The following is a 144,179-nucleotide window of genomic DNA, read 5'->3' as shown; positions in this document are numbered from 1 at the left end:
GTAAAAAAAAGTGCAGCCCTCACCATTCCAAGTGGGACGATTTTGAGAGTTACCAAGCTCTCATGGCCCAAATATAAAACAAAAACCAAAAAAATCAAATGTCCTCTTGCTTGCCATGGGATAAGATGTTTTAGTGTGCGGGGAGAGCTCAATGACTGTTAGCCCCTTGAGTTCGGGTGAGAGCATAACCAGGCCCATACTGGTTGGTAGTCACCACCCCACTAAGTTCTGTTTTTTCATTTCATGGCATCTAGTAGACTTTCTGCCCCCCGGGGTGTGGATCGGGGTAATTGCCCCTTCTGCCCACTGGTGGGCAGAACAACTTTGGCCCCATTTATTTGGGGTGGGGGTATGGCCATAACCCCACCTTCTCATTTCGAAAACAAAATCTTCCCCGGTCTCTGGTGAGCTTTCTGCCCCCCTTGGGGGCAGATGGGCCTTCCAAAAATACTGGGCCAACATTAATGTGTCCCCATGGGGAGCGACCCTTGCCCAAGGGGCTGCCCCCCCCCCAAACAAAACACACACACACACACACACCAGTCCCTGGTTTCTAGTGGTTTCTGCCCCCATTGGGGGCAGATTGGCCTAACATAAAGAAAAAATTTTTTTTAAAAATCCCCGGTGTCTAGTGGACATTTCAGCCCCCCTGGGGGCAGAAAGGGCCTAAAAATAATATGGCTCCCTAGGGAGCGACCCTTGCCCAAGGGGCCGCTCCCCTCACGTAATTTTTTTTTTTTTAATTCCCTGGTGTCTAGTGGGCATTTCTGATGCCCGATCGCATCGCGATCGGGCAGCAGAAATGCTCAGAATGACATCGGAAGAAAGGAAAAGCCTTTCCTTTCTTCCATTGTCCCTCCCGCCCCCCTCCTCCCGAGCGGAAGAGAAATGCTAGGCAATTCTCTTCTGCATCGCGTGCTGACGTCATCAGACGTCACAGAAGGGGATGGGGGGGGGGTTGGGGTGAAAGGGGAAGCGATTCCCCTTTCATCCCTGACGGGGGGTGTGGGTGTGGGGCCCCCGGGTGCTGGGACGAGACCACCTCGTCCAAGGCACCCTAGGGGTTAAGAGGATGAATGAAAGGCAATATGTAATACTTATGCACTTTACCTATTTATTTTAGGAGGACGATCTTATGATGGCATGCTCTTTTATTCTGTAATCTATTTTAGACTCCTATGTCAATGTGCAATAAGATAGTGCCTGATAGCGTTATGCTACCTCCTTAAATTAGGGAAATGATTTGAAAGACAGCATGTATTACTTAGGCACTTTATTGGCCTATCCCAGGTGGATGATTTGAAAGATGGGAAGTACTGTTTATGCATCTGCACTTTTACTTTTTTTTTAATTTTAGGTTTCAATGACAGTGCTTGACAATGTACTTTGTTTTAACATTTCATGTTGGTGAGATTGTCAAGAGGTTTATATCTTATAGGAGGTATTGGATTTCTAGCATTTTTCTAACCTTGCAGTATGCTCACTCCAGATGGTACCACATTTTTCATCTCTTTCCATCGACTGTTGATAAGTTAGTCACATCAAGATGGGGCATTCTTAACTGCTCGCACATAGGCAAATGGCGATTTATGGTGATTTTATTTGTTCTATCTGTGCAATATAGTGTGTTATACATAGGCAGAAATGAGTTTTGATGCCGGAATGTACTTTTTAATAATGTTTGTCTGTGCAATGATTTTAAGTAATCACGCAATAAACGTACTTAGGTGGACCTAAAGACAGCTATATCATCTAGATAAGCTGCACTGAAGCTTTCTAGGCTTTGGTGATCTTTATTCACCAACCTCTGGAATGTGGCAGATGCATTCTTTATTCCAAAGGACATCACTGTAAAGTGATAGTGCCCACTAGGTGTGGAGGATTCAGTTTTTGGTTTGGCCTCCTCTGACAACTTGATCGGCCAGAAGCCAGCAGTCAGGTCAAAGGTGCTCAGATACTTGGTAGAATCCATTGTATCTATGAGCTCATCTGCCCTAGGAATAGGGTGAGCATCTGTTTTAGTTACTATATTGAGGCCTCTGTAGTCTACACAAAACGTCATCTCTCTTTTACCATTCTGAGAGTGGGGCTTTGGGCTGAGAGTGGGGCAAGGGCTGTCTGAAGGCTAAATGACTCCCAGGTCTAACATCTTTTGCACCTCAGATTTGATGCACTCCCTGGCATGATCAGGCTGCCTGTGAATAATATTTTTAACAGGCAGGCTGCCACCTGTGTCAATGGTGTGTTTACACCATGTAGTTTGACCAGGGGTCAGAGAACAGTCCAGGGAACTGTCCCAGGAGATTTCTGCAGTCATCTTTTTGTGACTCAGAGAGGCCATCTGCAAGCACAACCCCACCTACTGAGCCATCTACTGTATTGAGAATAGGTCATGGAGAGGATCACTCTCCTGTCCCTTATCAATTGTCATGAGTAAGGTCATGTCAGACCTGTCATAGTAGGGTTTCAAGCGGTTCACATGAAGCACCCAGTGGAGGCTTCTAGGAGTGCCTAGTTCCACCAAATAGGGACCTCACCCTTCCCCTCCACAATAGTGTGTTGTCCACTCCATTTGTCTTGGAGTGCCCTGGGAGCCACAGGCTCCAGGACCCACACTTTCTGTCCTGACTGGTAAACAGTCATCACAGCCTTTAGGTCACACCATTGTTTCTGCAACTCTTGGCTGGCCTGAAGGTTTTTGGAAGCCCTCTTCAGGTACTTGGCTGTCCTAGATCTGAGGCCTAGTGCATAGTTTACAATGTCCTGTTTTTGGAGGCTTGAGAGATTGCTCCCAACCTTCTATTACAAGAGCAAGGGGTCCCCTAATAGGGTGTCCAAACAGAAGTTCAAGAGGGCTGTAGCCCACTCCCTTTTAAGGAACCTCCCTATAGGCAAAGAGGAGGTAAGGTACCAGGACATCCCACCTTCTTCTGCGTTTCTCTGAGAGTCCCATTATCATGCCTTTGAGAGGTTTATTAAACTTCTCCACTAGTCCATTTGTTTGTGGATGGTAAGGGGTGGTGAATTTATAAGTGACATCACACTCTTTCCACATGACTTTAAGGTAAGCAGACGTGAGGTTTGTAGCCCTGTCTGATACCAACTCTTTAGGAAAACCCACCCTTGAGAAAATTCCCAGGAGGGCTTTGGCCACTGCAGGAGCTGTAGTGGTCCTAAGAGGGATGGCTTCTGGACAGCTGGATACCTGGTGGCATGGTCCACCACCACCAGTATAAATCTATTGCCAGAGGCTGTTGGAGGGTCCAGGGGGCCAACAATATCCACCCAACCCTCTCAAAAGTCACCCCAACCACTGGTAGTGGAATTAAAGGGGCCTTAGGAGTGCTGCCCTGTCTTGCCACTGGTTTGACAGATGACACACCAGTGAAAGTGAGGGACAAGCCTGTCCTCAGTTTTGCTTAGCCCCCAGTGGTCTGTAAGAGGAATATCATGTGCTAGGGTTAACAGGAACTCCCTAAACATCAGAGAGATAACCAGGTGGCACCAGGTTTAGGGTCCCATACTTCTGGGTGTAGGAGGCTGTTATCCCAGTACACCTTATGGGTGCCACCAATATCCCCTGCCTCTTGTGCTGCAGCTTGCTGCCTTAACCTCTCCAATGTGGGACAGGTTTTCTGTTCCATACTGAGTTCCTCCCTGTAGGGTCCCCCTGCCCCCAAAAGCCCAGCTGTGTCATCTTTGAGCTCCTCTGGTGTAGGTTCCACCCAAGGAGCAGATTCTTCTTCCTCAGGAGTTGAATCCTCACTGGAGGTTGGAGCAGGGGATACCTTTTTGCCCTTTCTGCTCTTTTGTTTAGGTGTCTCCTGGGCTTCCGGCCCAGGGTTCATTGTTCCCTTTGTTTCTTGGCCTGTGCTCTGATGAGGGCAAAGATATGGCATGGGATGTCCAGCATTGCTGCATGGACCTCCAATTCCACTTCAGCCCAAACTGAAGTCTCCAAGTCATTCCCTAGCAGACACTCTACAGGTAGATCAGAGGACACTACAACCTTTTTAGGGCCAGTAACCCCTCTCCCCCAATAACTGCCATGGGGTGGCACAAAGTGTTATTGTCAGCATTGGTCACTTGGTACATGTGACCACGTAGGTGTTGCTGAGGAGACACCAGTTTTCTAGTCACTATAGTGACACTGGCACCTGTGTCCTTGTAGGCCTCAGCACCATTGATTAAGGGATGGTGCCTATACTTACCCACTACGATCCCCAAGGTGAGCCCAGCTACACTTTTGGACTCACTACCGTTATTGTTGCTACTACCATTACTGCTATTGCTAGGGGCACTATGAGTAAAAGTGGTATTAGTAGTGGTGGGGGGGCTTGGTGCCTTTCTTAGGACAGGAGCTGTCCCCTGCCCCATGGCCTTTGTTTTTACATATGTAGCACCAAGGTTTCTTAAAATTTGAGGAAGAGGACTTATTCCCACCCCTAGAGGAGTTTTGTGGGCCTGATGAAGACTCTTTAGTTTTATCTTTGTCCCCACCCTCATCCTGATGCTTACCTGCTTCCTTCTTTTTGTGGTCACTCCCTGTGTGAGGTTTTCTACTCACCCTGCTGCAGACCAACTTGTCTGCCTTCTTTCCCAGTTCTTGGGAAAAGGTCAGATCAGAGTCCACCGGGTTCTGATGCAGCCGATTAGATATAAAAAAAATGTGCTCTCTTAGAATCAATTTGTATAAACCATGGTAGTCACTCATCTTGTTCCCATGCAATCAGCCTTTCAGAGCTTTAACTGAGCAGTGCACAAAATCTACCAAATCTTGGGAGGATTCCTTTTTGGTTTCCCTGAACATGATACGTATACAAAGTAAGAAATAGCATGCACAGAGTCCAAGGGTTCCCCTTAGAGGTAAGATAGTGGCAAAAAGAGATAATTCTAATGCTCTATTTTGTGGTAGTGTGGTCGAGCAGTAGGCTTATCAGAGGGTAGTGTTAAGCATTTGTTGTACACACACAGGCAATAAATGAGGAACACACACTCAAAGACAATTCCAGGCCAATAGGTTTTTATATAGAAAAATATATTTTCCTAGTTTATTTTAAGAACCACAGGTTCAAGATTTACAAACAATACTTTAAATGAAAGGTATTTCACTCAGGTATCTTAGGAACTTTGAATCATCACAATAGCATGTACAGTTTTGGCAAAAATGGCAATAAGCTATTTTAAAATTGGACACTGCAAAATTCAACAGTTCCTGGGGGAGGTAAGTATTTGTAACTTTTTCAGGTAAGTAAAGCACTTACAGGGTTCAAAGTTGGGTCCAAGGTAGCCCACCGTTGGGGGTTCAGGGCAACCCCAAAGTTACCGCACCAGCAGCTCAGGGCCGGTGAGGTGCAGAGGTCAAAGTGGTGCCCAAAACGCATAGGCTTCAAAGGAGAACTGGGGGCCCCGGTTCCAGTCTGCCAGCAAGTAAGTACCCGCGACTTCGGAGGGCAGACCAGGGGGGTTTTGTAGGGCACCGGGGGGCAGACAAGTCAGCACAGAAAGTACACCCTCAGCGGCACGGGGGCGGCCGGGTGCAGTGTGCAAACAGGCGTCCGGTTTGCAATAGTTTCAATGGGAGACCCAGGGGTCTCTTCAGCGATGCAGGCAGGCAAGGGGGGGGCTCCTCGGGGTAGCCACCACCTGGGAAAGGGAGAGGGCCACCTGGGGGTCGCTTCTGCACTGGAGGTCAGATCCTTCAGGTCCTGGGGCTGCGGGTGCAATGTCTTTACCAGGCGTCGGGTTCTTTGGAGCAGGCAGTCGCGGTCAGGGGGAGCCTCTGGACTCCCTCTGCAGGCGTCGCTGGGGGGGTTCAGGGGGGTCAACTCTGGCTACTCACAGGGTCGCAGTCGCAGGGGAGTCCTCCGTGTAGTGTTGGTTCTCCGCAGGTCGAGCCGGGGGCATCGGGTGCAGAGTGGAAATTCTCACGCTTCCGGCGGGAAACGTGTGGTCATTAAAAGTTGCTTCTTTGTTGCAAAGTTGCAGTCTTTGTGGAACAGGGCCGCTGTCCTCAGGAGTTCTTGGTCCTTTTAGATGCAGGGACCCTGGGGGACGCGTCGCTGTTGCAGTTTTTCTTGAAGTGGGGAGACAGGCCAGTAGGGCTGGGGCCAAAGCAGTTGGTGTCTCCGTCTTCTCTGCAGGGCTTTCAGGTCAGCAGTCCTTCTTCGTCTTCAGGTTGCAGGAATCTATCTTGCTTGGTTCTGGGGGCCGCTAAATACTCAATTTTGGGGGTGTTTAGGTCTGGGGGTTAGTAGCCAATGGCTACTATCCCTGAGGGTGGCTACACCCTCTTTGTGCCTCCTCCCTGAGGGGAGGGGGGTACATCCCTAATCCTATTGGGGGAATCCTCCATCTGCGAGATGGAGGATTTCTAAAAGTCAGAGTCACCTCAGCTCAGGGCACCTTAGGGGTTGTCCTGACTGGCCAGTGACTCCTCCTTGTTTTTCTCATTATCTCCTCCGGCCTTGCCGCCAAAAGTGGGGCCGTAGCCGGAGGGGGGTGGGCATCTCCACTAGCTGGGATGCCCTGTGGCGCTGTAACAAAGGGGGTGAGCCTTTGAGGCTCACCGCCAGGTGTTACAGTTCCTGCAGGGGGAGGTGAGAAGCACCTCCACACAGTACAGGCTTAGTTACTAGCCCCAGAGTGACAAAGGCACTCTTCCCCATGTGGCCAGCAACATGTCTGGTGTGTGGCAGGCTGGCAAAACTAGTCAGCCCACACTGGAAGTCGGGTATGTTTTCAGGGGCATCTCTAAGATGCCCTCTGGGTGTATTTCACAATAAAATGTACACTGGCATCAGTGTGCATTTATTGTGCTGAGACGTTTGATACCAAACTTCCCAGTTTTCAGTGTAGCCATTATGGTGCTGTGGAGTTCGTGTAAGACAGACTCCCAGACCATATACTCTTATGGCTACCCTGCACTTACAATGTCTAAGGTTTTGCTTAGACACTGTAGGGGCATAGTGCTCATGCACCTATGCCCTCACCTGTGGTATAGTGCACCCTGCCTTAGGGCTGTAAGGCCTGCTAGAGGGGTGACTTATCTATGCCGTAGGCAGTGTGAGGTTAGCATGGCACCCTGTGGGGAGTGCTATGTTGACTTAGTCATTTTCTCCCCACCAGCACACACAAGCTGGCAAGCAGTGTGTCTGTGCTGAGTGAGGGGTCCCCAGGGTGGCATAAGACATGCTGCAGCCCTTAGAGACCTTCCCTGGCATCAGGGCCCTTGGTACCAGCGGTACCAGTTACAAGGGACTTACCTGGATGCCAGGGTGTGCCAATTGTGGAGACAAAGGTACAGTTTAGGGAAAGAACACTGGTGCTGGGGCCTGGTTAGCAGGCCTCAGCACACTTTCAAATCATAACTTGCCATCAGCAAAGGCAAAAAGTCAGGGGGTAACCATGCCAAGGAAGCATTTCCTTACAAGGAAGAAATGGTGGGGGGCCGGGTGACACAGAGCCTGAAGATCCCTTGGAGGAGGAACAAACAAGCCTTGGTAGCTGCTTCGAGTTGTGGTGCACAGGGGTACTGTCCTGCAAGTAGAGGCAAGGGCTTACTGTCTCCCAAGTTGGACAGCTGGTAGAGAGGACCAAGGGGACCACCCCAGACCACCACCTGTGATGGTAGGAGACCCAGAGGAGAGCTGTTTCACACTGCCGGTCGTCGTTGCAGTTGGTGCCTGCGGATGCAAGGGATTGACTCCTTCACTCCAAGGGAGATTCCTTCTTACTTCTTGTGCAGTATAAAGACTTGTCACCCTCAGAGGATGCACAGCTGGGGAAATGTTGCAGTTGCTGGAAGGAGCCAGAGAAACAATGTTGCAGAGCAGAGTCGTGGCTGTAGTTGCAGATTGTCTGTTCCTGGAGAGTCTAGTGGCAGTCCCAGTGGCCAGAATATGAAGTAAACGATGCAGAGGAGTCCTGCTGGAATCTTGCACATCGAATCTGAGAACCCACCCAAGAGAGAGACCCTAAATAGCCCAGGAAGGGGGATTGGTCACCTAGCAGGGTGATCACCTAGCATGGTGACCACCTATCAGGAGGGGGCTGTGATGTCACCTGCCTGACCTGGCCACTCAGATGCTCCCAGGGGCCTTTGTCCACCCTGGATTCAAGATGGCAAAACCAAGTGGCCACCTGGAGGAGCTCTGGGCACCACCCCTAGGGTGGTGATGGACAGGGGAGTGGTCACTCCCCTTTCCATTGTCCAGGTTCACACCAGAGCAGGGACCGGGGGGTCTGGACTGGTGCAAACTGGTTTATGCAAGGAGGGCACCAAATGTGCCCCTCAAAGCATACTGGTGACATGGAGAGGCTACCCCTCCCAAGCCATGTAACACCTACTTCCAAGGGAAAGGGTGTTACCTCCCTCTCTCACAGGAAATCCTTTGTTCTGCCTTCCTCTACCTGAGCTGGTCGTGCAGCAGGAGAGCAGAAATGTGTCTTAGGGATGGCAGCATGGCAGGCTGCTCAGAAAACCCCAGAAAACTAATAGGAGCAATGCTGGGGGTCCTCTAAGGAGTGCATGGAATCATACAACCAATACTGGCAACAGTATTGGGGTATGATTCCAACATGTTTCATGCCAAACAAGCCCAGGTTCGGAGTTACCTTTGTGTAGCTGGACACGGGTAGTGACCTGAGTCCAGTACACGGGTAAAATGGCTTCCCTGCACTTATGAAGTCCAGTGTAATGGAACTGGAGTTCATAGGGGCACCTCTGCTCATGCAGGGTAGCCCTCACACACAGGTACTTGCACCCTATCCTCTGGCCTAGAAAGGCCAACCGTAGGTGTGATTTACAGTGACCTGTGGTGAAAGGGTGCATGCACCTTTTCACGCAAGCTGCAATGGCAGGCCTGAAGTAATATTTTGCATGGGCTCCCATGGGTAGCACAATACATGCTGCAGCCCATGGGGAACCCCTGGTGCCCCGATGCCCAAGTACCATATACTAGGGACTTATATGGGGGCATCAGTATGCCAATTGTGGGCTGTGCAAAGTCCTAAGCAACCAAATTTAGAGGGGGAGAGCACAGTCACTGGGGTCCTAGTCAGCAGGACCCCAGTGAACACAGTCAAAACACAGACAGCAGGCAAAAAGTAGGGGCTAACCATGCCAAAAAGAGGGTACTGTCCTACAACACCTAAATTTGGAAAAGAATTGTGGCCTTTTGTTCAAACACGTTGATCCCTCTCTCTCTAAATTTATTTTATTCATTTTTCCTCTTGCTTAGCAGGGCTCTACTTTGGGTACTCTTAAAGGATATGTCTCCGCTATCTCTGCTTTCTTGCGGTTGCCTGCTCAGCCGTCCCTCTTCAAGTCCCCTATTGTACATAGGTTTCTGAAAGGTCTTGATCATCTCTTTGCTCCTTCGCTATTTATCATGCCTACGTTGGACCTTAATTTTTAATCATGTGTCAACTTCTGATGTGTGCTCCCTCTGACCTACTCCATAATTGTCAGAACAGCCTCCTTACAATCAAGACAGTGTTCCTTGTGTCGATAACACCTGTTCGAACAGTCTGCGAGCTTAAGGCTCTATCATCCAAAACTCCATACTTCTCCATCCATCCTGACAAACTGGTGCTTCGCACTACAGCCTCCTTTCTCCCGAAAGTAGCCACTCCATTTCATGTGGGCAAATCCATCACCCTGCCTAATATTTACCCTCCTCCACATCCTTGCGAGGAAGAGGAGCGACTCCACCGTCTGGACCCATAAGAGTGTTGTTGTTCACCTTGACCAGCACACAAGAGTTAAGGGTGGCCGACCAACTCTTAATGGGGTATGTCAGAACGAAGAAAGGACGGGCCATGCAGAAAGCAGACCATATCTAGGCGGGGGATAGTCAGCATTCAAATCTGCTAAGCACACTTTCTGCCAGCGGTTTTGTATGGTATTTGGGTTTATATAAGCACAGTCAAAGCAGACCTAGGAGTTGTGACTCTGCCCCCACGCATTACAGACAATGAGGATCTGTCCAACACTTGTTTACAAAAGTCCTTAAAAGGTTTGAACCTTGATGTCTTGGTGTTGGAAAATGGGTTATTGGTACCTACACTTAGCAATAGGCCACTAACCTCGACTTAGGTCCAGTTAGGTCTCAGTAAATTAAACCCAGCTCAACCCTTGGTAGTTTGGCAACGACAAGGCTTAACTTAGGAGACAGAGTGTAAAGCATTCAAATATCACAAAACCGTCATTAAATAAAACACAGGAAACAGTTTAAAAATCCAAAATCATTTTATAATAATAGATTATATTTTTACCTTTAAAATGACACAAAAACAAATAAAATCGGATAAGGGGAACCGGAGATATGAATTTTTAAAGAATTATTGTTTTCTAGCGCCTAGAAACAAAAAGCGCCAATCTGGTCGCACTTCGACCGGGGCAAAGTTAAAGTTTAAAGCCAACCGCAATGGAGCCTGGCTCGGCTACAGCCCGCGGGAGGACTCGGTCAAAAGTTTACCTTCGCACTTAGTCGTTTTTCTGAAGATTTTCTTCAGTGGGACGAACCTGCCAGTCCAATCCGACCTCCTGGAACTCTTCTCCGGATACCTGTCGCGGGAGCCCTCGGTGGAGATTTTTACATTCAGACTTAGTCGTTTTTTCGAGGTGAAAATCCTTCGACTGGGGCAAACCTGGATCTTGATCCGACGTCCTTGAATTCCCGGTCAACTTTCTCTTTTTTGGAGATTTTCTTCACCGGGACGAACCTGCAAGTCAGGCCGGGTCGCGGTTGAGGCAAACCGGCTAGAGTTGCCGCGGCAGGTCAGTCCCTCTATGGAGCTTTTTTTCAAAAGTTCTCCAAACTCATCCAAACTTCTGGATCTTCTCCCAGGTTCCAGAAGCTCTGAGATGATCATTGGGTGTGTGAACTACAGCTCCCAGAATGCACCTGGCGCAAACTCCTTTTTGGCCACTGGACAGTGGTCAGCTGGTTGGTTTCTTCAGGAGTTGTTGCAGGGTACTCTGGTTAGCAATTTTTCACCTGTAGCAAACAGGGAGTCCCTCCTTGAACCAGTTGAAGCCAGACAAAGTCCTTTTTATGGTGAAGCCCAAGTGTGCAGCTGGTGCAGTCCTTCTGAGTGCAGGTTCCAGGTGCAGGCCAGAGGTCCAGCAGGGCAGTCCTTCTTCATCTGTAGTTCTTCCTTGTTGGATGTGGTAGGGAACTGAGGTGTGGGTGCAGGTCTGCCAGTTTTATCCTTGCTCCTGGGTGAAAAACAGGGGGGTCCTGATTCTCCAATCAGGTGCATGGTCCTTCCCCCTGTGATTACCACTTCCTGAGAAGTGTGGCAAAAATCAATCCCAGGAGGCAACATTCTTCAAAAATCCATCATGGCTGTAAATGATTTTTGGAGGTTACATCTGGCTGAGCCCACCCACTGGTGTGGCTAAAAATCATAAACACGACCCTCTTCTGCTCTCTCCTAATCTAATCAAGGGTGCACCTAGTTGTCTGGGGTTGCAGGGTGTGGGGGTGTTGCTGGGTTGCTTCAAATGTCCTTCTCTGCCTTTGAAGACCAGTTTGGCAGCCCTCCCCCTTCCTGCCTCACCATCTGTTGAGGGGAGATCCCCTCCCACAAGCACATCTCTTTGTGTGAAGCCAGGCCACTTCACACCTCATCAAGGCAGCCTGGCCAGGCTGGCAGAGGCTGGCCATTCAGAGCACAGCAGCAAAAACAATGCAGGGCTGAAGTTGGCAACTTTTCAGGTAAAGTTTAAAACTCTTTACCTGAACAGGTTATATTAAATCCAACAACTGGAAGTTGTGGGATTTATTATAACAATTAATTTGACAGCAAACTCTTTGTATCTGTCACTTAAGGAGACTTTAAAAATTAAAATACATTCTCCCCATTCTAGCCTATGAAGGCCATTCACTACAATGAGGGAAAAACGAATTTGGCTGTTTTTACCTCACCAGGGCTTATAAAACTAGTTTTATAAGGTCCCTGCTTATAGTTACATGGCACCCAGCCCTAGGGGCACATAGGGCACACCTTAGGGGTGACATATATGTAAAATAATAAGGTTGTTTAAGACTTTGGAACTACTTTTAATTCCAAAGTCGAATTTGCATATAACTTTAATTTAAAAGCAGCCAACAAGGCAGGCCTGCCTTTAAAATGACACTGGGCACCTCAACAGTGCACCTATGGGTGCACTACCTATGCTGGGGTCCCTAAACCTACATGCCCTACCATATACTAGGGACTTATAGGTAGGTTGACTTAGCCAATTATAATTAGCCTAATTTTCATACTGATTTTACACAGAGAAAAGGCCCTGGGACTGGTTAGCAGTACCCAGGGCACCATCAGTCAGGAAAACACCAGCAAAAAGTGGAAAATGGGGGCAAAAAATTAGGGGGCCTCTGCAATCAGCCCTGTTTTCTCACACATGGGAGGAAACATGTCCCTTTCACACCAAACATTGGGGGCAAACGGATCTCAAAAAGGACAAGATGTCACCCTGTATCCACATCTGGTGGCGTGGAAATAAGGTAATTGACATCAAGGCAACATAGTGGTGCCCTTATTTCCCACGCAAATCATTTCTGGAGCAGACTGATGCCATGCAGAGGTACTGCTCAAGCATTTCCAGATCCAATATGAAGCTTGGGGAGTATTAAAAAGGTGAGGAATCTGCAATTAAAAGTCTATATATGAAATACCTATCACTAGTTTCATTCTCAGTTGGACTCTTGGTAAGGATTTGTATTACTCCAATATTGTTAGATATTTTTTCCCTCAAAATATAATTCTAAGTGCTTTAATATTTTAGTATATAAATTCATTGTATCTCCCCCTTTGTAAGTCAAGAAGAGTTTGATAAATTCGTAACCCTTCCTTGTCCAAAGAGTGTAATAGTGTAGTTTCCCATCATCTGCAAGCCTTTCTGTCCCTGATGCAAGCATATACATTTTGAATGAGTTATTCCATTCTTCACAGAGTTTCAGATTCTTCAGGGAATGAGACAAACTAGGCAAAGAACATGTGTTGATTACATATGATATAAGCTTTAAATACATTTTAAACAATGTTAAAAAATTAAAATGAATATGGTCACCGTTGTCGTGTTTGACAAACTGGGGAATGGAAGTGCAGATATGAACTTCAAGCAGTTATTGAAGTATTTGCCAAAGAAAATAAACTTAAATAATACATTTGGTCACTGTAGTTCTGGATGAATCTTGCAGTTATGGAATGCGTAAAGTCTTCCTTCGATCAATAAAGAACAGGGCGCTTCACTGCACGGAATGGTGTTTTTCGCTGAGTGTTGGAGACTCCACCACTCAGAGTGGTGTTTTGGTTGAGCGGGGGAGCAGACTTCAATCCCCAGGATTACACTTGCCTCTCTATGGCCTCATAAGACGCAGTGTTCTTCCGAGCCGCAGGACGTGTCAACGCATGGAGTGGCGTTTTTGGCTGAGCAGGGGTGCAGACTTTAACCCCCAGGATTCCACCTACCTTTCTACTGCCTTATAAGGTGCAGGGCTCTCCCGCAGCACGGGATGTACCTGGGCCAAGGGTGGACCAGTCCACACCAGTCAGAGGCTGGGCTTGGGCCACTCCTCGTGCCGTCATTAATGTACCATTGGTTGTCTCGTTCTGATCTTCGTCACCCCTGCTTGACTTTAAACTTTAACCTTATTTGTTCATTCTACTTTGGTTGAGTTTTTTTGTTGTTTACCCACCGCTATAATGGGCGGGGTGGGTGGACTGACAACTGGGTGCCAACTCATATCTACCCATCCAGTGAAAAGCACATCAACTGATAGTATGTTGTAAAGGGCAGGGAGGGGGGTCATCAGTACTGAAATACTTACAGACGGGAGGATTCGCCGACTATGGGTACCATATCTTATGCTACCAGCAATGATGCAAAAATGCTCCCAGACCAGGTTTAGGGGACAGACTGCTCAGAAATGTTACTTAGGCAATTTCTGATACTGAAGGCACCCTTACCTCATCCACTTTAACACCCTGTCAAGCTGTTAGATTCCCCTCTTTCAGTTACCAGGAAAACAAAGCGAGGAACCCGCTGCAAACAAAAAGCTACACCTGATACGGTAACCCAGGCAAGCAAAACGTGTATGCGGGGTTAGCTCCCATTGGTAATATGGCTCCTGCATTTCTTCTCCGACTTTGGTAGGGACTTCAGCATTGGACCAACTTGTGTTGATCATTTTATGGAAATCTGCTGTAATAAATATGAGGAACTTCTTTACGCTGAACTTTCCCCTCACAATAAGTGTCTCAAAGCCATTGAACTTAACATTGTGTTAATGTCAGGGCAATGTAGACAAGCAGAGTCTGAATGACAGGGGGCAAAATCCCATAAGCCTGCCACCTTACCTCCACCATGCAAATCTACATTATCGTCCATTTCAAGAGCACCTGAAGGGACCCTTTCCAGTCAGCCTATTTTTATGAGGCCAATCCGCCCCCCAGAGGGACAGAAACCACTAGACACCAGAGAGTTGTTTTTTTTTTTGTTCGTGAATTTCACGTAAGGGGAGTGACCCCTTAGGCAAGGGTCGTTCCCCTGGGGGCAAATTTATTTTAGGCTATTTCTGCCCCCCAGGGGGGCAGATCAGCCTATTTTAATTAGGCCGATCTACCCCCAAGGGAGGCAGAAACCACTAGGCACCGGGGATTTTTGTTGTTGTTTTACAGATGGGGAGCGTCCCCTTAGGCAAGGGTCGCTCCCCTGGAGGGCAAATTGTATTTTAGGTCAATCTGCCCTCAAGGGGGGCAGAAACCACTAGGCACCAGGGAACTTTTTTTTTGCGCCGTCACGCAAGGGGAGCGACCCCGTAGGCAAGGGTCGTTCATCGGGGGGCAAATTTATTTTAGGCCATTTCTGCCCCCCCTGGGGCTGGCTGAGCAAGAGGCCAAAATCCACAGGTAGGCACTTTGCTAAAAACACCTCTGTTTTCTGTGAAAAAATGTGATGTGTCCACGTTGTGTTTTGGGCCATTTCTTTTTGTGGCCGCTAGGCCCGCCCACACAAGTGAGGTACCATTTTTATTGGGAGACTTGGGGGAACGCTGGGTGGAAGGAAATTTGTGGCTCCTCTCAGATTCCAGAACTTTCTGTCACCGAAATGTGAGTAAAATGTGTTTTTTTTAGCCAAATTTTGAGGTTTGCAAAGGATTCTGGGTAACACAAAGGTTTTCTTGATAGCTATTTTTTACTCTTTATATTTCAGCAAATGAATTGCTGTATACCCGGTATAGAATGAAAACCCACTGCAGGGTGCAGGTCATTTATTGGCTCTGGGTACCTAGAGTTCTTGATGAACCTACAAGCCCTATATATCCCCGCAACCAGAAGAGTCCAGCAGACGTAACGGTATATTGCTTTCAAAAATCTGACATTGCAGGAAAAAGTTACAGAGTAAAACGTAGAGAAAAATTGCAGATTTTTTTCACCTCAATTTCAATATTTATTTTTTTCGGTTGTTATTTTCTGTAGGAAACCCTTGTAGGATCTACACAAATTACCCCTTGCTGAATTCAGAATATTGTCTACTTTTCAGAAATGTTTCGGTTTCTGGGATCCAGCATTGGTTTCATCCCCATTTCTGTCACTGACTGGAAGGAGGCTGAAAGCACAAAAAATTGTAAAAATGGGGTATGTCCCAGTAAAATAGCAAAATTGTGTTGAAACATTGGGTTTTCTCATTCAAGTCTGCCTGTTCCTGAAAGCTGGGAAGCGGGTGATTTTAGCACTGCAAACCCTTTGTTGATGCCCATTTCAGGGAAAAAACCACAAGCCTTCTTCTGCAGCCCCTTTTACCCATTTTTTTTTTTAAAAACGAAATTTTCACTGTATTTTGGCTAATTTCTTGGCCTCCTTCTGGGGAACCCACAAAGTCTGGGTACCTCTAGAATCCCTAGGATGTTGAAAAAAAAAGGATGCAAATTTGGCGTGGGTAGCTTATGTGAACAAAAAGTTATGAGGGCCTAAGCGTGAACTGCCCCAAATAGCCAAAAAAAAGGCTCGGCACAGGAGGGGGAAAAGGCCTGGCAGCGAAGGGGTTAAAGGAATGTTTATTTACATATATACAATTTTAATGAAACTTAAACGGCTACAGGCTCCCGGGGAGGTGGGAGGGCGCATGTGAATCTGCAGCTCAACATGCCACGAACAGATGTACACTGAGTAAGTGATATTTTCCGTTCGATGGCATGTGTAGCTGCAGATACACATGCTGTTGCATAGACTACAAAGCAGTAATCCTCCCCAAAGCGGTGGTCAGCCTGTAGGAGTTGAAGTCGTTTGAAATAATGTTCTTAGTACAGCCTGTCCTACTGTGGCTTGTTGTGTTGCTAACACATCTACATAGTAATGTTTGGTAAACGTATGAGGTGTAGACCAAGTGGCTGCCTTACAAATTTCTGTCATTGGTATGTTACCTAGAAAAGCCATTGTTGCTCCTTTCTTTCTAGTGGAGTGAGCCTTTGGTGTAACGGGTAGTTCTCTTTTAGATTTAAGGTAACAGGTCTGTATGCATTTGACTATCCATCTGGCAATGCCCTGTTTGGATATAGGGTTACCAGCATGGGGCTTTTGGAAAGCAACGAACAATTACTTAGTTTTTCGAAATGATTTTGTCCTGTCTATGTAATACATTAGTGCTCTCTTTATGTCTAATGTATGCAGTGCTCTTTCTGCTACTGAGTCTGGCTGTAGAAAGAAGACGGAGTTCTACAGTTTGGTTCAGATGAAACAGTGAAATGACTTTTGGCAGAAATTTCGGATTTGTGCGGAGAACCACTTTATGTTTGTGTACTTGTATAAATGGTTCTTCGATAGTGAACGCCTGTATTTCGCTAACTCTTCGTAGTGAAGTGATGGCTATTAGGAATGCTATTTTCCAAGTCAAGAATTGGATTTGGCAAGAATGCATGGGTTCAAAAGGTGGGCCCATGAGTCATGTAAGTACAATATTAAGATTCCACGAGGGTACTGGTGGGGTTCTTGGAGGTATAATCCTTTTCAGTCCTTCCATAAAGGCTTTAATAACTGGGATTCTAAAAAGTGACTTTGTATGTTCAATCTGCAGGTAAGCAGAGATTGCAGTGAGATGAAATTTGATAGAAGAAAAGGCAAGATTTGCTTTTTGTAGGTGTAGTAAGTAACTCACAATGTTTTGTATGGAAGCATTTAACAGTGTGGTTTGGTTTGCTTGGCAGTAGAAAACAAACCTTTTCCATTTATTAGCATAACAATGCCTTGTTGTCGGTTTTCTTGCTTGTTTAATGACTTCCACACACTCATTTGAAAGGTTTAGGTAGCCAAATTCTAAGACTTCAGGAGCCAGATTGCTAGGTTGAGCGATGCTGGATTGGGGTGTCTGATCTGTTGTTTGTGTTGTGTTAACAGGTCTGGTCTGTTTGGGAGTGTGATGTGAGGTACTACTGAGAAGTCCAACAGTGTGGTGTACCACGGTTGGCGAGCCCACGTTGGTGCTTTGAGTATTAGTTTGAGTTTGTTCTGACTCAGTTTGTTGACTAGGAAAGGAATGAGTGGGAGCGTAAGCAAATATCCCTGACCAATTGATCCATAGAGCATTGCCCTTGGACTGAGGGTGTGGGTACCTGGATGCGAAGTTTTGGCATTTTGCGTTTTGTTGCAAACAGGTCTATGTCTGGTGTCCCTCAGCGGTAGAAGTAATCCTGTAGAATCTGGGGATGTATTTCCCACTCGTGAGTTTGCTGGTGATCTCGACTGAGATTGTTGGCTAATTGATTGTGAATGCCTGGTATATATTGCGCAATCAGGCGAATGTTGTTGTGAATTGCCCAATGCAAAATCTTTTGTGCTAGGAGACATAGTTGTGACGAGTGTGTCCCCCCCCGTTTGTTTAGATAGTACATTGTTGTCATATTGTCTGTTTTGACAAGAATGTGTTTGTGGACTAGAAGGGGTTGAAAAGCTTTTAGTGCTAGGGAGACCGCTAGTAGTTCTAAGTGATTTATGTGTTATATTGTGATTGTTGAGGTGTGCTCCCCACCCAATCATGGAAGCATCTGTTGTGATAATGGTGTGAGGCACCGGGTCTTGAAATGGCCGCCCTTTGTTTAAATTTACAGGGTTCCACAATTGAAGCGAAGAGTGTGTTTGGCGGTCTATCAACACTATATCCTGAAGTTGACCCTGTGCCTGCGTCCATTGTTTTGCTAGGCACTGTTTGAAGCGCCACATGTGTAGCCGTGCGTTTGGGACAATAGCGATGCATGAGGACATCATGCCTAGTAGTTTCATGAGAAATCTGACTGTGTACTGGTGATTTGGTTGCACGTTTCACACCATAGTTTGAAACGATTGAACTCTCTGTGGCCTCGGAGTGGCAATTGCTCTTTGTGTGTTGAGTGTGGCTCCCAAGTATTGTTGCAGTTGGGATGGGTGCAAGTGAGATTTTAGGTAATTTATAGAAAACCCTAGTTTGTGAAGGGTATCTATTACATATTGCGTGTGACTTTGACACCGGTGTTGAGTGTTCGCTTTTATTAGCCAATCGTCAAGATATGGGAATACGTGCATGTGAGGTTTCCTTATGTGAGCTGCTACTACAGTGAGGCATTTTGTAAATACTCTGGGCGCTGTCGTTATCCCGAAGGGCAATACCTTGAATTGGTAATGTTTGCCCTGTATGACATATCTGAGGTATTTCCTGTGGATGGATGGGTATGGAAAATGTCACTTACCCAGTGTACATCTGTTCGTGGCATGACACGCTGCAGATTCACATGCTGTGCATTATCCTGCCATCTAGTGTTGGGCTCTGAGTGTTACAAGTTGTTTTTCTTCGAAGAAGTGTTTTCGAGTCACAGGACCGAGTGACTCCTCCCTTTCGGCATGGGCGTCGACTCCATTTGATAAGAATGCATGGGTTCGAATGGTGGGCCTATGAGTCGTGTTAATACAATATTAAGGTTCCACAAAAGTACTGGTGGTGTCCTTGGGGGTATGATTCTTTTTAGTCCTTCCATAAATGCTTTAATGACTGGGATTCTAAAAAGTGATGTTGTATGTGTAATCTGCAGATAGGCAGATATTGCAGTGAGATGGATCTTAATGGAAGAGAATGCTAGATTAGACTTTTGTAAGTGTAATAAATAGCTTACAATGTCCTTTGTGGAGGCATGTAGTGGTTGAATTTGATTAGTGTGGCAGTAGCAAACGAATCTCTTCCATTTGTTTGAGAAACAATGTCTTGTAGGTTTTCTTGCTTGTTTAATGACCTCCATACACTCTTGTGTAAGATGTAAATGTCCGAATTCTAAGACTTCAGGAGCCAGATTGCTAGATTGAGCGATGCTGGATTCGGGTGTCTGATCTGTTGTTTGTGTTGTGTTAACAGATCTGGTCTGTTTGGTAGTTTGATGTGGGGTACTACTGATAAGTCCAACAGTGTCGTGTACCACGGTTAGCGAGCCCAGGTTGGTGCTATGAGTATTAGTTTGAGTTTGTTTTGACTTAGTTTGTTGACCAGATAAGGAATGAGTGGGAAAGGGGGAAAAGCGTAAGCAAAATATCCCTGACCAGCTGATCCATAGAGCATTGCCCTTGGACTGAGGGTGTGGTTACCTGGACGCGAAGTTTTGGCATTTTGCGTTTTCTTTGTTGCGAATAGGTCTATGTTTGGTGTTCCCTAGCGGTGGAAGTGAGCCTGTAGGATCTGGGGATGTATTTCACATTCATGAGTTTGCTGGTGATCTCGACTGAGATTGTCATCTAACTGATTCTGAATGCCTGGTATGTATTGTGCTATTAGGCAAATGTGGTTGTGAATTGGCCAATGCCAAATCTTTTGTGCTAAGAGACACAGTTGTGACGAGTGTGTCCCCCCTTGTTTGTTGAGATAGTACATTGTTGTCATGTTGTCTGTCTTGACAAGAATGTGTTTGTGGGCTACTAGTGGTTGAAACGCTTTTAATGCTAGAAAAACCGCTAGCAGTTCCAAGTGATTTATGTGAAGTTGTTTTTGGTGATTGTCCCATTGACCCTGTATGCTGTGATTGTTGAGGTGTCCTCCCCACCCAACCATGGACGCATCTGTTGTGCTTAACAGCTTGAGGCACTGGGTATTGGAATGGCCGCCCTTTGTTTAAATTTATAGGGTTCCACCACTGAAGCAAGGAGTGTGTTTGGCGGTCTATCAACACTAGATCTTGGAGTTGACCCTGTGCCTGCGTCCATTGTTTTGCTAGGCACTGTTGTAAGGGCCGCATGTGTAATCTTGCATTTGGGACAATGTCTATGCATGAGGACATCATGCCTAGTAGTTTCATTACAAACCTTACCGTGTAGTGTTGGTTTGGTTGTATGCTTGATCTTACATTTTGGAACGATTGGACTCTCTGTGGACTTGGAGTGGCAATTGCCCTTTGTGTGTTGAGTGTTGCTCCCAAGTATTGTTGTATTTGGGATGGTTGCAGATGTGATTTTTGGTAATTTATAGAGAACCCCAGTTTGTGTAGAGTTTCTATGACGTATTGCGTGTGAAGAAGACAATGTTGTTGAGTGTTGGCTTTTATTAGCCAGTCGTCTAAATATGGGAATACGTGCATGTGCTGTCTCCTTATGTGAGCGGCTAGTACTGCTAGGCATTTTGTGAATACCCTGGGGGCTGTTGTTATTCCAAACTGTAGCACTTTGAATTGATAGTGTATGCCGTGCATTACAAACCTTAAGTATTTTCTGTGAGAAGGATGGATGGGTATGTGGAAATATGCATCCTTGAGATCCAATGTTGGCATGTATTCCTCCTTTTTTAATAAGGGAACTACGTCTTGAAGTGTTACCATGTGGAAGTGGTCTGATTTGATGAAGAGATTCAGTGTTCTGAGATCTAAGATAGGTCTTAACGTTTTGTCCATTTTTGGAATCAGGAAATATAGTGAGTAGACGCCTGTTCCTTTTTGATGATTGGGTACGAGCTCTATTGCTTGTTTTTGTAGTAGTGCTTGGACCTCTATTTGTAATAGAGGTAAGTGTTGTTGGGACAGTCTGTGCATTTTGGGTGGTACATCTGGAGGGAATCTGGTGAATTCTATGCAATAACCATGTTGGATAATTGATAGGACCCATGCGTCTGTGGTAATATGTGTCCAGTTTTGGTAGTATGTGGTTAGCCTCCCCCCCCCCCACCGGTGACAAGTGTTGGGGTGTTGTGACATTGAAGTCACTGCTTGGTCTGGCTTGGTTTGGTTGGAATTTTCCCCTTCCTTTTGGGAATTGTCCTCTATAGCAACCACGAAACCCTCCCCTTTGGTATTGTGATTGATAGGTGGGTCTGGTTTGAGAGGTGGAAGGCTCAGATGTTTGTTGCCGAAACCCTCCTCTGAATTGTGGTTTTCTAAAGGTGCCTCTGACTTGTGGGGAATAGAGCGCGCCCAAGGCTTTGGCCGTGTCTTTTTTCAGTTTTTCAATGGCTGTATCGACTTCCGGCCCAAACAACTGTTGTTGATTAAACGGCATATTTAACACCGCTTGTTGAATCTCTGGCTTGAATCCAGAACTTTGCAGCCATGCATGTCTGCGAATGGTTATAGCCGTGTTGACAGTCTGTGCTGCCGTGTCTGCCGAGTCTAGTGCGGACCTTATCTGGTTGTTAGATATGACCTGTCCTTCCTTCACTACTTGCTGGGCACGTTTTTGATGTTCCTTGGTGTAAAGAAATGGCTCCCTGTTGCAGTTACCCCCCACTTTTTGCCTGATATTGATGCTGACTTGACTGAGAAGTGTGCTGGGACCCTGCTAACCAGGCCCCAGCACCAGTGTTCCTTCACCTAAAATGTACCATTGTATCCACAATTGGCACACCCTGGCATTCAGATAAGTCCCTTGTAACTGTTACTTCTAGTACCAAGGGCCCTGATGCCAAGGAAGGCCTCTAAGGGCTGCAGCATGTCTTATGCCACCCTGGAGACCTCTCACTCAGCACAGACACACTGCTTGCCAGCTTGTGTGTGCTAGTGAGGACAAAACGAGTAAGTCGACATGGCACTCCCCTCAGGGTGCCATGCCAGCCTCTCACTGCCTATGCAGTATAGGTAAGACACCCCTCTAGCAGGCCTTACAGCCCTAAGGCAGGGTGCACTATACCATAGGTGAGGGTACCAGTGCATGAGCATGGTACCCCTACAGTGTCTAAACAAAACCTTAGACATTGTAAGTGCAGGGTAGCCATAAGAGTATATGGTCTGGGAGTCTGTCAAACACGAACTCCACAGCACCATAATGGCTACACTGAAAACTGGGAAGTTTGGTATCAAACTTCTCAGCACAATAAATGCACACTGATGCCAGTGTACATTTTATTATAAAATGCACCCCAGAGGGCACCTTAGAGGTGCCCCCTGAAACTTAACCGACTATCTGTGTAGGCTGACTAGTTTTAGCAGCCTGCCACAAACCGAGACATGTTGCTGGCCCCATGGGGAGAGTGCCTTTGTCACTCTGAGGCCAGTAACAAAGCCTGCACTGGGTGGAGATGCTAACACCTCCCCCAGGCAGGAATTGTCACACCTGGCGGTGAGCCTCAAAGGCTCACCTCCTTTGTGCCAACCCAGCAGGACACTCCAGCTAGTGGAGTTGCCCGCCCCCTCCGGCCAGGCCCCACTTTTGGCGGCAAGGCCGGAGAAAATAATGAGAAAAACAAGGAGGAGTCACTGGCCAGTCCGGACAGCCCCTAAGGTGTCCTGAGCTGAAGTGACTCTAACTTTTAGAAATCCTCCATCTTGCAGATGGAGGATTCCCCCAATAGGGTTAGGATTGTGACCCCCTCCCCTTGGGAGGAGGCACAAAGAGGGTGTACCCACCCTCAGGGCTAGTAGCCATTGGCTACTAACCCCCCAGACCTAAACACGCCCTTAAATTTAGTATTTAAGGGCTACCCTGAACCCTAGAAAATTAGATTCCTGCAACTACAAGAAGAAGGACTGCCCAGCTGAAAACCCCTGCAGCGGAAGACCAGAAGACGACAACTGCCTTGGCTCCAGAAACTCACCGGCCTGTCTCCTGCCTTCCAAAGATCCTGCTCCAGCGACGCCTTCCAAAGGGACCAGCGACCTCGACATCCTCTGAGGACTGCCCCTGCTTCGAAAAGACAAGAAACTCCCGAGGACAGCGGACCTGCTCCAAGAAAGGCTGCAACTTTGTTTCCAGCAGCCTTGAAAGAACCCTGCAAGCTCCCCGCAAGAAGCGTGAGACTTGCAACACTGCACCCGGCGACCCCGACTCGGCTGGTGGAGATCCGACACCTCAGGAGGGACCCCAGGACTACTCTGATACTGTGAGTACCAAAACCTGTCCCCCCTGAGCCCCCACAGCGCCGCCTGCAGAGGGAATCCCGAGGCTTCCCCTGACCGCGACTCTTTGAACCTAAAGTCCCGACGCCTGGGAGAGACCCTGCACCCGCAGCCCCCAGGACCTGAAGGACCGGACTTTCACTGGAGAAGTGACCCCCAGGAGTCCCTCTCCCTTGCCCAAGTGGAGGTTTCCCCGAGGAACCCCCCCCTTGCCTGCCTGCAGCGCTGAAGAGATCCCGAGATCTCTCATAGACTAACATTGCGAACCCGACGCTTGTTTCTACACTGCACCCGGCCGCCCCCGCGCCGCTGAGGGTGAAATTTCTGTGTGGACTTGTGTCCCCCCCGGTGCCCTACAAAACCCCCCTGGTCTGCCCTCCGAAGACGCGGGTACTTACCTGCAAGCAGACCGGAACCGGGGCACCCCCTTCTCTCCATTCTAGCCTATGCGTTTTGGGCACCACTTTGAACTCTGCACCTGACCGGCCCTGAGCTGCTGGTGTGGTGACTTTGGGGTTGCTCTGAACCCCCAACGGTGGGCTACCTTGGACCAAGAACTAAGCCCTGTAAGTGTCTTACTTACCTGGTCAACCTAACAAATACTTACCTCCCCTAGGAACTGGGAAAATTGCACTAAGTGTCCACTTTTAAAACAGCTATTTGTGAATAACTTGAAAAGTATACATGCAATTTTGATGATTTGAAGTTCCTAAAGTACTTACCTGCAATACCTTTCGAATGAGATATTACATGTAGAATTTGAACCTGTGGTTCTTAAAATAAACTAAGAAAAGATATTTTTCTATATAAAAACCTATTGGCTGGATTTGTCTCTGAGTGTGTGTACCTCATTTATTGTCTATGTGTATGTACAACAAATGCTTAACACTACTCCTTGGATAAGCCTACTGCTCGACCACACTACCACAAAATAGAGCATTAGTATTATCTATTTTTACCACTATTTTACCTCTAAGGGGAACCCTTGGACTCTGTGCATGCTATTCCTTACTTTGAAATAGCACATACAGAGCCAACTTCCTACACTTGGGCAATTAGCCATTGATTGGCTGCCTGTGATGCCACTCTCTTGCCTGCAGCGTCAAATTTTCTACTTTTTTTGTCAGGTGGTGGAGCATCTCCTGACGATTGAGAGTTTGCTCTTTTCCTTGCCGCCCCTACAACCACTGAGTCCGGTGTGAGTTGCTGTGTTATGAACACAGGATCTGTTGGGGGAGGTTTGTACTTTTTTTCAACTCTAGGCATGATAGCTCTTCCCTTTACAGGCTCCTGGAAGACCTGTTGCGTGTGCTTGAGCATGCCCGGGAGCATCGGCAGACTCTGATAGGAAGTGTGGGTGAATGCCAGAGTGTTAAAAAAGAAGTCATCCTCCACTGGCTCTGTGTGCATTGCTACGTTGTGGAACATAGCTGCCCTGGATAGTACCTGTGTATATGCAGTACTGTCTTCTAGTGGTGACTGCTTTGTTGGATAACATTCTGGACTGTTATCCGATACTGGTGGATCATATATGTCCCATGCATCAGCGTCATCCTGTGCCATCCCAGTATGTGTGCGTGACTGCATTATAGGTGTTCCCACTGGTGACAATTGTGGTGAGTGCTGTGGGGGCGGTTGTGGCGAGACCATTGGTGGTGGTGATTTGTCTCTAACCACTTTTGCCTTAGGTTGCATTTCTGTCTCCTGAAATGCAAGCTTCCTTTTTGATTTGAGTGGAGGTAAAGTTTGTATCTTGCCAGTCTCCTTTTGAATGTGTAACCTCCGTTGTGTATGGTCAGGTTCTTCCCTACCTAACTCTTGCTCAAATCGATGTCTTTCCTTGAGTTGGCTGGAAAGTCCTTGCTCTTCTGTAAAAGAGCTTCTTTTTGCCTCCGAGGCCGCTTTTTTCGGTACCGAGGTTTCTGTTACTGTCTTTTTCGGTTCCGAGGAGATTTTTCGTGGTTTGGTCGAAATCGTTCGGTGCCGGATTCTCGACCGGAGTTGGAAGTCTTCGACAACTCTTTGGCCTTTTTCAATGCCGATGTTTGGTCACCTTCCTTTCGGTGGATTGAGCCACGGCCTGCTGGCGGTGGCTTCCCCATGGCCTTAAATGTTTTGGTGTGACACCTTCGGATTCATCCGAGTCCGTCTCTTGGATGGAAATGCTTTCCTCCTCTTCGACGTCGAGCTGTTCTTTCGGTTTCAACGCCATTTGCAGTCTTCTTGCATGTCGATCTCTCAAGGTCTTTTTCGATCGAAACGCTCGGCAAGCTTTGCAAGTATCCTATGTGTGGGTGACAAACAGAGATTACAGACCCGGTGCTGGTCTGTATAAGGATACTTGTCGTGACACTTAGGACAGAAACGGAAGGGGGTCCGGTCCATTAGTCTGGGACGACGGGTGTGGTCGGGCGGACCAGGCCTCAGTGAAGAGTGGAAGCCCCGAAGGGCCGCCGAAGCGGTCTTGATGTCAGTGCCGATACACTAACACTAATCCGGTACCGAGTGATAACAATACCGTCGAATTTTCGATACTTTAGCTAACTTTCCCGATTCGAAATACGGAGCAAAGAGGAACACGTCCGAACCCAATGGCGGAAAGAAAACAATCTAAGATGGAGTCGACGCCCATGCGCAATGGAGCTGAAAGGGAGGAGTCACTCAGTCCTGTGACTCGAAAAGACTTCTTAGAAGAAAAACAACTTGTAACACTCCGAGCCCAACACTAGATGGCAGGATAATGCACAGCAGTGTATCTGCAGCTACACATGCCACCGAACATGGAAATACGCATCTTTTAAATCCAGTGTTGCCATGTATTCTCCCTGTTTTAGTAAGGGAACTACATCTTGTAGTGTGACCATGTGGAAATGTTCTGATTTGATGAAGAGGTTTAATGTCCTGAGATCTAAAATTGGTCTTAGTGTTTTATCTTTTTTGGGAAAATGGAAATATAGGGAGTAAACCCCTGTTCCTTTTTGGTGATGAGGTACTAGTTCTATGGCTTGTTTTGTTAATAGTGCTTGTACCTCTATTTGTAGCAGGTCTAGATGCTGTGCTGACAGTCTGTGTGCTCTTGGGGGAACATCTGGAGGGAAATGTGTGAACTCTATGCAGTAACCATGTTGGATAATTGATAGAACCCATGTGTCCGTGGTTATGTCTGACCAATATTTATGGTATTTTGTTAATCTTCCCCCTACCGGTGATGTGTGTTGGGGAAGTGTGACATTAAAGTCACTGTTTGTTACCCGGGGTCTGCTTGGCAGGCTGCAATTTTCCCCTTGCTCTTGGGAATTGTCCCCTGAATGAACCATGAAACCCCCCTCTCTGGTATTGTGACTGGTAGGTGGGTTTTGTTTGAGAGGTGGATGCCTCTGAGGGTTGCTGTCTAAACCCTCCCCTAAATTGTGGCTTTCTAAATGTGCCCCTATATGGGGAAGGGTAGAGCGCGCCCATGGCTTTGGCCGTGTCAGTGTCCTTTTTTATTTTTTCTATAGCGGTGTCCACCCCCGGCCCAAATAGTTGCTGCTGGTAAAACGGCATGTTTTAACACCGCCTGCTGTATTTCAGGTTTGAAACCTGACCTTCGTAGCCAGGCATGCCTCCGGATTGTGACTGCCGTGTTTACAGTTCTTGCTGCGGTATCGGCAGAGTCCAGTGCCGAACGGATCTGGTTGTTGGAGATGGCTTGCCCTTCCTCAACCACCTGTTGAGCCAGTTTGTGATATTCTTTTGGTAGATGCTGAATGATATCATTCATTTCATCCCAGTGGGCTTGGTCGTATTGGGCGAGGAGGCCTGTGAATTTGCGATACGTCATTGGCTGGCAGCTTGCGACGCCACTCTCTTCCCCGCTGTGTCAAATTTGCGTCTTTCTTTATCATGAGGTGGTGCATCCCCTGATGATTGCGAGTTTGCCCTCTTCCTTGCGGCTCCCACTACTACAGAGTTCGGAGGGAGCTGCTATGTAATGAACACAGGGTCCGACGGGGTGGTTTATATTTTTTCTCCACCCGCGGTGTGATGGCCCTTCCCTTGAACGGCTCTTGGAAGACTTGTTGTGCATGTTTAAGGATGCCTGGTAGCATAGGCAGGCTTTGATACGACACATGCGTGGATGCCAGGGTATTGAAAAGAAAGTCATCCTCCAATGGTTCCAACTGCATAGTGACATTATTGAATGTCGCAGCCCTGGCTAATACTTGTGTATAGGAGGTGCTACCCCCTCTGGAGGAGATGGCTTTGAGGGGTAGCACTCAGGGCTGTTGTCTGAAACCGGTGGGTCGTAGAGGTCCCACGGATCTACATCTTCCGGTGTTTGCACAGTATGTGTGGGTGACTGTACAGCTGGCGTGACAAATGGTGACCTTGTCCTTTGTGGCGAATGTGGTGTCGATATTTCTGGTGAGAAATGTGGAGTTGGTGACTTTTCTCTAGCCACCTTTGCACTTGGCTGATCAGTTTCAGTCTCTGCCTGTGTGTGAAAAGCAAATGTCCTTTTAAACTTGAGGAGGGATAGTTTGAATTTTTCCAGTATCCTTCTAGATCTGTAATCTTAGTTGACTTTCATCAAATTCCTCCACATTTAACTCCTGTTCAAACCTGTGCCTCTCTTTAAGTTGCTTGGAGAGTGCATGTTCTTCTGTGTAAGAAGTATTTTTCGGCTCCGAAGCCGGCTTCCTAAGCACCGAAATACCCATTGTCATGGTTGGCCTCGGCTCCGAAAGGCTCTTTCAAGGCTTAGTGATCTCGACCAGTCTATGTCGACTTTTTTTTTACGTCGGTTTCTCAACTCGAGTCGGAAGACTTCGGCACAATTTTGGCCTTTTTCGGTGCCAAAGATGTTGCTTGGTCACCGCTCTTTTTGTGGGTCGACCCATGGCATTCAGGCAGTGGCGTCCCCGAGGCCTTTTGCTTTTTTGTCTGACTTTGGGGATGGGTCGGGGCAGGCGTATTCACTTTTTGGCCCACTGTCGGCGGTCGGTCTCCGTCGGAGTCGTCCGATTCCGATCCCTGGATGGAGATAGCCATCTCCTCCTCGTCAACGTCGAGGTGTTGTGCAGATTTCAACACCATCTGTAAGCACCTCGCCCTCCGATCTCTCGAGGTCTTTTTCGACCGAAAGGCCTTGCAGGCCTCGCAGGTATCCTCCCTGTGCTCCGGTGACAGACACAGATTACAGACCCAATGCTGGTCTGTATAAGGATACTTGGCGTGGCACGTCGGACAGAACCGGAAGGGGGTCCGGTCCATGAGGCTTCGATGACGGGTGTGGTCGGGCCGACCAGGCCTCTGCTGGGTGCGGAAGCCCCGAAGGGCCGCCGAAGCAGTTGTCTCGTCGGTGCCGATGTATCTATAGGAAACCGGTCCCGAACGCAACAATACCGACGGATTTTCGATGATTTTAATACTTTCCCGATTCGAATCACGGAGCGAAGAGGAACACGTCCGAACCCGATGGTGGAAAGAAAACAATTTAAGATGGAGTCTATGCCCATGCGCAAATGAGCCAAAAGGGAGGAGTCACTCGGTCCTGTGACTCGAAAAGACTTCTTCGAAGAAAAACACCTTGTAACACTCCGAGCCCAACACTAGATGGCAGGAACAGTGCACAGCATGTGTATCACATGCCATCGAACATATATATATACATAAAATTACAAAACATATACACACTTGCAAAACAAAAGCCTTGGTATGACCAAACAGGCAACGGGGAGGTGGGTGGGACTGTGAGGAATCCACAGGTAGCTAATATATCCACCAGAAAAAAAGTTAACGAAGGTAAATAACTTGTTCTTCTGATGGATACAACTAACTGTGGATTCCTCACCTTATGAATAGAGTCCCAAAGCAGTACTGCACTCTGAGGTGGGTGCCTGACTGGTCACACCAAGAAATCCTGCAATACAGAATGCGCAAAATGGCCATCCCTCCTAACCTCAGAGTCCAAGCTATAATGCTTTGCGAAGGTGTGGAGGGACGCCCAAGTCCACCACCGGAACCCCTCTAGCCAGAGCCGAAGTGGCAGACTTAGCCCTGGTCGAATGGGCTCTAATACCCTCAGGGGAACCTTCTTTGCCAAGGAGTAACAGACCTTGATACAAAGAAAGACCCATCTGGATGTAGTTCTTTTATGGACCGCTCTGCCATTCCTCTTTCCTACATATCCCACGAATAGCTGGTCTTCCAACCCAAAGTCCTTTGTACTCTCAATATAAAAACTGAGAGCCCTTCTGGGGTCCAAACGATGGAGTCTCTCTTTCTCCTTTGAGGGATGAGGAGGAGGGTAGAAAGATGAAAGGGTAATGGTCTGCCCCATATGGAAAGGAGTGACAGCTTTAGGTAGGTAAGCCACCCTGGTTTTCAGCACCACTTTGTCAGGAAAGAATAAAGTAAAGGGAGGTTTAATACTAAGGGCCTGAAGCTCACCCACACGCCTAGCCGATGTAACAGCTATCAGGAAAACCGTCTTAAGAACTAAAAATCTTAACAGACAAGAATGGGTTCAAACGGTGAACCCATTAAAAAAGTTACAACCAGATTCAAATCCCACTGAGGCATAAGAAAGGGAGTGGGGGGGAAATTTATTTGTTAAACCCTTCAAGAACCTAATAACAATAGGCGATTTAAACAAGGAGTGTTGATCCGTGAGGTAAAGAAAGGCTGACTGTGCCGCCAAATAGCCTTTAACAGTAGCAACTGCACAACCCTTCTGTGCTAAAGCTAATGCAAACAACAGAACAGACAGATCAATTTGTTTCTCTCCACACCAAGCCACAAATTTTCCGCACCTGCCGGCATAAACAGTCGTAGTGGAGTGTCGCCTGGCCGATAAAATAACATCCACTACCTCTAGTGGGAGAGAGGAAGCACTCAGATTGTCCCATTCAATCTTCAGGCATGTAGGTGCAGGATCTGGAGGTGGGGGTGTAGAACCTGCCCCTGCAAGAGGAGATCTGCCCTGAGAGGGAGACGGAGCAGAGAGCATAGTGAGACTTGGAGAAGGTCCGTGTACCACACCCTTCTCGGCCAATTCGGAGCTATTAAAATGACCTGAGCCCGATCTTGGTGAATCTTCCTCAGAACCAGAGGAATCAAGGGTATGTGGGGGAAACGCGTAAAGCAACTGGTTGCACCAAGACATCTGAAACGAGTCCCCCAAAGCTCCTTGCACGGGATACTGAAGGCTGCAGAACGACGTGCAATGCACGTTCTCCCGAGTGGCCAAAAGATCTATCCTCGGAGAACCTCACATCTGAAAGATGTGACGGACCAGATCCGGATGGAGACGCCACTCGTGATCGGCCAAGAAATGCTGACTAAGTGTCTGCACGTACGTTGAGCTCCAGATGATTCGCTACCAAGCAAATCTGATGGTCCTGAACCCAGGACCAGAGCCGCAGAGCCTCGCTGCAGAGAAGGTACGACCCTACTCCTCCCTGCTTGTTGATGTACCACATTGCAGTAGTGTTGTCTGTCAAGACTTAAACTGACTGACCGCGAAGGGACGGGAGGAAGGCCTTGAGAGCCAGACGTATCGCCCGCAATTCTAACAGATTGATATGAAAAGTCTGTTCCACTGGAGATCAAAGACCTTTGATCTCCAGGTCCCCCAGATGAGCTCCTCACCCTAGAGTGGAAGCATCCGTTATGACTGTGGCCATCGGAGGAGGCAGTGGAAACGGCCTTACTAGAGAGAGGTTGCCGTCCACAGCCCACCATCGTAGATCTGCTGCAGCGTCTCTGGAGATCGATACCGACTCCTTGAGATCCCCTTTGTTTTGAAACCACTGCCTGCGGAGGCACCACTGGAGAGCCCTCATGTGCCAAAGTGCATGAGTGACCAACAGAATGCAAGAAGCAAACAGACCGAGCAGGCGTAGGACCTTGAGGACTGGAACAACCGCTCCATTTTGAAACATTGGAATCAACGCCTGGATGTCCTGAATCCGCTAAGGCGGAGGATAGGCCCGATTCAGTGCTGTATCCAGTACTTCCCCTATGAACAGGAGGCGCTGCGAGGGCTCCAGGTGAGACTTGGGAACATTTATAGAAAAGCCCAGACTGAACAACTGAGTTGTCAGTTGCAAGTGATGCAGCACAAGCTCCGGAGACTTGGCTTTGAACAACCAATCGTCCAGGTAAGGGAATACTGATATTCCCTTCCTTCTGAGACTTGCTGCAACCACCACCATCACCTTCGTGAAGACTCGAGGTGCTGAAGTAAGACCAAATGGAAGGCCACAAACTGGAAGTGTTGCAACCCCACCACAAACCGGAGATACCTCCTGTGCGACTTGAGAATAGGGATATGAAAGTAAGCATCCTGCAAGTCGACAGACACCATCCAATCCTCTTTGGTCAATGCCAGAAGTACTGGCACTAGAGTCAGCATCTTGAATTTCTCCTGTTTGAGGAACCAATTCAAAATCCTCCGGTCCAGGATTGGTCTCAATCGACTATCCTTCTTGGGAATCAGGAAATATCTCGGATAACAACTCTGACTCCTTTCCTGCTCTGGAACCAACTCCACTGCACTTTGACAACAGGATTTGAACCTCCTGCTGCAACAACAGAAGATGGTCTTCGGAAAAAAACGAGGGACGGGGAGGAGGGTGGGTTACTCCTGAAAAGGAAGAGCATATCCTTTCCTCACAATATTTAGAACCCAGGAGTCTGATGTGATTAACTCCCACTCGTGGAGAAAAAGACATAATCGTCCCCCTACAGGAGAAGTATGGCTGAAAATGGGCAGGAAACTGGGGCTGCTTCCCTTGTTGTCCTCCAGAGGAAGAGGATGATGCAGGGTGCTTCTGGGTGGCCCCTCTTGTCCAAACCCTCCCCTACCCTGTAAAGGACCTAAATGGGAGACTGGTACGCTGTTGGACTGTGGACTGGGGTCTCCCACAGTAAACGGCTCCACGCCCAAAAACCCTGAACCTCTGAAAGGACCTGAAAGGGGTAGCAGTGGAAGCCTGCAGACCCAAAGACTTTGCTGTGGCCCTACTGTCCTTTAAGCGCTCTAAGGCAGAGTCCGCTTTAGCACCAAAAAGCTTTTCCCCAACAAAAGGCAAGTCCAAGAGAGTATTCTAGACATCCGAAGAAAAGCCAGAGGACCTAAACCACGCATGCCTCCTGGTAGCGATAGGAGGTACCCATCGCCCTGGCCACCGAATCTGGAGAATCCCGACCAGACTGGATAATCTGTTTAGCCACCGCCTGAGCGTCTGACAGGAGTTCACCAAATTGTCCTTGCATCTCCTGCGGCAGGTCTGGAACCATCGCCTTAGCTGTGTCCATCAGGGCATGCACATATCTACCTAATACACAGGTAGCGTTTGCTGCGTTGAGGGCCATACTACAGGAAGAAAAAGTCTTCTTCGCCGACTGCTCTATTCTCTTGGACTCCCTGTCCAAAGGAATCACAGGAAAGGAGCCTGGTGCAAACCGTGTGGAACATAAGGCTTGAACAACAAGACTCTCTGGGGTAGGATGTTTCGACAAAAATCCCGGATCTCCAGGAGCCACCCGATACCTTCTTGCCACAGATCTGTTGACAGCTGGGGATGACATAGGCTTTCTCCATACCTCTAAAATAGGCTCTGTAAGAGCATCATTAAGTGGGAGCAATGGTTTTGTTGAAGCCGAAGAAGGATGCAGGACATCAGTTAGAATATTAGTTTTCACCTCTGCAGCAGGCAATGGAAGATCCAAAATAATTTGACGCCTTCCTGACCACAATATGGAAAGAGGCTGCTTCCTCTGTAAACTCCCCTGGAGAAGAAAGGTCCCACTCCGGGGAAGTGTCTAGCCCACTGGCTGAGTCAAGTCCTTGATATTCCCCCAAGGGCTCCACAATCTCTCCTTTCTCCAGCAGCTGCCTTTGGTACTCCTGCTCCTCCAAAAGCCTTAAAGCTTTTCTGCGCGACCCCAGCCTGGCCTCTAACTTTGGCTTCAACATAGAATTAGCCGACGACGATGACACCGGCTTCAGGACTGAAAGACGCGGACCAGGAGAAGAGGCTGACTACGGTCTAATCCGGAGCCACAGCGGATCCCATCGGCGCCGTGGTCACCTGAGGCTCCGTCATCGCTGTCGACTGATAAGGTGATGTCATCGGCGCAACAGGTCATTGAGGCGACATCATCGGCGCCGAACCGGCACCCTCAGCCGGATAAAAGGGCATAAACGGCGCTGCCTTGTAAGGAGCCGGGGAGCCCAAAGTATATGCCAAAGGATCAATGGAACCAGCAGGGGCCATAGCATTAAACATACTAAACATGACAATTAAAAATGCCTTAGGATCCACTCCCGGAGCCGGGAAGGCAGGATACCGCTGGTCTCCATGCAGCACTTGTGCCGGCTGAGCATTCGAATCCTGTGCCGCAGGTGAGAAAGCAAGGACTCTCTGGAGGCACAACCACCTTGAAGACCGTTGGCGCCGGAGAAGCCTGAGGGCTTTGAGGCTGTGCAGTCACAGTAGGACTAACCTCCCACGTCACACAGCACTGTCTAGATGGAGACCTCGACCTTGAACAGCTTTGAGCCGAACGACGCAGAGTCGTGACGACGTCGCTTCTCATGTTTTTTCGACAAAGTGTGCGAAGACTATCTATGATGGCTTTTATGTCCTTTCTTCGCCTTAGCCAAGAAGAGTTTGGCTTCTCTCTCCTTCAGCACCACTGGATTCATGCTCTGGCAGGATACACACTCCTCGATGTCATGCTCAGAACATAAACACCAAAGGCAATCATCATGAGGGTCAGTAACCAACATGCGACCCCCCACACTCCCGACAAGGCTTAAACCCAGACTTCCTAGGAGACATTGTAACCAGAAGCAAGACTGAACACCTTCAACAGTAGCAAGAGCTAGGAGAAAACCGTTAGCGTTGAAGGCCCGGAAAAAAGGGAACTGACATCAGCACGCCGGCGAAGACCTCTTATTGGCACGGTGACGTCAGATGGAGTCGCGTGAAGCCGTGCAATGGTGACGTCCTCGTCAATGTGGGGAGCTGGGAAGAAGATTTTCTGTCAAATGCTGGCACATTGGGAGAATTCATAAGGTGAGGAATCAGAAATAAGGTTATTAATCCAACTTGGCTAAACTTAATTGCAAAATATGATTTTGTTGTATTACTGGAAACCTGGGATACTATTTATCCCTCCTGCTTTGGCTTTGCATGTTTCTCTTGCTCAGCTATCCCCTCTGCACGTGCTATACCTATGGGGGAGGTCTACTGGCATGGGTTAAACTGAATCTAAAAATGGAAGTCTCAGCTTTAGATACGGAAAGTTCGGCATTTATGGCCTTGCTTATTAAGGATGAATCAAGTGCTTTTTATTTATTGTTTTAAATAAAAAAAAAATACAATAACTTTTCAAATTGTGTATGTACTCATTACAAATGTTTAGGCATATGCCACAGTCTAACTACCTCCTCCGTGGGGATTTCAACACTAAGCTGGGAACTAATTAGAGGGCACAGAGCATGGAATGTTTTGTACTTCCCAGGGTGAAACCTAATATGGGGGATGAGGGGGATGGAAGCTGGGTACCTTGCTGATCAAGATCTTGTTAAATTGTTTAGTATAGATGGGCAATGTTGGCCTCTTTTAGAGGGCGGGTTTGGGCCTCGATTATAAATCACATTCAAAATAAGAAGTTTCTCAACATGGTTCCCACATAGTGCCGTTTTAGCAACAGAATGGGGGGGACCATAATGCTCTGTATGCAGTAGGACAATTCCCAGTGCATAAAACAATCTTCCCTGTGGCATCCATTCCTATTGCTCAGCACACCAGCCACAGACTAAGGCTTGCGTGGCATTTGAAAGACTCAGGGGCTACCCTTTCCACATTGCTGAAGTCTCACCTTATTATATTCTTACATTGCTGGTCTGATGAGCAGGTGAACGAAAAGTTAGCCAACTTTGACACTAAGTCTGAGAATCAGGCAGCTATTATTACAGCTGAATAGGCGTGGATAAGCAAACTCCAGGTGGTTTGATAGCCATTGTTCTTTAGCTAATCGCAGGCTAAGGAAGTCCCTTTCTACCATTCCGAAAGACCCTATAGTAGAGTGTGAGGCTCATAAGACCCATAGAAATACCCTTAGATAAATGAAGAAGGCTCTGAATAGTAGGGATTGGGACCTCATAGAAAGTGCGTCACTCATTCAGAATAGCAAGATATTCTGGGACATGGTTAAGATCAAACAAAGGGAAGCTCCACCTAACCACCTTTTGAATTGTTATGTTCCAGGCTCAGATTGGGTTATGCACTTTAGGGATATTTACTACTTGGTGGAAGATGAGTGTTTGAGGTAACAGCTGAGGGACAAACTATCTCATTCACCAACAATGTTTTTTAACCTACAGCAAGTCACGATTGCCATCAAGCAAATTCTGAATGGAAAAGCTCCAGGACCAGATGGGGTCCCAATGGACCTAATTAAGTGTAATATAGACCTTTTGGGGAGCTCTGTTAATGAATGTGTTTAATAATTCCTTATGTAGCAAGATCTCTACCTCTTGGTCCCTTTTTTTTCCCCAACAGTCACGATCTTCAAACAAGCATTTGCAATGCAACGGGTCTAGCATTTCTCCGAGTTAGAGCTATTAGCAGTTGTAAACTCTCAACCGGACTTTTCTTGCCACATTAAATGGAAAAAAAAAGAGCGCGAATGCGCTGCTACAGTTCACTCGTAGTGAAACCTATCGGCAATAGTGCAATTATCTACGTAACCCGCAAAAGTGCAATTAACTATGTAACAGGGTCAATGTCATGCAAAATGCTCGACTTATGTCAAGCGAGATCGTGCTGTGAAAAAAGATAAAAAGTAGTCCACAAACCGGACGGAAAACAGCAAGCCTCAAATGTTTTCAGTATTTGGTCGCTGCGCTCGAGGAGGGCTAACCACCGTATGCATGTCTTCCACTAATGAAGGCAAGCAGATTTTAAAAGGAAAGCTTACAAACCAATGAAAGACACTGACGTGACATGGACGGTGCTCTGAGCCCTTTTCTAACTACTAAGGCATCGCACAAGCGCATGCTCAACCCTAAAAAGGGGGCCGCATGTCACCCAAATTGCTTGGGTCAAAACCGCTTGAGACATTCCGATGGTTTCCCAAGCTCCTGTACCGGCGTTCCTCTACAGATTCCAGGGTCTTAACCCATGTTGGTGGAATCTTTTATATCTTTAATGAGGGAGCTGGACCTGGTTACAAATTATGGGAAATCAAACATTATGGCATGTGGGACAGGAAAGAAAAACATATCCAAATTAATGGTGAGGAAGTTATCACTGGGTAGCGTAAATGATGTTAACTGTCTGGGAGTTGTTTTTAGTTGTTCTGTTTCTTGGCAGCTGCAGATCAATTGCTCACGCCTGAAGCTCAGCAGAGCAGAGGGAGCATTATTTAATTTGCCCCAGGCTGCAGTCAGGAGGGCAGTTTCTCCTTTGTTCAACATTTATAAAGCACAGTCTGTTTCAGAGGCATGATATCGTGATGTTTTTGCAGCTTGAGGAAAATAGTATCTGCAGGCAGCTCATGTACCTGCCCCAAAGTTCCCATTTTATAATGCACTCATAACTTAACCTCCAGCATATATCTGACAAACTTAAGTTGACGCTCCTTGTACTTGGGTTAGTGTGCAGACTAATACTGAAGCCAGTTTGAACAGGAGCATCATTATAGCCTGCCTCAAACTGGGCCTTTCAATTCCCTGGTTGGCTAATGTACAAAAAAATCTTAATGCACTGAACCTGATATACTCAACTTAAAAAGGGGATGTCGACGGTGAGGTTCCATTTTTTAGATTTGTCACTCCCAGAGATTGCATAATTGGTCAAGCAAAAGTACCGTCAAAACGTATTTCACGTTTTTCGTACCCGAGGAGCTTGTATAGTATCTTGTAACAGCCCTTTCGTGCAGTGAGAGATCCTTACTTTTTCGCTTTAGGGCTGGTACAGTGGGGTGGCTTCTGAATTTCTCAGGCACTTCTGGTCTCTTGGGGATACCGGCACCAGCTTGTCCCTGCAATGCTCTGTCTGAGAGAGCTACGATGCGCTTTATTTTTTTGGGTAAATTTTATAAACCTATTTTATTCTATTTATTAAGCTGATTGTAAAGTCTTTGGGGTGCAGAGGCGCACCGTTTTTTCTTCAACTTTTAAGCAGCTATGATGTCTGCCATAGTGTTTGTCATCTTTTAAACAGCGGTTACTGCAATATTAGCTTTTTATTTCCTTCGGCGTGGGTTGATGGTTTACGACCTCGATTGCGGGAGGCAGCATGAGATGATTGTTATTATTGGGGGAATGTGGTAGGAGTTGTAACTTGCTCAGTGCATTTGGTGGACTTCTGTTTTAATGCCGAAGTGTCACGGGTATTTTTTGTATATATTTTATGTCTGTTTTCTTATTTATGTACCTTTTATGGGTGGTTATGTGCCGAATAAAGTGTTATGAACATAAAGAATCCACAATGTTTAGCCTATGTATTGAAAATGTCACTTACCCAGTGTACATCTGTTCGTGGCATCAGTCGCTGAAGATTCACATGTTGTGCATAGCCCGCCATCTGGTGTTGGGTCGGAGTGTTACAAGTTGTTTTTCTTCGAAGAAGTCTTTCGAGTCACGGGACCGAGGGACTCCTCCTCTTTGTCTCCATTGCGCATGGGCGTCGACTCCATCTTCGATTGTTTTCCCCCCAGAGGGTGAGGTAGGAGTTGTTTGTTAGTAATAGTGCCCATGCAATGGAGTGAATAAGTATGTACCTAAGATTGAATATATTTACAAATGTACAAAGTTGAAGCTAACTTCCAAACGGCTACAGGCTCCCGGGGAGGTGGGTGGGCACATGTGAATCTTCAGCGACTGATGCCACGAACAGATGTACACTGGGTAAGTGACATTTTCAGTTCGATGGCATCGGTCGCTGTAGATACACATGTTGTGCATAGACTAGTAAGCAGTTATCTCCCCAAAAGCGGTGGCTCAGCCTGTAGGAGTGGAAGTAGTCTGAAATAAGGTTCTTAGTACGGCTTGACCTACTGTTGCTTGTTGTGCTGATAGCACGTCTACACAGTAGTGCTTGGTAAATGTGTGAGGCGTAGACCATGTGGCTGCCTTACATATTTCGTGCATTGGAATATTCCCTAGGAAGGCCATGGTAGCGCCTTTCTTTCTGGTTGAGTGTGCCCTTGGTGTAATGGGCAGTTGTCTTTTTGCTTTAAGGTAGCAGATTTGGATGCACTTAACTACAGGGAGTGCAGAATTATTAGGCAAGTTGTATTTTTGAGGATTAATTTTATTATTGAACAACAACCATGTTCTCAATGAACCCAAAAAACTCATTAATATCAAAACTGAATATTTTTGGAAGTAGTTTTTAGTTTGTTTTTAGTTTTAGCTATGTTAGGGGGATATCTGTGTGTGCAGGTGACTATCACTGTGCATAATTATTAGGCAACTTAACAAAAAAAAATATATACCCATTTCAATTATTTATCATTACCAGTGAAACCAATATAACATCTCAACATTCACAAATATACATTTCTGACATTAAAAAACAAAACAAAAACAAATCAGTGACCAATATAGCCACCTTTCTTTGCAAGGACACTCAAAAGCCTGCCATCCATGGATTCTGTCAGTGTTTTGATCTGTTCACCATCAACATTGCGTGCAGCAGCAACCACAGCCTCCCAGACACTGTTCAGAGAGGTGTACTGTTTTCCCTCCTTGTAAATCTCACATTTGATGATGGACCACAGGTTCTCAATGGGGTTCAGATCAGGTGAACAAGGAGGCCAGGTCATTAGATTTCCTTCTTTTATACCCTTTCTTGCCAGCCACGCTGTGGAGTACTTGGACGCGTGTGATGGAGCATTGTCCTGCATGAAAATCATGTTTTTCTTGAAGGATGCAGACTTCTTCCTGTACCACTGCTTGAAGAAGGTGTCTTCCAGGAACTGGCAGTAGGACTGGGAGTTGAGCTTGACTCCATCCTCAACCCGAAAAGGCCCCACAAGCTCATCTTTGATGATACCAGCCCAAACCAGTACTCCACCTCCACCTTGCTGGCGTCTGAGTCGGACTGGAGCTCTCTGCCCTTTACCAATCCAGCCACGGGCCCATCCATCTGGCCCATCAAGACTCACTCTCATTTCATCAGTCCATATAACCTTAGAAAAATCAGTCTTGAGATATTTCTTGGCCCAGTCTTGACGTTTCAGCTTGTGTGTCTTGTTCAGTGGTGGTCGTCTTTCAGCCTTTCTTACCTTGGCCATGTCTCTGAGTATTGCACACCTTGTGCTTTTGGGCACTCCAGTGATGTTGCAGCTCTGAAATATGGCCAAACTGGTGGCAAGTGGCATCGTGGCAGCTGCACGCTTGACTTTTCTCAGTTCATGGGCAGTTATTTTGCGCCTTGGTTTTTCCACACGCTTCTTGCGACCCTGTTGACTATTTTGAATGAAACGCTTGATTGTTCGATGATCACGCTTCAGAAGCTTTGCAATTTTAAGAGTGCTGCATCCCTCTGCAAGATATCTCACTATTTTTTACTTTTCTGAGCCTGTCAAGTCCTTCTTTTGACCCATTTTGCCAAAGGAAAGGAAGTTGCCTAATAATTATGCACACCTGATATAGGGTGTTGATGTCATTAGACCACACCCCTTCTCATTACAGAGATGCACATCACCTAATATGCTTAATTGGTAGTAGGCTTTCGAGCCTATACAGCTTGGAGTAAGACAACATGCATAAAGAGGATGATATGGTCAAAATACTCATTTGCCTAATAATTCTGCACTCCCTGTATCCATCTGGCTATACCCTGTTTCGAGATTGGGTTTCCTGCGTGAGGTTTTTGAAATGCAATAAACAGTTGTTTAGTTTTCCTGATGTTTTTAGTTCTGTCGATGTAGTACATTAGTGCTCTTTTGACGTCTAATGTATGTAGTGCCCTTTCAGCTATGGAATCTGGCTGTGGGAAGAACACTGGTAGCTCTACCGTTTGATTTAGGTGGAACGGTGAAATAAACTTTGGCAAAAATGTAGGATTGGTCCTTAGGACTACTTTATTTTTGTGTAGTTGGATAAAAGGTTCTTGTATTGTAAACGCCTGAATTTCACTTACTCTTCTTAGAGATGTGATGGCGATGAGAAATGCAACATTCCAGGTTAGGAATTGTATTTCGCAAGAGTGCATAGGTTCAAAGGGTGGACCCATGAGTCTGGTTAAGACGATGTTAAGGTTCCATGAAGGAACGGGTGGTGTCCTTGGTGGTATAATTCTTTTGAGGCCTTCCATAAATGCTTTAATGACAGGTATCCTAAATAGTGAAGTTGAATGGGTAATCTGCAGGTATGCAGATATTGCTGCTAGGTGTATCTTAATGGAAGAGAAGGCCAGGTTCGTTTTTTGTAAGTGTAGTAAGTAACCCACTACATCTTTTGGAGATGCGTGTAATGGTTGAATTTGATTATGATGGCAATAGCAAACAAATCTTTTCCATTTGCTTGCATAGCAGTGTCTAGTGGATGGTCTTCTGGCTTGCTTTATGACTTCCATACATTCTTGTGTGAGGTTTAAGTGTCCGAATTCTAGGATTTCAGGAGCCAGATTGCTAGATTCAGCGATGCTGGGTTTGGATGCCTGATCTGTTGGTTGTGTTGTGTTAACAGATCTGGCCTGTTGGGCAACTTGACGTGGGGTACTACTGATAGGTCTAGCAGTGTTGTGTACCATGGTTGCCTTGCCCATGTTGGTGCTATCAGTATGAGTTTGAGTTTGTTTTGACTCAATTTGTTTACTAGATATGGAAGGAGAGGGAGAGGGGGAAAAGCGTACGCAAATATCCCTGACCAGTTCATCCATAGGGCATTGCCTTGAGACTGCCTGTGTGGGTATCTGGATGCGAAGTTTTGGCATTTTGCGTTCTCCTTCGTTGCAAATAAGTCTATTTGAGGTGTTCCCCAACGTTTGAAGTAAGTGTTTAGAATTTGGGGGTGAATTTCCCACTCGTGGACCTGTTGGTGATCTCGAGAGAGATTGTCTGCAAGCTGATTCTGGATCCCTGGAATAAACTGTGCTATTAGGCGAATGTGGCTGTGAATTGCCCATTGCCATATTTTTTGTGCCAGCAGGCACAGCTGTGTCGAGTGTGTGTCCCCCTGTTTGTTTAGATAATACATTGTTGTCATGTTGTCTGTTTTGACAAGAATGTATTTGTGAGTTATGAGAATTGAAATGCTTTTAATGCTTGGAAAACTGCTAGTAGTTCGAGGTGATTTATATGCAGCTTTCTTTGATGTACGTCCCATTGTCCTTGTATGCTGTGGTGACTGAGGTGTGCTCCCCACCCTGTCATGGAAGCATCTGTTGTTATCACGTATTGTGGCACTGGGTCTTGGAAAGGCCGCCCTTTGTTTAAATTTATGTTGTTCCACCATAGAAGCGAGAGGTATGTTAGGCGGTCTATCAACACCAGATCTAGAAGCTGACCCTGTGCTTGAGACCATTGTGATGCTAGGCACTGTTGTAAGGGCCGCATGTGCAACCGTGCGTGTGGGACAATGGCTATGCATGAGGACATCATGCCTAGTAGTTGTAATATCATCTTCGCTTGTATTTTTTGTGTTGGATACATGCGTTGTATAATCTTTTGGAAATTTTAAACCCTTTGTGGACTTGGAGTGGCTATCCCCTTTGTTGTATCTATTGTGGCACCTAGGTATTGTTGTACCTTGCACGGCAGAATGTGTGATTTTGCATAGTTGATGGTGAAACCGAGTTTGTAGAGGGTTTGCATGACTTGATCTGTGTGGTGCGAGCACCTTGTCAGTGAGTCGGTCTTGATTAGCCAGTCGTCTAGATACGGGAATACGTGTATTTGCTGCCTTCTGATGTGTGCAGCCACTACTGCTAGGCACTTTGTGAAGACTCTTGGTGCAGTTGTTAAACCGAAGGGCAATACTTTGAATTGGTAATGTATTCCCTTGAATACGAACCTTAGGTATTTCCTGTGCGACGGATGTATTGGTATGTGGAAATACGCGTCTTTGAGATCTAAGGTTGTCATGTAGTCCTGTTGCTTTAGCAATGGTAACACTTCTTGTAGCGTGACCATGTGAAAGTGTTCTGATTTGATGTAGGTGTTTAGTGTTCTGAGGTCTAGGATTGGTCTCAGTGTTTTGTCCTTTTTTGGTATTAGGAAGTACAGGGAATAAACTCCTGTGTTTATTTGTGTGTTTGGTACTAGTTCTATTGCGTTCTTTTGCAATAATGCTTGAACTTCTATTTCCAGAAGGTCTGAATGTTGTTCTGATAAATTCTGTGCTTTTGGTGGTATGTTTGGAGGGATTTGCAGAAATTCTATGCAATAACCATGTTGGATAATTGCTAAGACCCAAGTGTCTGTAGTTATTTCCTCCCATGCTTGGTAATACGGACCTATTCTTCCCCCCACTGGTGTTGTGTGGAGGGGATGAGTGACATGTGAGTCACTGTTTGGTTGTAGGGGTTTTGGGGCTTTGAAATTTTCCCCTATTCCTAGGGAATTGTCCTCTGTATTGGCCCCGAAAGCCTCCCCTTTGGTACTGTCCCTGGTAGCTGGACGGTGTGGCCTGTGAGGTGCTGGCTTGTGTGGCTTGACCCCGAAACCCCCCTCTAAAGGATGTTTTGCGGAAGTTGCTGTAAGTGCCTCTGCTCTGCGGGGAGTAGAGTGCGCCCATGGCTTTAGCAGTGTCAGTGTCCTTTTTGAGTTTTTCAATCGCCGTGTCCACTTCTGGTCCGAACAGTTGTTTCTCATTGAATGGCATATTGAGCACTGCCTGCTGAATCTCTGGTTTAAAACCAGACGTTCGTAGCCATGCGTGCCTTCTGATAGTCACAGATGTGTTAATTGTTCTTGCAGCTGTGTCCGCTGCATCCATAGAGGAGCGTATCTGATTATTAGATATGTTCTGTCCTTCCTCAACCACCTGTTTCGCCCTCTTTTGTAGCTCTTTGGGTAGATGCTCAATGAGGTGTTGCATCTCGTCCCAATGGGCTCTGTCATAGCGCGCAAGTAGTGCTTGAGAGTTAGCGATGCGCCACTGGTTTGCAGCTTGTACTGCGACTCTCTTTCCGGCTGCATCGAACTTGCGGCTCTCTTTATCTGGGGGCGGTGCATCCCCAGATGTGTGGGAGTTGGCACTCTTGCGGGCTGCTCCTACTACGACGGAATCTGGTGGCAGCTGTGAGCTGATGAAAACAGGGTCTGCGGGAGGTGCTTTATATTTCTTTTCCACTCTTGGTGTTATTGCTCTACTCTTGACCGGCTCCTTGAAGATTTCCTTTGCGTGCCGAAGCATTCCTAGGAGCATAGGCAGGCTTTGGTAGGAGCTATGGGTGGAGGAGAGGGTGTTGAATAAGAAGTCATCCTCGACTGGTTCCGAGTGTAGGGACACATTGTGGAACTCTGCTGCCCTAGCCACCACTTGCGAGTATGCTGTGCTATCTTCCGGTGGTGAGGGCTTTGTAGGGTACGCCTCTGGACTGTTGTCCGACACTGGGGCGTCGTATAAGTCCCAAGCGTCTTGGTCCTGATCACCTTGGCTCATGGTGGTGTGAGCCGGGGAATGTGATGGAGTTTGTGCCGGTGAAACGTTAGTTACAGGTGGAGGAGAGGGTGGCGGAGTTACCTTTTGAGAGGGTGGCGGAGTTACCTTTTGAGAGGGTGGCGGAGTTACCTTTTTCACCATTTTTGTTTGTGGTGCTTGATCTGATTGAAACTCCAGTCTCCTTTTTCTCCTAATAGGGGGAAGGGTGCTTATTTTCCCTGTTCCTTCCTGTATAAAAATATGTTTCTGAGTGTGGTCCACTTCGGTGGATTGCAACTCTTCCTCAAATCTATGCTTTCGCATCTGAGAGGACAGTGATTGCTCCTCTGAATAGGAACCGGTAGGTGGGTCGGTTGCGGGTTGTTTTTGCATCGAAACCCTGTCTGTACTCTTTTTCAGCTCCGAAGTGACCTTCTTCTTTTTCGGAGTCGAACCCTCTCGGCGTCGATCTTCCTCGGTGCCGCTGTCTCTGCGTCGAGCAGTTTCGGCTCCGATATCTCGGCGTCGATGTTTTTCAGCAGCACTTTCTCGGTCCCGAGAAGGCTGTGCGCCGGTGTCTCGACCGGAGTCGGACGATCTCGGCACCATTTCGGCCTTTTTCGGTGCCGATGGTCGGTCACCGAATTTATGGGTCGAGCCATGGCCTGGTGGCAGTGGCGTCCCCTGGGCCTTGTCACTTTTCTTGTGTGCTGGCTTCGACGTCTTACTCACAGTTTTTTGGTCGTCGAATTCTTCGGAGTCCGAATCATTGATCGAGAAGGTTTCTTCTTCCTCTTGTTCCTCGAACTCTCGGTGAGCTGTCGGCGTCGACGCCATCTGCAGTCTTCTGGCTCAACGGTCACGGAGTGTTTTTCGGGACCGGAACGCACGACAGGCCTCGCAAGTCTCTTCACTGTGCTCAGGCGACAGGCACAGGTTACAGACCAAATGTTGGTCTGTATACGGGTATTTGTTGTGGCATTTAGGACAGAAACGGAACGGGGTCCGTTCCATCAGCGTTGTTTTACACGCGGTCGGGCCGACCAGGCCCCGAAGGGGGATCGAAAACTACCCCGAAGGGTACCGGAGCTCTTCACTCTTCGATTCGGTGTCGATTCTAACTAAGCCGATCCCGAACGCAACAATACCGACGTAATTTTTCCGATATTTAGCTAACTTTCCGTTCCGAAACCCGGAGCGAAAGGAACACGTCCGAACCCGATGACGGAAAGAAAACAATCAAAGATGGAGTCGACGCCCATGCGCAATGGAGACAAAGAGGAGGAGTCCCTCGGTCCCGTGACTCGAAAGACTTCTTCGAAGAAAAACAACTTGTAACACTCCGACCCAACACCAGATGGCGGGCTATGCACAACATGTGTATCTACAGCGACAGATGCCATCGAACATATTGTTTCCAAACACATCGTGCAATTAAGGAGAAAGTTGGTGCGGGATATACTGATAAATGCGGTAGTCGGAATACAGTTATAGCGCTATCAGGTGGGTGCTGCCGACACACTGTTTTATTGCCAAGAGGCTGTGGGGCAGAGTTACACAATGCATCGTGAACGTGTTGCTAGGTTGAGGGCGTTGCTAGATGCCTGAATTCGCATTACTTGACAAGCAATCACGACTTCTCTGCAGGTCATTACAAGGGAATGCCACGCACAATTTTATTGCAAACAAAATGCAGCTATGTTTCAATTACGATTCCTATTGACTATGCTACGTCTTCACCTGGAAAAGCGCTTTGGAGATAACTGGACAAAGCAGCAAAATATAGATGACAGCTATAGTGACAACTTCAGTGAAGCGCAAATTGAGAGTTTATGCCGCTGGAAAACACACAATCAGATGTAGCGAGCTTTAATGAAGCACAATTGAATATCAAGTTTACGCTTTTGAAGGTTTGCAAGAGAATACAATTAAATGGAAGTAGTCCTTGTTCAGCACGGACAAAAGAGTTGGCGTAAGTGACTGCCCTGACGAGATTAAAATGTAAACACGTAGGTTTACAGCTGAGGAGCAAACTGTCCCCAATTTGTTAAGTTTTGTTCTATTGCGGACGGAAGAGAAACTCGTTAATTTTTTCCAGAAGCTCCGCAGTGTAGCATTTACTCAAGGAGCCAGCAAGCAAACTGACTCGTACATACCAAGTAAGACAGAGGACATGGAATCATTCCATGTAGTGAGGTATGCAACATTATTTTGAGTTAGTAAGAAGAACTCCTCAGTCAGCAGCAAACAGTAGTCAATGGCTCAAAGGAAGCTTCGTGCATCTCAACAAATAGCTTAACAGCATTTGCTGGAAAAAGCCCTGACCACCTGTCAGTCGGAAGCTCCAGGCAATTATAGGCCCTCAAGAATATGCATCTTGTGGTCCTTTTATTTAGTTCCTATTGCGCGACGAAGAGGGAGACCTTAGGTGCATCTTCTTGTGCCCACGGGAGCGATTACTTAATCAATTAAGTGTAGGTCTTGCAACTGGAAGGGATCTTCATCTCCTACTGAACGACGCCATCACTAATTTTGCCACCCCCATTTGTTGATTGCTGCGGTATGCATGTATTGAGGTAGCTATATAATCTGGAGAAAGAAGCAATTTGAGAATTCCAAAAACAGTATAAGGTTTTAGAATGCGGATCCATGACACATCGAATGTAGGAGATTAGTGGTGGGAGAGCGGTTTCAAAAGTTGGCAAAAACATGAAACTTCCCAAGCTCCGGATACCACATCTGTGGGGATCCCGAATAAGACATCGAACTCACCGGCACTTTGAAGCTATATTATATTATATATATATATATATATATATATATATATATATATATATATATATATATATATATATATAGAGTCAGGATGCCATGCGATGTGCAGAGAGTAGGTGAAAGAAAAAATCCAGATCCTCTTTGGGATTTAGGAAAGGGGTTCATTTTAGTAATCTGAGAGGCTCGCTAACCATTGGGAATTACAAATTGCAGTTGTGCTGAATGGTACACTTCTTATAGCCGCGATGCAGATTAACACGCCAGATGGAATAAGAGAATAAATTCACTAACAAGCATAGCAAAGAAGACAAACTGTTATTCAAAAATATATATAACTTGGCATTTCTACACCTCGTAACACTTATGTCCAAGATACCAATCAGATAACAGACCGCAAAGCTATTGAAATAACGATGGTACTTATGGAACATCACTAAACAACTTTAAAAAAAAAATACACACCATACCAAACACTACTAACCACTGTGCAAAAAATAGACAAGGATCTATGAGAGACGCGTGCTTGCATCCAGCAAAGAGACAACCCACACGTTCCACATAATTTTAGGTGGCATCATGGAAAGCCCAATAAATATTGTAGCAGCCAAACTATAGGCACTCACAACAATGAAAAATGTGCAGACTAGACAATTTTGATATTCTGAGAGTCACTGTACACTTAAAGTACCTAACGGAATCCAAATAACTGTGCTACTGGACAGTTACAATCATATTAGCCCAAATATAATTAGGAAAAAATAGTAGGTCATTCATTAGTCATTTGCAGTGTAAGGCAAAATTATTGCAGCACTAAGAAGCCTTCAACAGACACTTCCCTTAATACTGAAACAGATGGTAGGGCTTTAATTACACACTTGAGAAAAATATATCAGATGTACGTGGAAATATAAAAATACATGTTCTAACCACCTATAAGAGCCAAACCACACCACAGTGAAAGGGAACGTCCACCTAAGTACACCCGAGTCCTAACAAAAACCTTGTAGAGAACCAGAACCAAAGGTTCAAATGTATTGCCTGTTGATGAGGGAGATAAAGATACACTACACTGAGAAGGATTATTTTACTGGAACACTTGAAAAACACATTCACTTAAAAGTAAGGGGTAGTGCCCCCCCCGCCCAAAAAATAAAAAATAAATAAATGTTGATGATATTGGAGCATGCTGACATTAGGGAGCGCAGTACAACGATACAGTATCACTATCTTTTATGTCATGGACTTGAGAAAATATTGCATACCATGTTTGTAATATTGTTTGGCCACTTTTGATGGTGGTAGAAATTGCATACAACTAAACTAAAAATGACACTTACCTGAGGATTTTAAAAAATGGCCTGTCCCCTTTGGGGGCTAATTCTTTAAAATAGTTTCTTACAACAACCATGCATAACCATTGTTCACATCAAATGTTTATTGTTAGACCTGACAGACTTAGCGAGGTCTAACCCCTAACCTTTTGCCTCCCTCTCTCCATTTTTTTTACCTCATTTTTGCTGGCTTTAATACTGTTAAATGCTTGTTCCAATAAATCATGGTAACATTGGCTTAAACCCAATTGGACTATTTAATTTACTTATAAGCCCCTAGTGAAGTGCAATACATGTGCCCAGGGCCTGTAAATTAAATACTACTAGTGGGCCTTAAGCACTTGTTGTGCCACCCACCTAAGTAAACCCTAACCATTGTTCAGGCTTGCCACTGCAGCACCTGTCTGTGCAGTTTACACTACCACTTCAAATTGGCAAGATAAACGTCTTGCCATGCCTAAACTTTCGTTTTCGATACATATGTCACCCCTAAGGTAGGCCCTATATGACCCACAGAGCAGGATGCAATGTACTTACAAGGCAGAACATGTACTTGCAAGTTTTGCATACCCTGGTAGTGGAAAAACTCCCAGATTCATTTTTCACTACTGCATGGCCTATCTCTTCCATAGGGTAACATTGGAATCACCTTAGTACATCTTATAAGTGTAATTTGCAAGCTTGAAGAGATAGGTTTGTCAAGTTTGGTGTCTCTCGACTCACAATTCAAAATTACAACTTATGGTGATGTCTGATTTGAAACTACAATTTTGAAATTGCCACTTTTAGAAGATTGACATTGTCTTACTGTAACCATTTCATGCCTGTTGCCTGCCTCTAATACACATCTGGAGTGGGGTGACAGCTGGGCTTGTGCATTCCCACGAGACAGACACACACATAAGGAAATTAGGGAAGACTGATGGGCCAGCCTAGGCTGGTTGGTAGGTAGGTAGGGGCTGACACACCTGAAAGGGCAGTGCCCTGCCCCAACACAAAAAGCTACATATCCACCCCTCCTGTAGTCAGGACAGGAAGGGAGGACCTTGGTGCACTTCAACAATCCGTTTTTGAAGTCTCCCCCACTTCAAAGGCACAACCGGGTACTGGACCTCAGAAACCACCAACTCAGTATACTTCTGGACCTGTAGACACTCTGCCAGGAAGGACAGCTCTGCTGCTACAAGGACGGACACTGTGCTGAGCTGCTACTTTGCTGGATTCCTGCTTTGCTGAGCTGACTGCTGCTCTTTTGCCTGGAAGTGAAAGGGACTGGACCTACAGCTGTACACCCCAGAATCCATGATGACTCCAAGGACCAGCTGAATGCTTTCCTGAAGTCTCAGGGACACAAAAGACTTCAACTCACTCTGCTTCAGTACCTGGATGTTGCAAGTCTTGCCCTTTTAAGTGGTGCCAACCCAGTCCTGGGCCTTTGGAAGTGGGTATAACGTGCTGCTTCAACCAAAACCCACCCATCCTCATCAGAACCGGCACATCTTTGCCTTGGCAAGAGTCAGAACCAGTGCATCCTCGTCGTTGCGGGGCGTTGAGAGCAGCAATCGCCCATTGCTTCGAAACCAACATGTTGGACTTGGAATCACTGCAGTTGCATGGAGAAAATAGACGTACCTCGTCCACTGCGTGGCTTGACACCAGCACACACTGCGTGGGTCACCACCAATGCACCTCACATCTTTGTTGATAGCGATACATCCCGGATCAAGGTACTTTTGTTCAGCGGGCCCAAGTGGGTTTCTGTATGCAGCACACGCTCCATTGCGGTCGGCCCGAATTTTTAACTGTGCCCCGGTCCAGTATGTCCAGATATCCCAATTTGAGCATATGGTTTCTAAGCACTATTTGTCATTTATTCTTTTTAAAAAATCATATCTCGACGTCTAATTATTGGATTGTCGTCATTTGATTTATTAATTTAAGCTCTATTTTCTAACTAGGTGCGGCTCATTTTCGTGTAGTGTTTACACTGCTTTACTGTTTGAAGTGTTGCACAAATACTTTACATATTGGTTCTTAAGTTAAGCCTGACTGCTCTGTGCCAAGCTACCAGGTTGTGTTTGGGACTTACCCTCAACTGTGGTTCCTGCTTGGACAGGGTGCTGCCAACAAGAAACCAAATTTCTAACAACTTACTGTATAGTAACATTTTTGACAAGGTAACGTTCTAGAGAGCTTTGAAAACTGTTTAACAGCTTTTAGGTGATTATTGCTAGACCTTTATGATCCCAAGAGTTTAGTGTCTGAGAGTTAACAATCCGATTGGGGTCTTTACCATTATTTGTATAGAAGTGCTAGCCAACTCACACCAGTTTGTAAAGGGGCACCACCCAGCCTTAAACATTGTCTCATGCATGACACGATCCGCCAGTGCTTGCTCTTCTGTCAACAGCATAATGTAGTCTAAGACTTGTAGTTTTGCTTTCATTACTTAGAATAAACATAAAAATCCCAGCATAGTCTATAGCCAAAAAAATATAAGAGTACTTGAAGGGGTCACATGCCTTCAGGCCTGTAAGTAGTCGTGGAGCAAAAGGTCTGTAAAATAAAGGTGTGAGGTATTAAAAGAATACACACATGAAGAGCACACAGGGTAAGAAATTAAGTTTATCTGCAATCCCTTTTAATAACCTGACATTAAACGGCAGTACAGTAATTTTTCCAAAGTGGCTTTTAATTTTTTTAAGAAATTGGGAACTTGGATAAATGAAGATCTGGCTCAGGTCCTGTTTGGGATTCTAGCTTACATGCCCAGAACTTAAACAAAGAAAATAAATGTACTACAAAGGGCTCGCAATTTCTGTTCACTTAGCTTTTATTTTTTTATAATTCGTTTTTTTGTTGTTTTAAAACCAAACAAATAAATGGAATCTAAAACTGGGGGTGGGGAGGAGGCTCCCCCAGTGTGAGATTGTAATAGGGTTTCATATAAGTCATGTGGCCAAGAGGGAGGCAACAAGGAGGGCTGCTGAATGGCATAACCACCAGCAGAAGGCAGGCTACCCCCTTCACTGTAGGTAATAAACAACACTAGTCCCATCACCACATCAAGTGCCTGAAGCAAAGAAATGTTGAGGAATGGTTCGGTGAAGCCATTCATTTATCCTAGTGTTCTTTTGTAGCATCTAACACACCTGACTAAAACCAATCAAAAGGAAAATAGCAGTTTTGTTACGTCATGATCCCTCAAACAAGTTATTAATTGGCTGCAAAAGGTCAAAAAGTGGAAATGCATACTCGGTTACATGAATGCCCCTAGAAGTTACAAAATACATGCTACGAATCAAGTTGTGCATTCAAAAAACTGAATGGTAATCTCATTTAATCATTTTGGACTCCAAATGTTTTCGAAGAATGACAAATATGAACGAATTCGTTCGGGTTGGAGCTTTGCCCGTTGCCCTTTTCTAAACCAGGTTAAGGCAGAATAACTACAATTGAGGCCTCTCATATCACGTGCAGAGTGGTGGAACTAAACTAGAGGGTGTGGCGTACTTTGAGGTACATCTGTAGATCAAGTGCTTGAGAAACCCATCAACAACTCTCTTGTTATCCATTGTAAAATGTGGTATGTAAAGTATCTCAAAAACAATCAGAAAATTGTATCCTAACTACTGCGATGACCGTTTTGACTTGTAAATGTTACACTTGGACAAGATTTTACTCATGTTAGGATATCTACCCAGAGACGAGGCTCCGTTCACTTGCCTACTTGAACATTCTAGTTTGTATGGTACTCTGTGGGCAACAGAGCCTGATTGAGCAAGGTATTAGAGATGTAGGTTTTATACAGGATAAAGGCACTTTGATCAAAGTGCCAACACGGGACATCATCTTTTCCACAAGAGGACCCAGAGCCACACACATTTTGCTTTACTACCAAATAATGATGAAACTGGATTTTGTGCACATACAAAATGCTTAGCACCATCTGAGCAGTTTTAGTAACTATTTAGCATTGGAGAGGAGTAATATGGGCTCGTTCTTTGAATGGTTCCAAGCATTTGCTTTTGTGCAAAAAATCTGTTTTGGGCAGGCATTGGTTCTGCACTACAAAACCAAACTTTCAAGTTTCTCTTTTATGAATCAAAAGGGGTTGCTTGCAGGCCCAGCACCTAGACAGGAGTAACAGCATCTCTTCCCCTTCGCCTAAGGCTTTGGCTGGGGTCAGGCTCAGAGATGGCTCGCTGAAGGTAATCCAAGGGCTCAAGATGATTTAGGGTTGGCCAGTTAAGATTTCGCTAGGTTGATCCAGCCACGGACTGGCTAAGTTTTCCATTCCTGCCTTTGGCAAAGCTGAATGTTACATGGTTTGCATACAAAAAAAAGGGAAGGGAGAGAAAAAAAAATTACCCCAACCCTCCCCACAACAAAAGAGCAAAATAAAAATCCAACAGTTTAAACAGCAGAAGGAGCTTGTGTCCACTCTTAAGAAAGCTGACCTATGAAGAGACGCCTCCGTTGGGGAAATCACAGCATGCGCTGGAGCTCGATGGCTGACAAAAAGCCCCATCCCCACTGACGTTGAGCTGGTAAATGGCATCCTGCGAGGAGTTGTGGAGTCACACTGCCAAGGCAGCCCTGCGCGCTCATCTCTGGCAGTCAAAATGGTATCAGTCTGGTCAAGGGTCTAAGGATCTGAAGTGGGAGGAGGTGGGCTGGTGGATGGGCTTTGTACTCTGATAGGGTCAGTTCTATTTCAGGCAGCGTTCAAAGTAAGTGGATCCGATATAACCACCACGCATGGAGCGCTGCACGTTTTGCTCAAAGAGACGTCTGTTATTTTGAAGGACTTCAGCTGCCTCTTTATTCAATGGGTCTTCTGGATTGGGCTCCTGAATGAAATAAGAAAAACAATAAGGGCATGAGTTTTCAATACTATACAAGTGGCCAAGGGAAAAAAACAAAAGAAAAAAAAAAAAAAACTTTAAGGAAACATCTCTGCTTACTGAACCATTGATCTCCCTTCCCTACGCTTATTCCCTTCCCTACGCTTATTCACTCCCCTCTGCTATTTCACTTATGTCAACGATATCAGCCTTTACACTGACCGCAGCACAGTGAGCAGTTGAGTATTGAGAAGCATTATCTTTGGCAACATACTAGTATGAAAAGTGTGAAAAAGAGCATAAACAGCTTGGTTAGGGACAATGGACCAGAGCTTATACTAGGTAATTTGAGAGGCTGAAACTTCCATGAAAAGCTTGCTTGACGTTATTGCTAAAAGGGGTTTCACATATCAATCACTAAGTGCACTTTTTCACACAATGCTAATGAATGTTAGCCTGTGATCTACTTATGAATATATATGAACTCTGCTTTGTGACACTGATTATTATATATTATGTATTGCACTCATCTTAAATATACACACAGTAGTGTTTTTATGGTTCATTTCAAACAGACTATTAATTTAGGATGATAACTTAATCTGTGTATGTTACATCATATATTAGCTTTATCTACCGTTAGGACTTGGTGAGAATGAGATGAAAATCAGATATGTGTTCCTGTAAAAAGGGCCACTGTATGAGATAGAACACCACAAATATAGCAATCATGTAAAGCCAGAAACTAAATGCTTCACAGTGAACACAAGGCACAATTGATGGGAATGATAAATCATGAACTGTTAAATCTGAATCCAGTTTTGTGGCAAGCAGATTTAGGCACACAGTTTCATGTTATATATATATATACATATATATATATATATATATATATATATCAAAAACGAAGTTGTCCTCATGTGAAAGCGCACTCCCAACAGGTTATATAAACGGGAAGAAAAAGCAAAGCCAGCAACTCACAGTGAATTCTTTAAGCAGTTTCATTATTCCAGGCCTTAAGTTATAAAATCATCTATGGACACATGTTTCAAGGTCAATCCTTTCCCTTTCTTCAGCAGAGAAAAATATAAAAGTGTTTCACCCTCGTAGGTGCAGCCAGTGCTGGAGGTGTTCCAGGCATCTCTTTCTTACTGAAAAGACCGGCATGGCTTCAGCTTGTCTAATTACAGGCACCTGATTAGTCTCTTTAAATACTATTCCGCCCCAGTGGGCCTCTCAAGTGAGCAGTGCATGCTGGTTGTGGTGGTCCTGCAATTTTTTCATTTTGCCCCAAGTGGGTTGCTGGAGCCAAACGAAATAATGAGCAAAAGTGCAAAACCTTTGTAGGCGAATCCAAAGTAAAATTGTCAGATTTGCTGTGAATAACCCAACCTGATTGCTCTTATGTGACAATCCATTTTTAGTCACACAGACCTGCTTCGATGTGCAGTGGTGCTGCCTTCCCGGCTGGACAGGCCGGTTAATTATCAAAAACGAAGTTGTCCTCATGTGAAAGCGCACTCCCAACAGGTTATATAAACGGGAAGAAAAAGCAAAGCCAGCAACTCACAGTGAATTCTTTAAGCAGTTCACATCGTAGCAGGTCTGTGTGACTAAAAATGGATTGTCACATAAGAGCAGTCAGGTTGGGATATTCACAGCAAATCTGACAATTTTACTTTGGATTCGCCTACAAAGGTTTTGCACTTTGGTTCATTATTTCATTTGGCTCCAGCAACCCACTTGGGGCAAAATGAAAAAATTGCAGGACCACCACAACCAGCATGCACTGCTCACTTGAGAGGCCCACTGGGGCGGACTGGGATTTAAAGAGACTAATCAGGTGGCTGTAATTAGACAAGCTGAAGCCATGCCGGTCTTTTCAGTAAGAAAGAAATGCCTGGAACACTTCCAGCACTGGCTGCACCTATGAGGGTGAAACACTTTTATATTTTTCTCTGCTGAAGAAAGGATTGACCTAGAAACACGTGTCCAGAGATGATTTTATAACTTAAGGCCTGGAATAATGAAACTGCTTCAAGAATTCACTGTGAGTTGCTGGCTTTGCTTTTTCTTCCCATTTATATAACCTGTTGGGAGTGCGCTTTCACATGAGGACAACTTCGTTTTTGATATATATAGATATATAGATATATATATATATATATATATATATATATGGAAAATGTCACTTACCCAGTGTACATCTGTTCGTGGCATTAGTCGCTGCAGATTCACATGCTGTGCACATCCCGCCATCTGGTGTTGGGCTCGGAGTGTTACAAGTTGTTTTTCTTCGAAGAAGTCTTTTCGAGTCACGAGACCGAGGGACTCCTCCCATTTCGACTCCATTGCGCATGGGCGTCGACTCCATCTTAGATTGTTTTCCCCGCAGAGGGTGAGGTAGGAGTTGTGTATGCTAGTAATAGTGCCCATGCAATGGAGTGAATGCGTATGTACATAAGAAAGTTTCAAGTAATCTATTTACAAATGTACAAATGTTTAAGATCTACTTCTAAACGGCTACAGGCTTCCGGGGAGGCGGGTGGGCGCATGTGAATCTGCAGCGACTAATGCCACGAACAGATGTACACTGGGTATGTGACATTTTCCGTTCGATGGCATGTGTAGCTGCAGATACACATGCTGTGCATAGACTAGTAAGCAGTTATCTCCCCAAAAGCGGTGGTTCAGCCTGTAGGAGTTGAAGTAGTTTGGAATAATGTTCTTAGTACAGCTTGACCTACTGTTGCTTGTTGTGCAGTTAGCACATCTACACAGTAGTGCTTGGTAAATGTATGAGGCGTAGACCATGTTGCTGCCTTACATATTTCGTTCATTGGAATATTTCCTAGAAAGGCCATGGTAGCACCTTTCTTTCTGGTTGAGTGTGCCTTTGGTGTAATAGGCAGTTCTCTTTTAGCTTTAAGATAGCAGGTTTGAATGCACCTAACTATCCATCTAGCAATGCCTTGTTTTGAAATTGGATTTCCTGTATGAGGTTTTTGAAAGGCGATAAATAGTTGTTTTGTCTTTCGAATTAGTTTTGTTCTGTCAATGTAGTACATTAGTGCTCTTTTGATGTCTAGTGTATGTAGTGCTCTTTCAGCTACAGAATCTGGCTGTGGGAAGAACACTGGTAATTCTACCGTTTGATTCAAGTGGAACGGTGATATTACTTTTGGTAAAAATTTGGGATTTGTTCGTAGAACAACTTTATTTTTGTGTATTTGAATAAATGGTTCTTGAATGGTAAACGCTTGAATTTCACTCACTCTTCTTAGAGATGTGATGGCAATTAAAAATGCAACTTTCCACGTTAAGTATTGCATTTCACAAGAGTGCGTGGGCTCAAAAGGTGGGCCCATGAGTCATGTTAAGACAATGTTGAGGTTCCATGAAGGAACTGGTGGCGTTCTTGGTGGTATAATTCTCTTTAGGCCTTCCATAAACGCTTTTATGACTGGTATCCTAAATAATGAAGTTGAGTGCGTAATTTGCAGGTAAGCTGAAATTGCAGCAAGATGTATTTTTATGGAAGAGAAAGCTAGTTTTGCTTTTTGCAAATGTAGTAAGTATCCTACTATATCTTTTGTAGATGCGTGTAAGGGTTGAATTTGATTATTATGGCAGTAATAGACAAATCTTTTCCATTTATTTGCATAGCAGTGTCTAGTGGTAGGCTTTCTAGCCTGTTTTAGGACCTCCATACATTCTTGTGTGAGGTCTAAGTGTCCGAATTCTAGGATTTCAGGAGCCAAATTGCTAGATTCAGCGATGCTGGATTTAGATGCCTGATCTGTTGTTTGTGTTGTGTTAACAGATATGGTCTGTTTGGTAGTTTGACATGAGGTACTACTGACAGGTCTAGTAGTGTTGTGTACCAAGGTTGCCTTGCCCATGTTGGTGCTATTAGTATGAGTTTGAGTTTGTTTTGACTCAATTTGTTTACTAGATATGGAAGGAGTGGGAGAGGGGGAAAAGCGTATGCAAATATCCCTGACCAGTTCATCCATAGCGCATTGCCCTGAGACTGATGTTGTGGGTACCTGGATGCGAAGTTTTGGCATTTTGAGTTTTCCTTTGTTGCAAATAGATCTATTTGTGGTGTTCCCCAAATTTGGAAGTAAGTGTTCAGTATTTGTGGGTGAATCTCCCATTCGTGGATCTGTTGGTGATCCCGTGAGAGATTGTCTGCTAACTGATTCTGAATTCCTGGAATAAATTGTGCTATTAGGCGAATGTGGTTGTGAATCGCCCAATGCCATATTTTCTGTGTTAGGAGACACAACTGTGTTGAGTGTGTCCCTCCTTGTTTGTTTAGGTAGTACATTGTTGTCATGTTGTCTGTTTTGACAAGAATGTATTTGTGGGTTATCATGGGTTGAAATGCTTTCAGCGCTAGAAATACCGCTAACAGTTCTAGGTGATTTATGTGTAACTGTTTTTGCTGTATGTTCCATTGTCCTTGGATGCTGTGTTGATTGAGGTGTGCTCCCCACCCTGTCATGGAAGCATCTGTTGTTATCACGTATTGTGGCACTGGGTCTTGGAAAGGCCGCCCTTGGTTTAAATTTATACTGTTCCACCATTGAAGCGAGATGTATGTTTGGCGGTCTATCAACTCCAGATCTAGAAGCTGACCCTGTGCTTGTGACCATTGTGATGCTAGGCACTGTTGTAAGGGCCGCATGTGTAACCTTGCATTTGGGACAATGGCTATGCATGAGGACATCATGCCTAGTAGTTTCAGTATTATTTTGACTTGTACTTTTTGTTTTGGATACAAGGTTTGTATTACATTGTGAAATGTTTGTACTCTTTGTGGACTTGGAGTAGCAATCCCTTTTGCACTGTTGATTGTTGCTCCCAAGTATTGCTGTGTTTGGCACGGCTGCAGGTGTGACTTTGCGTAGTTGATTGAGAAACCTAGTTTGTGTAGGGTTTCTATGACATATTTTGTGTGTTGTGAACACCGTTTTAGCGTATTGGTTTTGATTAACCAATCGTCTAGGTATGGGAACACATGTATTTGCTGCCTTCTGATATGTGCAGCTACTACTGCCAGGCATTTTGTAAAAACTTTTGGCGCAGTTGTTATTCCGAATGGCAACACTTTGAATTGGTAATGTATCCCTTGGAATACAAACCTTAGGTACTTTCTGTGTGAAGGATGTATTGGTATATGGAAATATGCATCCTTTAGGTCTAGTGTCGTCATGTAGTCTTGTTGTTTGAGCAGTGGGATTACGTCTTGCAGAGTAACCATGTGAAAATGGTCTGATTTGATGTAGGTATTTAATGTTCTGAGATCTAGTATCGGTCTGAGGCTCTTGTCCTTTTTGGGTATCAGGAAGTACAGTGAGTAAACTCCTGTGTTTAATTGATCTTTTGGTACTAATTCTATTGCTTCTTTCTGTAGCAATGCCTGAACTTCTAGTCCTAGAAGATCTATATGTTGTTTTGACACATTGTGTGTTTTCGGTGGGACGTTTGGAGGGAATTTGAGAAATTCTATGCAATAACCATGCTGGATAATTGCTAAGACCCAAGTGTCTGTTGTTATTTCCTCCCAATGTGTGTAAAACTTGGTTAGTCTCCCCCCCACAGGTGTTATGTGTTGGTGATTTGTGACCTTGAAGTCACTGTTTGTTTTGAGGAGTTTTGGGACTTTGGAACTTTCCTCTGTTTCTTTGAAACTGTCCTCCTCTATATTGTCCCCGAAAACCTCCCCGCTGATACTGGCTCTGGTAAGTGGGCTTTGTTTGTGAGGTTGTGGCTTCTGTGGTTTGCCCTCGAAACCCCCCTCGAAATTGTGTTTTTCGAAATGTGCCTCTGCTCTGCGGGGAGTACAGCGCGCCCATGGCTTTGGCCGTGTCAGTGTCTTTTTTAAGTTTTTCAATTGCAGTGTCCACCTCCGGCCCAAACAACTGCTGTCCGTTGAATGGCATATTCAGCACAGCTTGCTGTATCTCTGGTTTAAATCCTGATGTACGCAGCCATGCATGCCTCCTTATCGTTTCTGCTGTGTTGACAGTTCTAGCAGCTGTGTCTGCAGCATCCATTGCTGATCGAATTTGATTATTGGAGATATTTTGTCCCTCTTCTACCACTTGCTGCGCTCTTTTTTGAAACTCCTTTGGCAAGTGTTCAATAAGGTGTTGCATCTCGTCCCAATGGGCCCTATCATATCTGGCTAGCAAAGCTTGCGAATTTGCAATACGCCACTGGTTTGCTGCCTGTGCCGCCACCCTTTTGCCTGCCGCGTCAAATTTTCTACTCTCTTTATCTGGAGGTGGCGCGTCTCCTGAAGTATGAGAGTTGGCTCTTTTGCGCGCTGCTCCAACTACAACAGAGTGTGGTGATAGCTGTTGTGTGATGTACACTGGGTCTGTTGGTGGCGGTTTATATTTTTTATCTACTCTTGGAGTAATGGCTCTCCCTTGGACAGGCTCTTCAAACACTTGTTTGGAGTGTTTTAGCATTCCGGGCAACATTGTCAGACTTTGATATTGACTGTGCGTAGACGACAGTGTATTAAAAAGGAAGTCATCTTCAATGGGTTCTGAGTGAAGGCTGACATTGTGAAATGCTGCTGCCCTTGATACCACTTGAATGTAGCCTGTACTATCCTCAGGTGGCGAGGGTCTTGCTGGATAGCATTGAGGACTATTGTCTGACACTGGTGCGACGTAAAGGTCCCATGCGTCAGGGTCATCTCGACTCATCCCCGTATGTGTTGGGGATTGCATCATTGGTGGAGTGGCTACCGGTGATAGTTGTGGAGAGTGATGTGGGGATGGTGGTGGTGTTATTTGTTTAGCCACTTTTGCTTGTGGCTGTTTGTCCTTGTCCTTGTCTTGGAAGGCAAGTTTTCGTTTCATTCTGATTGGGGGAAGAGTGCTGATCTTCCCTGTATCTTTCTGAATAAAGAGCCGCTTTTGCGTGTGATCTGGCTCTATTGTCTGTAATTCCTCTTCAAATCTGTGTGTTTTCATTTGAGAGGACAGTCCTTGTTCCTCTGAATAGGAACTAATTTTCGGTTCGGATGCCGGATGTTTCGGCACCGAAACCTTTTCTGCTGCTTTTTTCGGCTCCGACAAAATCTTTTTGTTTTTCGGCGTAGTGCCGACCAATTTCGGTACCGCTGTCTCGGTGCCGAATCTTTTCTGAGCCACTCTCTCGGGCCCGAGATTGCTGCGTGCCTGTATCTCGACCGGAGTCGGATGACTTCGACACCAGCTCGCCCTTTTTCGGTGCCGATGGACGGTCATCTACTTTTCGGGTTAAGCCATGGCCTGTTGGCGGTGGCATCCCCTGGGCTTTGGCAGTCTTTTCGTGAGTTTTTTGTTTCAACGTCTTACTCACGGTTTTCGGCGTTTCTTCGGGATCGACCTCCTCCGAGTCCGAATCCTGGATGGAGAATGTTTCTTCCTCCTCCTCGAAACACCCTTGTCCTGTCGGCGCCGACACCATTTGCAGTCTTCTTGCTCTTCGGTCCCCGAGTGTCTTCCTCGACCGAAACGCTCGACAGGCCTCACAAGTATCCTCCTTGTGTTCTGGTGACAAACACAAGTTACAGACCAGGTGTTGATCTGTATATGGATACTTGTTATGGCATTTTGGACAGAAGCGGAATGGGGTCCGTTCCATCAGCCTTGAAGAAACACGTGGCCGGGCCGACCAGGCCCCGACGGGAATCGAAAAAACCCCGAAGGGCCACCGGAGCTCTTCTCAATTCGGTGTCGATCTGTTGTAACTAACCCGATACCGAATGCAAACAATACCGACGATTTTTCCGAGATTCTAACTAACTTTCCGACCCGAAATACGGAGTGAAAAGGAACACGTCCGAACCCGATGGTGAAAAAAAAACCAATCTAAGATGGAGTCGACGCCCAAGCACAATGGAGTCGAAATGGGAGGAGTCCCTCGGTCTCGTGACTCGAAAAGACTTCTTCGAAGAAAAACAACTTGTAACACTCCGAGCCCAACACCAGATGGCGGGATGTGCACAGCATGTGTATCTGCAGCTATACATGCCATCGAACATATAGTTACAGGGACATTATAGTTCGGCTCCCATTTCAAAAGTCCAAAACCATAAAAATTCAGCAGTTACCCTAAGGTCATTTATAACTCATGCTCCTGCCATGCACAGTTTTCTAATTAATAATGGTACTGCAAATGTTGCAGTGATATTGTAAATTAAGTTATAAAAGATGTCTTGAGTGCTGTAATATCTGGGGTAAATTCAGGGCATGGCAAGGGCACGAGTTATAGTTACTTGAAATAACTAACATTAACTGCTGAATTTCTATGGGTTTGTATATTTGAAATATGAGCCTAACTATAATGTCACTATAAACTTTGGTTTTAAAGTGAATTTCTGTGTTTTTATAAAATTCAATTTCATAACTTTAACATCCCTGTAACAGTTGTTTTTTTTTCCAGTGAATTTGTTTTTTTAAACGTTAAGTAAAATGCCCATTGCAATGCACATTGGGGGAAGAGGAGCAGGGAATTGATTGGGGTGAGTGGGGAATAGGTGGACTATAAGCTTGGATGTTGCCCCCATCCAAGCTTACCGTACCTGTCCTCCCCCCCTTTTGCCATCCATTGTCCAAGTCCATATCCCTGTTCCCTCATTAAAGCCCTATGTGGCCATTGTTTTGCACTGCTGTTCCCCCATATCCGGAACAGTTTAGCTTGCTGCCCCATCCACCTCCACACTACCCTCTGTTGTCCAAGTCCATACATCAGCCCCCTCCATCCTGCCCTGCATGGTCCAATGTGCTAACACTGCCCTCCATTTAGCTTAATGTCCCTGCCCACTCCTCCTGCCCTCTGTTGCCTAATTCTATGTCCCATCATTGCCCTCCTGCTTAGCCTCTGTGCTTAGCTTGCTGCCCCCACCCTCCTTCCCCATGCCCTCTGTGTGCTTGCCCCTGCTCCCTCCTTATTGCTCACCATGTTTCATGGACCTGCCACTGCCCCTTCTATTCCCTCTGAGTGTTCTGTTGAGCTGCCACTGCCCATCCCACCTGCCTAGCATGGTCAGATGACTGCTGCCTGTCCCTAACACACCTCCAACCCTGCATGTCCGAGGTCCATGACCCTCCTGTCCTCCATGGTTCATTTTGCTGCCACTCTCTTCTGCCCTCCATGCTATGTTGTGCTGCAACTGCTCCTCCGGCCTACCATGCCTGGTCTGTTATGAAGCTCCTTCCCTACCCTCTCTTGCCTGTGTCCAGCCCCCACCCATCCCTTCTGCCCTCCATGGTAGTTTGTGCATGTCCCTACCCCTCCCTCACCCTGGCAGTTGTGCTGCCACTAACCCTCCCCCACTTGCCATGCATGGCCTTTTGTGCTGCCACCGCCCCTCCCACCTGACCTGTGAGGTCAGCTTGCTGCCTCTGACCTCCTCTCACCATCCATCAGTTGTCTGTGTATATGTCTTTATAGTCTCAATGTTGTCCTCCATGGTGTGTTGGGTACTAGTGCCCTTACTGTCAGCCCTCCATGGTCAGCTTGCTGCTCCAGCCCTGCCCCCTTGCCCTCCTTTTTCCATGTGCAGGCCCCTATTCCCTCCCTCCTGCTTTGTCTGATATGTTGTGCACCTGCCCTCTCCCTCTTCCCCTTCATGGTCCGTTATGCTGCTCCTGTCTGTCCGGTATGGACAGCTTGCTGCCCTTGCCTCTTTCCCCTCTGCTCTCTTTTCATGTGCATGGCCCGTCCACTTCCTATTGCTTTCCATGGTCCGTGTTCTTCACTGCCGTCCTGCTTGCCTTGTGTGGTGTATTGAGCTGCTGCAACCACCTATGCCTGCCTGCCTGCCCTGCAAGGTCAGTTTGGTGCCCCAGTCTATCTCTCTCCTGGCGAGTCTATGTCACTGCCCATTCCTCATGCCCTCCGTGATCCAATGTACCATAGTTGCCAACATTTGGAACTGAGTAAAAGGGAGATTTGGAGGAAGAAAAAAAACCTGGGAAATTGATTTTCCCCACTGACTTACATTGAAAAAGAGAAGGTTTTAGACAGCAGAGAGATAACAAAGCCCTTTTGGGCTTAAAAACAATCGGGAGTCTCCTGTCTGAATCAGGTCCGTTGGCATGTATGGTTGTACTGCCACTGCCTCGTCCTTCTGCCCTCAATTGTCTGTTGTACTGCCATACCCTCTCTTGCCTGTCCTGCATGGCTGGTTTGTTTCCCCTTCCTCCCTATCCCCTGCCGTCCATGGTCCCTTGTGCTGCCACTGCTCCTCCCGCCTGCCCAGCACAGGCAACTTGTTGCATCAGCAACCTCCTGCCTGCCGGCAATTATTTGTGTCCAGGCCTCTGACATCTCCTTCCCCACAGTATTCTAATAAACAACTAGATTGCTAACATTCTATATTTATTACAATAGTGTGGCTTGCCTGGAGTCATCTTAATGTAATCAAAACTGTAATACCTAAAGCATTTCCTTTACAAATTATAAAAACGAGAGGGTCTTAGTCCCATAAAAATGATGGTTAGTGCTCTAGAAAACTAAAAAAAAAAAAAAAAAAAGGACTTATTTTCCGAGTTCTGAAATAACGACAAAGCACTTTGAAATGATTTATTATCGTGATTTTTTTTTATCCAGTTGATTACTTGATTATATGTTCCAGATAGGGGAGAGAATGTGTTGTTACAGCCAGTACTGCAGACTTTGCAACTGGAGAACCAGGTTTGAGTTTCAGCATCAGCTCGACATCCTGTGATTCTGGGTAAATCACTTAATCTCCCCGAGTCCAAAAGGAATGTGTTCTCCTGTAATGTAACTGATGCCCATGTAAACATTCCAATACCTTCAGGTCGAGTGTGCACTACATAAAACTGTATAATATAAAAAAAAAAAATTAAAAAGTGTTTTGCACACTTCGGTCATTGTGCTATGCTGGGCTACATTTTGGCCCCTTTTAGTCTCCGGTTGTAATCCTGAGAAACTCCTTTAAAGAGGAAAATATGAGAACACTTAAAACGTGTCCTAATTTTTCTTTCTATTGCACTAACCATAATTTCTATGGCAGAATGCACCCCCTCATTTTGTTCCTTTCTAAATTAAAAGTTTTAAGTTTTGCCAGTTTTATTCTGCATAGACTGTAATGCAGTAAGCCACCCAAGTGTCAGCTAGTCAGTGTATTGTGCAGAAGTCTGAAACAAAGTCCTTAAGACAGTTTGACCTAACCTAGCCTGTTGCCTTCCCAGAATCTCCACACAATAATGCTTTGTGAAGGTGTATATAGTGTACCACTTGGCAGCTTTACAGATGTCAGCTATGGATGTGTTCCCAAAAAAGGATGCTGCTGCACCCAGTAAGCGGCTGGAGTGAGGACAGCAGAAGGCAGATAGGGTTATTTTGCCTTTAAGGTAACATAGCTGGATATAGTTGACAATCCACCTGGATATACCTGCCTTAGACACAGGATGACCTCTGCGAGAAAAGGCAAGGACCTTGTGTTATCTAGGAAATACATGAGTGCATGCCTGACAAAGTATGTGAAGTGCACTCTGCTACCTAAGGAAACAAGATGAGCAGCTCAATTGTTTTGATTAAGGTGTAAAGGGGAGACCAACTTAGGCAGGAACTTGAGGGTTGAGTTAGTTCTATGGACACCCTTCTCATTGTGAACCTGGGAAAGAAAGGCTCTTGAAATGCGAGGGCCTGTAGTTCACTGTTACACCGACGAGATGTTATGACTACCAAAAAATGTGACCTTCCAGGAGAGAATCTGCAAAGGACAAAAATGCAGTGGTTCCAATGGAGGTTACAGAATTTTGGTGAGGGCAATGTTATTGAGGTTCCAGGCCAGTGCAGATGGCACCCTAGGTGGGATGCCATGCTTAAGGCCTTCCTTGAAGGCTTCAATAACAGGGATCTTGAAGAATAAGTAGTGTCCTCTGTTCTCCATGTATGCAGCTATAGCGGCTATGTGTTACCACAGTGAGGTACAACCTAGCCCTAAAGGTAGCAAATGATGTCTTGTACCGTGTAAGAAGATTAACAGTTTGGGGTACAGTAATGAAAACAACAAAAAAACTTTTATACTTAGCAGCATAGCAAGGGCGTGTGATCGACTTACAGGCTTCCCTTTAATATATCCAATCACTCTAAGTTGAGCCACCCAAACTTTGGGACCTCAGAAACCAGATCGCTAGATTGAGCTGCTGGAGTTCTGTAAGAGAAGGTCCAGTCTGTTGTGGAGCTTCTTGTGTGGGGCAACGGACATTTCTAGAAGGGACGAAAAGCATGGCTGCCTGGCACGCATTTCAGCCACCAGGATAAGGTAAGGGATGTTTGTTGCAACTTCCTCACCACATACAGAAGTGGGAAAGAAGGAGAATAGTATGCAAAGATCCACAACCAGTTCATCCATATAGCACTGGTTATGAACTTGGGATATGGAAACCCGGAGGCAATTTTGGGCAGTTTGCGTTTTCACAAAAGGCAAAAGGGTGATGTCAGGGATCCCCCACCGACAAATGTAAGGGGGTGGTGGGGGGGGGGGGGGGGGGGGGGGTAGGAGGGAGAATGTGTGTGTTCCCAACTGTGGATTTGTTACTGCTTCCTGCTGAGCAGATTTGCAAAATCTTTGTCCTCTGCTAGATGTACTTGGTGGTGGATCGCCCAATGCCAAACTTGCTGCACTAATACTGACAATCAAGAAGTGCAGGACCATCATACCCAGGAGGTGCATCACTGTTGAAACTGTGAGAAGATGGAGTAGCTAAGCAATTGTCTCTAACTGCTGGAATGGCGCAACCCTTTGCTCGCTTGGGTAGGCTTTGTCTGAGACTGCATAGAAGACTGACCCTAAAAAGGGGTGAACCTGAAACGGCTGGAGGTGCAACTTAGCAGCATTCACTGAAAACCCCAATTCAAACACAAACTCGGACTCAAACCTTTTCTGTGCCGAGTGGGTCTGCATCGCCGAAGATGTCCGGCATCTCCAATTACAATCAAAACATTCTGCTATGGGTCTACCACCTGTCTCTCTACTGCCAAAGGGTTTTTTGCTATGGAAGACAAAACGGGTCTCGCAGCAGGTGTCTAGAGAGCGGCACAGGTTACAGTGTGCAGATTGCCCCAAGTGTATATTAAGTGGCACAGAGGGCATTCTTTCCATCGCTGTGTGCAGGTCTTCATTCTCCGGCATCACTACGGAAGATGCAGGGTCTCAAAAGGTGAGAGCGATGTTCAGAGCAGTGGATGAAAATGAGAGAACACAAAGGAGAACTGGCATAAAGAACTATTTTCTGTGACAGGAAGGGAAGAGAGTCAAAGACTAGGGCGTTCAAATTTGATACCCAGGAGCAACTTCGATACACGTCCAAAACAGGTGGCAGAACAAAACAATGTAACAGTAGAGTCGGTATCCATGTGTATTCGCTTTCAGAGGAGTCACCACCAACACCTTGTGACTCGAAAGTTTTCTTCAAAGAAAAAGAAAGTTGCAGTAGTAGGAGCCCAACACTAGATGGAAGGATTATGTGGATTATGTTTTTCAACAGTCACACATGCTACTAACGCTTTTTTCCTTTATGCTCCAAACTGACACGTTCCAATAAAGCATCAAAATAGTTCAAAACAGAATACCTTAGGTGGTGATGTGCAAATGATAACTATTTGTGAATCCTGACTACCATGCATTGTTTGATTTATCAGTAAATCTGCATGTGAGTAAAGATGTTTGTGGCAATTTCAATGGGTTAGGTATGTCTGTAGATAAAAGTGTGTTACCACATCATGCTTCACTAATATTTTTATTAAAGGTGAGAGTTCACGTTAGGGGTCATGTATACCCCACATGTTGGCTAGATTTTGATTATACATAGTCTATCAAAATGAAGAAAAAAAAATTTGTTTGTGCAGCATTTATGCTGAACCCACATTTGAAGGTGCTTGTGTGTGATTGCTGAGAAAGACGCAAATTGGTGAAATATAAATATTTGTCTAATATTAGGCGACTTTATGGGCCAAGCACATTACAGTTATGTCATTTAGATTATTCAATTAGCTAGACCTGCAGGCGTGTGTCTATTTTTCTGACTGAGGCCTGACTGGGCAAGAGAGGAAGAACTTTACAGAACATACAAATAAAGTAGAAACAGGACACGGTGATGGCATTGGTTTCTTGTAACAGAATAGGTCTACAAATATACACCACTTCTTTACATGTTCTGCAAGAACAGGAGCTATTCCCAACAACTACAGCAATGGCTCAAATACTCCATGTTATCACTGCAGACTACATGTAATAAAATGTTTTCCGTTTGCAGCCTATGCTACCATAAATCAAAACAACTATGTACTCCCAATACTGTGAATTGACTGAAAGGTAAAATGAGAGTACCAAAAATGATTTTAAAACAGTTTTACCCAGGTGGTGTTCTGTTACATTGTGGGATAGAGGTTACGACCACATTAATAATTTCACAAAGTAACAATCATCTCACTCCCGTGCGGGAGGAAAAAGGTATGGGAGGGGCGATGGCAAAAAAAAAAAAAAAAAAAGTGTTTTCTCATTTTAGCTCCCACAGGAAATATGGCTTTCTGCTACAGCAAAAAAGCAGAAAGAATTTACACCAAACACGAAATGAAGGTAGAATTTTAATCATGCATGCTTTTTGTGCTTTGGAAGTGATCCAGTATTGGGTGCTAGTGTGCAGTCCTTTTTTGCCAATAAGTACACCCAGTAGACCGTTGCTGCGCTGGAACAGTGATAACTCGTATTACCCCTTTGGATAGCACTGCTGCAGTAGCTTCTAATAGTAGCAGTACATGTTGATATGGTGAAATGCATAGTGGAAGATGTGTGAACTGCACACTGTATCTGCCTTTTGCCTTAAAAAGACCCAAACTGTTGTGATTTGCCTTCATTGCTGGGTAAAATGCTGCTTTACTCTTGATCTTGACTGAATGCCTCACAACTCGGTGGCAGAGGGTCGTCTGCTTTGCCATCATTGTTATGGCATGTGACAGAGTTAATGATTTGTGTTGAGTCTTAATTTTTTTTTCTCCAAAGAATGTTGCTAACCTTCAGGCTTAATGGCAGGGATTCTGAACCAGACATTCATGTACAGTATTATGTTGGCTTTAATGTGCCTGCAGAATAATTGTGCAACATGTAAGGCACAGGAAGCGCCTGCATTAAAAATGTTCATGCATTTTTTAATGCAGCATTTGTCTACAGATGTCCTGTAAATATTACACCAGATCCTGGATGTTTTCCTCCTGATGCCTTTTGTATTTGCTTAGGAGTGCTTAGGGATTAGCAATCCTCCAGGTCATTGCTACACCCCACAACTGCTTTTTAGCCTTCTGCTTCAATCATTTTACTCTCTAAAAGGACGTGGTGCACCCCCAATCCTTTACTAAAGGGTCTTTTGTGTCCAATGTGTACCACTATAGAGTCTGGAAGCATATGCCCTTTATGTAGATGGGGTGCTTTATAATTTTCCCAACGATTGGGGTTACAGATCTGGAAAGGACTGGATTTTTAAAGTTCCTAGATGCAATTGTCAAAACCTTTTGGCGCACAACAGTACTGTGTAGCCCTTTATGAGACAATTTGAAGAAGGCAATCATCCTCTTTTACAACCATCACCACAACATTTATGCATGCTGGTCTTTAAATGAAAGAGCAATATGATGAGAGTTCCAACTGCTCTTCACTGTCTGACTATCCCATATCCTGAGTGGACAGTATTCCTCATGTGCTATTCCTCCTTTTAATCGCGATAATGAAGTAAAGATAGAGAATAAGGTGTAAGTGACTTTTAAATGTCCTTTACGTATGTTGTATGCCCTCAATTCAGGTGTATCTGCCTCTTGGAGGCTAATATTCCTATTGCTAGGCTTCTGTGGTACATGCTGTCTAAGCGGTGGTGTGCTGGCCTCTCTTGATGTTCACCCCATGGCTGTAATCGGTCTTGCATCACAATCAATCAAAAGTGTGTTTTGGCCCGAATCTTTCGATTCCTCTTTCTCCTCCGATTTATCTTGAAAAAGAGGAATCTGCCCTTTACTGATCTTTTAAATAGCAATCCAATACTCATCTTGATTTTGAGGTAGATCTGTGTGGGGTGCATGGCTTCCATTTAAGGTTGATGTTCGAAGCAGGAGGGTCATTTTCAGGCCCTATCTTCTTAATTTAGATATTAACTTTAGGAGGCATCTCATTCCAAGTTGACTCTCAGGCTCATGGGGTGGGGTTTGGGTGTCTGTCTGTGTTTGGAGACTATGCTTCTTCGGAAAGCAATCTACTTTTTGAAGCTGTGCTTCTGCGTTGTATTTTCCTTCTCATAATCTAGATGTGTGGCCAAGTACCAAAGATGAGTCTTTGAACCGTATGTTGAGGAGTGAGGTAGAGCTTTCTTTGTTGGAATGTCTTCATGATATTGTTCCTCATCAAAATTTGGGTCATTCTAATATGAACTTAGCATTCAGTTGCAGGTTTTTTTAATGAGTCATCAACAAGATGTGGGACCAGGAAAGGTCGCCGCTCAGTGACTATCTTTCAAATCCTAATACCCACGGTTGTGAAGCAAATTTGCACAGAGCAGTAGAACCAGCTCCGAACCAGATTGCAAAAAATAAATAAATAACCATATGTGGTAGCTATGTACTAATGCGTTATGGATTTCGGGGAGTGAGACTACAAGTCATTCTTTGCATACTCAGACCCAAAAACAAAGACTGAAGAAAAACAAGACGTACACTACCCTCTATAAAACTGATAAAAAACAGTTGGTCCTAGAGTAATAGAAGGGCTAAAAATATTCCCCCCCCCCCCAAAAGCGTTCGACAAATGTTATTAACATTTCTTACAGGTATGGGAAAGGTATATATGCATACCAATACAAGTAAACTAGGATCTAATGCCAGATAACACTATTGCAATATAAAAGAAGGCGTGAGAGGAAAGAGCATGACAGAACATGCTCAGTGAGTGCAAATTAGACTTATCTGCTTTAGGGTTGGTGAAACACACATGAGGGCGCACAGAATGTTCCATCTGCCCTTTCCATTATTGACCCAGCCATACCTCTGACCCACTTCTAACTCTGTAGTGTTACCAGAAGACTTAACATTGGTGACGAGCCCCGCATGTCTGCGTCTTAGAATGACAGACCTCTCCAGAGATCCTGGTACCTTCGTAACGAAGGGAACAGTGACCCAGGAAACATTACTCACCAAGAACAGATACTGCAGACCATAAATAATAGAGTTTATCGTTAGAACAGGCTTCCAGTCCTCTCTGTGGAGCAAAACAAGAAGAAGAACGGTTAGAAGACAAAGGAGAGCGCCATTCCTATGCTGCTAGAGTTTTCACAGCAACACTTATGAAAAGTTACCTTCTTCACCATTAGGCAATCTGTTTGTGAAAGGTAACAGAGGTGGACTCCTCAAATCCCAGATGAATAGCTACTTAAGATCGTAATGTGAGCATTCCCATTTTAATAGTCAATACCAATCTAAGTTAGATACCAGATGCTGGTGAAAAGGCCAGCATTTATACATGTCAAAGCAAAAACGTGAGTAAAAGCATACACACAAGGGCTACGCTCCTCCAAGTGACACACTCAATACCCTCAGAATCCACCTGCATGCATGCATTACAAACTTAATAAATATTCCCACTCCAATGTACCCATTCATACTTAGTAACAGGAAAACACAGAAATACTCTAAATTGGCAAAGTTCATCCATCATAGCCTATTCAGTAATGCTACTAGCTACTGTAATTTGTGTCTCCATCCCCTTAACTTTGTGCTCTGTAGTTCCATCTGTATGTTACAAGGTGTTTTCATCCATACTGCGGTCTCTTACCATTTTCCACACACCTAGCACTTTAGATAGAGGATGAAAGCCATAATGTCACACACAAATTTAGACCCTACAAATAAAATCTTTTTTGGGGTCTATGGAAAACCTATCTTATCACATTACCCACGTTCACTTTGATTGATCCAGTATATGTCTTTGTATCACACCTTTTTCTGTCAGATTTACTTTGGACCTCTGGCTCGGCACATCTACTGTGGGCACCTTAAACTCTCCTTCCAATACATCTCAAGCCTTTCCTTCCAATACGTATGAACACAGAATTTTCCTCAGCTGTCTAGGAGGGGAGGGGGCTGGATGATATTGTACAATTTACAAAGGGTGTAAACAAGGCAAGTGTAAATTCTTGAGACTTTCAAGTACCAGAAGGAAAACCACTTCATTATTAATATAATTGGGCTATGAATCAGGCGGCATAGTGGTGAACAACAAAGCATTAGCAAGAATTGGCAGTTTGAAAAACAGGCATTTGCAATGCAACTGGTTTCACATTTGCTCGAGTTAGTAGCATTGTAAAATCCTAACCGGGCTTTTCTTGTCACCATAAATTGAAAAGAAAAGAAAACAAAAACGTCATCACGCTATGTAAACCCCAGTGAAATAGCCCTGAAATTGAAAGCCAAAAATACTCAGCGCAATCGCACTATGTAAAATGCAGTACAATTGCGCCGCGTTCAAAATAAAAAGATGAAGTAGTGCAGAAACCAGGCTGAAAACATGCAGCCTTGTATGTTTTCAGTAGTTGGCCGATACACTTGAGGAGGGCTAAACACCAGAAAAGGCATCACGTATGCATGCCTTTCACTAATGAAAGCAAGCGGATTTTAAAAGACAAGCCCAAGAACCAATGAAAGTGACAGACATGATATGGGTGTAGTTAAAAGCCCTGAGAGGAGATTACAACAGGGACGGAGCCCCTAACTAGTGCTCTCAGGCACAAAAAGGCTTATTTGGGCCATCTAGAAATCACATATTAAAGCCTCTACTCAGGTACATATAGTTTTCGGAATAGCTGCAAACCTGTTTTAAATGGAGAAACTAGTGAAAAGGAAAACATACACAGTAATTTATACATGACAAATTTTCCGAGTAGAAGTTAGTTAAAAATTAAGGTCCTATATATGAGGGATGGCACATATATGGAAAGACCATGCCAGACCTCTACATACTGACAGCAAAAAGGGGGGAGGGGCTGACAATCCTACAGAGTTAGTGCACCTGGTTAAAGTACGCAATATGTTATCACACGTTACCCATCTGTCGAGAGTTCCACAACGGCATTTTATTACTAACAACATTTCTGAAAATAGGAGTAATTTGTGAGTTGCCATGTTCTCTCCATCTACATGCACCATGGCTTTTACAGCCAGAGACTGTTTCTATCTGACATCATAAGCGATACTGAAGTGAAAATGGCCATGGATGGATTTGCTATAGGGATGATTCTACTAGGAGTTCAAAGATGTGATCGCCCTCACACGTGCCTGGCGTCAATGAAAAGATGTTGGTCAATTAAGTACTCCTACTAACACGAAAACGCCAGGAACCTGCCAAAGAATGTTTACAGTGTCAACTGCACCGTCTTCTATCCCTCCATAAAAAAGATGATTATGGCCATAATAATAGCAAGCAGACCTACCCCCCTAGGGAACAACCGCTTGGTCTTGCCAGACCAGGCTCATTTCATTTCGGGTAAAGGAAGGTTGCACAACCTCCACACCATATTTTGGTGTGCTTCAACTGCAGCAAGAGGCAAATCCGATGTCCGATGCAGATAGAGCCCTTAACTCCTTAGAATGGTCATATTATGTAGGCTTGAAATGGTATAGGATTAGCCTCGTTGGGATTCTATACACAATCGTTTGAGAAACAGATATGGTGCCTTCTCCAAACTTAACAAATGGGGAAAATAAGATATTGTCGTTAACAGCAGCACCACAAGAAAGAGGCTGGAATTCTTGCTACCGTAGCGCGAAGCACACAAAAAAAGCAAAACATAGTGAAAACTCCTTTTCAACAATATATGGTGAAAATTCAAATGTTCCTTTTGTTATCCCAGGCTCACCGTCGTTAATAGCAGCCTTCACCATCAAATCACTTACCTTTCAAAAAAGGAACTGACAGTGAAAGCAATATTTTTTGTTGGGAATCAGGCTTAAGACTTGTGAACTTCAGCTATGAGGAAGGGCACACAGAAGTATTGAGTACGAGAATAGCAATAGTTAAAAAGAATGCACACCACTGGTTACACTGATCTAGCAATAAACCAGGTCTCGTTTTAGTAGCTTGGGGGTTTATAAAGGGTCTTAGGATAAATCATCCACAACATGAGTACATACAGCAAAAATCAATCTTGTTGCACTGTAAAATTTCACATTAGATGTAGTACCAATCTTCTGACCCTTTTCATAAAAAAGTATTCCAGACTGCAGATGCGGCTTACTACAGATACGATAATGAAATCAGCCTCAGGATCCATGACGGGAAGCAAAGGGACCATGCTCTGGTAGGCTAGACTTCATAAAACAGATTTGACAATTTTGCTGTGAAGGATTAAGCAACATTTCCACTGTGGACTCTGTAAGCCTGGGACTATAGGCATCAGAGGGAAGATGCAGATTATCCAGTCCGAGGGACATTAAAATCAAATATATTTTTATTTTAGCCCTAGTTCTGTGGCTCCCTAGTCGTGTCTCCAAAAACGCAGTAATATCACTCATTGGAACTCCTAAATGGGGATAATGTTGGAGAAGCGGGTGAAATGTCACCTCGAAGTGTAAAATTGTCTCAGGGAAATGGTGTTGGTGAAGGAGTGGGGTAGTGGCACTTTTTAGTAGATAAGTGAAGGGAGCAGACTGCTAGCTCTAAAATGATGTTGAACATTGATGGTGTGCTTCTGTGTTACATAGGGTGCCTCAACATCAACAGACAACACTCAGGCAGTGAGTGGTGAATTTGAATCGGAATGTTAGTAGTTCAAAACTCTACTCTGAATGGCCAGAACGTGGGGGGACATATATAAGCCTAAAAGGTGGTATCGAAGTGGGAGGTTACAGTTGCTCACTGATCTGGAAGAGAGCAACGTTTCCCAAAACGGCACTAGAGCTTAACACAGTATTTTCCCATTATGCACAGCAACAACTGCTATCCAAACAAAATAGATGGCAGGAAGTCTCAAAGTTTTTTTTCTTTACTGCAGTATGCACACCCTTTCGTAATATGTGCACACAGGGGGACTTATTATATTCCTACTGTTTTGCAGATACACTTGTTTTGTATTTCCTCATTGCCTGTGCAAATGGAAATGTGCACAATAATGGATGTCACTCCTGAAACTACACTGCAGAATGTAGTGTGTGCCATCCAGTGGAACCTCTAAAATGGGTCAGTGAAGATAAATCAGCAACAATCTGCCTATATATGCAGGGATGTGGAATTCCTATCGCCCGACGCCCGGGACATCTTGTTTGGGGTCAAGGGCAACAAGATTTTATGTTTACTTTGTCCTTGGGACAAGTAGACCCAACCCTCTGCAGCACAAACCCTTTGGCTGTTTGTTTACAGAGAGTGGAACTCTCTGCAGTTGAGGTAATGTGTTTCCAAGAGATAATGCTGTTCAAACTTGTATTTATGGTTCATTATTTGAAAACCTTCATTATTAGGGTGAGTGCTGTAAATAAATGTTTTAATGTCACACTTCACTACTGACGTTGGTTCCAGTACAAAAAAAAAAAACGTGTATACACATGTTTGAAAAGTTTAGGCTATGAGGCTAAGTATAATGCTCCCAGAATGCTCTCTGATTATATGCAAATGAAGTGTCATTTAGTAAAATGTTTTGATGCATGCTAGTATTTCCCAAAAATATTTCTAATGGAAAATCAGTGTAACCATTTTCAACACGATTATGGGAAGCATGAAAATAAACAAACACTGACAAAGCCAACTGATCTGACATATTTTTATAAGTCTTTTAGTTTCATCAATGCGTGTCTTGTTTTGACATGGCTTTTCTAACACTTTATTGTTGTGGGAGCTACCAGGTCCTCAACATTGTAACAAACACTGGCAAAAACCCCCCAAAACGTTTTTGAACTCTAAAAGCACATGTTGCCACCAGTGGCATAACAAAGGCCCCGCAGCCGCCCTCCAGGGGGCCCCTTCAGCACAGCACCTGCCCTGAGTGAGTCTGGAGAGGGGGCTCCTCCATGTTCTTTGCAAAGGGGCACCCTCCAGTTTCATTACGTCACTGATTGCCACTGTAGTTCCTGACACTGAACAAAACTACTTTGTGTGCCAATATGCTCCTTGTGGAAGAGAAGAATGCGATCACTCACAGTAAAGCCAGCCGAAAGAGAGAGAAATAAAAGTTTAATAAAAACAAAATGTCTTTGTTAACACCAGACCTAATTAGGGACCGAGACCTACATGTAGGTAGCTTTTTGCATGTCGCAAACAGCGACTTTCGCTGTTTGCGACGTGCAAAAAGCACATTGCGATGCACATACCCAGTTTTGCGATTCGGTAACCTGGTTACCGAATCGCAAAACGGGTTTGTGACTCGCAATTAGGAAGGGGTGTTCCCTTCCTAATTGCGACTCGCAGTGCAATGTAGGATTGTTTTGCGAATGCGGGCGCAAACCAATCTCAGTTTGCACCCATTTCAAATGGGTGCTAACACTTTCACAAAAGGGAAGGGGTCCCTCTGGGACCCCTTCCCCATTGTGAATGTCACTGTAAACATTTTTTCAGAGCAGGCAGTGGTCCGCAGGACCACTGCCTGCTCTGAAAAAATGAAACGAAAACGTTTCATTTTTCGTTTTTTGTAATGCATCTCGTTTTCCTTTAAGGAAAACGGGCTGCATTACAAAAAAAAAAAAAAAAAAAAAAAACTGCTTTATTGAAAAGCAGTCACAGACATGGTGGTCTGCTGTCTCCAGCAGGCCACCATCCCTGTGAGGCCGCCATTCGCAAGGGGGTCGCAAATTGCGACCCACCTCATGATTATTCATGAGGTGAACATTTGCGAAGCCCTTGCGAATCACAGATGGTGTCAGGGACACCATCCTACATTCGGATTTGCGACTCGCAATTTGCGGGTCACAAATCTGAACCTACCTACATGTGGCCCCAAATTCTTAAAGAAAGTCACAAAAGTGCACCCATGGTATATGTCGTACCCCTATAAAATATTTGTGAACTGTATTTTAGCATGGGTAAATACGCATGTGTAGATTTGCTCATGTGAAAATCTATTGAGCATTTGCAAGTTCATTTTCCCTCCAGCCACTTTCTTCCCAACCCTGGAAGAAGTTCTAATTCTGCCATTGTCAGGAGTAAATGTCCAACCTTTCTTATTATGGGAAAATATTAGAGAGAAGCTGGTGAAAATCTTTAAAACATGCTGGTTAGTAGGTTTGCAGACTCAAAGGCATTCCAGCCCTGGAACTATTGCTTACTGCTTCCTCCAGCCCCAGTATGCAGATCTGCAGAAAGGTGGAAAAATAAGGAAATTGCTACAGTAGGGATTGAAACTGCTAGTATTCAAGCCCTACTATGGTAGTAGCCCTGGCATAATCAGAGAGGCTATTATCAGAGCTCTTACATAATGAGATTGCTGCTATAATTTGGCGCCACACTACATGGCACCAAAGGGACAAGTAGATCTTTTTACAGGACAAGTAGATTTGAGAAGCAACCTGTCCCGTGGACAAGTAGATATTTTAATAAATTCCACACCCCTGATATGAAAGCTGTGACAGTAGTGATACACTACATGGGCCCATGGCATAATCAAACAGCCAAGGATTGTTTAAAGCCCAACACGAATACTTCTTCCTACTGAATTTGGTAATTACCAAGTTTAAAAGGAAGTGACACCTACTCTGCTTCCCTGATGTGATGATGAAATGCAACTATAAACATAAGCCTTATTTCATCCATTGCATGATGTCTTGCTTGTTCTACAATTAACCATTATGCACGAGCCAGCCATAAAGATTTCTACTAAAGCGAAATGGCTACACTTGCTCTCAAACGGCAATAGTGCCTTTCAGATGAACTAGTAAAGCATATCAATAGAAAAGTAAAATGTTTTTTTCTAAACATCCAAAAAGAGGAAACATTAATAACAGGAGAAGGAAAAATTACATTGGAGGGATGCCACTGAAGAGCCTCATAAAATGGATAATATTGGGTTCTACACAGGTTCTGGCAACGTGATACACACAGATCAACACTCAGCCATCCAATACTAGCTTCTAAATCATATCAGTCGTGCATTCTCACACTGTGCATTATATATGCAAATTACCTCTCAGACCTACCTCTTTCTACTTTGACATACTCATAATCCCACAGATCACACTCCTACATCTACTGCATAAAATGTAATGCTGCTAATGACAAACAGGCGGCCTCAAGGTAGGATCACACTCTACAAACTTCCATGGTGGCTTTGTCTGATACCAGCAACAACAAAAAAACTCAGTATCTAACAGATAACCCTCAGCACAATGAGGTGCAACACTGCCAACATGGTTAATTTCTTTATTTTTCTCTATGCTGGTATTCTTGATAGTTTGGACTTATTTTTCTTCAAGTCCAAACTAACAAATATTAAGGTGTCCTAATAAAAGTTAAAAAGGAGTCATGGCACCTGGTTTAAAAAAAAAAAAAAAAAAAACATAAAAAAAAAAAAATCATGTTTCCAATATCCCGTTACCCAGCACTTTCCAATATTTCCCAGACCTGAGAATGTTCAGGCAGACGTTTCCTTCTAGGTCTATATTTGGGTGGTACACCATCGTTTCACACTTCACCTTTGGAGGGTCGTGAGGATAGCCCTGTCCTACCTGAAAGCAAAGAATGGACATATGAATTTAGACAGTTTATAAGGGACAAAGATAAAAAAAAAATCAAAAAAAATCTGGGCTCTGTACAAGGGGAACATTAATGTACGTAACTCACACAGAGGTCTAAGGGAAAAAATAGTCTGCATGTTATGAGTGCACACTGCAGAAAAGCCTGTGGTGCATTATAACTTGACGACATGGGCAGATGAACCGATTTGCAGTTTATTAACTTTGTATTTAAAATTTGTAGTGAAAACTTGCTATAGATACAAGTTAGTCCATGTTTCAAGGTTTCTGAAACACTGAAAGAAGAAAATTCAGCTTTTACTTTCCTTTTCTGCACTTTATCATTGGTAGTAGTAGTAAAGACAACGGAGATGGTTTGTTTATTCCTACAGTTGATGTGATTGAGGACAAGAAAATGAAAACGATAACATTTTTAAAAGTCAATTCTAGATCAAGTGTCTGTTTAACGCAACAGAATTATTAGAATATAACTTTAAATTGGACAACGTTAAGTGGAACATTGCACAGCACAGGCATGAGAAGAGCAATCAACCATGACACTATAGTACAGCTTATGACAAAATTGTTTGTATGAAACAGTTACTGGTGGGAAGGAAAAAAAATGTGGCGAGGAAGAAATTCCTGAACTGATCATCGCTGGTCTGTATGGGATTGAATATTGAGCATGCTAGAAAAGGTTCCATTTTGTGGGACATTAGCCAAGACAGTGAATATATCCAATTTGCATGTGTAAGGAAATATCACTGCTTATGTCTTATCCTTTCAAGCAGCCCAAGTTAATCAGGTGGTATGCACCACAATACCTCTAAATAGCATCAATTTGCTGCTAACAAGGAAACCGCCATGGATCTCACCTTAAAACTGAAAACAAACTTCCCTCCTTTGTAGAACCCCTGCAAGATATAAATAAAAACTACATGAGTGTGATATAAAAATGAAGCATGAAGAATACGAAAATGGAATGATGGCCGAGGCTCATCCGACAACATACTTAATTGTGAAAAATACTGGGAGAACAGTAAACTATTGTGTACACCCAGTGTGCCAACAGATGACCAAATATTAATAAAAAGCAGTTGGGCTTATTTCTACCTTCTGACTTTTCTTCAATTATTTACCATTAAATACCAGCTTAAACAAATCTTTATAATTTACTTGCTTTTGAAAAAAAACAAAAACAAAAAAACGTTTCAACGAGCGAATACCCACAGTGGCAAATGCAGCACAAACATTTTTATTAAGTCTTCACTCGTCAAAATAATCATGCTCCCTTTTTAACAAAAACGTGGATATTCATAAGAGACTTGCAAAAAACATCATCTGGCTGACTTCTTGGGATAATATGAATTGACAGAGCCAACAGATCCCAATTTTGGACTATTAATTAACCTATTATTGGTTTGCCAATGCAGCTAGCTGTTGCAGATACCGTTAAAACATCAATTTAAAAAAACAAAAAAAACACAACAAAAAAAAACGAATGCACACAAAAGGCAAGGTCATGGGGGCCCAAGTCATCTCATAGGTGTGCGTCTCCACAGCCATCAACAGAGGCATGCTTTTTCCCCCCCACCAATTCAAGATGGGGGAGGAGGGCGCAAGGGATCAACAGTGCTTGAGCCTGGGCCCAAAAAATAAATAAGCAAGGGAAGAATGAGGGAGGGAGGAACAAGGCGCTAGTGCGAGGAGACGTTGGGTGTGTGATTAGGGTAGTTACATGAGGGAAGAGGGCTAGAAAACAGATGTACCTTCATAAAATGATGAATGTGTCACAGTGAGCAGTGAAAGAATATTAGGCATTGTATCAAAAGATGGTAGTGTCTTTGCTACAGGGGAGGGATAAGCAGAAGGGCAGGAACAAACACAAGATGGACAAAGAAAGCGATCATTAAACTACAAGCATATAAGAGTGAAAAAGCAACCATGCAGAGTGAAGCAACTCATGATGCACTATGCTATTCTAGCAAAGCTGCTGAAGTGGCATTGCTGCCCCAAAGGTCACAAACATTTGGTCCGACTAATGCACAGTACTGGTTCAGCTCAGATAAAAGTACAATGATCTCCTTGGCCAGTTGAAACTCTGACACAGTACTTTTGGAAAGAAGGGTAAATCCTGAGAATCATCTCATGCCTATGAGGACTGGGCGGAACTTGCAGAGTTCCATAAAAACTCAGTGAGATTCCAGTGAGTTCTGCAAGTGGGCAGAGTTGAGCATGTTGCACTGCTTGTGTTGATTTTTAGCGCCAGAAGATTCTTTTGAAAGTAAAATCACTGCAAACGGCACCACATGGCACGCCAGAGGGTACTGCTACTTTCTGATTTTCTAATCGAGTTACAGCTGTCTTAAAGCAGACGTCAGGACCTGCCACAACCACCTGCATTGAAAAATCTTGCAGGGAAGCATTCTAGTACCCAAAAGGCACGGTAGGGGACGCAAATTCCCACTCGCTAACTTAATACTGATGGGCCATGTGCGTGGAAAAAAGAAAAAAGAAAATACATCAATAATAAACTCTGCCAGGCAGCTGTTAGCAGATGTTTGCCAGAACGTGGAGTGGGAAAAACTCTGAACTCCACCAGCGGTGCAGAATTTTTCGTCCAACCCTAATGTCTACTTGCATCATAATACATGAAGGGTTTGAAGCTTTCCGATACTCCTGTCCAATTTTATTGCTAAGAAAGGCATCTCCGACAAAAACGTAAGCCACATGATGCCATCAGATGGGAAGGCTTGTGTACAAGTCTGGCAAGAAGCAGATTAAAGTTCCAATGGGTCAGGGGGAGGTTATGCTAGAGGACACAAGTGCATCAAACAAGTGATGTGTCACTTGATGGCCAGGTTAGCAGTTGGCAAACGCTTTCAGGACTGTCTTTATAGGCCCATATAGCCATTAAGTAGCTCTTAAAGGTGTCCTTAGCCAAATGACACAGAAAGGGCACAGCATCGTACAGTAAGCCTGTCAGCAGGATGATTTTCTTTACTGAAGCCTGACACAATCACTGCAATTTACTTTCCATATTGGACTCTAGTGGAGGAGTATTTGGCTGTTGTGAGAACACCCAGTTTCTTCGAGGTCAAACCCAGGTGCTGGAGAATCATCTCAAACTGACTAATGTTAGCTGAAGCTGTGGGATTCTCCCTTCATCCATGGAAAGAATGTCTCTCTAAATAAAGTTAAGCAGAGCAGAGTACCAGAATTCAAACAGGCCTGGCCAGTGGTTCCTGCAAGAGCAGACCTGTAGGCATCAATAAATATCAGTTAATGCTTCAACTTCTGGAGAACTCTCAGAATCAGGAGGGAGCAAGTGAATGTTGTACAAAAACTCTCTCCCACTATCTACTGCAGCGTTTCCTAAACTATGGACCAGGACTTTCTAGTGGTTGCGTGCTGATTTTTGGTGGCTCACAAAACCTCTGGTCTAGAAATAATATTTAAAATTATGAGCCCGATTTATAAAACAATGCAAATGTGCTGAACAGAGATCCCAAGTACAGTTTTAAAACGCACCCTTGCAGGTAATCCAAAGCAAGAAATCGGGTGAGCCTTACAGTATTCATTGCTGCTATTTTTTTTGTTTTACTTCACAAAGCCATTTCAACAGAGAATGCGCTCAACGTATGTGATCATGCAGAACCACACTACCTGTGCAGGACTTTTACAAATAAAAATAAAAATATGGATGCAGTATAATGGCCAAAACTGCTGACTATGGATCTGCGGAACCAGGATCAGATCCCAGCACTGCCTCAATATCCTTTGATTCTAGGCAAATCACTAACAGCCCACGTTTAAAATAAAATGAATCCGACCTTGTGTAATGTAATCAGGTGCCCATGTAAAGCTGTGTTTGCGTTATATTGAACTGCAGTAGATAGAGAGTCCAATACGAACAACGCTGCTTCCTTTTTACCCACAAATTAGTACACCTTACTCTATATTGCTGCACAAGGGGATCAATTACATTTGCTAAAATCACTGGTATCAACACAAAGATTTTTCAGAAGCCTTGTGGTTTTAGTGAACTGAGGCCATGGGCCACCACCACCCCCTGTAAAGTGATCCAGCTTCAGAATTCATTGGCAGTTCACCATCTGACACTTTTATGGGCAGATCAGTGTCTTAATCACAGTTGATGGCCGTGGTCAAGGTTGTGATTTTTACAATTTCTATTACATTAAAAAAAAAATGCTGTCTCATGCGCATTAAAGCAAGGTGGGTAGCTAAAGTTTGTTATTCTAAAAATTAGGTAATGGTTCTCTACAGTTTTGCAAGCACTGATCTCATTCATTTACTGGCAGTCCAACTTCAGGCAACTAGGAGGCTCACTCAGGCAAAAAGCTAACGACTCACACTTAGAGTAGGTAGGTTGCAAAAGTATCTAAGTAAGATTGGTCCCAATCCTCGAAAATGGGCTTGAGGACTTTCTGAATGATCTCTAGCTAAAGCAAACGTATCCAACATGTTGGTCACTGATGCGTTTCATGTAGCCCTCGAGCTCTGGTTATTCCGAAAGCCTTGCAGCCGACATGACAAAGGGTGCTATGTGCTGCACTTTCTATGTAATAAAGGGAAAATACACTGTTTTTCTAGAACTCTTGACAGCCAGGAAGAACGTGCCAACTCCGTATTGTAACTAATAGCTACTGAACTCCCTCTTGAAACCGACTGAAAAATAACAAATGACAATGGCAGTCTTCTCCTCTGCCTGTGAAGGCTATTCAATAGTTTTTTTTCTATTTCTTTCAAGTCATCCTTATGTTGCCATTGCAAAAAAAAAAAAAAAAAAAAAAAAAAAAAAAACCTACAACAAATCTCTTGTTTTTAGGTAAATAAATAAAAAATAAAAAAGTAAAAAAACGGTACTTAGTGTAATTGTTGTCCTCCTGGGGACACTAAAGAAAAAACAATAAAGGGATCTTTTAATGAGGGGCACGGAGATGCACAGCAATAATTGTGCATGTGCTCCTGCCCAGTTTGTTCCTGGTGCCATACTATGACAGGCAGAGGGTGCGGCACTACTAACCCACAAGATTCCTGGTCTACCATATAAGTGGTACACAGAGGTTCATTCAGTAGATGGCAAAGGCAGGACACTGCCCAACAGGAAGACCTATTCAGGGGAACTGTTCACAAACATATGCTTATAAGTGTTTTTTTTTTTTGTTTGATATATTTTCTTTACTACATATAAATGCACAGGTACAGTATTTCATACCCCCCAGGGCCATAAAGCACTCAAAAGGTGGCGTCTATTTTAGCTAAGTCAAAATGTTTTATGTTTAATAAGGTATGTACATTTTTATTTGGGCTTTGTGACCCCTCTAAATGTCACTGCTGTGAAGCCACTGCTTGTATTATCCATGTGGCAAACCCTGTTTCATCGCTTCCGAATATCCCAACACTCCAGTGATGTTCTAGCAGGCACTGTACTTGAAGATGAAACATTAACCTGGCTTTTTGCTAAAAATATTAGACACCCTGAAGTACAGCGACATCCGTCCGCCTGGGCTTTTCCATTCTAGTGTTGTTGCTTCCTGCGATGAAGGTGACAAGCAGGTATATGTCCTGTTGAAGTGGCCACTCCCAAAGAGCTACAGTCAGCTGGTAGTAATTACTGAAACCAGGGATGTGGAATTCCTATCGCCCGACGCCCGGGACATCTTGTTTGGGGTCAAGGGCAACAAGATTTTATGTTTACTTTGTCCTTGGGACAAGTAGACCCAACCCTCTGCAGCACAAACCCTTTGGCTGTTTGTTTACAGAGAGTGGAACTCTCTGCAGTTGAGGTAATGTGTTTCCAAGAGATAATGCTGTTCAAACTTGTATTTATGGTTCATTATTTGAAAACCTTCATTATTAGGGTGAGTGCTGTAAATAAATGTTTTAATGTCACACTTCACTACTGACGTTGGTTCCAGTACAAAAAAAAAAAACGTGTATACACATGTTTGAAAAGTTTAGGCTATGAGGCTAAGTATAATGCTCCCAGAATGCTCTCTGATTATATGCAAATGAAGTGTCATTTAGTAAAATGTTTTGATGCATGCTAGTATTTCCCAAAAATATTTCTAATGGAAAATCAGTGTAACCATTTTCAACACGATTATGGGAAGCATGAAAATAAACAAACACTGACAAAGCCAACTGATCTGACATATTTTTATAAGTCTTTTAGTTTCATCAATGCGTGTCTTGTTTTGACATGGCTTTTCTAACACTTTATTGTTGTGGGAGCTACCAGGTCCTCAACATTGTAACAAACACTGGCAAAAACCCCCCAAAACGTTTTTGAACTCTAAAAGCACATGTTGCCACCAGTGGCATAACAAAGGCCCCGCAGCCGCCCTCCAGGGGGCCCCTTCAGCACAGCACCTGCCCTGAGTGAGTCTGGAGAGGGGGCTCCTCCATGTTCTTTGCAAAGGGGCACCCTCCAGTTTCATTACGTCACTGATTGCCACTGTAGTTCCTGACACTGAACAAAACTACTTTGTGTGCCAATATGCTCCTTGTGGAAGAGAAGAATGCGATCACTCACAGTAAAGCCAGCCGAAAGAGAGAGAAATAAAAGTTTAATAAAAACAAAATGTCTTTGTTAACACCAGACCTAATTAGGGACCGAGACCTACATGTAGGTAGCTTTTTGCATGTCGCAAACAGCGACTTTCGCTGTTTGCGACGTGCAAAAAGCACATTGCGATGCACATACCCAGTTTTGCGATTCGGTAACCTGGTTACCGAATCGCAAAACGGGTTTGTGACTCGCAATTAGGAAGGGGTGTTCCCTTCCTAATTGCGACTCGCAGTGCAATGTAGGATTGTTTTGCGAATGCGGGCGCAAACCAATCTCAGTTTGCACCCATTTCAAATGGGTGCTAACACTTTCACAAAAGGGAAGGGGTCCCTCTGGGACCCCTTCCCCATTGTGAATGTCACTGTAAACATTTTTTCAGAGCAGGCAGTGGTCCGCAGGACCACTGCCTGCTCTGAAAAAATGAAACGAAAACGTTTCATTTTTCGTTTTTTGTAATGCATCTCGTTTTCCTTTAAGGAAAACGGGCTGCATTACAAAAAAAAAAAAAAAAAAAAAAACTGCTTTATTGAAAAGCAGTCACAGACATGGTGGTCTGCTGTCTCCAGCAGGCCACCATCCCTGTGAGGCCGCCATTCGCAAGGGGGTCGCAAATTGCGACCCACCTCATGATTATTCATGAGGTGAACATTTGCGAAGCCCTTGCGAATCACAGATGGTGTCAGGGACACCATCCTACATTCGGATTTGCGACTCGCAATTTGCGGGTCACAAATCTGAACCTACCTACATGTGGCCCCAAATTCTTAAAGAAAGTCACAAAAGTGCACCCATGGTATATGTCGTACCCCTATAAAATATTTGTGAACTGTATTTTAGCATGGGTAAATACGCATGTGTAGATTTGCTCATGTGAAAATCTATTGAGCATTTGCAAGTTCATTTTCCCTCCAGCCACTTTCTTCCCAACCCTGGAAGAAGTTCTAATTCTGCCATTGTCAGGAGTAAATGTCCAACCTTTCTTATTATGGGAAAATATTAGAGAGAAGCTGGTGAAAATCTTTAAAACATGCTGGTTAGTAGGTTTGCAGACTCAAAGGCATTCCAGCCCTGGAACTATTGCTTACTGCTTCCTCCAGCCCCAGTATGCAGATCTGCAGAAAGGTGGAAAAATAAGGAAATTGCTACAGTAGGGATTGAAACTGCTAGTATTCAAGCCCTACTATGGTAGTAGCCCTGGCATAATCAGAGAGGCTATTATCAGAGCTCTTACATAATGAGATTGCTGCTATAATTTGGCGCCACACTACATGGCACCAAAGGGACAAGTAGATCTTTTTACAGGACAAGTAGATTTGAGAAGCAACCTGTCCCGTGGACAAGTAGATATTTTAATAAATTCCACACCCCTGTGAAACTGAACAGGAACAAAACAGATTCACACAAGTGGTCCAACTGCAGACCGGTTGGCCTACTCAACTGGCCCCTTCCCAATCTCAGTGTCTACAGTCAGAAAGTTGGGCGCTGTTTTTAATGGAGAACTATCCTTCAGGCCACAAATCCTAAAAGTCCATTATACAGGCTTTACCTATATGAAGAAACAAAATTAATTTTGAGGTTTTCAAAACGCTCCACTAAAGTCTGTGCGGCTAACTGTATACTGTTACGTTTTTCTTTTCCTGTTGATTCACGGTGCCAAGATGCTTCAGTGGGAATGCAGCATAATATGCAGCATATGCTTTACTTACCAGATATAAAATCTGGCAAGTAAAGCAATTTCCTACCAGGCTTAGAAACATCTTAAAAAGTCTAATATCCAGGTGTGTGTCTGTGTGTGTGTGAATGTATATATATTTTTCCCCCTAGTGGCTGTCGCCAGTAGGTAGTTATGTTTTAAGTTTTGTCAAAACTTTGACGACTCTTCGCAAGATTTTCAAAATTGGAGTCAGTTCAGCTGCTGTGTTGAAAGTTTCAGAGTGATCAGTCAAGAAGCGGGATCGAGAAAGAAAGCATTTTCCCCATAGGGTCTTTAGACAACTACAGCCCGAACCGCTGAAAGGAATTACACCACATTTAGCAGGATGCTAATCTTGGTGCGCATATCGTGCTTTTTGTTATGTGGGGTAAATCTGTTCAATACTTTGAGTTACTGAAGGAAAAAGAAATATAGATATCTGGGTGAAGCCTAAGCACAGATTTTATGGTGAGATTTGATTGGCTGTCAGCACAGCAACCAGGAAGTGCTGGCAGCCATCTTGGGGCCAATATACATGCTGGCACCCCATTGAAATTCATTAATTTCAGGCTTTGAGGGTCACAAAAAGGAGAAAGTATAAAGGATGATAATAGAATTACGTTACAATATAAATCATTTATTGATGCTACCAATTGAGGTGTGTTCCAGTGTGATTTTACTCTATGAAAAAGCCTTCTGATGAGATTTAATGAATCATGTTTGATAGAAAACGGTTTTCTCATGGGTTTACCTTATAGGTTATGGAAGGTGCTCCAGAAGCTCAAATGAGAGCATATTTTCTGTATATTCACACTACTATTCTCCGCCACATGAGAATGAAGTCTGACAATCTCAATAAAACATGTATTTCCAACAAGAGATGCCTAGCAGTCGATTCCCTTGTGTTCTACTGCTGCCTCCCAGAGTGGTCTAGACAACAACTCGAGTGCTGCTAACAGTCTTGCTGATGACAAAAATGTGAAACACCTGAGGCCATCTTGATTGAATCAAACTGCTATAATGTAAAACATTTTATTTAGAAAGGAACTAAATGAAGGGGTTCATGTCATCACAGAAATTATGGAGAGTGCTGTAGAAAAAAAGAATTAGGACCGGTTTTGAGCGAGTTCTCAAATCTTAATTTTCTACTTCATTAAAACTTTGACATGCAGACTGAGACATTCACCTTCAAAGCCAGCAGCAGACTGCCAGTTGACTCCCTAGAGATCAGCAGCTTCTCTACAGAGTTCCAATGTGCAACTATAGCGCCAACGTTCTGAATTCATGCCAAAAGTGTGGTACATCTGAACGCCATCTTGATGGAATCAAAGTAGAAAATTATAACCATTTTCTACTGATACTGTAGTAAATGAGGAAATTAGGGCGCTGCATAACAAATATGTATCCCAAGATGGCAACCAGAAAAAAAAGCCCAAATGTAGCACAAATATCACCCAACTGTAGCCCAGATATAGCTCAATGACAGAAAAATGCAAAACACTTTTTTTTTTGTTTGATTGCAGTTCTATAGAGCATAGATTTTACCCGAAGGTATTGGAGTGCTTTAAATTACACAGGGATACATTCATTTTGGGTTTGGTATGGGGAGATTAAGTGATCTGGCCAACATCACAGGATGTCGCGCTGACGCCGAAACTCGAAACCTGGTTCCCGAGTTGCAAAACTGGCAGCTTTGGCCGTAACACCACATCCTCTCCCCTAAGTGTAACAAATAATCAACTGGATAAACATACACAACATATAAGATACCAAATAATTTAAAAGTGCTTTGTCGCCATTTGAGAACTGAGAAAATATGTCCTCATTTTAGTTTTTAAAAGCACTAACCATAATTTATATGTGACTAAGACCCTCCTCTTTTATAATTTCTAAATGAAATGCTTTAGATATTACAGTTTTGGTTACAGCAAGATGTCAGGCGTGCCACACTTTTATAATATAGAATGCTAGCAATCTAGCTGTTTGTTAGAATAATGTAGGGAGGCAGAGGTCAGGGGCACACACTGATAATTGAGTGCAGGGAGGAGGGTGCAGAAACAACAAGGTGACCATGCCGGAGAGGTGGGAGAGACAATGGCAGCTCAATAGACCATTGAGTGCAGGGGAATAAGGAGGGCAGGGGCAACATACCAACCAAGCAGGACAGGCAAGAGAAATTTTCAGTAAACAGACCTCTGAGAGCAGAAGGAAGAGGCAGTGGCAGTACAACCATGCATGCCAACAGACCCAATTCAGGTTTTTAAGCCCAATAGGACTTTACTTTATCTGCCTCCTGCCTAAAATAACCTATTTTTCAATGTAAATCAATGAGGAAAGTCAATTCCCTGGGATGTTTTTTTTTCTTCTTCAACATTTCCCTTTTTTCCAAGTTCAAAGTGTTGGCAAGTACTGTATATTGCATTAGGGCAGGCAGGAGGAATGGGGTGGGGACATGAGTCAGATAACAGAAGGGAGATGGGGAGGGGCACCAAACTGACTCTAGAAGACAAGCGTCAGGAGTTGCAGCAGCACAATACACCACTCAGGGCAAGCAGGGCAGCAGTGCAGCTCAACAGACCATAGAAAGCAATAGGAAGGGGACAAGGCCATGCACATGGACAACACAGTGCAGAGGAAAAAGAGGCAAGGGAAACAAACTGACCATACTGTACATACAGGAGGGAAAGTTGCAGCACCTCAGACCATGTAGAACAGGAGGGAGGGGGCTGGTGCATGGACCTGGACAACAGAGGATAGGTAGGAGGTCTTCAAGACACATGACACATATCCTACTGTAAACTCCTCTTCATGCCATGCACAGTTCTCTTATAAATAATTTTACTTCAGATGTTACAGTGACATTATCAATTATTGTCATAGAAGATGTCATGAGTGATGTAATATCTGGGGTAATTAGCAGGCCATGGTGAAGGAGAGAGTTATAGTTACTTAAGGGCACGCGTTATAGTTACTTGAAAAAACTAACTGTAATAGGTGAATTTCTACGGCTTTGTGCTTGTAAAATTTAAACCCAACTAGAACGTCCCTGTAACCTTTGTTTTGTTTTAGTAAATATATATGTTAATTAATTAATTGGTGGACTCATTGCAGAATCAACTGCAAAGCGCCTACTTACAGAAACCTCAATTTTAAATGTATCTGGAGAGCTTTGGAATTCCCATCGCCTGACACCCAGGACATAATGTTTAAGGACACGGTTTCATGTTTTTGTCCCCTGGACACGTAGGCATGATACCCTGCAGCACAAAACGTTTGGCTGCCATTTTACAGTACCTCAGTATAAGACCTTTGAAAGAGGATTGTCTGCAAGATTTGTATCCATATATAAAAAATTTCAAACTTGTACATTTTACTGTGTAATTGTCCTGTAACAAAATCTAATTGTCCCTTTGGTGCAATGTAGTGTGGCACCGAATTATAGCAGCAATCCCATTGTATAAGAGCTCTGATAATAGCTTCGGATTAGGCCAGGGCTCATACTACAGTGTGGTTTGAATTCTAGCAAATTCCTTATCTTGCCACCTTTCCGGATATCAATGTGCAGGGGCTTTATTTAACAGTAAGCACAAATTCCAGGGTTGGAATGTCCTTTTGATTCTGTGCAAAATCTACTAACTTTCACCAGCTCTTCTCTAACCTTTTCACATATTGAAAAAGGACGAAAATTTACTCCTGACAAAGGAAGAAGTAAAACATCAAGGGTTGACAAAAGTGGTTGGAGGAAAAGTGAGCTTGTAAGCCCAAACGATTTTTGAATAAGCAAATATATACATGCACATTTGCTCATGCTAAAATGCAGTTCACAAATTTTATAGGAGTGCAATTTTCTATCCTACTTCTGTAAATTTTTGTGTATTCATGAAAGCCATAAATCTGCACTAATGCAACAACATATACCATGGGTACACTTCTGTGTTTTTCTTTACTAACTGGGCCCCTAATTAAGTTTGGGATGAAATAAGATTAATTTTTACTAAAATTCTATTCAGCAGCTGGCATCACTGTGAGTGACAGAGTTCTACTCTTTCACAAGGAGCAAATCAGCACATCACAAGTAGTTTTGTTCAGTGCCAGGGACTACTGTGGCAATGTGTGCTTTTTGAGAACCAAAAATATTTCTGCAAATGTCTACTATAATAGTAAGGGCCCGGTAGCTCCCACAACAATGTTTTACAAAACCCATGTCAAAACAGGGCATGCATTGACAAAACCAAAAGGCTGAACACCAATGTTAATGCTTGTTTATTCTCATATTTCCCATAATTATGTTGAAATTGGTTACATTGATTTTTCATTAGAAATATTGTTGGAAATACAGGCATGCATCAACACACTTTACTAAATGATGCTTCAAAGAAGTGATACCTAAAATTTCACAGTAGTATAGTAAATCTTTTTTTCCTAGTTATATTTTTTGTGAAACATTTTATCTTGAAATATCTGTATCTAATCAGAGTACATTCTGTGAGCATTATACGTAGCCTCATATTGTTAAACTTTGCAACTGTGTAATCACTATCAACTGGGCAGTCCAAGCTTACAAAATGTCCTTAGTGCGCTCACCCTAATAATAAAGGATTTGCATTAATGAACCATTAATACAATCGTAGGAGGTTGGTCTGGTTTGTAGTGGGTACCAGGTCTAGTTATCCCTTTGTAGTGAAATTTAGTCAGTTTCTAGAAGCCAGGCTGTAAGGAAATGCCTCCTTGGCATGGTTACCCCCTGACCTTTTGCCTTTGCTGATGCTATGGTTTGAATTGAAAGTGTGCTGAGGCCTGCTAACCAGGCCCCAGCATCAGTGTTCTTTCCCTAACCTGTACTTTTGATTCCACAATTGGCACACCCTGGCATCCAGATAAGTCCCTTGTAACTGGTACCTCTGGTACCAAGGGCCCTGATGCCAGGGAAGGTCTCTAAGGGCTGCAGCATGTATTATGCCACCCTGGAGACCCCTCACTCAGCACAGACACACTGCTTACCAGCTTGTGTGTGCTAGTGAGAACAAAATGAGTAAGTCGACATGGCACTCCCCTCAGGGTGCCATGCCAGCCTCTCACTGCCTATGCAGTATAGGTAAGACACCCCTCTAGCAGGCCTTACAGCCCTAAGGCAGGGTGCACTATACCATAGGTGAGGGTACCAGTGCATGAGCACTGTGCCCCTACAGTGTCTAAGCAAAACCTTAGACATTGTAAGTGCAGGGTAGCCATAAGAGTATATGGTCTGGGAGTCTGTTTTACACGAACTCCACAGCACCATAATGGCTACACTGAAAACTGGGAAGTTTGGTATCAAACTTCTCAGCACAATAAATGCACACTGATGCCAGTGTACATTTTATTGTAAAATACACCACAGAGGGCGCCTTAGAGGTGCCCCCTGAAACCTAACCGACTATCTGTGTAGGCTGACTGGTTCCAGCAGCCTGCCACACTAGAGACATGTTGCTGGCCCCATGGGGAGAGTGCCTTTGTCACTCTGAGGCCAGTAACAAAGCCTGCACTGGGTGGAGATGCTAACACCTCCCCCAGGCAGGAGCTGTAACACCTGGCGGTGAGCCTCAAAGGCTCACCCCTTTGTCACAGCACAGCAGGGCACTCCAGCTTAGTGGAGTTGCCCGCCCCCTCCGGCCACGGCCCCCACTTTTGGCGGCAAGGCTGGAGGGAACAAAGAAAGCAACAAGGAGGAGTCACTGGCCAGTCAGGACAGCCCCTAGGGTGTCCTGAGCTGAAGTGACTCTAACTTTTAGAAATCCTCCATCTTGCAGATGGAGGATTCCCCCAATAGGATTAGGGATGTGACCCCCCTCCCCTTGGGAGGAGGCACAAAGAGGGTGTACTCACCCTCAGGGCTAGTAGCCATTGGCTACTAACCCCCCAGACCTAAACACGCCCTTAAATTTAGTATTTAAGGGCTCTCCCTGAACCTAGAAATTAGATTCCTGCAACTACAAGAAGAAGGACTGCTGAGCTGAAAGACCCCTGCAGAGGAAGACCAGAAGACACCAACTGCCTTGGCCCCAGACTTACCAGCCTGTCTCCTGCCTTCCAAAGAACCCTGCTCCAGCGACGCTTTCCAAGGGACCAGCGACCTCTGAATCCTCCGAGGACTGCCCTACTTCGAAAAAGACAAGAAACTCCTGAGGACAGCGGCACTGCTCCAAAAGAACTGCAACTTTGTTACAAGGAGCAGATTTAAAGACCCCTGCAACTCCCCGCAAGAAGCGTGAGACTTGCAACACTGCACCCGGCGACCCAGACTCGACTGGTGGAGAACAACCAACTCAGGGAGGACCCTCCGGCGACTCTACGACTGTGAGTAACCAAAGTTGTCCCCCGTGAGCCCGCACAGCGACGCCTGCAGAGGGAATCCCCAGGCTCCCCCTGACCGCGACTGTCTGAACTCCATTTCCCGACGGCTGGAAAAGACGCCTCCGAAGACGCGGGTACTTACCTGCTGGCAGACTGGAACCGGGGCACCCCCCTCTCTCCATTATAGCCTATGTGTTTTGGGCACCTCTTTGACCTTTGCACCTGACCGGCCCTGAGCTGCTGGTGTGATAACTTTGGGGTTGCTCTGAACCCCCAACGGTGGGCTACCTTGGACCAAAAACTGAAAACTGTAAGTGACTTACTTACCTGTGAAAACTAACAATAACTTACCTCCCCCAGGAACTGTGAAAATTGCACTAAGTGTCCACTTTTAAAACAGCTTATTGTGTTTTATGTGAAAAGTATACATGCTAAAGTAATGATTCAAAGTTCCTAGAGTACTTACCTGCAATACCTTTCAAATGAGCTATTACATGTAAAATTTTAACCTGTGGTTCTTAAAATAAACTAAGAAAAGATATTTTTCTATAACAAAACCTATTGGCTGGATTTGTCTCTGAGTGTGTGTACCTCATTTATTGTCTATGTGTATGTACAACAAATGCTTAACACTACTCCTTGGATAAGCCTACTGCTCGACCACACTACCACAAAATAGAGCATTAGTATTATCTCTTTTTACCACTATTTTACCTCTAAGGGGAACCTTTGGACTCTGTGCATGCTATTCCTTACTTTGAAATAGCACATACAGAGCCAACTTCCTACACAGGCTCTCTAGGGGTAGTCAGTGTCTAGAAGCCAGGCTCTCTACGGGTAGTGTGGATGAGCAGCCAAGGCCTAACTAGGAGACATGCAAAGCTCATGCAATGCCACAGTAGTCACACAGTACTCACATACATGAAAAAAATACTCAGTGTTACAAAAATAAAGGTACCTGTTTTTGGTGACACAAATGCCAAAAATACCATAGAGACTATATTCCCTTACAAGGTAAGTAATACACAAATTATATACACAAGTATGCAGAAGAAGAAGAAAAGTTTGACAAGATTAATTAAAACGATCACAATTCAAACGTACATCCAATATAAATACTTAACAACTCACTAAATAAATTAAAAGCTCTTAAAGATATGATTTGCTTATTTAAAATTAAATCATATCATAATATTAAATCATACGTCATAGAGACCTGCTCCACTAATTTCAGTTTCAGGGAGTATCCTTAAATAATTAAACACTAAATCTTACCTATATCCTTTATCGTGATAGTTAAATTGTAGGTCTTTAAAACCTGATCCACTAATTGCAGCCTTGTTCTTAATCGGTTTTCTTGCTTCCATAGTGCAACAGCATTGTTAATTGCTAAAAATAAATTTCCCTAACCAATTCCTATACCTGCTTTTTGGCTGCAATTAGCTGCTTAAAACTTTTCTAACACCAATTAATAAAACATGCACTATCGGCTTACTAGAGTTTATTCCCTAGTATTTTTTGGGCCTGTACCATAAATTTGGTCCCTCGACAAGAAAATGGGATTGAGCAACCGCTAAGCCAACTAATAATGGCCGGCCTACATGAACGAATATTTAATGACCTAAGGATATTTTTCAAATACGATTTCCTGAGGCCTAGTGTTCTAATGATTCTAATCTATATCCACACAGTTGGCAAAGATGTGTCTGTAATTGCTGTCTCCATGAGGGGATCATGTTTTTCGTTTCCATCTCCCCGAATCTAAAAAGCATAAACTGATGTTTCAATCACTGGGTGAAGGATGCTGTTAGATATTTCTGAGCCCGTAAAGTTTTATGTGATGTTAAAGCGGTCCATGCATGCTGCCTTCTTGTCAGTTTATGTTTATCAAAAGTTAGAGATTTCATTTTAGTGACAGCGTTTGCCTTCCGATAGAACTCCTTTACCCAGGTTCTGCTCCCAGGCGTCTCGCAAACCTAGCACATTTATGCAATTGTTTAGGTGGTGAAACCCAGTGCCTTTGTCGTTATGACGCCGTTGCTCCTCAATTTCAGTCCAACATAGGTTTTTAATGGTATCAGTCTCTGCTGCACGCATTCTCCAGCATAGTTTAATGAAAGCACATTTACTCTGATGTTCGTAGTTTTTTTTAAACCCAATTCTAAGCAGACCTAGGGTGGAATCCGAAAAAACGATTTGTAGCCTTTCGTCTGGACTCGATGGAAAAAAACTGCCTCCTTCCCCAGCATAATTTCAGCTCCATAGGTGACGGAAGGCATTAGCCTTACTGCCATGACCAAAAGTAGGTGAGTGTACGACGGGCAGTTCATTTTTTGTTTTAGTACTTTGAAGCCAAAGGTCAACGAGTGGGCTTTGGCCTGAGCGACAGCAAGTTGTGGTTTAAAAGACAAGAGGCGATCAATAGTAAATCCCAGGTATTTATATGTGGGGGCGACCTTCACCCGGGTTCCGTTGAAGTACCATGAAGCAGGTTTAAATTTCTTATCGACCAGGCGGACAACTTTTGTTTTACTCAAATTAAGTTTTAGACCTTGCTTTGTTATGTATATGTGAAATGCATCCATACTATGCTGTAGTCCGACTGCTGTTTGACTGAGTAAAACTATGTTTCTGCGTATTGTAACCATGCTATTCCTTTCCTGGCCAGTATTGGTGGATGACAATTCATGGGGTCAAGGGCCTCCGCTAGATCTGCAAGCTATAAATTACAGTGTGGGAGCTAGTACACACCCTTGTTTTAGTCCTTTTGCTGTTGATATTCTGTTGGTAAGGTGGCCTCCCTCTCAGATTTTTACTTGCCACCAAGTACCCGTATAAAAATCCATCACTGCATTAGGAAGACTGCAGGGTAAGCCCCCAGTCTTTCAGTTTCTCCCATAGACTGAGCCTTGGTACACAATCAAAAGCTGCCTTCAGGTCAATAAAACATGCAAATAGCATTTTGCTCTTTAGTCTGGCTTTGTTTCCCAGCAGGGCCAGGGCAGCCAGGTTGGTGATAGCTCCCATGCCTGCTCTAATGCCTGTCTGGCTTTGTGGCATTAGAGGTCTGTCGTAAATCTATTCCAAAAAATGTTGCAGTAGACAGGCTGCATAGAGTTTTGCTTCCACGTCTATCAGGGTTATTAGCCTATAATTTGAGTGAGTTGCCGGATTTCCTGATTTATATATTGGATGAATAATGCTACCTATCCATGCTTTTGGTAGCCCAGTGGTGCCCTGAAGGTCGTTACAAAGCAGCGCCAGATAGTGAGCCCAGTATGAGGGGTCCCCTCTAAAAAGGGCATTTGGAATACCATTTTGGCCAGCTGCCCCTTCCAGTTTTAGTTTCTTAATGAGAATAGTCAGCTTTTCAATGTCTATATTCATTAGCGCATGTTTTGGTTAGTTATCTGATAGAGATAAATCGTTCTGCGTTGTCACTCTGAAGCCGAAATTCGTCTTACCTAAGTTACCAGCTGCCTTAATGGCCTCCTCCCTCTCGTGGAGCTCTGAAAGTGAGAACATTGTTTGTATGTGGGCTTCCGATGTAGCAGCATCGGTGCCTGCGTTCATGTATTGATTTGTTTCACTGATTTAATCCGTTTATCAGTTCCCAGAACTTTTTATTATTTTTCTGTTTGTTAGACATGAGTAGCTTAGTCCACAAGTCCTCTTGGTATCTCTGTTTTGCCATCCAGCAATTTGTCTTGTATTTGGCTCTCAATTCAAATAGCCTTGCGTTATCAGATTTCCTGACCCATTGTTTGTCCTTTCCGACTTTTTTTATTTATTTTTTTAATTCTCTTGAGACTTGATTTCTCTGATAACGCAGTGCATTATTATACCATGGCTTTTCTGTTTCACAACTCTTAACTCTGTTGTTTACCTCTGACCGAAATAGGGAGACGTTTTTTGATGGAAAATTTGGTAATTAAGGAATTGCTCAATTGTTTCCAAGCTGCCACTCGTACTCCTGGTAAATGCTATTTTTGTTCACGATTTCGTAATATTTCTTTAAGCTCTTAAAGTGTGCCTGCATTGCGGTGGACTTCTTCCATTACTTTGCCTAGGCAATGTCCCTTCCATTTCAATTTCTTTATATCATAAGTCACTGGGGAAGAGATTATGATATTTGCCGAGGGAGCCGATTCCATTTGTTCCTAATCTTAATGAGTTGTGGGAAATGATAGCTCTCTGTGCGTTGTTAAATCCTGTATGCTAAAATCTATGACAGTGAGCTTTCATTTATTAATGTGAAGTAAATATTAGATTTTTTGGAACCACTTGAGAAGGTTACTTGTGTGGATTTGGCATCCTTAAAAAGAGGCGCCAGGCAGCACAACCCCAACTTATCAAACTTTGTGTTCACATATGTTTGTGCTTCCCTTTCTTAAGTCTAGGTTGAAAACGCCAGACACAATAAAAATTGCATTCTTGTTTTGCCTCTGTAGCGTTTTTATGATGCTGATCAATGTTTCCATGTTTTCCCTGTTTTGTGTTTTATTTGGGTGAATGTATACATTGATCAGTAAAAAAGTTCTATTATTACCTGATGAAACCCAATGTTCCAACTTTATTGGTATCAGCCAATCGATTCCCAAGTCAATCGGTTTTATTACCCAGTTGATTTTCGTGGAGCAATAGGATGTGAGGCCCCCTTTAGGGTGTCCATGTTTTTTAGGTTGTTTTGCAGGGACATCCGTCCCAGTAAATCCTGGAATTTGTATTGGCTCCACACATCATGTTTCTTGCAGCATGACGATTTCAAACTGCTGTAGGAAACTTTCTGCCGCCACATCAATAACAATTTTTTTTTTTTTTTTTTTTTAAGATCATGAGCATTCCATGAGCATATATGGAGGTTTTCATCAGGACCAATTATGACTATTATCATTGGAGTGTTGCCTTCCACCCTGTGTGACTGTTGAGGGCATAACAATAAAAACCTGTTGGCACGTTCCTTGATGAAGCAGGCTTTAGTGCTTTACTATTGTTAGATGTTCCCTTCTGTTTGGGGAAGTTACTACTCCCACGGACCCTTTTAAAAATAAAAATAAATAAAATAAAATAAAATAATTAAAAAAAAAAAAAAAAAAAAAACCAATCGAGCCGCTCTTCTTTTGTTCTGGTATCAAAGGATTAGGGTATTGAGATGGTTCTAGTTGTTGCGAGACGATGCCCCATGCACTAAACGTTTCTTGATATGCTCAAATTTGGTCAATAATAGCAGATGTAGCACAAGATGTCAGCGTTGCCTCTGTCTTTATTTCTGGGGTGTGGCGTTCGACAGTAATCAATTCGGTTGTTGAAATATGAGCCAGGGGCTGAATTGCTTTTATTAACTTCAGTATTGTACCTCTATTTAAAATATCGAATGCCCCCTTCAAGTCGTAGCAAGGGATTAAGAGATGTTTATTATCCTCTAAAACTGCTTTACCATGTGATGTCTGGTGTCCTGAAATTCTTTTTTGTGCTGCATTGTTTAAACTCTCGTCTGACCAAGGATATTGATTTTAGTCGGAAATCTGATTGTTTTTTCACCCGGACTGGTTTATTGTGATAATGCTATATTCAATGCTTGCACGTTTCTGACAGTTTCCATCCTGCTATTAATTAGCCCACTGAGTTCCCTGTTCTGGGACCTGACAGATCATTGTTTTTTTTCCCTGTGGTTCTCTTGAAGCCACCTCTCCATTTGCAGGGCTGCCGCCCCGCTCACCGACAGGAGTTTTAGGTGACTGCTGCTGAGATGTTCGCTGATGTCCGGGAGCGCATGATTCACACGTGGGATTATCCTTGCCAGCCGTCTGTTCTTCCATCGTCTGTATGGCTTTTGCCCCGCTTACTGTTTTATTGCTATTATCTGTTCTTCCTGATTCCTTACTCTGCAAGCCATTAAATTTAGCAAATGATTTCCATAACTTACATTGCTGGACCCCCTTTGATTTTTCGTGCTTTCCTTTGGCGTTTCTTTTTCCTTCCTCCACTGTAGAGTTATTAACAGTCAATTCCTTCAATTCACCCATGCTTGGACTTGGACGCGGAGGTGTGATCTTCCCTCTATATTGCGGAGACCTTTCCTGTCCAGGAGGACAGTTTTCCCTGAACTTATTACACTAGTATGCAGAAATGGCTGCAAAAACAGTTAGGAAACAGTGCAAATAGTGAAAATCACAATAGTTAGAAATGGGCCTAGGGGGAAACACAAAACGCATACTAAGAAAGTGGAATGCGAAAGTCGTTTTCCCACCTAGGTAAATGTAGTGTGTAGAAGGGCACCGGGAGTATTCGGAAACACCAAAGGTAGGTAATAGAACCCACCTCATAGCCCAGGAAAGCAGGAGTAAAATCACAGTAACTTTCCTAGAACACAAAAGAAAGAAGATTACGCAAGAACCTGAAGGGAATGCAAAACACCAGCGATGGATTCCTGGACCTGAAGACCTGTGGAAGAAGGGGACCAAGTCCAAGAAGCACTGAAGAGTCCAGGGAGAACAGGAGCCCCTGCTAACTCGGATGAAGGTGCAAAAGAAGAACCACCGGTGAAGAACAACAGTCAGAGGAGGCCCATGCAGCAATACACAAAAGGATCCCACACCGCCTGAGAACCACACAGGAGGCTGTACGTCGCTGGAGGGAGTGCTGGGGGCCGGAGCTGCACGGTGCACAAAGAACTTTGTGGAAAGATGCCAACAAGCCTTGGCCACTGCAAAACACGCGTTGCATGGGGTACTGTTTTGAGTGCGGAGGCAAGTTCTTACCTTCAAAGTTGGATGTCTGGACTGTCTGGGCCACTTCAGTCCACCACAATTGTTGCTGGATCCACACACTTCTTTAGGAGAGGGGACCCAAGCCACCGGTCATCGCTGAAGAGGGGTGCCTGCTGAAGCAGGGAAGTGACTCCTTCACTTCAAGTGAGATTCCTTCGTTCTTGTGGTGCAGGCTGAAGACTGGCTGTCCTCTGATGATGCACAACTGGGAAACAGTTGCAGTTGCTGGTAGGAGCTGAAGATACAATGTTGCAAAAGTTGTCTTTGCTTCTTTGTTGCAGTTGTAGAGTTCCTGGAGGGTTCAGATGCAGCTTCTTCTGTAAGAAGGTAAGGATGCAGAGGATTCCTGCTGGAGTTCTGCAATCCAAATCTGAAGAACCACCTAAGAGAAATATCCTAAATAGCCCTAAAAGGGAGACTGGTCAGCTACACAGGTAAGCACGTAACAGGGGAGGGCTCTGACGTCACCTACGGGCACTGGCCACTCAGATGCTCCCAGAGTTCCCTCCCAACTTGGAATCCAAGATGGCAAAACCCAGGGACCCTCTGGAGAAGCTCTGAGCACCACTCCTGGGGAAGTGATGGACAAGGGAGTGGTCACTCCCCTTTCCTTTGTCCAGTTTTGCGCTAGAGCAGGGACTTGGGGTCCCTGAAATGGTGTAGACTGGATTATGCAAGGAGGGCACCATCTGTGCCCTTCAAAGCATTTCCAGAGGCTCTGGGAGGCTACCCTTATCATGCCTGTAACACCTATTCCCAAGGGGAGAGGGTGCAACATCCCTCTCCCGAAGGAAATCCTTTGTTCTGCCTTCCTGGGCTTGAGCTGCTCAAGCAACGGGAGGGCAGAAACCAGTCTGTGAGGTGGCAGCAGCTGGGGCTGCCTGGAAAACCTCAATGGCAGTACTGGGGGTCCTTTAAGGAGCCCCCAGAGTGCATGGAATCATACAACCAATGCTTGCAAAAGCCTTGGCGTATGATTCCAAAATATTAGACACATCACATGGAAATATTCAGTTACCATTGTGAAGCTGTACATAGGTAGTGATCTATGTCCAGTGCACACGTCCGGAAAAATGGTCCTGGACAACTTGGGGCACCTCTGCTAGAGCAGGGGTGCCCTCACACACAGGTACTCTGCATCCAGCCTTCAGGGTTGGAAGCCCTGACATATGGTTGACTTATAAGTGACCTGGTGCAGTGTAAATGGCAGTGAAAGTGTGCATGACTGTAGGAGGCTGGCCTGGCTTATAGTGGGTACCTTGTGGTACACCCTGTGCCAGGTCCAGTTATCCTTTATTAGTAGAATAGAGGTGTTTCTAGCAGCTTAGGCTGATAGAAGGTAGCTATGGCAAAGCAGCTTAGGCTGAACTAGGAGACATGCAAAGCTCCTACTATACCACTTATATCATATAGCACAATATCATAAGAAACACAATACACAGAGTTACTAAAAATTAAGGAACTTTATTTTTATGACAATATGCCAAAAGTATCTCAGTGAGTACCTTCAGTTAGAAGGTAAGTAATATACACAAGTCATATGTACACAAACCCAAAACAGGTAAGTAACAGTAAGAAAAGTAATGCAAACAGTGTAGAATTACAATAGGATGCAATAGGTGAACATAGGTCTAGGGGCAACACAAACCATATACTCCAAAAGTGGAATGCCAGAGCAGGCACTTAGAAGATTTGTGAACCGGAGCTGGCTCAGAGTCACAAAGGAGGGTCCCACGACGTCGGAGTCCAACTCAGAGGGTTGAGCACTGCAGGACGGAGTGCTGGGGGCCCAGGCTAGGCTGTGCACAAAGGAATCCTTGGAGAAGTGCACAGAAGCCGGAGCAGCTGTAAATCATGCAGTACACAGGTTTGCAGTCTAGCGTGGGGAGGCAAGGACTTACCTCCACCAAACTTGGACTGAAGGATCACTGGACTGTGGGAGTCACTTGGATATAGCTCCTGTGTTCCAGGGACAACGCTCGTCGAGATGAGGGGACCCAAAGGACTGGTGATGGAGATGTTTGGTGCCTGCGTTAGCAGGGGGAAGACTCCGTCAACCCACAGGAGATTTCTTCGGGATTTCCAGTGCAGGGTGAAGGCAGACAGCCCTCAGAGCATGCACCACCACGAAGAAGTCGAGAAAGCCGGCAGGATTAGGTGCTACAATGTTGCTGGTAGTCGTCTTGCTACTTTGTTGCGGTTTTGCAGGCGTCCTGGAGCAGTCAGTGGTCGATCCTTGGTAGAAGTCGAAGAGGGAAGTGCAGAGGAACTCTGGTGAGCTCTTGCATTCGTTATCTGAAGAATACCCCAGAGGAGAGACCCTAAATAGCCAGAAAAGGAGGTTTGGCTACCAAGAAAGGAGGATTGGCTACCAAGAAAGGTAAGAGCCTATCAGAGGGGGTCTCTGATATCACCTGCTGGCACTGGCCACTCAGAGCAGTCCAGTGTGCCCCCAACACCTCTGTTTCCAAGATGGCAGAGGTCTGGGACACACTGGAGGAGCTCTGGGCACCTCCCCTGGGAGGTACTGGTCAGGGGAGTGGTCACTCCCCTTTCCTTTGTCCAGTTTCGCGCCAGAGCAGGGCTGGGGGATCCCTGAACTGGTGTAGACTGGCTTATGCAGAGATGGGCACCATCTGTGCCCATCAAAGCATTTCCAGAGGCTGGGGGAAGGCTATTCCTCCCCAGCCCTTCACACCTATTTCCAAAGGGAGAGAGTGTAACACCCTCTCTCAGAGGAAATCATTTGTTCTGCCCAGACCCCAGGAGGGCAGAATCCTGTCTGAGGGGTTGGCAGCAGCAGCAGCTGCAGTGGAAACCCCGGAAGGCAGTTTGGCAGTACCCAGGTTCTGTGCTAGAGACCCGGGGGATCGTGGAATTGTCCCCCCCAACACCAAAATGGTATTGGGGTGACAATTCCATGATCTTAGACATGTTACATGGCCATGTTCTGAGTTACCATTGTGACACTATACATAGGTAGTGACCTCTGTATAGTGCATACGTGTAATGGTGTCCCCGCACTCACAAAGTGGGGGGAAATTGCCCTGAACGATGTGGGGGCACCTTGGCTAGTGCCAGGGTGCCCACACACTAAGTAACTTGGCACCCAACCTTCACCAAGTGAGGGTTAGACATAATAGGTGACTTATAAGTTACTTATGTGCAGTGAAAAATGGCTGTGAAATAACGTGGACGTTATTTCACTCAGGCTGCAGTGGCAGGCCTGTGTAAGAATTGCCTGAGCTCCCTATGGGTGGCAAAAGAAATGCTGCAGCCCATAGGGATCTCCTGGAACCCCAAAACCCTGGGTACCTAAGTACCATATACAAGGGAATTATATGGGTGTACTAGTGTGCCAATGAGAATTGGTAAATTTAGTCACTAGCCTGCAGTGACAAATTTAGAAAGCAGAAAGCATAAACACTGAGGTTCTGGTTAGCAGAGCCTCAGTGATACAGTTAGGCACCACACGGGGAACACATACAAGGAACATACTATGAGCACTGGTGTCCTGCCTAGCAGGATCCCAGTGACACAAGGGCTAAAACAACATACACACAGTGAAAAATGGGGGTAACATGCCAGGCAAGATGGTACTTTCCTACAATGACCAATTGGGGGTAAAATTCCAAAAAGAGGGTCCTTTCCTAAACATGTTAGACCAGCATTAACATTTGGACACATATGACCTTAACTGTAGACACTGCCCTTCCCTAATCCATAATGTGGTACAGTAAACTGGCAATCAAAGGGATTGTGCTGCTGGAGGGTGAGGGCTGTGGGGGGTGTAACTACTTGTCCCCAAGGCAAAATAAACATGTAAACATGTCCTTGGCCCCCAAACAATATGTCCTGGGCGCCAGACTATACGAATTCCACAGCACTGATGCCGATTTGTGGAAAAGTGGCAAAATAAAATCGTTGCCACAATCCGTACATAAGTTGCTTTTTTGTTGTTGCTTATTTTCTTAAAACGGGGCAAGTAGATTTCCTAAGCTTTCCAAGCCTTGCAGGAGAAGAAATTTGATAAAAATTGCAAAACCCTGTAAAAACTGTCATTTGGTTATATCTGTTGGGGACTAAATGTTAAACTTCAGTAAAACAGTAAATACATGTAATGTACCCAGGAACTTTAGAATGTAATGAATACTGTCACAATTACATGTTCACACTTGCCCATCATATGCTAACTTCCATAATCAGGTTTTCACCTCTACCACCACCCACACAAACACGTCACACTGCTCAAAGTTAAGTAAATCTGGAATAAGAAGTCCACGTTAAGAGATAAAATCAAACATTGGCAATGACAATAGGTCCAACTTCAGTATATTGTGTGCAGCATCGGCCTGTCATCAAGGGCAGAGGGGTCATGCACCCCCACCTTTTTCTAATGCATAAAGAGTGCGTCAGGCTAAGCAAAGGTCAGCCTGTCAGACACATTTATATTTGGGTAAGCACTGCATATGCGCAGGCACCTGGCTGCCTGAGCAGAAATTTACCAGGCTGAAGAGTTCATAGCTGTGGGGTGGGGTGGGGTGGGGGTGGAGTTGTTGGGGTATGACCTCTTTAGTCCAGCAAACTCATGAAGATGGCAAATGTCACTGACAAAACCGACTGGACCATTTCAGTTTTAAGCCCTGAAGTACCCAGGGCTAAGTGTCCATCAGTGACGCCTCGTCAAAAAATGGGGTGCAATCAGCAGTCTCACTGACTCTCTGTGATAAGTAAGGGACTGCAGCCTCCTAGCACTGGCTAAAAGTCAGCCAAGGAGAGGAGGTGACAGTCCCAACCATCCAGAAACCACTGAGGCATCCCGCCTTCTGCCATCCGAGATGCGAAGCACTGCAAGTTTTTTGTTTTGTAATGTTGGGTACATACATGCTTGCGTGTAAGCATAAATGTTTGTGCGTACAGGCTTTAAACAGGTGTGTGTATGTGCTGGGTATGAGTATGTGTGCACGTATTTGAGTGCCAACTCCTCCTGCACATTATGGGGCACTACTGGCTGTGTGGTATTGTGAAGCATTACAAATAGACAGCATGAGAATGGGTACACATTTCAATGGAAAAAATTAACTATAATAATATTGATGTAGGTTAAAGGCCAAGTGAGAGTTACACTGTCAAGCCAGACCTAAAAATCCATATAAGTTAATGACTGCCATCCTTCTATCTGTGGTTATGCCGGAGAAAAACATTATAAATTATCTAGTTATCCAAGGTACTTTAAAAGCATTACAACTTCATGTGGGTGCTCCTGAAAGTTAACCCTAGATAAATAAACAAAGTGACCATAGCTGCGTGCTGGGCAAGAACTTTTTCTGTGGAAGCACACAATCTCAGTCAAATCTAAATGTACTCCTGTCCCCCACCATGTGGGCAGAGCCTCTCTCTTTGTGATACTCACATAACTGTCTGGGACACAGCAAACCACAAAGAGCATCAATAAATATTCTCTGTGGTGACTGGTCCCAGATTTATTAAGTATCTTAAAATTATCAATAATCAACTAATATTCCTGGTGTTATGAGTGATGGTCCTTTTAAATGGAGACTCTTTGGAGCTCACCCACAGTTTTCTGAGATTACTTAATCACAACAATGAATTAATGTCAGTTAAAACAGAACAAATGTGTTTAGCATATAGTTCAATAGGTAAAAGTGACAAGGCAGCAATCAGCTCCAAGCACTCCCTAAATAAGCACACAGCTCTATTCTTGACAGAGCAGGTCTTTATACACACTTCCTATGATGGAATGTGGCTGACGAGCTGGGAACAGTCTTTAGGAGAAAATGTCATTGTGCAGTGTTCTATCTCCACAGTCATAGTCAAAAGTCTGCCTTCCCAAATGTGCCCACAGAACTCGCAACAGCGTATTTGGTGGGTTGCTTCAGTTGCGTACAGCTAAGCAAATGGTAGTATTAGAAATCTCAAAACCAATTACCAAGGTAACCTAAGTGTACTTTTAAAATTTGGATACAAAACAAAAGGTTTCTTGCTAGTTTCTGCTGTACCTGAAAAGGAGTGAAAGATAATAAAATATCAAATGCATTTCAGAAAACATTGTGCGAATAAGTATGTCCAATACATATGCCTTCGTACCATTGAGAACACATTGGTCCAGCTGTATAACAGCTAGAATCTTCTCCTCCGCTTTTCCATGATGTATAGAATGGCAGATCTGGTCTCAATTGTATACAAGCGAAGGAAAACGGAAAAACATAATTGGGTACGCAGAGCTTTCCAACATATAAATGAGTTCCTAAAACTTCCAGAGTGACTTAAAAATAGTTTACCGATAATTATTGATCATTTGGTATACCTTGAAAGTGTTTTGCAACCTGTTTCCAGGTTCAGAAAGCAGAAGTATATTATTCACCAAAGTGGATAATAGATGAAACAATCTTTCATGGAGGGAAAAGGAAATCATGCATGGTTGTTGAAATATGTTACTCCTAAATTGTTTAAATATCAGGGTGTACAGATGAATTACCACGTTCGCTATCTAGATTTTTGTTTCTGATAAATTTCTCCGATGGGAAAAAATAAACACAGTTTCCTCTATGGCCCTTAAAATCCTCAATGAATTTTGCTGTACTCGTCATATTAGGGACCTTAAACGCACCTCTTCCCCAGTAGCAATTCTCGGAAAGCCTTAGTAGACACATTTCAAGTTCAGTTTGGACTACACAGACAGTAGGGAAAAAAAAAATCTACTGTGGTATGATGCCAAACTAAACTTGAACAAACAACCTTCGAATTAAAATATGTCATGGAATGCACATCTGTGGTTCTATGGCTCCGACTGGCTGAATCTTGCTATTTTTAGTGGCCCAGACTCTTACCTCATCAGGGCAGATGACTAGTTTAAAGTTGAGGAGGTCATCGTGGTCGGAGAAGTCTATTTCACATGTTTTCGGCAAATTCAATTCGTTGATATCTGTGAAGGGGACACAAAGGAGCAGCTTCAGAGACACAGGGGGAAACAAAGGTAATAGGTGGGGGCAGAGAAGACAGCAGACCCAGGAGTGGGGGAGAAAGTCTAGAAAGGAACTACAAGAGACAGAGGCACTGGGAGATCTCCACAGATTGCAACAATGGCTGTCTTGAAGGAGGGTTACTATGAAATTTGTTCTGGCTATGACAACAAGCCTGTACACTGAAGATTGCAGACAGCACTTAGCGATAGGCTCTATAAAGTCACTCTCAGTTCAGTAAACCTGTAGCGCTTGACAATATGGCTGCCACACTGTCACCTCACTCACCTTGTCCAAGAACTTATCATCGGGGTAACACAGGGGAACTGGTGAAGGACAGAGTGGCACAATCCAAAAGGATAAACGGGCACAAATGGATAACGCAAGGACACCCTTATGACTCCGTTTGCTGGTCTACCTTCTTATGAGACACCTTTTTATGAGACCCCTTTTTGGTATGTGGCTTTCTTTTCAGACATTTATGCAAAACAAAATGTGTAGCAGAGGAACAGGTCGGACAGGGGTAGAAAGTTAAGGACCGGAAAGTGGAAGCACAGAGGTGCTGATGGGTGCTCAGCACAATATTTAATGTTATACAGGGTTTGGCTGTGGTGATGAGTGATTGTTACACTTTACCGTGCTGCGAAAAGGGTCACCACCTGTTATGATGGCACTTATACATCTTGTTCAAAGAAGATGAGAACATTATTAAATCACTCTCTGGCAGGGTGATGAATCTTTGCTGTTTGTATGGAATTAAGATGACGTCCCCCAGTTAAAGGCTCAGACCTTTACTGCTCCTCCTCAAGCCAGAAACAGAGGGATGAGAAATTTATTTTCAGTCTCACAAAGACAGACATCAATTGACATTTCACATTGGTCGCCACTAGAACAATTTGAAGTTCTGATGAGCTAGAAAGATGTGGCTTTATTTGATAAATATACATGCAACATATGCCATACGCTAACTCAGAATGAATAGGTTAATCTAACAAAGGTTCAATAAAAAGAAAAACTAAAATGAACTTTTACTTTAGCATCAACAATAAACATGGTTACACCCGAGACCTTAACAGTGGTTCTAAAATAAATTCAGACAGGCAACACTGGTTGCTGCACTCAGTAATGGCCCCATAACTGCAGAGTTCCTGTGCGACTCCCTCTTTTGGACAGAGCCATTCCCTTCCCATCCGTGAAATGCTTTCTGCAGTGGTGAATAGATGGTTCACCTGGTACCATGGCCAACCACCCATTGTTAGGTTCACTCCTTTTCTCTCCTCAAAAGGTGAAGTAAAAAGTAACTTTCCTGCTTCTGTCTGTTAGGGCTTTGGGCCATATTCCTTGCCTATCTCCCTCATTCATCCCTAGATCTCCACATAGACCCCAGTTCTTCACTCCTGCAGCTCAACCACATTATTTTCACAGAAACACTAAAAGACACCTCAGGTACTGCTTTGCAAGTGCTACCTTATCAGAGGATCAAGCTCTCATCCTTTTGAGACGGGCTCGACAGAACAGTTTGCTGTTGGTGTATATGGTTCTACTTGGGTGGCCCTTCTAGGTGGACTCCACAGACCTATCCATTGTTAGGGTCTAGTTTTACTTGGGTAACCCTCATTACAGGGGATGCCTGCATTTTACTTGGACTAGAAGTCTTCAATCTGCCTGAATGAAATGCAAATGGGCGCTACGAGTTAATCTGCAAATGTTAGGGACGCTTGGGAGCCAGTACTGGCTTTATTTGATGAACCTTTGTGATAACAAAGAATTGGCACAACCCTGGAACACAGTTAAGTCACTTGTAAAATGTACCCATTGTACAAAGGGCCCTGTGGCCAAGGAAGGTCCTCAAGGGCTGCAGCATGTATTATGCCACCCTGGGGAACCACTCACCAAGCCCATGCACACTGCCATTCCAGCTAGTGGGTGCTGGTGGGGAGAAAAGACAAAGTTGACATGGCACCCCTGCAGAATGCCATGCCCACAAACCACTGCCTGTGGCATAGGTAAGTCACCTCTCTAGCAGGGCTTACACCCTAAGGTAGTTTGCACTATACCATAGGTGAGGACATGGTTGTATGAGCAATATACCCCTACAGTGTCTAAGTCCATTCTTAGACACTGCAAGTGCAGTGCGGCCATACTGAGAATATGGCCTGGGAGTTTGTTATTACAAACTCCATAATGGCTTCACTGAAGTCTGGTATCAAACTTCTCAGCACAATAAACCCACATGGATGCCATTGTTGGATTTATTGAAAAATGCACCCAGAGGGTTTCAAACTTCTAGTGCAGGACTGACCGGTCCGGGCCCGTCTGCCACTTTCAGACACGTTTCTGGCCACATTGGGTGAGAGCCTTTGTGCTCTCTATGGCCAGAAACAAAGCATGCATTGGGTGGAGATGCTTCACATCTCCCCCTTGCAGGAACTTTAACACTGGGCGGTGGACCTCAAAGGCTCAGGCCTCTTGTTACAGTGCCCCAGCGCCTTCCAGATAGTGGAAATGCCCGCCCCCGACAAAGTCCCACTTCTAGTGGCAAGTCCAGCGGGAAAATCAGGGAAACAAGAAGGAGTGACCACTTCAGCTGGAACCACCACTAAAGTGTCCAGAGCTGAAGTGACCCCTTCCTTGCAAAAATCCTCCATCTTGGTTTGAAGGACAGGGACCAATAGGGTTAGATCTGTGTCCCCCTCCCCAAATGGAGTGGACACCGGAAGGGTGTGATCACCCTCAGGGAAAGCAGCCATTGGCTACTGCCCTCTGACCTTGTAGTGTCCCTAAATCTAGGATTTAAGGGCTCTCCTGAATCTAGCTCGTCAGATTCCTGATGACCTCAAGAAGAAAGAAGGACTGCTAAGCTGATCCCCAGCAGAAAAGACTGAAGACACCAACTGACTTGGCCCCAGACCTACAGGCCTGTATCCAGCTTCTAAAGCCCTGCTACAAAAAGGTGATGCTTCCAGCAGGACCAGCAGCCTCTTAAAAGCCTCAAGAGGAGTGTCTGCACCCCAGAGGACCAAGATCTCCCATGAATAGCCTCCCTGTCCAGAAAGAAACTCTGGCAAAGGACTCCAGAACCGCCCCGGATCCACAAGCCCTGCCCGCTCTGCACCTGACATCCACATCCCATTTCCAGATGGCCTAACCGATTATGTCAGAATCACCTGGAGACCAACTCCAGTGGCCACCCTGGGTTGACACCCACCCCCACACAGCACGACAACACCTGCAGCTTAAATCCAGAGGACCCCTCCCGACCGCAAGAGAACCAGACAAAGATTTCCAATGCCAATCTACTTGTGACCACTGTGGTCCCCCTATTTGAAAGCATTGGAAGCCTTGTTGTTTGTGTTTGCAGCCGACCGCCTTTGCGGGTGTGTGTTTGATGCTTACCTGGGGCTCCCCCGGTGCGCTCATGAACCCCCAAGGTCTGTCCTCCGAAGACTCAGGTACTTACCTGAGAGCAGGCCTGATTCCGTAGGAACCCTTTTTAAATCTACATCAACTTCGACCGCTGCACCTGGCTGGTCCCATGTTGCTGGTGGTGGGTGTTTGAGGTTAACTTGAACCCCAACCTATGGACATCCTAGCACCCGGAGACTGGAACTGTAAGTCGTGTGTACTTACCTCAAAACTGTACTACCTTTTCTTCCCCCCCTAGAACGGTTTCTGAAAATTGCACTGTGTCAACTTTTAAAACAGATTATTGCTATTTACTCGAAAACCGTATAACTTGGCAAACTGAAACAAAGTGGTGGTGATAGATATGTTTGAATCTTACTTGCAAATGTATTTACCTGCAAACTGAATCTTGTGGTTCTAGAAACAAAGTAACAAAATATGTTTTTGTTTTATAAAAACTACTGGCCTGTAGTTGTTCATGGAGTATGTGCTTCCTTTGTTGCCTGTGGGTGTACAACAAATGCTTTGCACTAGCCTCTGATAAACCTAACTGCTCGACCACACTACCACAAAAGAGAGCATCAGCATTATCTACTTTAGCCTCTGTTAAGCCCCTGGGGAATCCCTGGACTCTGCGCACACTGTATCTCATTTTGATATAGTATAAACAGAGCTAGCTTCCTGCAGAGTGGTACTGCGGTTACCAACTGAGCTGTGATACGAGTGCTTTTAATTGTAATTGTATTTACATAGCTCTTGCTACACCAAGGAGGTGTTGATGGTGCAGTTATGTAAAAATAATTGCATTACACTGTCTGGGTATTGCTAAAATCTATATTTTGGAAGGACTATTTTATCATAAAACGTTTGTGTTGTGCAGCAGTATATTTTATACTGGGTGCAATGCAAGTTTATAATAATGACTTACATATTCACAGTGCTTTCTGTCACGGGTTGTGACCTCGTAGCACTAAAAATATGCAAGTTACTATTTTCCACTGCAGCACGAACATTTAATTGTGTGGCGCTCTGGTTACACAGACCATTGCAGCGCATTAACTAAAAGAGTTTTCACAACATACTATTGCTTATGTCCCAATGAGTAACAACTTTTTGCATTTAATTTTCTTATTTTATATGTACCTAACCGGCTGAGAGAGACCTTAAAAAAACTATAGAATATTTTGTTTTTGGCCACACCTTTGACCACACAATTACATGCAGGATCTCCTTCGTGCTTACACTCATGGCAGCCATGGCGCTTTGAACCTGCTCACTTATGTCAACTATTTTACTTTTAATTTTCAATTTAAGTGGCAAGATAAGTCAAGTTAGGAATGTATTACGTTAACAGCTCTAACTCGAGCAAAAGCAAGACCCATTGCATTGCAAATGCTTTTTTTTTTTGTTTTTTTTTTTGTAAATTCACTTCAACAGCTAGTTGGCTTGTCTGCCCATTCTCTTGCGGATGGTGGGAGGTTGACAAGAACTGTAACACTGTACTCCACACAGCACCAACGCATCAGTGAGTAAAATTCACTCATCACAATATAGCTGGCACTGGTAGCACAGGCGTGGGGGCTCAGCGGGGCTGGCTGCAGCAGTCTGACCACAGTGGAGACTCACTCAGGCAGGGCGGCAAGCGTAAGTTATGTTTCTTTTCACACTGCTGCCTGTGCCTCCAGTTTGGTGCATGCCTCATTCAATTAATCAATCAGGGTTCTTACATAGCACAACTACTTACCCGAGAGGGTCCCAAGGAGCAACCACCAACTTAATTTTGGGATAAACTGAACCCTGTATATGTGGGATTTTTTTGTGGTTTTTTTGTGGGTTTTTTTGTGTTTTTTTTTTATTTTATGTGAGGGGCACTTCAGCTTTAAGTCAAGCAGACATGTACCACCCTACAGTACTGTGACGGCTGCTCTCCTGCCCAGACAGTGCCTGCCTCATCACATGGCTGCACCTAGGCCAGTTCTCACTCCCAGGCAGCACCAGAAAAAGAAAGCAGTGTGTCGCAGGTGCACACGTTAATTAAGGCCTGAGGTGCATGGGGGCACAGCACAGTATGTTATACCACCGGGTTAGGAAGCGCTATCAAATGGTCCTCTGTGCTCAGACTCTCAAGCCCCTCCAGCCTCTCCCCCTCAATATGACTGAAGCCAACAACAGCAGAAAACTAACATAACTAGGGGTCACTCACAAACCTTTGGATGCTAGACACGGTTTCATATTATTTCTCTACCATAAAAATGATTTACTAGGGGCATTTATGGTTGTTGATGATGAGGAGTACAAGGTTCTAAAAATGTTCGTCAGAAGGGGGTCCTTGCGTCTAAAAATGTTTGACAGGGGGAGTCTCGGCATCAAGAAGTTTGAGGACCTCTGCCACTGACCCAACTAATGTTATGTACTTGCCTTATGCTCTGGGTAGATCCTCAAAGGCCCAACTACTTGTAGTGTCTGCAATCATAACTAGGTTATGGGTTTTCCACACAGAGGTAGGGGTTTAACTCCTTAAGACTCATTCAGTAGTGGTGGTGGGGCGGGGGTCTATGGTTCTGGTTCTTACTTTGGTTTCACGTTTTTCATGTCCAGGCCAATTAAGGAAGCCTCCACCTTCTTTAATACTAGATTATGGCATTCCTGGAAAGGGTAAAATTGGCAAAACAATATCACAGGTACAAACCGAGCCTCTTACCCGTCGGCCACATACTTTTGCTACACACCATGATTGAGAGAAGCTATAAGATCACCTGACAAGCAAGCACGTCCATGAATTTCACACAGTAGCGCAAACTGACCACACTGGAAACACTCTCGAAACCATGAACATCACACAAATATCATCAGTTGACCACTCTAAGGCAATTTGGGCCTCATCAGGGGTAGGAAAGAGCTATATAGATGGAGAGATGGGTACATAAGGTTTTAATTTAGTACTTATATTGGAGAACTACAAATATTGCCTTTGGATACAAACCACAAAAAAAACTGATTAAAAAATAAGTTTGATAAACTGATGCCACATGGCAATAAAAAATAAAAAAAATAAAACTGAAACCCAGCTAAGATGGAGGGGTATTCAAAAAGAATTTGAAGGACTTCCCACGGGAAGTGAAAGCAAGGAACCTCCTGGAAGATACAGAGAGTGATTTTTAGGGTGGAGTCTGCATCGCATGCGCTCGCGCATGCGTATCGCTAGCGAGGTGCTTTAGGTATCAGAAAAGGGCTCGGAGCTCCTTCGACGTCACGTCAGTGGCTTTCACTGGCAAGCTGGCTTGCCTGTTACAATCCATTTCTTTTGATTAGTCGAAGGCACGCATACATCATGCCTTTTCCGTTGTTAGCCCTCCTCGAGCGCAGCGACCAAGTACAGAAAACACGCAAGGCTCGCTGTGGTTGTGGACTACTTTTTCTCTGTTTTTGGAGTGCGATCTCAATTGCACTTTGTGTGAACTGTACAGCGCGATTGTGCTGTTTTTTTCTTTTGATGCAGGAAAAATTCGGTTGGGAGTTACAACAGCTGTAACTCCGACAAATGCGAGACCCTAGTGCATTGTAAATGCTTGTTCTTTCTTCCTTACAGAACTAGACACATTACTTCCTTTCACTACATAGAACTTCAATTGTGTTTGAGGACTTCAGCAATTCTCCTGGTGACCTGTCAAACGTTAAGGTAATGGTTTCTAGATACACCTACAATAAGCTAAGGAGCGCTAGCAACGCCAATCTCATCTGTGACACTGAGGTGCAGTGTTAATTTTTGTTTGCCATAGCTGAAAGCAAAAAGTCATTGTAGGAAGGCTGCCAATGCATGAGCACGACAGCCATCATGGATTTTTTTAATAAAGTATATCAAATAATTTCAAGGTGACCAGCTTACCCTAACGAATGCAAACTGGAGGCCACACAGGAATGTTTGAAAATGTTTGCCATGCATTAGCAGCAACTGGAGCAGAGGGTGGAGTGAATCCAGTGACTGCTGTGGTAGAGCTGGATGGTTTTAAAAGGGAGGAGCACCGAGTGAGGACGAGAAAGTAGTCCAAGATTCAGCAGTTAAACGATACAACTCATTCAATCAAAAAAGACAAAATGCTCCTCTGGGCGAGACACACAAAACCAGAAAGAAAAGCCATTCAACGGAGTAGGGCTGAGAGAGATAGGCAAGTCACTGAATCACAAGCCAGGAGTGACCCAAAAGCCCAATCAAAATATATTGGATACAATAGATGTGGTGTCAACAGACAGCTGTGCTATCTGCAGGCATAACCTAAAATTGTTTTCCCCTCTCCGTTTACTGAATCTTCCGAAACACCTCAGATATGGGCCTACAGTGAGACCATGACTCCCTCCTAAAAACCCTGGATCATTTTTTCCATGATCAACACAAAAAAGGTTAATAAATTATAAAAGGACAATAAGGACTTTAAAAAACAAAAGAAGGTGCTGAGTTTCCTTTTTCTCCAATGTATGCATTCCTGGGAGATGGGACAAGAGGTGTAATGAGAAGAGGTGGCATGATGCTATCAGGATGATCCTGGTCTATTAACCTGTGATACTCGCATGCACAAGATTGCAAATGAATCCAATGGCAGAGTAAATAAGCCTGAATTAATTTGCATAAACCTGGGACCCATGGAAAAAGTGGGGAATGAACCTTACAAATATCTCCAAACGTTAAAAGACAAATGAGACGTGTTGTGGTTACTTTCATCTTAACAGAAGAATCTCATCTATGGACTGTACGTAAATGCCAACTATTTACCCTATTACCACACAGCCAAAAAGTCAGTCTGGGTGGGGGAGGGGGGGGGGGGTGTGAACTCCTCAATGTCCATACCCAAAACATCTGACCAAATCATAACCTATGGTTAGTTTGGATACACTGGCTAATAATTATATTTGCAGCTCTTTCACAGCTGTATCATGGCACACCCAGTTGTTCAGGCTAAAATAATAGCTACTCGAACCACATTCATCCAGAGTCTGCAACGATTTGCCACCACAGAATTCAGAGATTAACTATGTACACATAATGAGCACATTCAAGGCATTCGTATGCCCACCCAAATAAACATCACACCTTTCCCGTAAATAATATGCAACCTGAGGTCAGCAAAAGACAACTGCCATAACTCCTCACCTGCCTAAAACAAACCCATCTTGTAGAGCTCAATTAAGTAGAGAGGTTTACACTGTTAAGGTTACATGGATATTTGGTTGACAGAACTCGGGTTGCATTCCTACACTTTTGCCATGTCTATGTACCTCTGAAGCTCTGTTTATTCACTCCTTGAAACTGATCTTGGATATTCTCACACCTTTAGAAATATGTTTTTTTGTTTATACACCCACTACTTCAATGTATTCGATTGAGAGAGATATATATATAAAAATCAATCAATACTTGTCCAGATTCAATTTGTTACTTCTTAACATCCAAAAATCATAAAGTTCAAAACATCTTTATTTCAAATAAGTCCCTAGTTGGCACCTTCTTACATGTTGTGTACGTAATCTGTACATAACATTAGAGAAAAAAAAAAGAATACTGTCATAATGCTGCCGCACACTCCGTCACCCAGATTTAAGAGTAAATGTTCAAAAGCTTGAGCTCTACTTCAATTGTATTATTTCTTCCTCCTATGGTCCGTAACTGTTCATTATCTGAGACTCATGGCTGGTCCATATGGTTGTATAACTCTTTTCTTTGGTCCCAGTTTCATGACAAGCTATTTATGATTGACAACAAATTGCATTTAGTTTTTTAATTGTTGAGCATCGATAACGTAATTGCCATTCAAAGCACCTTATTAAGACCCAGTTCGAAAAAACAAAACCTAATGCGTACACACACCAAAAAGTACGGTTAGTTGACTTGCTAGGAACTATTGTACTGACATTTTTGCTCCCCATATAGAATTTAAAAAAAATTAAAAAAGTAAGCAATTTCTAAGAGGCACCGGGCTCAAGTAAACAAATGGAATGGATGGCAAAGGGGATTTTATAAATGTGACCTCACAGCAAAATAGCAGGCAGTCAACATCACACCCATACTGCAGAGACTAGCTATACCGCAATTTAGTTCGCCGACCTGTGCAAACAGCAGTTACTGGTTCATTCAAGTCCCATATATATACGATTACTACTCTTCTCCTTTACTATCAGGTAACGGGCTCAAACTATGAAAGATTTTAGTACTAAAACGTCAACATTTCATTAACAGTACTTCTTTAGCCCATTCAAGCATATATTAAGAAACAGCACAAATTAGATTGTTTACCCACCTTTGGGATACTTAAGAATCGAAAACACATGAAGAGGGAATGCAGTGTAAAACAGACGTTTAATGGAAGAATACCTGCAGCAAAAATTAATGTAATATTAAGTAAAAATAATTAATAAAATTGTTAATTGAGCTACGGTATAATTCAAGTATACTGTAGTCGAAAGTGGCATAAATAAAATTGTAGAACGTAGTAAATCAGTCTAAAGGTCACAGTTCACCAAGTGATGTTGCGATATTGATAAAACCTAGGTCTAAACACGTGAAAGCACATTCTTAAAGTCATAGCAAGTAAACCATAAGGAAACAGAATAGAAAGCTTTTGTCAGGGGTGCTGCAAGGAAAAATCAGAAGATGTAGGACTGGGCCGATGTGACAGCAGGCAGTTACGTTTTATAAATAAGGATGGCCTTGGGAAATGTTAGTCCTACAAGTGAGTCAGCACCGCAGTTCCAATGACAGGTTTTTGTAAACAATAACATTTTATAAGGAACATGCAGGAAAATAACCTTCATCAAAGTGTCATGCAGCAAGACATGACGAACTGTGTGAATTTTTTCACTTAGAAGACATCTTCTTTACAGCTGTCCAAGTTATTTACATGTGTCTGGACTTTATACACACACGGTTACCAAATGACTCCCCATTACTGGAGGGCAATCACAGTACAAAATGTTGTGTTGGAACTTACTCTCCAAAACAAAACATGATGTGCGCTATTTTGAGTCAAGAGGGCGTCCCATGGGTGGTACATGGACATTCCCATGGAACCACCCATGGGCTTTTACTAATATCTGTATCTACTAACCTGTGCAGACCGGGATGTGCACTAAAAATTAGGCAGCTTGAGGCAGGCGTAACACTGGAGCAAGTTTTAAGTCACCACACTTTCCGAGCTTTGCATATGTGCTTTACTTTACAGCATACACAAAAAGTGGGGGAAACATTAGTATTAAATTATGTCAAGGCATAGTTTCTGTACTGGAAGGATATTCTTCTAATAGAAAACCCATGCTTGACAGCATGCAAGCACCCTTGTTCTATGGTACAAGGATGTGTACTTTGGCTAGTGCACGGTGTGTGTGTGCCTGAAATGCACAATCACAAGAGGGTGGAGAGAAAGCAGGGCTTATTATACTAGATCAGGCTCTGTTTTTATTTTTCCCTTTGCAGCAATGCAGTGTAGTTGCTCTGACTGCGCAGCTGTTGTGCAAATGTTAGCAAATTTGGCCTTTAAATTGTTTTTGCACAATTTGTGGCACCTTATCCTGTACTGTGTTTAATAAAATTTTAAAATAATTGCTTATATATTCATAGTTCCTTCTGGCACAAGCCAGGGACCATGTAGCACTATAAATATACACGCCACTACTCCCCATGTATCAACCAGGGTTCAATTCTGTGACGTTCCAGTTACACAAAGGCATCAGCTTTACCAACTGGGGTCTCATAACGTAAAAAAGAGTGCCTTTCCCACTGAGTCGTTTAAACTGCTTTTTTTTATTTTTTTTTATTAAAAAGGTGTGCTTTATTTTCTTGGCACTTACATGAAGATGAGAGACTAGTCTTTGACAGCACCACCACAAATCACTGACCCTGCCCGATTACACTCAGGATCACAGTTTCCATACTTTGTATACACTTCAACCACTGATTGGAGGAACCTCTGTTAGTTTCTTTAACTATGTTTTAATGCACATTTGTTTCCATGGCTCTGAGAAAAAAAAAAAATAATACTTCAGACGTGGAAAAGCTTGTGCTTGTCAATTGAGAGTCTCTAAGAATACAGAGACCAGACTGGCTTTAATCGCGCTCCCTGATGTAATGTTTTTATTGGCAACAACTTGTTGCCAACAAATACACATGAATTAAATAAAAAGTAAAATTTTAAACAGCGTGCGCAACAGGTGGAAAGTTTGTGCTTTTTCAATAAACTTTCCAAGAAACCAAAGCGACATGCGGGTAGTCGTGGCTCGCTTCGCCCATAAGGAGCAGGACGGTAGCGGCGCCTGGGGATGCATCCTAAAATGTAATTTAAAAAAATAAGAAAATAAATAAACAAACAAATACTTACCTTGCTCCTCGCCAAGCTGTTCCTCTCCTCTGTCTCGCTGCAGGCACAAGCTACTAGCCTACCCTATGGCCAATCCGGACTCTGCTCAAAGCAGGGCGCTCCCAGGCAGACTGGGAGCCAGTGCAGGCTCTCTCCAGCCCGGCAACACAATGCCGGGCTAGAGAGAGACTACTGCGCATGTGAGAAAGCCTGCCATACATACATGCGCGCTGAGGGGAGTGCACAGTGCACCCTCCTAAATGCTGTCAGGGTTGGGGGGTGCAGTACTTCACACTGACAGTTTTGTTTGTTCACGGCACCAGAACAAAATTGGAGAAACTGCATATCTTTGCCAATTTGACAGTAAATACACAATTCACAAAAAGTTGAGGTCTGAACATGCACTGGCAGAGTCAAAGGTCTGCCTTTTGCTGATTTGTCAATGCATGTTTTGTTATGGTTTTTGTAAAAGTTTAAAATTGGGGAGGCTGCTGGACCTTAAAATTATTTTTAAAATATTGCCTAAAAGCAGGCATAGCTTTTTTGTTCTCAAAAAAGCACACACTGCCATAGTAGGTCCCAGCATAGTGTGCCAGTGTGTTCCTTTTGAAGGAACAGAAAACCGTCACTTGTGGTGCAGTTAGCCAATGACAGAAGTGGGATGACCCATTACCACTTGCTGTATGCTGTAGTCTGGGGGGCAGCAGAAAAAATAAAATTTGAATGACAGCAACAGACCAACAATAAATTATAGCCGACTGAAAGTCCCTACAAAATAAATGTATATAATTTTACTAATTATCAAAAGAAGCTCGAATACATGCAGCAAATTGCAGAGTAATATATAACTAATTGTACAAGTGATTTTTTTTAAACTAATGTCCACAAAATACAAGGCTTGTGATGGTCTATGAATGTCACGGCAGGACACGGTCCTCCAGACGGTATAGGTAATGCCACATATGTTATTACAGCGTTAGAAAGCAGCCTTATTCAATATGGCAAACAGGTCGGTTCTGCAAGCAGGAAAACAGGTACTAGAGGATAAGATCAAAGCTCCACATTAAAACAGAGCAATCCTCTATGCTATCCATCTAACCCAGCATGAAGAAATCGGATATGGTCCAGAAGGGAGACAATTGTAGAGGATGGGGGGGGGGGTCTTAGCTGGACAAGATGGAATTAAACAAGCACTGGGGACGGGAGGGACTTTTTTTTTTTTTTTAAAGAAATTCCTGGTAACATTGCATATTCCATATCCACTCTTTTGTGGATGGTGTTAATAAGCAGTAGTAAGAAAAGCAGCGCGAATAGGGCTTTTGTGAAACAAAGCCCTTGTATCTTGAGTTCCAAGTAGGTCAACCATGTTCTAATCTTTCAGAAGTAGAGGCCACACTGGTGTGCACTTCCAATTTGCCACACGAACCATTTTATGTCAACCATGTACCTGGGTGGCTGAAACACAGGTCTTTTATTCACATATAACTCAACTACATTCAGGGGAAATACAAGCACCTTCTTAGTGATGAAAGGTAGACATCAATCAGTCTACCCCCAGGAAAGTGGCATAGAGACTTCAATTTAACGTCTAGTCACCGACAGTAAAATGGACGTCAACTAGGCACACATGCATAGGTACAAGTACGGAATGCTAACTCTACTATATTTTTCTAAGTACTGTGTGTCTGAATTGCGGCTTTGGTGTAACGTTCAAACATTACCACCTGGCAGAAAAAAGCAGAGTCTGAAGTTTACCATAAAGTAAAAGGGAACAAATTTCACTTCAGTTTCCAAATGAAGAAAAAGGGGGTGAGGATGATTTGGGAGAGCTATTCTGACAAAATTAAATACACTGTCTACACACGCTCTATTCATTCAAAAGGATGTTGTTTCTGGACAGAAATATTTCATCTAAATAATAAAACATCTGCAACAAATGTAAACCTGAATTTAAGGACACTTGCCATTTAACAAAAGTCGAATTAAAATGTGTCAATCAGCCAATAATGGAGAGGGGTGTAACTTCATGGCACTATGTAATGTTATACCCAGTGCTATACACACTACACCAACGTACTTCCCAACACTATCTTCGTGTTGTGCAAATTACATTCTGTAATGGTGTTTTCCTTTTAAAGCCCTACCAATCACACACAAGCTTTGAAAGCAGAATGCACGACAACCTACTGATCCATAACGCGCGTGCTGCTATAAAAAACAAAAATGCTCATTTAAATCGGCAGCCATTTTACCTACTAACAAGAGAATCAACACCCGGGTAAAAGGAGTTATGCAATATTATTCAGTGTTTTGTAATTAAGCGGACTTATTTGCATATTATTTTACATCTTGAGGAAAAAATATTTTAAAAAACGATGTACATTACTTGGTACGGCTACATGAGCATATCACACGCAATGATTTGAAATGTTTCACATTATTTAATAAATGAAGAAATGCATAGAGTAATATATTCAGAAAATACTGAGGGGTACTGCAAAATAAAGATGGGAAGGCAACGCAGTGCCCAAGAGACTGACAAGTGTGTAAAAGAGTTATGAAGCAAGAGTAAACAGTGAATGTAAGGACTACAATTTTTTGGCTTCTGTGTGTAATTGAAATGATCAAGATGAGGCTGAGTACGCAAATTCCAGATTCTCGACGGGGATGGTGCATTGCTGTGATAACTGGTGTGGCTGATATGATCTGTTCTGCTGAATTCAGATGTACTTTTTTCTAACGTATACAGTTTGTGCTCTGTAGCCCTTGTCTTAATTTGACTAAGTGCCGATTATCTCTCGATCTGAAGAGGAGTGCCGCGTCAAACTGTAGCCAAAATGTGATAGTTAACCCATTTCTAGGATCAAAACATATTTAATATAACACCTGGACTGCTTCTGCCAATATTTCAAAATACTGTGAAAATGTAATTTACATTTTCAGCCTCATGAATATAAAACAATAGTCCAACGTTCTTGGAGAGGGCATGTTGCTAAAAGTGGAGGATGGCTTCTGATCTCCATCTTAATCATAGCACACCAAAGTACCATTAAAGGTCAGTTAGAGCAAGCAATTATTCGTTTGCCTCTCCACATACAAAGCCAGTGATAATGCACTATAATCCTTATTTAATAAAAAAAAAAAAAAAAGACATCGGGGTGGCTTGAAAAAGATATGGGAAACATGGAAGAATGCTGACTAAACAGATATGACCTGCAAGCAATAGTTGTAGGTGGTGCTATATTTTAAGACGGGCCGTACTGCTCTCTGGAGGTTAAACTCTAAAATACAATTGGAGTCTCAAAGTCTAACCTCTAGATAAGTAGCAGTTGAACACTGGGATGGGTCGGACTACAGTCTCTGTTCTAGAGTTACCCAAGTAAATTCTGAATTATTTTGTATTATATTCAAACGCAGGACAAATTTTGTACTGGATTAGATTTAACAATAGCTATACCAAATTCAAAGATAAAAAAGTGGAAAGATCATTATAAACTCTTAACGGACTAGTCTCAGTGTGCATATGCATTCTTCTAATTAAGGGCCCCAAATAGACAGCAAAGAGTATCAGGGACAGTGGACAGACTTGTCCAGCACCTAGTTCAACATGGCATCTGGGACAGAGGTGGCAAAACAAAAGCAGGGGTCTGTCCGATGACTTACTGGCCCAGGAAAACAAAAAAACGATGCCTATTGCTGGACATAGCACGATAGCTGATTAGCAAAGAAAGGAATTAATATTATTCATGCCTAGTGTCCCCCTATAAGTGTTTCAATTGAGGTGAATTGGTTACATCGGGAGACACTCCACCATTACAACCCTGAATTATTTGTGGTGACTAATTATTATGCCAACAGCTAGCTAATGGCCAGTGCTGTGAGGGCGAGGACCAGCAAGTGTCATCTAATGACTTTAAGCAAACATTTTGTTAGGTTGACTTTTCATAGGAGAGAGCAAATGTATTTACTATCATCCTTGCCTGCGCTGGCAATCTGATACACGGGGTCTGTGAATGATTTAGTGGTACACTGAATAACAAAATTGTACTGTATTTAATCGTAGTCTGCAAGAATGTGACTCAAGGAGACAGCATGTTCAGCCTGTCCAAGTGCTTCTGTGGCACATAAAGAACCCCTCTAATTAATGTGCACTAACGGGCAAGGGCTAGACTGGCACACTAAAGTCCCTAGAATTGGATACAGGTTGCATCGTGAAGAGCTGTAAGGCAAACTGGCAACTGTGGCAGCAAACAACCTGAGAAGCAGAGTTAGCATGAAGGACTGTCAGTTATCCCTTGCCGAAATTATTTACTTCGGGCAATTAGAGGGTAAGGACAATTCGCACCCAAGACCGAAATGTATTAATAAAGGGGACACTGGACACCTGAAATACTGAAAAGAAATGGAATGGCAGCAGAGCTGGCATTAAAACCTTTACTAAAGAACGGGCATAAGCTGTTAACTAGCAGGAATGTTTAAACTGTGCGGGGGTTCTAAAAACATTAAACGCTATTTGCCTGGACCAATCCATTTCAAACCGTACTCATCTTTTCAAACTAGCTGGGTGACGAACAGGAAGCCATGGTATGAAATTAATATACAATACAAGCCTGGCACAAAGACATTTGTACCAACGCATCCGAGCTTCAGTGGTATACTTTGCATATCAAGCCCACATCCTCTTAGATTAGAATATACACAGCTCGTGCAGATGAGTCAACATTGATTTCTGAAACTATCTCGGACACACATACTTCCTTTTATTTTAATCCTGTGGAGCTGTCCTCCTTACATTAGTCTTTGTAAAGTGAACTGCAATTCCCTACTCCGTCAAGCTCTTTCACTTGTTAGGAAGGTCAAAAGAACCACACAACAGTCGCCCTTCCCTCTTCATTCTGAGAGCTTCAGAGGGGATAGAAGTAGGTAAGAATGTCAGAAAGAAAGTCACTAAAATGGAAACAAAGACGATGTAGTATTCCTCAACCATCTTATACTCCTCCCGATCCCCATACAGAACATGTCTGGGTAGAATACGCACTTCAGAGAAGCATCAGCTCTTCGATCATTCGCTTACTTTTCTTTTTTTCAACAGGCAATTGACAGGAGACGGTCAAAATATACTTCAGGACAATGTATTCTTTGATGTACAAAGGTATTTTACGGTCTCAAAGACGCAGATTCACAAAATTACAGAGAATGCGCCCACTGAATACCTTTTTATTATTTACAAATGTACTTCTACAACCCTTTCTCATCACAAACAGCTGGGGACATTAAAAAGCAAGTCATTCTATTTGCGATTCGGTGGGGGAGTGTATCAGCAAAACTGATCAGATACCAACACCTCAAAAAGGGTAGCATGCGATTCGCAAAGAGGAAGGTTTTCCTAATCGGGATGGTACACTTTGGAGGGAGCATCTGGACCAGTACAGGGGAAAACTGATGGGTCTGCGTTTTAAATATAGGCAGATGCGAATATCTGGATTATGCTTAATACACAAAGACATGTACATAGTTTAATTTAACAAATCAAAAACCTACAACCCAATAATAAAAAAGTTGAATCATAATTAATAATCTGGAGCAGTGTCATACAAACCCATTAATGTTACGAAGTGTTATGTCATGATGGTGGGACTGGAGGTAGGGCAGCAATGTATGCAAAGAATAAAACCAGCAGGACCCCTTACAAGGAGGTTTGAAGTGTGGAGCGAGAGGTCAAATCAATGAACAGTCTTATGTTATGGAGACTTGGTTATTCTCTGATTCGGTGTATTGTCTGGAAAGCGGTTATTCGTGAAGATGACCCTGTCCCGGAAGCTAATGGTGGAGTTTTGTTTTAGCAGCAGTCATGATCCGAGAAGGGGCCCTCTCGGGTTGACCAGAGTGTGAGTCTGGGATCGAGGAATAATATAATTTAGATTAAACGGAGGGACATGTGGTTTATGAAGATGGATGTGCTGTAGGTATAAAGGGAGGAAACATGTCAGATCAAGCAGAGGGTCAGCATGTAATAGAAGGGACTCTATGCTGGACGGCTCTGCTGTTTCTGGATGGGTCATCAGGGGCCTCAGCCCTTTAACCGACAGGCAGACTTTGTAGTGGGGGTCTCACCTTTCTGTATACGAAGCTGGGCGGCGGATGCCTTCTTGCTGCTACCCTTGGTGCCACCGGCAGATTCTTCCTCCTTCTTTTGCTGTTTGAGGGAGAAGAGTTTGATCATCTTCTCGTCGCGAAGGTGCCCGGAGGCTGGGCAAGGGAGGGGGCTGGGGGCCTGGCGACCCAGAAAACTGGGGCCCTGGGGTACTGTTGTTGTCCCACAGTCCGGGCTTCCTCTTGCGCTCCCACTGTAGTTTCCGGCCTGCTGCTACTCTGAATCCGAGGGCTCACGAGACTTCTCACCCGAGCTACTCTATAGGACTCCGACAAGGGTGGCTCACTTCTTTCAGGGCTAGACAAATGCCGCGAGACCAGGAGGCGCTGCGTGAGACCGGAACTCGAGAAACGTTGGCGGGGCTGGGGAGGCCCTCACAACGATCGGGCACACTCTGGAGGCTCCGGACACTACCGGTCAAGCCCCAAACAACCCCAACAACATCATGAAACACCAGTGCCAAGCCCGGGCTTCACCAGGGAAACACGGGACACGTTCAGCTCTCCTATGAGAAATAAAACTCGGTTACGTCATTTGCCGGGATTTCTCGGGAACGTTAGTGACACAGCAATGAGCGTCGCAATAGAAAGAAGACTTACACCGCCAGACATTTCGAACTACAATTCACACAGAATAGGAGGCAGACAAAGCTATTAACGCTCCCGCTTGTTAAAGGACGTAGCCATCTTGGAAAGGAAGTGATCGCCTGAACTGTTGCCTGGCTATTGCATGGCATTGAAAGGAACGTTTTAAACCTTGTGTTTCTCAACCCCATTCGCTTCCAGGCCTCCCGTGGCAAGCTTTTTTTGGGGCAGTTCGCGCTTAGGCCCCCATAACTTTTTCTCCACATCAGCTCTCCGTGCCTAATTTGTGTCTTTTTTTTCAAACATCCTGGGGATTTTAAAGGTACCCAGAGTTTGTGGGTCCCCCTGGAGGAGACCAAGACATTAGCCAAAATACAGCTAAAATATGGGTTCTTTTGGAAAATGGGAAAAAGTGCTGCTGTTTTTGCCCTGCAAAGGGCATCAACAAAGGGCTTGCTGTGCTATTATCACCATCTCCCCAGCTTCAGGAACAGGCAGACTTGAATCAGAAAACCACATTTTTCGACACGGTTTTGGCATTTTACTGGGACATACCCAATTTTTACTATTTTTTGTGCTTTCAGCCTCCTTCCAATTAGTGATAGAAATGGTTGTGAAAAATCGTGGATCTCAGGCAGCTAAGCATTTCTGAAAAGTAGACAAAATTCTGAATTCAGCAAGGGGTCTTTTGTGTAGATCCTTCACAGTTTTGCTATAGAAAGTAACAATCGAAATAAACATTTTTTGAACTTAAGTTAAAAAAAAACAACCATTTCTGTCTACGTTTTCTTCTGTAACTTTTTCCAACTATGGCAGATTTTTGAAAGCAATATACCATTACTTTTGATGGACCCTTCTAGTTGTGGGGATATATACAGCTTGTAAATTCATTAAGAACCCAAGTTACCCAGAGCCAATAAATTAGCTGCCTCTTGCAATGGGTTTTCATTGTATACTAGGTATACAGTAATTTGTTTTGTAAAATATAATGAGTGAAAAATAGGTATCAAGGAAACCATTGTATTTCTGAAACAGGCACAAGATATGGAGTTTAGAAGCAATGGTTATTTGCACATCTCTGAATTCAGGGGTCCCCATATCAGCATATTAATTACAGGGCATTTCTCAAAATGGTGTCTTTCGTACGTACTTTCTTACATTTAAAATGCAAAAATTTAGAAAAAGACAATTGGCAATAACATTTGTTCTTTATTCTGTGTTCCCTCACGTCTCCCGATAAAAATTGTACCTAACTTGTATGGGTAGGCCTAGTGCCCGCGTCAGGAAACGCCCCGAATGGATACATCACATTTTTCCTCTGAAAACTGACCTGTTTTTTGCAAAGTGTCTTGCTATGGATTTTGGGCTATAGCTCAGCCAGCAAGTAGAGAAACCTACCAAACCTGTACATGTTTTAAAACTAGACACCAAGGGGAATTCAGGATGGCGTGACTTTTGGGGCTTTCACTTGGTTCTGTCACCAGAATCCTTTGCAAACCTCAAAATGTGCCCAAAAAAACACTTGTTCCTCACATTTTGGTGATGGAAAGCTCTGGAATCTGAGCGGAATCACAAACTTCCTTCCACCTAGCATTCCCCCAAGTTTCCCGATAAAAATGGTACCTTACTTGTGTGGATAGGCCTTGTGCCCGTGACAGGAAACGCCCCAAACACAACATGGACACATCACATTTTTACACTGAAAACCCCTGCGTTTTTTGCAATGTGCCCATTAGTGGATTTTGGGCGCAAGCTGAGCCGGCGCATAGGGAAACCTACCAAACCTGTACATTTTTAAAAACTAGACACCAAGGGGAATCCAGGATTGAGTGACTTGTGGGACTCTCACCGGGTTCAGTCACCCAGAATCCTTTACAAACCTGAATATTTGCCTTAAAAAAAACATATTTTTACTCACAATTCGGTGATGTAAAGTGAGGGGAGCCACAAACTTCCTTCCACCCAGAATTTCCCCAAGTCTCAATAAAAATGGTACCTTACTTGTGTGGGTAGGCCTTGTGCCTGCAACAGGAAATGCCCCAAAACACAATGTGGACACATCACATATTTGCACTGAAAACTGATGTGTTTTTTTTGCAAAGTGCCTAGCTGTGGATTATGGGCTGTAGCTCAGCTGGCACCTAGGGAAACCTACCAAACCTGTACATTTTTTAAAACTAGACACCTAGGGAAATTGAGGATGGGGTGACCTGTGCAGCTCTCACCAGGTTCTGTTACCCAGAATCTTTTGCAAACCTCAAGATATGGCTAAAAAACTCTTTTTATCTCACATTTCAGTAACAGAAAGTGCAGGAATACGAGGGGTGCCACAAACATCCTTCCATCCTGCATTCCCTAAGTCTCCTGAGCAAAATGGTACCTAACTTGTGTGGGTAGACCTAGTGCCTGCGACAGGAAACACACCAAAACACAACTTGGACACATCACATTTTTTACACTGAAAACTCACAAATTTTTTTGCAACGTGCCTAGTTGTGAATTTTGGACACTAGCTCAGCCACCACTTTGGAAAACCTACCACACTCACACATTTTTGAAAATTAGACACCTAGGGGAATCCAGGATGGGGTACCCACTAGATTCTGCTACTCAGAATATCCGGCAAATCTCAAAATGTGTCTAAAAAACACATTTTCTGCACATTTTGGTGATGTAAAATTCTGGAATCTGAGGGGAGACACAAACTTCCTTCCACCCACCATTCCCACAAGACTCCCAATAAAAATGGTACCTCACTTGTGTGGATAGGCCAGTGCCCGCAACAGGGAAGGGCCCAAAACACAACGTGGCCACATCAAAATTATCTATTACAAACCTACCTGTTTTTGCAAGGGGGGCACCTGTATTTTTGGTCCTGGGCTCGGCAGCCATCTAGAAAAACCTACCAAACCCAGACATTTCTGAAAACTAGACACCTGAAGAAGTCCAGGGAGATGTGACTTGCATGGATCACCTAGCCTTTTCATACCCAAAATCCCCTGCAAACCTCAAATTTAGCTAAAAAAATAAAAATTTTCTCACATTTCTGTGTGGGATTACCGCACTGGCACACATGTCCTACCATCCAGCATTCCCCCCGATAAAAATGATATCTCACTTGTATGGGTGAGCCAAGTACCTGACAGAGAGAAGGGCCAAAACAATGTAGAAATTGAGGGGGAACCAAAGCGGGTCCAAAAGGGCAGGTTTTTTTCAAACTTTTTAGTCCGACACTGCTGTTCCTCCAATGCACTCTTGAGCAGTCGGTCTGGTCTTTCCCTCAAACCAGGTTCCGGGCAGCCTCGCCTGGCAATCTTGGTCAAAGTTCCAAGGTTTCTGGTTCCAAACATGGCAAGGTAAGATGGTGGTGGTTATCTCAACCCTGGAACTCATAGAATTGCTTGATCCCTACCTGTGTGGAGATCTCAGATTCTAGTAAAGAAATCTTGGCTTGCTGGTTGGAAGTTTCTGACCCATATTTATATCAAAGTTGCAGACAAATGTTGAGTATTCCAAAATCTCTGAGACCGGTTCTGGGTAGTTCCTGCTCTTAAGATTATTCTACTCGGACAGACTGGTCTGGCCATGGTATTTGTTGTAAAGTGCTAGCAGAAATGTGTGGTGAAGCTGGAAGTCAGTCAGGAGAAACAAGGGCACAAAGGTAGGCTGCCCCACTTAACTACGTGTTAACCTATGCGTGTAACCCTTATAGTGAATAATGGGCCATGGAAAGGCAGCAGGGAACTCCATAAGCTTCAAAGGGGTCCTCTGTCTTCTCTCCTCCACATCTGAAAGACTGATCCGCTGAAAAAAGATCCCTGGAATGTCCCTGAGAAGCCCTGTAATTAAATTTGCTCGGTCATAAACGTTTGTTGAATGTATAATAGAGAGCAAGTAATGACTTAGCCTAGGAATTTGCAGTTATGGGGGGGTCACATGTTTTCGAGAGTTTTTCCATCTTAATCTGTAAACTTGGAAGTTATCTATTATTTATCATGTGTAATTAAAGTATTGTATTGATGTGTATAAAAAGGCCTGTCCGTGAACAGGCATTTGAGAAAAAACGTGGAGTCTGGTTGTGCAGGGCTGAGGTGCAGCTGGCAGTGCTTTTCTCTCTGTCATGACAGTTAGTAAATACTGTCTTTGGATTGCCTAGAAGAGTCGGCGTGGTCATTTTTGAGTCTCAAGAGTGTTTTAGTTTACCTGTAATAGTTGGCGAGGCACCCCTGGAGGTTCCTTTGTGCCCCACCTGACGGCTGGCACCAGACGACCACCTTCCCCCAACTGCAGAGAGACCAGTGAGCACAAATTTGATGAGGTGAGCAGAAACTGGGTCAGTTGAAGTTCTGCCTGTGCACGGGGGTTGGGAAGGCTCAGGGGACCGCCGTCCCCTTAAAGGTTGCACAATCAACGGAAATATATGTATTTGTGAATTTATCAGAGAAGGCCAGAAGGGCACCGCATGTGGGTTGTTTTCTATGTTGAAGGACTGTGTATGTGCATTGCACAATCAACGGAAATTTATATATTTGTGAATTTGTCAGAGAAGGCCAGAGGAGCGTCGCATGCAATTTTTTTTTGGGGGGAGAATGATTGTGTACGTGCGTTGCACAATAAATGGACATATACGTGTGTATGAATTTTTCAAAGAAGGCCAGGAAGTCATCGCATGCAATTTGTTTTTTATTGTTGAAGGATTGTGTAAGTGTGTTGCACAATTAACAGAAATATATGTGTTTGTGAATTTGTCAGAGAAGGCCAGAGAGCACCGAATGCAATTTGCTTCTTTTTATTTTTCTGTGGACGGATTGTGTACATGCATTGCATAATCAAAAAGGCACTGACATAACTAGTAGAATTTCGGTTTGTTGAGTGACTGAAGGCGACCACGTGCAGTTGAATGAAGTGTGGCCACAGTGCGATGTTGTTGTGAGATATTGTATAAAAATGCAAACTGTTGTTTCCAATGCACATTACATGTAACAAAATGGTTATACCGTAATGTGTCCGTAGACTTGGTAAACAGAACGAAACGGTAAAGTAGAAAAAGTAGACAAAATTATTTCCCACGAGAAAAGTCGTGTGAGTCTACTTTACAATTATTCAAATCTGGTAGCAGAAAAGGTAAAAAGTAAAGGATTAAGTACATCTAAACATGGAGACCACCTTAGAACATATGCAGAAGGTTTTCCCCAATGACAGAAATGAATTACAAAAGTATAGCCAGGGGTGGTTTAAAGCCACTCAAAAGCATATGTATCCTTGGCCAAAAGAAGGAACGTTCAGTGATAGAGCAATTGAGCATGTTGTCACATACGTCTGAAGTAAATATGCAGAAGCCAAATTAAAGAAAAGAGAAGCCACCATAGCGTTATAGAGAATATTTTGTGAAGATTCAAAAGATTCCTTACAGGAAGATATCTTGAGTACCCCATCTGTTCTTCCATTCCCATATGTCTCTACGAGCACTGCACCCACAGTGCCCAGCATCTACCTACTAGTGCAGCTGCAAGAAGCCGCAGTAGGATCCAAAAACTCTGAAATTGAAATACCTTCACACTTCCCTACAGTGACCCCTAAGATAACCCCACAAATACCAGAACCAAAGAGAGCAAGCACTCCTAGACAGCAAACTAAAATAGGGGATCCACAATTTTCAGAGCAATTAGAGGCACTGTTCGTACTGCATCTAGGCCCTACCTTTCTCCAAGAGGAGAAGAGCAAAAAGCAGAGTTCAGGGGTTAGCGATGGCCAATCACATATTTCATCAGCAACGTCACAGTTGCTTCAGAAAAGGGACACTTCAGGTAGAGTAATTAGGAAACAAGCGTTCACCCCACAGCAAAGGGTTCAAGGAATGCAGGGTGGAACAACTATGTGCAAGGGACTGTAACTATGATGGGACAACCTGTATCTCGAGGAAAGGAAAAGGAACAAAGAAAGACTGAAAATAGTCACCCCCCTTGGCAGAAGGAGAAAGGGGTATAGTAGTCTCACCAGATATTACTGGCTAGCATGCAGTGAGAATAGGAGAGAGACAAGTGAAGTAAGGAGAGAAGGACATGACTATGACTGTAGAGGGCAAACTCAGAGGAGTTTTGGGAAATTAGCGGACATGATAGAATCCATACTCCAGCATGTGGAGACCATGGGTAAACTCCTTCAAACCCAAGAAGGAAGTCACCATATTTATGGTCTCCAAGAAAGACCACTCATTGACTTAGACTGGACGAAGGCCACATGGAAACTGCCTAACCCAATTAATGCAGGGGAAAGAGAGCAAGATGTTCTCCCTAGAAGCAGGCAGCCCCGAGCTACAGAGCTTGAGCAGTTACAATTCCAAAGCATCTATGGCCAGCGAGACCCCGATATGGGATCAAGCAAGGTTAGAGGACGTGTGACTCTCCACAACAGATCCGTCCAGCAAATGAGTAACCAAGCAAATTCACGCAGAACAGCCCTCACCCCCAGTGAGACCGTTGCTGAAGGAGAGGATAGCTAGCATTTCGTTGTGCCACTTGCAGAAAACGTAGCAGACTGGACTGCGTGGTTAGCTCCACAAATAAGCCCCTGGCCTCAAAAAGGGGCCATTTGACCCACACTACATGGCAAATGCTGAAGATTTCATTCTTTATGGTGAGTGTGATCCAGATGGGACTACCCTCACATGAGGAAATGTCTGCATATATGGCAGAATTACACCAGATAGAACCATCCCCAATGCACCACCACCCCTTTACATCAGATGCCCCTGATACATAAGGGCCCTGGGCATCATATTATTCAGGAGGGGGTTCAGTTGCCCAAAGAATTCCTTTTTAGGCAGCAAGGACAGACTCCGGTCTATCAGAAGTGGAGGTAATATTGCCGATAGAACTTTGGAACTATAAACTACCTATGACATCTTGACAGCCAGCGACCATAATGGTGCTTTGTAGGTATGTGTCATCTTTCCTGAGCCAGGAAAGACACTTAGGGAGATACTGGACAATGAGCTATTTGATGATAGTCCAAAGAAAATTATTATACTTTTCCAGGATGACATTCCACTGAGGACTATGCTAGAAGTCAGAATACCCACACCAAGCAGAGCTTTTGACTCAGGAAAAGAAGCCAATCTGTCACAGGTGCCGGATGCCCTGTGGACCAAGGGTTCTCATGATGTCAGCCTCATCCTGACTGCTGTACCATTCCAGATTACATTGAAGAAAGGTGCCATCTTACCCAGAGTAAAACAATACCCCTTGTCTAAGGAGACAGATGAGGTCATCACCCCCATTATACAGGCATTACTGGAACAGGGAGTAATTTACCCTGGAGCGCCACCTTGTAACACCCCTATTTACCTGGTTACGAAAGCTAAGGCAAATACTGGGTCCATGCTCGAGACCTGCACTCTTTGAACAATATTGTGTTACCAGAATTCCAATTTTCCAAGACCCCTCCATCTTGACAAACATCCCGCAGGAAGGCAGGTATTTTTCAGTCATTGCTCTTAAGAATGCCTTCTTCAGCATTCCTTTCTATCCAGATAGTCACTATCTGCCAGCGTTTTCATATCACAGGACTCAGTATATGTACTCTTGTTTTCCCCAAGGGTATTACAAGTCCTCCAGCGTGTTGAACAGAGCAATAAAAACGATCTGTCAAATTTTTAAAGTGCCAGCACTCTTTTGCAATATGTCAATGACGTATTGGTTTGTATTCCTACCAGAAACAGTGTAGAAAAAACAGTACATCGTTTCTAACTACTCTTGCCCAGAGATGATACAAAGTGGAGAAGGCAAAAAGGAAGAAGTCCAATTTTTAGGGCAATCACTGTCAGCATCTGCTAGGCATATAACATCTGAAAGGGCAGCCTCCATTCGGCAAATATTAGACCGAGAAACTGTCAGAGGAATGCAGACATTTCTGGGCCATTGTAACTACATGGGACAGTGGGTATTTGATTATAGCACTCTAATAGCCTCATTGTCTGTGGCTATCAAACCGGCAAGAGATAGGGAGTACAAGATAACAGGGACACCAGAGATGAGGGAAACTTTTCAGAAACCGAAGGATGAGATAACAAATGCTCCAATTCTGGGAACTCCAGATTACACCAAGGAGTTCTACCTATTCTGCCACTGCAATGGTCAGGTGATGACAGCTGTCATCACACTGAAGTATCTGCTAGGGCACAAACCAATTGCATACTTCAGCGGGCTGCTGGACTCAGTCATGAAAGGACACCATCCCTGTGGACAAGCTCTGGCAACTTCAGCATTTGCAATACAGAAGAGCACCCCATAGTTTTTGTGGCACCTGTGACGCTTTAAGCAGAGAAGCAGAGCATACAGTGTTCGCTATCATGCAGAAGGCCAAGACCACTCTGACTACTCAGAGAGTGTCAGGATATGAGGTAATACTGTCATTACCATCCTTAAAGGTTGTGAAGTGTCATACGGTTAATCCTGCAACATTGTTTGCCCACCAAATATTGACCAAAAGATAAGAATCAGACACACAGTGGCAGTCGTAGTCAGGGCTCAGCAACACGGTTCCTTTGATACATTACAGGTCGTAAAACAATTGACATTGCCCACACATTATTTAGCACAGGCAGCAGAGCTGACAGCATTAATAGCGGCCCTCAAGTCAGGAGCAGGAGAGATAATTACAATACGCAGCATATATAAAAACCACTGTACACTCCTGTATCGTGAGATGGAGTAGGCAAGTGTTCCTTAAATTAGATGGTAGTCCTGTTATGCATAGAAAGCTCTTAGAGGCTCTAATAGAGGCACTTGTACTACTACAGGCAGCGGCAGTTGAGAAATGTGTAGCACACACAAATGGACAGGATTTTGTGTCCCAGGGTAACACACTGGCAGATGAAGCAGCCAAGGATGCAGCCAGATGCATACCCCCAAAGGTACCATCCGACCTACAACCCACCCCTGCTCTGGTGGCTCAGACTGCCTAACCAATGAAGCTTGAAGCAAAGACTACCATAGACAAGGACATACCTCATTACACTGAGTCAGCAAGGTTCACCTGAGTGAACTACAGGAAGTTGCTTCATTACACAAAAAACAGTTATGGGAAAATAGAGGGTGCATCCAGTCAGGGGATGACCTAGTGTATAGACAGCTATCTACAGGAAAGCCAGTAATGCCACAAGCTTTGCTTGCACTCACCCTGGTTCAGATTCGTTTACCAGCTCAGACTTCCAGGTATCATTTGACAACACAAATACTGTAACGCCGCGCTCTGACACAGCGTCTCTTTCTGTCCTCGCGGGTGGAACGCGCTACTGATATTCGGAGCGCCGTTCCCCGTGTTTTTTGACTATGCTTTCTGGGAAGCATATATTTAGCTCCCGGTCACGCTACACTTACTTGTAGCCTTTTTTCTTCTTTTGTTGTTGGTGGTGGGTTTTTTGTTGGTCCTTTTGCCTGTCTCTATCCATGTTGTGTCTATCTTGTCTTCTTCGTGTTTTTGTCCCAGCATGCTCTGTTTTTCTTTTATACTACTTCCTTTTTTCTATACTGGTCTATGGGCTTTTCCCAATCCAAGATGGTGGTACTTCCCTTTCTTGTGATGTCACTTCCCTTTTCTCAGTATATAAGTCAGTCAGTCTTGTTCCTCCTTGCGTTGCAAACACTTCCTTCTGGTTGTGCTGTTCGCTCCTGTTCTTTGTTCCTGCTTTTTGCCTTGGGAGATTTTTTGCCTGTTCTTTGTTCCTGCTTTTGCCTTGGGAGATTTTTGCCTGTTCTTTGTTCCTGCTTTTGCCTTGGGATATTTTTGCCTGTTCTTTTTTTTCCTGCCTTTACCCTGGATATTGCCTATTTTTGTTTCCTGTTGTCAAGTCCTGTTTTTTCTTGTTTTCCTTGAGGAGTTCCTGTTAGAGGTTTTTTCCCCAGTGTTGGGGTTTTTTCCCTCTGGGACTCCTTCTGGAGGGTACGGTCTGCTTTGGCGTAGCCTGTCAAGCGGCACCGTGGCTACTAGAAGGGGTCGCCCTTTTCTGGGAGTATCCAGGACCTGTAGAAGACTTGGTGTATTCGCCAATCCGAGATCCAGAGGTGAGAAGTCCAGCGCAGTTTCTGACAGATTGCAACGCCAAAAGATTCTGCGTTGCAAGAGCGCCATGGAAGATCCACAGGGAGAGGCTTCAGAAAATGCTCAAGCTATGTTACAGACTGTCCAACAACAAGCCCAAGAGTTACAACAGTTACGGGCAGAGAACACTGCGTTACGACAGGTCTTGTCTTCTCGATCAATGGACATACCACCCGTATCTGCTACTATTCCTCGATATTCTGGAGATCCTTTAAAGATGAAGGAATCTTTGGACGCCCTGACGGTTTTATTTGCCTTTCGTCCACTCCAGTTTTCTTCGGATAAGGCTAAGGTGGGCTATCTGATCAGCGCCTTGTCTGGTCCAGCGCTTGCTTGGGCGACTCCTCTGGTTTCTGCAGATGACCCAGTCCTGGCTAACTATTCCGCCTTCCTGACTGTTTTCAAACAAATGTTTGAGAGACCTGGGGTAGAAGCAGCAGCTGAAGAAGCCTTATGTGACATTCAGCAGGGTAATCAGGATGTACTGCAGTATATAACCCGCTTCAAACAGCTGGCAGCTGAAACCTCCTGGGTAGAACGCACCTTCGTAACCCTTTTCCCCCGAGGCCTGCGTGAAAAAATTAAAGATGAGCTTGTATACTTTTCTCCAGCTTGTTCTTTGAAAGAATTAATGGATCAATCTATGAACATCGAGTATAGACTTCGAGAACTCAAGATGGAAAGACGTAGAACTAGAGCTCCATACCAGTCCGGTACCTTCCGTGCTAGCAGTCGGCGAACGGAAGATAGTCCATCTGAAGCCTCTCCACCTCCCCATGAAGAGCCCATGCAGATAGATCTGGTTCGTGGGCCATTGACGGAGTCAGAAAGGGAGGAACGGCGACGACGGGGACTTTGCCTATACTGTGGTAAGGCTGGCCACCTGATCCGTAGTTGTCCGATACGTCCCTCCAGGCCTGCGGGAAATGCCAGCTCCCGTCCCCTGTAAGGAGGAAGGAGACGGGAGGAGCTGAAGTACCATCAATATGTTCCTCCAAAGAAAGCATGTCCACCCTGTTTATTCTCTCGGTCAAGTTACAAAGTTCGCAAGATCAAGAAGAACATCTTCTGGCTCTCCTTGATTGTGGAGCCAGTGGACTCTATCTGGATGAGACCTGGGCTACAAGTAAAGGAATTCCCGGCATTCCTAAAGAAACTGCTGAGCAGGTTCACATGGTGGATGGCTCTCCGTTAACCTCAGGACCTGTGGTGGCCTCAACTCCTACTCTTTGTTTGACATTTGGGGGGCATCAAGAACACGTTGCCTTTGATCTCATAGCCTCACCAAATCACATCATGATTTTGGGAATTCCCTGGTTAGCCCGACACAACCCCTACATCAATTGGGAAACACGAACTATATCCCTAAAGTCTTCATTTTGTCAACAGAATTGTTATTCCACTACTTCTTATTGGACTCCGAAAAGGTCCTGTCAGTCAACTAAGGATAACTCTATCAATATTATCCAGGGGGTTCCAGATTGTTATCAGGAATATATTAGGATTTTTCAGAAACCTGGTAATCCTATTTTGCCACCTCATCGCAGTTATGACTGTGCTATTCCATTAATTCCTGGTGAAGTCGTCCCCTTCGGTCGAATGTATTCTCTGACAGACCAAGAAAAGAAGGTGCTAAGGGAATATTTAGACGACAACTTACACAACGGTTTGATTGCTCCTTCCACATCCCCCGCTGGGGCTCCTCTCTTCTTCGTCCCAAAGAAGACTAAGGATCTGCGTCCTTGTGTGGACTTTCGTGAACTAAACAGAATAACGATTAAGGATCAATATCCACTGCCTTTAATCAGAGATATATTGGATGCCATTCAAGGAGCCAAGATATTTACTAAATTAGACTTTACTAAATTAGCCTATCATCTCCTTCGGATCAAGGAAGGAGATGAATGGAAAAAAGCTTTCCGTACCCCTTTTGGGCACTATGAGTATCGTGTTATGCCCTTTGGACTGACCAATGCCCCTTCTGTTTTTCAACAATTTATGGATTAAGTGTTCTGTGATGTACTCAATCAATATGTAGTCATTTATTTGGATGATATCTTGATATATTCCCGTGATTCTGAGCACCATGTAGATCATGTCCTGCAAGTCCTGGAAAGACTCAAGAAAAACCAATTGTTTTGTAAACCTGAGAAGTGTGAGTTCCATAAATCTGAAGTAAGGTATCTCGGGTTTTGTATTGATCAACACGGAATATCCATGGATCCTGACAAGGTCAGTGCCATATTAGATTGGCCTTCTCCAACATCCATTAAAGAAACGCAATGTTTTCTTGGTTTATCAAATTTTTATCTCAGTTTATTCAGAACTTTGCCCACCTACAAAGTTTCATAACACAAACAATTAAGAAGGAGAACCTGAAGAAGGGTTTCATTTGGACCAAGGAGGCTGAACACGCGTTTCAAGAATTAAAGACAGCCTTTACACAAGCACCCGTGTTGCGTCATCCTGACAATACCAAGAATTTTATTGTCGTGACTGATGCCTCAGACAGAGCTATTGGAGCAGTTCTGCTGCAGAAACAAGACAATGATGGATTGGAACATCCTATCTTTTATCTGTCTCATATTCTATCAGAGGCTGAACGAAATTATTCTGTACTGGAACGAGAACTACTCACTCTCAAAGTAGCTTGTAAGGAATGGAGGCATTTCCTGATGGGTTCCAGAGAGCCTTTTGAAGCTAGGACTGATCACCGTAATCTCCAGTGTCTTCGGAGCTTTCAGTGTCGCAACAGTCGTCAGGCTCGATGGGCGTTCTTCTTTAGCCAGAACGATTTCGCAATCACATACATACCTGGTTCCCAGAATTTAGTGGCAGATGCCTTATCCCGCAGATATCCTGACATAGCCCAGAACTCCTCTCCACATCTTATTGGGTCTAGCAGGATCATCAGAGCTACTCAATCTTTTCAAGAACGCATGCAATCCGAGTACCAGTTTCTGTCTGCTTCAGAATGGGATAGAGTGACTCCTTTTTTTGCAAAAGAAGGACAACTACTTCTATCATCAACATGCTCTTTTCCTACCTACCAAGAAAGTGCAGACAGAAGCCCTGCAAATGTGGCATGATTCTCCTATAGCCGGTCATCGAGGTATCAGGAAGACCCAGGAGCTGCTTCAGCGATCTTTTTGGTGGCCTTCGCTAAAGACAGACACTGAAACCTATGTGTCAGCATGCCCAGTCTGTGCCCAGACTAAGACACCCCAAACTAAGGTGGCAGGTTTATTAAGACCTTTACCGGTTCCTTCTGCTCCTTGGTGTACTCTATCCACGGATTTCATATGTTCTCTACCTACCTCCTCTGGTAACCAAGTAATCATGGTGACCGTAGATTCATTCACCAAGATGGCCCATTTTTCAGCCTTGAAGAAACTACCAACGGGCCCAGAAATGAGTCGCATTTTTCTACGGGATATTTTTCGCCTCCATGGTCTTCCTCAAGAGGTCATTTTGGACAGAGGGCCTCAATATGTATCATGTTTCTGGAGAGCCTTCTTTCTGTGCCTTCTTTAACATTGAGATTTCTTTATCCTCGGGTTTCCATCCACAAACGAATGGGCAAACTGAACGAGTGAATCAAGAACTTCAGCAGTATCTGAGATGTTACTGTAATGCCACACAAAGCAATTGGTCGGTATATCTTGCTCTTGCCGAGTTCTCCTATAACAACACAATACATAGTGCGACCAAGACCACACCCTTTTATTGTACTTATGGATTTCATCCGAGGACTTTCACTACTGTTTCTCGAACATCCTCTTCTGTGCCTGCAGTCACTTCTTTTTCACGACAGATGCATTGAATCCAGGGCCTACTTCACACAACTCTCCTAGCTTCGAAACAAGCTATGAAGTGAAAGGCGGATTGTTATCGGCAAGCAGCACCTTTGTATCAAGTGGGCCACAAGGTATGGCTTTCATCCAGATTTCTACCATCCCGGTTTTCCACCAATAAGTTCAAACCACGTTTTTATGGACCCTTTCGAATTTCGCACATCCTGAATCCTGTAGTTGTGCGTCTCCGCTTACCTCATACCTGGAGGGTAATCCTGTTTTCCATGTGTCCCAGTTAAAACCCTTTGTTCCTGATCCTTACCATCGCCAGTTCCAACGTCCACCTCCTCTTTCTATCAATGGACAGCCTGAGTATGAAGTCCAGGAGATCTGTGATTCCAGAATTTTTCGACGCAAACTACAGTTTTTGGTCCATTGGAAAGGATACCCCCTCAGTGACTGTTCTTGGGAGGATGCTTCTTCCGTCCATGCTCCCCGTTTGGTTCGCCTGTTTTTTGACAATCATCCTGACAAACCTGGTGCCTTGGGGAGGGGACCTACTGTAACGCCGCGCTCTGACACGGCATCTCTTTCTGTCCTCACGGGTGGAACGCGCTACCGATATTCGGAGCGCCGTTCCCCGCGTTTTTTTACTATGCTTTCTGGGAAGCATATATTTCGCTCCTGGTCGCGCTACACTTACTTGTAGCCTTTTTTCTTCTTTTGTTGTTGGTGGTGGGTTTTTTGTTGGTCCTTTTGCCTGTCTCTATCCATGTTGTGTCCATCTTGTCTTCTTTGTGTTTTTGTCCCAGCATGCTCTGTTTTTCTTTTATACTACTTCCTTTTTTCTATACTGGTCTATGGGCTTTTCCCAATCCAAGATGGTGGTACTTCCCTTTCCTGTGATGTCACTTCCCTTTTCTCGGTATATAAGTCAGTCAGTCTTGTTCCTCCTTGCGTTGCAAACACTTCCTTCTGGTTGTGCTGTTCGCTCCTGTTCTTTGTTCCTGCTTTTTGCCTTGGGAGATTTTTTGCCTGTTCTTTGTTCCTGCTTTTGCCTTGGGAGATTTTAGCCTGTTCTTTGTTCCTGCTTTTGCCTTGGGATATTTTTGCCTGTTCTTTTTTTTCCTGCCTTTACCCTGGATATTGCCTATTTTTATTTCCTGTTGTCAAGTCCTGTTTTTTCTTGTTTTCCTTGAGGAGTTCCTGTTAGAGGTTTTTTCCCCAGTGTTGGGGTTTTTTCCCTCTGGGACTCCTTCTGGAGGGTACGGTCTGCTTTGGTGTAGCCTGTCAAGCGGCACCATGGCTACTAGAAAGGGTCACCCTTATCTGGGAGTATCCAGGACCTTTAGAAGACTTGGTGTATTCGCCAATCCGAAATCCAGAGGTGAGAAGTCCAGCGCAGTTCGTGACAGATTGCAACGCCAATAGATTCTGCGTTGCGAGAGCGCCATGGAAGATCCACAGGGAGAGGCGTCAGAAAATGCTCAAGCTATGTTACAGACTGTCCAACAACAAGCCCAAGAGTTACAACAGTTACGGGCAGAGAACACTGCGCTACGACAGGTCTTGTCTTCCCGATCAATGGACATACCACCCATATCTGCTACTATTCCTCAATATTCTGGAGATCCTTTAAAGATGAAGGAATTTTTGGACGCCCTGACGGTTTTCTTTGCCTTTCGTCCACTCCAGTTTTCTTCGGATAAGGCTAAGGTGGGCTATCTGATCAGCGCCTTGTCTGGTCCAGCGCTTGCTTGGGCGACTCCTCTGGTTTCTGCAGATGACCCAGTCCTGGCTAACTATTCCGTCTTCCTGACTGTTTTCAAACAAATGTTTTAGAGACCTGGGGTAGAAGCAGCAGCTGAAGAAGCCTTATGTGACATTCAGCAGGGTAATCAGGATGTACTGCAGTATATAACCTGCTTCAAACAGCTGGCAGCTGAAACCTCCTTGGTAGAACGCACCTTCGTAACCCTTTTCCCCCGAGGCCTGCGTGAAAAAATTAAAGATGAGCTTGCACACTTTTCTCCAGCTTGTTCTTTGAAAGAATTAATGGATCAATCTATGAACATCGAGTATAGACTTCGAGAGCTCAAGATGGAAAGACGTAGAACTAGAGCTCCATACCAGTCCGGTACCTTCCGTGCTAGCAGTCGGCGAATGGAAGATAGTCCATCTAAAGCCTCTCCACCTCCCCATGAAGAGCCCATGCAGATAGATCTGGTTCGTGGGCCATTGACGGAGTCAGAAAGGGAGGAACGGCGACGACGGGGACTTTGCCTATACTGTGGTAAGGCTGGCCACCTGATCCGTAGTTGTCCGATACGTCCCTCCAGGCCTGCGGGAAATGCCAGCTCCCGTCCCCTGTAAGGAGGAAGGAGACGGGAGGAGCTGAAGTACCATCAATATGTTCCTCCAAAGAAAGCATGTCCACCCTGTTTATTCTCTCGGTCAAGTTACAAAGTTCACAAGATCAAGAAGAACATCTTCTGGCTCTCCTTGATTGTGGAGCCAGTGGACTCTATATGGATGAGACCTGGGCTACGAGTAAAGGAATTCCCCGCATTCCTAAAGAAACTGCTGAGCAGGTTCACATGGTGGATGGCTCTCCGTTAACCTCAGGACCTGTGGTGGCCTCAACTCCTACTCTTTGTTTGACATTTGGGGGGCATCAAGAACACGTTGCCTTTGATCTCATAGCCTCACCAAATCACATCATGATTTTGGGAATTCCCTGGTTAGCCCGACACAACCCCAATTGGGAAATACGAACTATGGTGGTCATTCTAACCCTGGCGGTAAAAACCGCCAGGGCGAATGACCGCGGTAGCACCGCCAACAGGCTGGCGGTGTACCGCTGGGCATTCTGACCGCGGCGGTTCAGCCGCGGCCAGAAACGGAAAGTCGGCGGTGTACCGCCGACTTCCCGCTGCCCTTGAGAATCCTCCATGGCGGCGGAGCGCGCTCCGCCGCCATGGGGATTCTGACACCCCCTACCGCCATCCTGTTCCTGGCGGGTCTCCCGCCAGGAACAGGATGGCGGTAGGGGGTGCCGCGGGGCCCCTGGGGGCCCCTGCAGTGCCCATGCCAATGGCATGGGCACTGCAGGGGCCCCCGTAAGAGGGCCCCAAAAAGAATTTCACTGTCTGCCTAGCAGACACTGAAATTCGCGACGGGTGCTACTGCACCCGTCGCACTCCAGCAACTCCGCCGGCTCCATTCGGAGCCGGCTTCATCGTTGCTGGGTCTTTCCCGCTGTGCTGGCGGGCGGCCTTTTGGCGGTCGCCCGCCAGCACAGCGGGAAAGCCAGAATGGCCGCCGCGGTCTTGTGACCGCGGTGCGGTCATTTGGTGGTAACTGCATGGCGGGCGGCGACCGCCGCCCGCCGCGGTTAGAATCACCGCCTATATCCCTAAAGTCTTCATTTTGTCAAAAGAATTGTTATTCCACTACTTCTTATTGGACTCCAAAAAGGTCCTGTCAGTCAACTAAGGATAACTCTATCAATAATATCCAGGGGGTTCCAGATTGTTATCAGGAATATATTAGGATTTTTCAGAAACCTAGTAATCCTATTTTGCCACCTCATCGCAGTTATGACTGCGCTATTCCATTAATTCCTGGTGAAGTCGTCCCCTTCGGTCGAATGTATTCTCTGACAGACCAAGAAAAGAAGGTGCTAAGGGAATATTTAGACGACAACTTACACAACGGTTTGATTGCTCCTTCCACGTCCCCTGCTGGGGCTCCTCTCTTCTTCGTCCCAAAGAAGACTAAGGATCTGCGTCCTTGTGTGGACTTTCGTGAACTAAACAGAATAACGATTAAGGATCGATATCCACTGCCTTTAATCAGAGATATATTGGATGCCATTCAAGGAGCCAAGATATTTACTAAATTAGACTTTACTAAATTAGCCTATCATCTCCTTCGGATCAAGGAAGGAGATGAATGGAAAACAGCTTTCCGTACCCCTTTTGGGCACTATGAGTATCGTGTTATGCCCTTTGGACTGACCAATGCCCCTTCTGTTTTTCAACAATTTATGGATTAAGGGCCTGATTCTTACCTTGGCGGGCGGCGGAGGCTGCCCGCCAAAGTACCCCCGCCAGAACACCGCACCGCGGTCGTCAGACCGCTGCAGTGATTCTGGGATTTCCACTGGGCTGGCGGGCGACCGCCAAAAGGCCGCCCGCCAGCCCAGTGGAAATCAACCTTCCCACGAGGACGCCGGCTCTGAATGGAGCCGGCGGAGTGGGAAGGTGCGACGGGTGCTGTTGCACCCGTCGCGTATTTCAGTGTCTGCAAAGCAGACACTGAAATACAAAGTGGGGCCCTCTTACGGGGGCCCCTGCAGTGCCCATGCCGTTGGCATGGGCACTGCAGGGGCCCCCAGGGGCCCCACGACACCCCATACCGCCATACAGGATGGCGGTATGGGGTGTCAGAATCCCCATGGTGGCGCAGCGAGCTGCGCCGCCATGGAGGATTCTTATGGGCAGCGGAAAACCGGCGGGAGACCGCCGGTTTTCCTCTTCTGACCGCGGCCAAAGCGCCGCGGTCAGAATGCCCTGCGGGGCACCACCAGCCTGTTGGCGGTGCTCCCGCCAACCCTGGCCCCGGCGGTCCATGACCGCCGGGGTCAGAATGACCCCCTAAGTGTTCTGTGATGTACTCAATCAATATGTAGTCATTTATTTGGATGATATCTTGATATATTCCCGTGATTCTGAGCACCATGTAGATCATGTCCTGCAAGTCCTGGAAAGACTCAAGAAAAACCAATTGTTTTGTATACCTGAGAAGTGTGAGTTCCATAAATCTGAAGTAAGGTATCTCGGGTTTTGTATTGATCAACACGGAATATCCATGGATCCTGACAAGGTCAGTGCCATATTAGATTGGCCTTCTCCAACATCCATTAAAGAAATGCAATGTTTTCTTTGTTTATCAAATTTTTATCTCAGTTTATTCAGAACTTTGCCCACCTACAAAGTTTCATAACACAAACAATTAAGAAAGAGAACCTGAAGAAGGGTTTCATTTGGACCAAGGAGGCTGAACACGCGTTTCAAGAATTAAAGACAGCCTTTACCCAAGCACCCGTGTTGCGTCATCCTGACAATACCAAGAAATTTATTGTCGTGACTGATGCCTCAGACAGAGCTATTGGAGCAGTTCTGCTGCAGAAACAAGACAATGATGGATTGGAACATCCTATCTTTTATCTGTCTCATATTCTATCAGAGGCTGAACAAAATTATTCTGTACTGGAACGAGAACTACTCACTCTCAAAGTAGCTTGTAAGGAATGGAGGCATTTCCTGATGGGTTCCAGAGAGCCTTTTGAAGCTAGGACTGATCACCATAATCTCCAGTGTCTTCGGAGCTTTCAGTGTCGCAACAGTCATCAGGCTCGATGGGCTTTCTTCTTTAGCCAGTACGATTTCACGATCACGTACATACCTGGTTCCCAGAATTTAGTGGCAGACGCCTTATCCCGCAGATATCCTGACATAGCCCAGAACTCCTCTCCACATCTTATTGGGTCTAGCAGGATCATCGGAGCTACTCAATCTTTTCAAGAACGCATGCAATCCGAGTACCAGTTTCTGTCTGCTTCAGAATGGGATAGAGCGACTCCTTTTTTTGCAAAAGAAGGACAACTACTTCTATCATCAACATGCTCTTTTCCTACCTACCAAGAAAGTGCAGACAGAAGCCCTGCAAATGTGGCATGATTCTCCTATAGCCGGTCATCGAGGTATCAGGAAGACCCAGGAGCTGCTTCAG

The 144,179-nt window shown here is 44.4% G+C and overlaps 1 protein-coding gene across 1 annotated transcript; it reads right to left on the bottom strand.

The window, feature by feature from the left end:
• Positions 1-50,657: 50,657 nt before the first annotated feature.
• UBE2M (ubiquitin conjugating enzyme E2 M) lies at positions 50,658-124,600 on the bottom strand. Its single transcript, XM_069200494.1, has 6 exons — positions 123,865-124,600; positions 105,872-105,966; positions 78,505-78,543; positions 77,520-77,623; positions 70,118-70,181; positions 50,658-52,903 (listed from the first exon to the last, which is right to left on the bottom strand). The coding sequence occupies exons 1-6, from the start codon at positions 123,971-123,973 to the stop codon at positions 52,763-52,765; spliced, it is 552 nt and encodes a 183-aa protein (XP_069056595.1). The 5' UTR covers positions 123,974-124,600; the 3' UTR covers positions 50,658-52,762.
• Positions 124,601-144,179: the final 19,579 nt, after the last annotated feature.

The sequence above is a fragment of the Pleurodeles waltl genome, chromosome 7, assembly GCF_031143425.1.
Source record: "Pleurodeles waltl isolate 20211129_DDA chromosome 7, aPleWal1.hap1.20221129, whole genome shotgun sequence".
Taxonomy (NCBI): domain Eukaryota; kingdom Metazoa; phylum Chordata; class Amphibia; order Caudata; family Salamandridae; genus Pleurodeles; species Pleurodeles waltl.
Note: the sequence above shows the minus strand (reverse complement) of the source record. Positions and strands in the feature narration are given on the sequence as shown.

Excerpts from the sequence above, each read along its gene's own strand:
- UBE2M (XM_069200494.1), bottom strand. The coding sequence starts at position 123,973 with ATGATCAAACTCTTCTCCCTCAAACAGCAAAAGAAGGAGGAAGAATCT. Across the intron at positions 105,967-123,864 it reads CCAGCTTCGTATACAGAAAG|ATATCAACGAATTGAATTTG; the intron begins GTGAGACCCCCA and ends TCCCCTTCACAG. Across the intron at positions 52,904-70,117 it reads GTCTGCAGTATCTGTTCTTG|GAGCCCAATCCAGAAGACCC; the intron begins GTGAGTAATGTT and ends TATTTCATTCAG.